The sequence below is a fragment of the Carcharodon carcharias genome, chromosome 32, assembly GCF_017639515.1.
Source record: "Carcharodon carcharias isolate sCarCar2 chromosome 32, sCarCar2.pri, whole genome shotgun sequence".
In the NCBI taxonomy this organism is placed as follows: domain Eukaryota; kingdom Metazoa; phylum Chordata; class Chondrichthyes; order Lamniformes; family Lamnidae; genus Carcharodon; species Carcharodon carcharias.
This window is the reverse complement of record NC_054498.1, coordinates 25161899-25306077: the sequence shown is the minus strand read 5'-3', so window position 1 is coordinate 25306077 and position 144179 is coordinate 25161899. Positions and strand designations below refer to the sequence as shown.

At 44.3% G+C, this 144179-nt stretch overlaps 1 protein-coding gene across 3 annotated transcripts; it reads right to left on the bottom strand.

Moving 5' to 3' along the window:
* Positions 1 to 43787: 43787 nt before the first annotated feature.
* LOC121271991 (semaphorin-4D-like) lies at positions 43788 to 142315 on the bottom strand. Of its 3 annotated transcripts, XM_041178275.1 has the most exons (15): positions 142192 to 142315; positions 140473 to 140638; positions 75468 to 75607; positions 63275 to 63328; positions 61896 to 61994; positions 59091 to 59193; positions 58883 to 58999; positions 56556 to 56677; positions 54880 to 55055; positions 53906 to 54014; positions 51900 to 52095; positions 48998 to 49113; positions 48701 to 48861; positions 47291 to 47346; positions 43788 to 44466 (listed from the first exon to the last, which is right to left on the bottom strand). In XM_041178275.1, exons 5-15 carry the CDS (start codon positions 61971 to 61973, stop codon positions 44108 to 44110), a joined length of 1593 nt encoding a protein of 530 aa, XP_041034209.1. In that variant the 5' UTR covers positions 61974 to 61994; positions 63275 to 63328; positions 75468 to 75607; positions 140473 to 140638; positions 142192 to 142315; the 3' UTR covers positions 43788 to 44107. The 3 variants fall into 3 exon arrangements, with proteins under 3 accessions (XP_041034209.1, XP_041034210.1, XP_041034208.1); XM_041178276.1 differs by lacking the exon at positions 75468 to 75607; XM_041178274.1 differs by lacking the exons at positions 140473 to 140638; positions 142192 to 142315 and adding an exon at positions 85196 to 85356.
* Between the last annotated feature and the right edge of the window lie 1864 nt (positions 142316 to 144179).

Below are 144179 nucleotides of genomic sequence, written 5' to 3'. Positions count from 1 at the left end.
AATTTAAACTGAGGTGATGAAATTTCTGAGGTCAAGTCTAAACATAGGCATGAACTTGTTGCAATTTTAACCTGTGGATTTCCTGTGTGGTGAAGTGAAGGAACAGCAATATAGAGACCAGAAACTGGCTGCAAGTCATTGCTGCTTTATTTTGCCAGCCGACCCCGCTCCTGCCCTTTGCCTCTGTCTTCACAGTAGAAGACACAAAATACATACCTGAAATAGAGGGTAACCTAGGGGATAATAAGAATGAGAAACTTAAGGTAATTAATATCAGCGGAGAAAAATTACTGGAGAAACTTAAAGGCCTAAATGCTGACAATCCCCAGGACCTGATGGCCTACATCCTAGGATTCTAGGAATCTGCAGAGATAGTGGATGCTGCTTATGAATTTCCAAAATTCCATGGGGCAGGACTTTGAGTTCGGCATGCCGGCACAGCCAGCGGGCTTGGGAGTGGCCAGGAAACGGACCGCCACACGCGATCGCCACCCCCCCCCCCCCCCCCCCCCCCCCACCACCACCACCACCACTGTGATTTCAAACTGGCTGGCCAATTAATGGGCAGCCAACGTGAAAGGCGTGCTGAAAAACTCAGCACTGCTGGGGTGGTGGCGGGAGGAGGGCGAGCGCTGAAGTCAGCACGGGAACAGGCGACCACTCACAGAAAACTCCCTGGAGGCAGGGAGCTGCCTCAGGGAGCTGAAGAACCCAACAGCCATGAATAAAGATTTTGAAAAGCCGAAAAAAATGTCCACATGTCAGAATGAGTCACCTGAACATATGGATGTTGAAAACTCTGTCCAAACATTTTTATCTTTTTTTAAACTAATCTCGAAAACCTCGTCCCGCCCTTGCATGAGGTTTCCTCAAAAAGTCAAAGGCCGCATGCACGACTCGCCCACCTGCCAACCGTAACCTTGGACAGACAACAAAAAGTTTCTGGTAATTGTAACATTAACAGTCTTTTAATTATCAGCGGGCACACTGCTGAGTCTCGCTCCCACCCACCAACCGAAACATCGCACGATGACACCGGGACGCTCACCCCCAACATCATCACACGCTATTGTTAGCAAATTTAGATACGTTATTATCAGGGTTGCATTTTACATGCCCCTGCCAGGTGTGTTTTCAACAAGGGCAGGCTTCAAAGACATAAGAAATAGGAGCAGGAGAAGACCATTTGGCCCCTCGAGTCTGCCCCGCCATTCAATATGATCGTTGCTGATCGTTTGCCTCAACTGCACTTTTCCGGCTGCTCCCCTTGATCCCGAGTGATCAAAAAACTGGAACATCCAGAATCCTCTGGGATAGGAAATTCCAAAGATTCACAAGCCTCTGAGTGAAGAGGTTTCTCCTCATCTCTACCCTAAATGGTTGACCCCTTATCCTGAGACTGTACCTCTGGGTTCTAGATTCCCCAACTAGATGAGGAGAAAACTCTTCACTCAGAGGCTTGTGAATCTTTGGAATTCCCTACCCCAGAGTATGCTGGATGCTCCATTGTTGAGTATATTTAAATAGGTCATCAAGTCAAATAACCCTGATGATATGCTGCCCACACCATAAACCAGTTGGCATGGGCAGTTGGTTGGGAACAGGCAGCCCAAGTTTTAAAACAATTTCTTCAAAGAGCAGGAAGGAATGCGGGTTTCTATCTTTGGGGAACCCCCTTTCTTCCTACTCAAATCCCTGCCCACAGGCCCCCTACCCCCAATGCCCGACCTGGCCAAACTCTCCCCATCCTAGATCCCAGACTTACCTTGTTCTGGGGGTCCATGGGCCTTCTTCCTCCTCCCCTTCTTGCTTTTCCGACAGTACCCACTAACAATCTCTTGGCGTGCCGGGACTGATGGAGCTGCCGGCCAAATGAGGGACGGATGTCCCATGTGGCCCTTGTTTAGCCTGCCCGCAGTGGCATTATGGCTGCAGGGTCAGCCGGCATGCAGTGAGTCAACAATGCTTCAAGGGGATAGGGGTGAGCTGTTGGCCACCACCCCCCCTCCCCCACCCCCATATTATTCAGCCCTTGGTCTCTTTGTCTAACTCATTAATATAGATCGTAAATAGCTGAGGCCCCAGCACTAATCATTGTGACGCTCCACTAGTCGCAAGTCTGCCAACTTGAAAATATTTGTCTGTTATCCAATCCTCCATCCATGCTAATGCATAATTCCCAAATCTATGAGCACATATATTGTGTATTAACCTTTCATGTGGCACCTTATCGAAAGCCTTTTGTAAATTTGGATATATTACATGTACTGATTCCATTTTGTCTACCCTACTAGTTGCGCTCTCAAAAAACTCTAATTAGTTTGTCAAACAGGCTTTCCCTTTCATAAAACATGTTGACTTGTTCTTATCATACTATGATTTTCTAAGGGCATTGTTAAAACTTCCTTAATAACAGATCCTCACACTTTCCTAATCACTGGTGTCAGGCTAATTGGCCTGTAATCAACTTTAGTAGAGGTGTAGTTGCTAACTTCCAGTCTGTTGGGACAAATCTAGAATCCAGGGGCAGAATTTTTCACTCGGCTTGAGTGAACCCAACAGCTGAACACCGCTATCGCCTGCCCTGATCACCCACCCTTCCTCACATACCCAAAGGCTGCCCAATGGAAATAAGGCCTCAGGCCTCCCCATAGAGGCACATGATTGTAACTCATCAGGTAAATGACTTAAAGCACCTAAGTAAAATTAAAAATCAAAGAGAGAGCTGGTGAGAATTAACCAACACTGTAAGCAGCCAAGCCTATGCCACTCTTTGCAGCCCTTCCCAAGCAAAAATGGGCACATCTGAAGCTATAAACCATTATCTTTACCTGTTGCAGTGAAATACTTGAACTGTAAGTTGATAAAACCGCACAAAGCATTCAAACGCAATGGGCCTGATAAAAGGGTCTTGGCAATGATGGGCACTTACTACTGTGTTCCTCTTAATATCTAAACAGCTACAAGCTGGGGAAAATGGTGTAGTAATGTCGCTGGGTTAGTAATTCAGAGGCCCAGTTATTGCCGTGGGGACATGGGTTCAAATCCCACCATGGCAACAAGTGGAATTTAAGTTAATAAAATCCAAAATTGAAAACTAATCTTAATAATGGCTACCATGAGACTGTCATTGATATTTGTAAATACTCCATCTGGTTCACTGATATCCTTTAGGGAAGGAAATCTGCCGTTCTTACCTAGTCTGGCCTACATGTGACTCCAAACCCACAGCAATGTGGTTGGCGGTTAATGTCCTCTGAAATGGCCAAGCAAATCACTCAGTCAAGGGCAGTTAGGGATGGGCAGTATTTCATGTATAAGGACAGCTGTAATTCTTCAGTGTGTACTCAGTGAGAGCTTTTATTGAACTGATCTTAAGATGTCTGCCCCCAGACGCAGAGTCACATAACAATGACAACCCAATTAATCAGCACCACATTGCATTTCCAAAACACAAACAGGCAGCAAATGCTGGCCATGCCAGTGATGGAATACAGCAAACAAAAAATTGCAACTGGTAAGGACAACTTTCTTCCACATCATCCTGTTATCTGTCGCCACAGAGCTGGATGGGAGATTAAGTTCCAGCAGAAGTTTTCTGTGAAACAGATAACAATAAGAAGAGAGCTCAAAAGCGAATTGAAGATGTTTTTAAAATTTTCATTAAATGTAATGAAGTGCAATTGAATATAAAGTGTCCAGACTCAAATCGTCTTTTGGATTCCCATCTCTCTCTACTTTCTGTCTGTCTCTTGGATGCACACAAGTCATATAGATGTATACATATCTATGCATATATGTATATAGATGTATACATTCTTTGACTCAAGTGTCCTACTTCACCAATCTGACATCTTTACTGAATTGAAAGAGCTTCCAGATCTGCAACATTCAGCTAGTTTGCAATCCTTATGCAGGTCTGTAGCAGCATCCCTGCTAGAAGTCATGATGCATTTATCCTATGCCAAGCCATCTGTGCCAGCTTTTTTCAAAGGAGAACGGGGGGAGTTGGAGATGAGAGGCTGTGAGAGCTTTAAGAGTTGAAGAAGTGCAGGCACTTGAGTTAGGGTTGCCAACCCTCCAGGATTGGCCAGAGGCTAGGAATCCTGTGGTGAATAACTCACCTCCTGACTCCTCAAAGCCTGTCCACCATCTATAAGGCACAAGTCAGGAGTGTGATGGAATACTCTCCACTTGCCTGGATGAGTGCAGCTCCCACAACACTCAGGAAGCTTGACACCATTCAGGACAAAGCTGCCCACTTGATTGGCACATCCACAAACATTCACTCCCTCCACCATTGACAGTGACAGCAGGGTGTACCATCTGCAGGTTGCACTGCAGGTGCTGCCTATGTTGCTCCTTAGGCAGCACCTTCCAAACCCACAACCATTACCATCTAGAAGGACAAGGGCAGCAGATAGATGGGAACATCACCACCTGGACGATCCCCTCCAAGCCACTCACCATCCTGACTTGGAAATATATTGCTGTTCCTTCACTGTCGCTGGGTCAAAATCCTGGAACTCCCTCCCTAAGAGCAGTGTGGGTGTACGCACAACATAGGGACTGCAGCAGCTCAAGAAGGGAGCTCACCACCACCTTCTCAAGGGCAGTTAAGGATGGGCAATAAATGCTGGCCTCGCCAATGATGCCCACATCCTTAAAAAAATATATTGAAAATGGAAGGAGAAAATGGCAGTTTGGCTGACATCAAGCATCATCCAATTAGATAATGAGCCTTTTTGTTTTCCTATTGGCATAGGAAGGCAGTTCGGCACAAGGATGGACAAGTTGGCTGACTAATGGCTGGACCATGAGGGTAAGTCACAAGAAGAACCTCCAGGAATACACTTAATCACAGTTGGCAACCCTTCCTTAAGTTGGGGAGTGGGGAGAATTGGAAAAGAAAGTCTTATGTAAAAAAATAAGTGCATTCTCTTTTCTCTCAAGTCTGACAATTACAACCTTGTCTTTGTTTAGAATTCAGGAGGTTTGGTGCCCCTTTTAGGATTAGTGTTTCAGCAAACCCCAACTCGATCCCCCCCCTCCTGGGAACCCCTCCGTCTGTTTCTGCCTTGTTCAGTCAGAAACACCTGATCAGGAACACAGGATAAGGTGATCGCAGGGGTAATGCTGGAGTCTGCCAGTCAGGCTCTTTCATCCTACCACTGATCTTCACATGAGAGTGGTTGTTTCGGAGACTGTTCACTGCTGCTCATTTACTGCTGAGCAAAAGGTGCAGGCTTCCAATCAATTTGCAGGAGCATCCCATTAAAAGGTATAATGTCACATCTGTGCTCATTTTGATTGAAGAAGCATTAATGTAAAAAGACATGATGTTCCGATTTAAGAAAAGCAATCAGGAGCCAGGAGGCTACTGTTTAGACACGGCCTTTTGTTATTCATCAATCCTTGCACAAAACGTCACTTACCCTGCTGTTTCACACTCTCCCAGACTCTTTCATCTTTCACTTTCAAGCAGTTCATGTGAATAGCTGGACCAAAAAAGACCAAGGTTCATCTGCTTCGTCTCCTACCATCTCAGTACGTAAGGAAACAAAAGCAGAAATAAGCCAAACGGTTGAGCCTGCTCCGCCATTCAATACGATCATGGCCGATCTTCAACTTCAACTCCACTTCCCCCAATCCCCACCATTCCTTATCCCTTGCTTCCCTGAGAGAAAAAAAACGTCTATCTCAGCCTTAAATATAGTCAATGCTGGAGCATCCACGGCCATCTGAGGGAGGGAATTTGCAAAATTCACAACCCTTTGAGTGAAGACATTTCACCTCATCTCGGTCTCAAGTGATCACCCCCTTGTCCTGAGACAGTACTCCTGTGTTCTAGATTTCCCATCCAGGGGGAAACAACCACTTTGGCCCAAATTTGCACTACTGAAGCTGGGAACTCGAGTCGGGAAATTTCCTGGCTTACCACACCTGCCCTGGTAGAGGGCCCCCGAATAACACTATCTTCACGCCAGGGGTGGGTGTGGGTGCAGTATAGAGGTTGGCCCGCAGCTCCCAGAAGTGGAGTTTATGTGGCCAGAGGTGCAGCCAAGTGTCAAGGCAGGCAGGTTATAAGGCCCGCCTCTTCTCTGTTCTCTGGGACTTCTTCCCAGTTGTATTGTAACATCTTAGATCCTCTAGCCCTTACCCCTCACACCCCCTGACCCCCCCCACCCACTCCCCATGCCACCTTCATGACAACTCATGCCTCCTCAAACCCAAGCTCCTTATAAGCTCCCTGCCAACTCATGTCCCACCCACTTCACATGGCTACATACTCTTGATGACAACTCATTCCAACCCATGCCACCCTACCCATCCCCTCATGGCCACTTATGCCCTCAATGCCAACTCACCCATTATCTGCCATGAGCAAATATCAGGAGCCATGTTGAGACTAAATAAAATAAAGTTCTTAAAATCTAAAACAGCCTACACAAATAAAAAAAAACAGTATTGATAGCCCATTCAAACCATTTCAATCTCATGTTCTTATTAAGATAAATATACTTCTGTTCATACCACATCAAAAGCAGCTAAACCCTGAATAGACTCTTTAAGCTGGCGAACAAACTGTGAACTCAAGACCTCTGCTGGGATGATTGTAGCTTTTGGAAGTCAGCCGAACATTCATAAACGGCCCTTAGGGTAATGTCAACAAACAATTATTGAAACTGCTCAGCTAGGTAATGTTTGTTTTAATTCTCACTGACAGCTGCAAAGTTTAAAGAGCAGGGGATTTTAAGAAAACTTCAGAATATGACAGTTAAACAGACCTTATCTACCCTTCAACAGCCTTTATGTCTAGATTTGTGACTCACACTATGGGTTAGGTCCCTTGCTGCAAAAATGGGTCCTGTTTGAACTTAGCACTGAGTTCAAATGGCCCTGCTGAGTTTGGTTTCCCTCATTTTTGATCACGCCCTGCACCCTTTTCACTCCTGGCAAAAATGGGATGTCGGAATTTAGGGCGGGACTTCCATATCTGGGTGCCATCCACCATTTTTGAAGGTCCGGGGAGTCTTACTGACTCTGAAAAATTCCAGGCCTCAGCATCTACCCTGTCAAGCCCCTTCAGAATCTCCTAAACTCCAGAGAATTTAGACCCAATTTACTCAACTGTCATCACAGGACAACCCAGGGACCAACCTAGTGAACCTTCACTGTACCACCACTAATGCAAGTATATCCTCCCTTAAATATAGAGGCCAAAACTGTGCATAGTATTCCAGGTGTGATTGCCACAGATTCAGCAATAATGGAGTTGTTGACTTATTTATAGCCCTCAATCTCTGAGAACGAAACTACAACTGTCCCAGACGTGAGGTGAGGAAAACCCCCAAGGTATCAATGTGTAATTTCATCAGATGATCAAACATATATTGAACTGTTTAAAAAGGACTTTTTAAAAGCAAGAAAAGGCAATGGCTTAAGATGGCTGCCACAAGTCACCTGATGTTGCAGGTTGGCCAGTTTTCTGGAAAATTCCAATGTTAATTACAAATGAGATATGCCACAACATCCTTCTCTGGAATTTCACACCTGATGATGTCAAAAACTACTTCAAAAGGATTTACTGAAAATGGCACTGGGCCTCACATTTGCATTTCTATAAGGCTACCTCTCAAGGGGTGTATCCCAGGGTGTGGGGGGGCACATATTGACTTGTGTAAGTAGCCTCAAGATCCTCCAGAGGGGATGAGACCAGATGGAGGGTGTTTGTGAGAGATTGAGCGATGATGTCCCTTGAACTGGCAGTGAGTGAGATGCCAGTGAATACGTGATGGCCTTGTGAGTGTGCGAGTTTAGACGATAAGCTGGTTGCCTTACCCTGGTGGCACGGATAAGATCATTCATCTGTTTTCTGCACTGGCTGGCCGACCTCTTGTGTGCAGCAATGGCACTGACCACCTTTGCCACCGCCTCCCAACCCTGAGTGGTGAGACTGACAGACCTCCTGCAGCCAGAGCTGGGGGAAAGGACATTGCGGTGGGCTTCCATGATGTCCAGAAGGCATCCCAGGGATGCATCAATGAATTGGGGGTCTGCACTGATCTTGGGTTTTGGGGCAATATCTTCGCTGATGCCCTCCTGGGCTGCAAGCATTGAGAAGTCTGGACACAGGTGCAATTTAAATACGGCACCTTGTGAGAGGAAGCAGCAAGTTAACAGCGTGGCGGGCAAATCAGATGCCACCCACCAGTGAGGTGGCATGTTTCCTGTGGCTGCATAATTAATAAGGTGTGTATGGGACTATACAGCATGAAAACCTACAATTGTGGCCAGTGGGTAAAACAACTTTTTTGCTGCTCTACTGCACTTTGTGAAAATCTTGGATGATTCCATCCATGGTCTGTCTAATTATCAGCTGAACAAATTACCTTCTTGAATCTTTATGGGGAGAAAGAGGTCTTGTGACAGGACTAACCATTTTCTGAATCTCTTCCAAAATAATATGTAAGCTGCTAAAATAGTAGTCTGGAGAAACCTGTCTGTGAGGCAGTAATATGCTCCCTATTCCCTTCTCTCTCAAGTCAAGGCCCTATTTCTATTAAAGTTAAAAATCCAGCACAGAGATAGAGAATTTTTCATCAAAAGGAAACTCAGGCGCAAAATTCATTTTTGGAAAGGACAAATTACATTTTAAAAAGAAATTGTCTCCAGCAATTTCAGTTTTACATGGCATTCTACTCCATTCCTGGAACTTCAAGATCACCGTGAAAAATTTCTGCCGTAGCCACAGATGGCAGCAAAGGACTTATGAACAGTGAACTTGCAGTTTTTTTTACCTTTCAGCATTGAACTATAATTTGGTTAAGAAAGTAGCTACTTACAGTATAAGTTGTAAATTTTGCATGTGTATGTGTAAGTGTGTGTGCGGGTGGGTTGTGAAGGGCGGATGCAGGTTTACCTTTTAAAATATTTAGATATTTATCGGTGTGTGTTTTTAACTCAATAAAAACTAACCCCTTTTTGTTTTCAACTCAAGAAAGCATGCCAGCCTCATTTTTTTGCAATCTGCACATAAATAGTTAAGCACCTTCATCCTTCCAAATTAATTTTAAAAAAACCGTGTTATGGACAAACTTGGAAGGAAACATTTGGTATGTACCCCCCCCCAAACACCTACCCCATTACCTTGAGATTTGTACATGATGCTCCTGTGGAAGCAGTCCATTTTTGATCTCCAAATAAAGTAGACGATGGTTCGGGACCACCACGGAGCAGGAGTGAGGTTTGGGCCAAGGCTGTGCCATGTTCAGCGCCTCACACCTGATGACCAGGTTCTTGCTCACCATGAAGAGGATAAATGTTCCTCCCAGTTCTTTGGCACATGCCTCAGCCCATTCAAACCATATCCACAGCAACTTCAGGTAGTCAGACCTGAAGATTAAGGGGACAAAGCACCAGTTGGCTCAGTTCCCAAAGGGAACTTTTGCCGAGATTTACTCTGGCTCCTGAGGCCAGTTCAAACTGGCCGCATATGCTCATCAGTCAGAGGACCAGAAGCGATCCAAGCAGAAAATGGTGACACATCGATGTATAGGAGCTCCTCCATTACCTGGAATTGTGACCCACGTCCCTCCTAATGAACTCAGCAAAAAGCTTGATACAGCACACAAACAAGATAGAGTATTGCTGAAAAAAGAGACGTTGAAACTTTTCATCTTGCACTCATCAGGTCACTTCGCAAGAGTACCAATATAAGGGGAAAACAATCATTTATATTGTATGAGAAGAGAGTGCTGATTTGTTGACAAGTGGACTCTAATTGGTAGAGGCGTTGCCATGAGAATATACCAGTGTTGGCAACTGTCAGTTAATTACCAGGCATTGTTTGAAATTTAAACCTGGCAACTTGACCATGATTGGTCAAGACATTGCCCTGAGGAATGAGTCAGCAAATGACTATTATTTATTTTGTTTAGCTAAAACAGGCATAATGTTCAACAGGCATAATGTTCTTTGGCAATTGCTGCAATACACCCAGTAGATATAACGCAATGCAGCCAGTATTGTTGGAGCTGCTTTGAACCAGGCAAGTGAAGAGTATTCTATCACACTGCAAAGAACAGGGCCCTGTGTATTAATATGTGTAGCTTCCAGTACATACAAATGTGCCACATTGCGAGCCGGACTGACAATCTTAAATTGGTTGTCAGCATAATTCTTAGCACACTGAGGATTATTTAGCAAATGTTGTCCAATCACGGAATCACATTGGATACTGTGTTTTGAGTTTTGCTGGTTGGATACGGTCTGTACCTTGCCTGTTGCAAACAACGGCTGTAACATGCTGTTTGATATGATCTGCCAGTCTGTGGGACGTATGGCCTACATACCTAGCATCACGGGCACTGAAATTCATAAATCACATTACTCATTTGGGTGATAGGCAGAATGTCATTTTGACTCATTGACATTTCAAAGGGCTGAATTTTTCGTCCCGCAAGCGTGTGTGTGCCCAACCCAAACAGGAGTAAAAAAGTGTGCGATAATGTCGGGCGAGTGTCACGAGATTTTGCTCAGCGGATGCACGCGATAGGCAGCAGCATGGCCACCGACAATTAAGCAGCCTATTAACACTCTTAATCAATTAATTAAGTTGAATTTTTCGCTGCGCATCCAACAGTCCAGTTGGCGAGCGGGCGAAAAGACCAAGCGATCTTTGGATTTTTAAGGAAACTTCATCCACAGGCAGGATGAGGTTTTTGATATTAATTAAAAATAAAATAAGAACTATTAAATCTCATGTTTAAATGCCCTTTCTCATATGACAGAGTCACATGAGGGGACATGTGTACTTTAATTTTAAAATCTTTATTTTTAATGTTAGAAATCTTTAGCTCCCTGAGGCAGCTCTGTGCATTTAAGTGCGCAATACACGCTGGCTGGCTGTTAATTGACCCGCTCGTCACACCCGCCTGATGAAGGGAAAATCCTCCTCAAAGTAATTCATGGCCAAGTATTTCTGAATTTCATTATATCTAGAAAGACCTCTTCTGAAAAGTCAAAAAACCAGCGGACAAGCCCCTGAGGGCATGGGACAACTGGTCTTGGGACAGCCCCAACCAAACAAAACTGAGGACTTGACTAGTGTGAGTGTAAAGGGAAAGTCCCAATCCCACTGGGTTTCTCATAACTGATGTAAAATGGTGCATGACTTATATGTTTAATAGCAGAAAAAAATTTAAGTTATGAGAACTATTCGTCAGATTTTAATCACAACTCTACTCTCCCACCGACCCCCATCAATTATTCAAACTAGGGGACTGAGGTGCTTTTGAAGGCAGCCCTCCCTCTGTGGGGTTAGTTTACCTGTGTCTGGCAAAGACCCAACTCCAGCAAGAGAGATCATCTTCCTTTGGCATTACCAGTACTGACTCCCCAACCTCAACATACCAGGGCACAGTTGTCATTGACCAGAATCTCAACCTGACCAGCCATATATATGTATATGTATCTATATATATTATGACTAGTTTGATATTCTGTGGTGAATGATCCCACCCTGACTCCTCTCCATGAAGCCTTTCCACCATCCACAAGGCACAGGTCAGGAGTGTGATGGAATACTCCCCACTTACCTGGTTGAGTGCAGCTCCCACAACACTGGCTATACTCTGTTCTATCTGCTGGATGTATTGCAGCAAGTTTGCCACAGGACTTTGTAAGTTACTGACCTCCGCCATCTAGAAAGTCAAGGATAGCAAATGTAAGAGAACACCATCACCTGAAGTTGCCCTCTGAGTCACACACCATCCTGACTTGGACATATATTGCTATTCCCGCATTGGCATTGCCCTGAAATTTTGAACAGCATTGCGGTAGTGTCAAATCAATTGTTACTCAATATCCTTCCTTTTATTAAAGCAACAGGCTTTGAGTAAGCACAATTTGATAGTGGAACATTTGGAATAACCTTCACATTCAGCATAGGAGGTGAAAGTTCTGCAAGGGAGTAGTTGGCTTTCATCTCTTTCAAGCTCTCTAATTCTGGAAAACCAACCTGTTTAATGCATCTCAGTTTGCCAACTTCACAGATAAAACCTCCTGATTTGTCTCCCGGGTCATTTTAGGAACATGTTATTTAGGAACACGGAATGGGTCTTAGTCATTTCTTTCGAAACAAGATCTTCCACAAACAAGATCTTATGATCTATCTGTTCTTTGAATCCTTTAAGAGAGCTTATTAGTAAAAAATCTGCTCAGTACCATGGTCCACCTAATTATGCTGATTGCACTAGCCACTAAAGTTATACATTTACCATCCATGGTCACTGTTGTCCAAGGCACTATTTCCTTCTTTGTAAATAATAATCAGACATTTGGAAAACAGCTGCTGTTTTCCTATTTATCTTAGTAAACCTGGTGCCCTATGATACTCTGTCCAACATATTCAACATAGAAACATAGAAAATAGAAGCAGGGGTAGGTCATTGGGCCCTTCAACCCTGCTCCACCATTCAATATGATCATGGCTGATCCTCTACCTCAATGCCATACTCCTGCTCTCTCCCCATACCCCTTGATGCCTCTAGAGTCCAGAAATTTATTTCCTTCTTAAGTATACTCAGTGACATGGCTCCACAGGCTTCTGTGGTAGAGAATTCCACAGGTTCACCACCCTTTGAGTAAAAAAGTTTCTCTACATCTCAGTCCTAAATGGCCTACCCTGTATCCTGAGACTGTGACCCCTTGTTTTAGACCCCCCAGCCAGAGGAAACTTCTTCCCTGCATCCAGTCTGTCCATCCCTGTCAGAATTGTATATGTTTCCATGAGATCCCCTCTCATTCTTCTAAACTCTAGTGAATACAAGCCTCATCTGCACAATCCCTCCTCATACAACAATCCTGCCAACCCAGGAATCAATCTGGTGAATCTTTGCTGCACTCGCTATATGGCAAGTATATCCTTTCTTAGGTAAGGAGACTAAAACTGCACACAATACTCCAGGTGTGGTCTCACCAAGGCCCTGTACAGCTGCAGTAAGACACACTTGCTCCTGTATTCATGCTCTTGCAATGAGGCCAATATACCATTTGCCTTCATAACTGCTTGCTGCACCTGCATGCTTGCTTTCAGTGATTGGTGTACAAGGACAACCAGGTCCCTTTGTACATCAACATTTCCCAATCTATCACCATTTAAATAATACATTTCCATTCTGTTTTTCCTACCTTTGCACATATCCACGTTATACTGCATCTGCCATGTATTTTCCCACCCACTCAACCTGTCTAAATCACCTTGAAGCCTCTTAATCCTCCAAACCGTTCACATTCCCACCAAGTTTCGTGTCATCAGCAAACTTGGAAATATTGCATTTAGTTCCCTCATGCAAATGATTGATATATATGGTGAATAGCTGGGGCCCAAGCAGATCCCTGCTGTACCCCACTAGTCACCTCCTGCAATTCCGAAAAAGACCTCTTTATTCCTACTGTTTCCTGTCTGCTAACCAATTCCTAATCCATGCCAATATATTACCCCAATCCCATGTGCTTTAATTTTACACACTAACCTGTTATGTGAGAATTATCAAAAGCTTTCTGAAAATCCAGATACACCACATCCACTGTTTCTCCCTTATCTATTCCGATGGTTACATCCTCAAAAGCTCCAAACATGATTTCCCTTTTATAAATCCATGTTGATTTTGTCTAATCCCATTGATATTTTCTAAGTGACCTGTTATCACATCCTTTATAATAGACTCTAACATTTTCCCTATTACTGATGTTGGACTAACTGGTCTGTAATTCATTGTTTTCTTCCCCCCTCCTTTTTTAAATAGTGGGGTTACATTTCCCATCCTCCAATCTGCTGGGACTGTTCCAGAATCTACAGAATTTTGGAAGATGACAATCAACATATTCACTATTTTCATGGCCACCTATTTTAGTACCCTGGGATGCAAATTACCAGGCCTGGGGATTTATCAGCTTTCAGTCCCATTAATATCTCCAACACTATCATTTTAGTAAAACTAATTTCCTTCAGTTCCTCCTTCTCACTAGACCCTTGGTTCGCCGTTATTTCTGGTAAGTTATTTCTGACTTCCTCTGTGAAAACAGAACTAAAGTAGTTGCTTAACTGCCCTGCCATATCCTTGTTCCCCAATTTAAATGCTCCTGTTTCGGTAAGGTGTCTACATTTGTCTTCACTAATCTTTTTCCTTTTACATACCTATAGAAGTTTTTGCAGTCCTCTTTTATGTTCCTTGCAAGTTTACTCTCATGCTCTATTTTTTTCCCCCTAACCAATCTCTTGGTCTTTGCTGAATTCTAAACTGCTCCCAATCCTCAGGCTTGCTACTTTTTCTAGCGACTTTATATGACTCCCCTTTGGATCTAATACTATCCTTAATTTATTTTGTTAGCCATGATTGGGCAGATTTTCCTGTTGTGTTTTTACGCCAGAAAGGAATAAATAATTGTTGTAATGCATACATTTGTTCCTTAAATGTTAGCCATTGCCTATCCACTGTCATGCCTTTTATTGAAATTCCTCAATTTATATTAGCCAACTCACGCCTCATACCTTCTTAGATTCCTTTGTGTAGATTTAGGATTCTAGTTTCAGATCAGACTACTTCACTTTCGATCCTAATGAAAAATTCTAACATATTATGGTCACTGTTCCCTAAAGGACCCCACACAACAAGATTATTAATTAGCCCTTCTCATTGCACAATACCGAATATAGAGAACAGGATAACCTGTTCTCTAATCCTCGACATACTGGTCTAAAAAAACCACCTCGTACATACTCCAGAAGGAGAATTTTCTCCCTGTTGGGCGGGTGGTTCAGGAGTGGGCCGACAGTGTCACATGAGCTGGGACATGTTTATGTATTTTAATAAAAAATTTTATTTAATTTATAAACCCTTCAGGAAACCTCATCCCACCCGTGGATGAGGTTTCATGAGAAATGTGAAGGCCGCCTGGGCTCTTCACCTGCCTGCCAATCTTAAGGTTGGACAGGCAGCCCAGACAATCGGTTTAATTGGGTTATTAATGGCCTTAACAGGCCTTTGACAGCTTGGCGGACACGCAGCCAACTCCGGTGCGTGCCCGCCGAACTGAAGATCAGAACGATGCACAGTGACATGCTCATCATTTTACGCATCAGCGTGTGGGGCCTGCCCCTGCTTGCCGAACAGAAGATTCTGGCCCAGGAATTCATCTGCCACTGTATTATTGCTAATTTGGTCTTCCCAGTCTATATGTAGATTAAAGCCACCCATGAATACTATAGCACCCTTCTTACATGCATCTCTAATTTCCCGATTAATGCCATCCCCTGCCTTATCACTACTGTTTGGAGGCCTATAGACAACCCCCACTAATGTTTTCCGCCCATTGTTGCTTCTTAGCTTCACCCAGACTGATTCTACATCTAGATTTTCTGAGCCAATATCCTCTCTCACTGTAGCACTGATTTCATCCTTAACTAACAATGCCACCCCACCTCCTTTTCCATTTTTCCTGTCCATCCTAAATATCGAGTACTCTTAGATATTCAGTTCCCAGTCTTGGTCACCCTGCAGCCTTGTCTAAACAATCACAATCATATCCTACCCATTTACATCTATTTGCACTGTATATTCATCTACCTTATTGCAAATGCTCCATGCATTCAGATACAGTGCCCTTAGGTTTGTCTTTTTAACATTTTTACATTTTTTTGTACTATGGCCCTATTTGCTGCTAGCCCTTGTTTCCTCTGCCTTCCACTTTTGCTTTCTACTTTTCTGTCTTTCATTCCTATCTTTGTTTCCCTCTCTTGTATCTCCTCACTCAGGTTCCTATCCCTTTGCCAGTCTAGTTTAAACCATCCCCCACAATACAAGCAAACCCCTGCGATATTGGGATATTGGCCCTGGTGCTGCTGGGATGCAGCCCATCCAGCTTGTACAGGTCCCATCTTCCCTAGAATCGGTCCCAATGCCTCAGGAATCTAAATCCCCCCTCCTACACCATCTCTCCAGCCACGCATTCATCTGGTCTATCCTATTTCTGATCTCGCTAGCACGTGGCACTTGGAGAACTCCTGAGATTGCTGCTTTTGAGATCCTGCTTTTAAATTTATTTCCTAGCCCCCTATATTCTGCTTTCAGGGCTCATCCCTCTTCTTACCTATGTTGTTGGTACCGATATGGACCACGACCTCTGGCTGTTCACCCTTCCCATTCAGAATGTCCTGCAGCCGTTCAGTGACATTCTTGACCCTGGCTCCAGGGAAGCAACATCCTGCACATCTGCAGCCACAGAAATGTTTATCTGTTCCCCTTGTGATAGAATCCCCTATCACTATTGCTCTCCCATTCTTTTTTCTCCTCCCCGTGTAGCTGAGCCACTCATGGTGCCACGGACTTGTCTCTTGCTGCATTCCCCTGAGAAACCATCTCCTCCAGCAATATTCAAAACAGAAAACCTGTTAGAGAGGGAGATGGACCCAGGGGTCTCCTGCACTACCAGCCTAGTGCTTTTACTCTGTCTGGCAGTCACCCATTCCCTTTCTGCCTGGGCACTACCTGCGGTGTGACCACCTCACTGTACATGCTATCCACAAAGATCTCATCCTTGCAGATGCTCCACAGTGACTCCAGCCGCAGCTCCGAATCCAAAATGCGGATTTCAAGTAGCTGCAGCTGGAGACACTTCCTCACACGTGGTCGCCCTGGACACTGGAAGGGTCCCTGAATTCCTACATTGCACAGGGAACATGTTCAACACAGGGGCTGCCACGGTTTGAGAAGCAGGCCCACCACCGTCTTCACAAAGGCAACTAGGCTTGGGCATAAATGCCTGCCTTGCTAATGACACCCACATCTAGAGAATTAAAAAATAAAGCTACTCACCACACCAGTTTACTGAAATATTAGAGATTTTTCCATGTCTAAGTTTATGTCAACTGGTAATTTTAAAAGCTCCCAACCAACAGGCTTGAAATATCTGAGGTTTAATCAGCGACTAGCAACAGCAAATAAAAAACAAACCTGATATCAATAAAAACAGAAAATGCTGTAAAGTACTCAGCAGGTCTGACAGCATCTGTGAAGAGTGAAACAGAGTTAATGTTTCAGGTTAATGACCTTCAGAACTGGACAAAGTTAGAAATGCAGTTGGTTTTAACATGTGAAAGGAGGGGGATGCTGGGAAAAAACACAAAAGGGAAGGTCTGTGATAGGGTAGAGAACAGGTGAGATTAAAAGATGAAAGGTTTCATGCTGCAAGGTCAAAGGGAATGGTGATAGGATAAGTAGGAACTCAAGATGCATCCAGAGGAGGCCCAAGTCTTCATTATCTCTGGACTTCACTATTCCAATGCACTTTTGCCTAGTCTCCCAAATTCCACCCTCCATAAACTTGAGATAATCCAAAATTTTGCTGCCTGTGTTTTAACTCATACCCAATACCATTCCCTTCTCACTCCTATGCTCATTGGCCTACATTGGCTTCCAGCCGAGCAACATCTTGATTTTAAATTTCTCGTTCTTGTTTTCAAATCCCTGTGGGGCCTTGCATCCCCCCCCCCCCCACCCCACCTCCTATCCCTGGAATCTCCTCCAACCCCACAATTCTCCAAGATATGTGCACTCCTCCAATTCCAACCACGTGAGAGTACCCAATTTTAATCGGTCCACCATTGGTGGCCTTGCCTTCAATTGCCTATGTCCCAAACTTTCTGGAATACGCTCCCCCTGCCTCTGTACCTCTCTACCTCACTTTCCACCTTTAAAACACTTAATATCTCTACAGACGTAAAACTCTCACTCTGTTTCTCTATCCATAGGTGCTGCCAGACCTGCTGAGCTTTTCCAGCATTTTCTGTTTTTGTTTCTAATATCTCATCAAGTGGTTTGCTGTCATGCTTTGTTTTATGACCATCCTGTGGAGACTCTGAGAGCTGTAGGCACTGCAGAAAATACAACCTGTGATTATAAGTCGTCGTCATCATGGGACTGGCACAACGATGAAAAGCTGCCATCCAAAAGCCAAAAAGAGAAGAGAGTAAAACCAAAACCGCCAAAGAAAAGAAGGCATATGGGGACAGAAATTGAAATTGATTGAGCTTTGTTGAGTCCAGAAGGCCTTAAAGTGCCTCATCGAAAGGCGAGGTGCTGTGCCTAGGGCTTGTGTTGAGCTTTACTGAAGCAGGCCGAGTACAGTGAGGTCAGTGTGGAAGCAAGATGGAGAATTAAAATGACAGGCAACTGGGAGCACAGGGCCATGCCTGTGGACTGAACAGATTTGTTCCATAAAGCAGTCAGCCAATCTGTGTTTGGTCTCCCCGGTGTAGTGCAGACGACATTGTGAACAGCGAATAAAATATACTAAATTGAAAGAAATACACATAAATCGCCATTTAACCTGGAAGGAATGTTTGGGGCCTTGGATGGTGAGGAGAGAGGAGGTAAAAGGGCAGGTGCTGCAACTCCTGCATTTGTGTGATAAGCTGCCAAAGGGAGGAGTGAGGGGGTCATGAGTGACTGAGGAATGAATCAGGGCGTTGCGGACATATAGGTCTCTTTGAAATGCAGAAAGAGGAGGAGAGGATAATGTGTGTTTGGCGGTGGCATCACGCTGGCAGTGACGGAAATGGCAGAGAATGATCTTTGAATATGGAGGCTGGTAGTATAGAAAGTGAGGACCTGGCAAACACTATTGTGGTTCCAAGAGGAGGAGGAAGTGGTGAGAGTCAGAGAGTGGGAAATGGAAAGAACACGATCGAGGACCACGTCAACCATGGTGGGGGGCGGGGAGTTCTCAGTTGAGGGAAAAGGAATGTGTAACATAAATGTTGGCGTGGACAGTTGCATCGTTGGAACAGATAAGATGACATAGAGAAACTTACTGGAAGTCGGGTGTATGGAAGTGTAGTCAAGGTGTTTGTAGGGGGTCAGTGGGTTTGTAGTGAATATTAGTTGATAGCCAATCACCAGAAAAGGAGATAGAGAAATCGAGGAATGGAAGGGGAAACATCAAATTAAGCTGAGAGATTGGTGGAAATTGAACACAAAGTTACTGAAATTTTCCAATTCAGGACTAGAGTAGGAAATGGCACCAATACAATCATCAATGTGGTGGAAAAAGAGTTGGGGGAGTACCCAAGTAGGACTGGTACAGGGAGTGTGCCACACAATCCATAGGAGCAATGCAGGTACCCATAGCAACATATTTTATTTAGCACAAATGAGTGGTGTTGAAGGAGAAATTGTTCAATGTGAGAAGAGGTTCAGTCAGGAAAATGGGCACTGGTTGGGCCTCGGTTCAAGCCAGTGGTGGAGAGGTTTCAGACCATCCTGGTGGAGGATGGAGGTGGAGAGAGATTGCACACCCATGGTGAATAGGAGGTGGTTAGGGCTAGGAAACTAAAAACTGGAAAATTAAAAGTGCTGGAGGGCATCAGAAGAGTCCCAGATGTATGTAGGAAGAGACTGGATGAGGGAAGAAAAAGAATGAGTCGAGATAGAAAGAAATCAGTTTCAAGGATCAGGAACAGGCTAACACAATGGGTCTATCTAGACAGTCCTGTTTGTGGATCTTGGGAAGCAGGTAGAAGTGGCCTGTTCAGGATTGGTAGACTATGAGGTTGGAAGCTGTGTAGGAAGATCTCCGGAGGAGATGAGGTCAGTGACTGTCTTGGAGAGAATGGTTCGATGTTCATTGGTGGGGCTGTGATCACAGTGGAGATAGAAAGAAGTTTTGGAGAGTTGGTGTTAGGCCTTCACAAAATAGAGGTTGGTTCACAGGACAACAGTCGCCTGATCTTCAGTACTCACTGTCACACACACTCACAGACACACACATGTACACCACTCGTCCATAGACACACACACACACCACTCGCTCACTCATACACACACACACGCATTACACACACCTACTCACTATTGACGCACACCTACACAACTCACTCATATACACACACACACAAACACCACACACACACACACACACCCCTACACACGTAGACCACTCACTCATATACATTCAAACACAAATGCACTACAGGGAAGCACTTGCTGATCACCAGGAAACAGATGGAAGAGAATGTTTGTGAATTAGAAGGGAAGTGGTTTGCGGAATGTTCCTGCAGACGTCTGGCTAGTTCAGACTTATTGCTCTGCCACATCTCTAATGAACATTATCGAACTCAAAGGAAACACTTGGTGAACACAAAAAGAAATGGAATGGATCAGCTCAATGGACCAATGCTATTGCCTCTCAGCACAGACTGTGACTTCATGTCACTATATGCAGTCTCATATGAACATTTCTATTCTGTTTTTATGGGTACCCTAGCCCTTAGAAACAAAGAAAATCTTGCATTTATGTGGCACCTTTCATGACCACCGGAACTCCCAAAGAGCTAATGAAGTTAGCTACAGTCATAAGTTGGGAAACTCAGGGGCCAATCTGCACACAGCAAACTCCCAGAAAATGTAATGTGATAATGACCAGACAATCTGCGTTCCATGATGTTGGTTGGGGGATAAATTTTGACAGGGAGGGGAAAACTCCCAGAATAGCACCACGGGACCTTTTATGCCAGCCTGAATTGCTGTGCTCAAGACCTGGGGCTGAATTTCCCCATAATGAAACTGAGTGCAGTGATGGGCGTTTTCAGAAGCGCCCAGCCCCCTGTCCATAATGACAGCAACTCACGCCCGATTCTGTGCTTGGAGGCTCATTAATTATGCAGAGGCGCGTATCGATCCGAATGACCTGGCGGGTTGGGAGCTAATTCATCCGCCCGCCATTAGCTGGCGGGTTCAAAGGTCCGGGTGCCATATTTAAACGCCAGCCCAACACACAATCAGACACACTCCAGCCCACCGGAGATGTCTGGCAGCCAGGAGAAGGCGGCCGAGAGCCTGAAGACGAAGGCAGCACCCCGCTTCATGCACCAGGCCTTGATCAGAGGAGTGCAAGCACAGGGATGGCTGCAGAATGCGCAGCAGTCTCACGGCTCCAGCCTGAGAGACCATTGCAGAGCAGGCCATGACAGCTGGCACCCATGCCCGAAGTGCCACCCAATGCAGGAAGAGGGTGAATGACCTCATCCCCTCCGCCAGGGTAAGTCATCCTTCAACACCCTGCAATATCAAACTCTCATCATGGCATCAAGCACTCAAATGGCTACTCTCTTCAGGGGTCTCACGCAAGTGAGACATATATCAGTACTCGTTCTGTCACCGAGACTTTCACATCAACACCATCGCATCTGTCATGTTGCTCACACTCCATCCTCTGGCTCTTCTGGGGAGGGCTCACCATGCACCGGAGACATGCATCTCACCCAACCTCTGCTCCATCCTTTCTCATCACATGCCTTTCTTTCTTCCTGATACAGGCCAAACTGACGCACAACAGGCACAAGAGAGATTGCAGATCGGGGAGGGACAGCTGACAATATCACCCTCACTGAGATTGAGGAGGCTGCAGTCAAGCTGGCTGGGGAGGACAGGGATAGCTCCTGTGGGGAAGGGGAGATTGACCTCACCCACCAACCTAGTACAGGTCACACCTCCATGACTTCATCAAATCCTGACCTTCACAGTAAATTATGTGCAGTCTTATCTAGCTCATGCTCATTAGCTGAAACTCTATTTTCTAGGTACCAGCAAATTGAATCCCCCAATCCAATCCAGCACCACTAATGCGTGCCCCCCGGACCTCATCCAAGGAGAAAGCTCCGGAAGAGCTGTCACGGCACTCACACACACCCTCCACCAGCTCAGGCTCAGAGGTAGATTAGGCTCAGGCTCACTTCCTGGGAAACACCTCACTGACACGTCACTGTAGCAGCTGGAGGCAGGGACAGACCAGGTCTCCGGCACTCAGAGATTGAACCACCCGTTCAGTCCGAGTCAGATGATAATCCCCTGGAAGCGGCCACCAAATTTATACTGGAGGTGCAACGACAGGCAGAAGAACATCAGGCAGAGATTCTACAGTCACTCAGCAGATTACAGCAAAAGATGGAGGAGTCTGTCCGCGTTCTGTTTGATGTCATGGCTCTGACCTCAAGGTACGAGCCTTGAGGTCACCATGGGAAGGCTGGGGACCACCATGGAGACCGTGGTCCAGCAGGTTTTTGCCGGATTTGTGCTCGGCCCCTACACTCCACAACCACACACCCTAGTGGGCACCATCAGGATGTAAGTGACATGGGGACGAGGTACCTTGATCCCCCTCCAGGTGCACCATTTCCTGCAGGAGTCAGGGCGGGGTCCTTGGGCACCCACAGGGTGAATGCCCGTCAGCCAGACACCCCGGGGACTTCGTCTCAGGACCCTCCAAGGGTGTGCAACCACTCACAGCCCCCTCTGCCTGTGACCCCATCCACTCCAGCTTCTCAGGCTGCTGAGGACGCTTCTGCCTGTGAGCAGGTGACACTTATCAGACCAGGGCCCTCCAGGCCATAGGCCACCAGAGGACTTGTACCAGACCTTGGGACAAGCACAGACAGGCCCGACATTACCTCTCACTCATTTGTAAATAGGAGACTCTTGTACGATAAACTCTCGGTCTGGCAAGTCACCTCTTTTGTCTGGGTCTCTCCTCTTGATCTTCCTGTTCATGCTGTGACTTTGCTTGACCATGTCATGAAGTTGCGTGTGGAGTCTCCTTTCCCTCCTTTGCCTCCTCCATTGCATTAGGACCCTGACAGAGGCAGCATTGAGCTCTGGATCCATGTATGCTTTTGCCTTTTCTCTGAAAGAAAACATTGAAGACATTAATGATTCAAGGGGCAAGAAAGTGAAGCTCAGAAGATGACATGTTTGGATACTGTAAAGGCCCATAGTGTTTCCTGCCCGACTTGCATGGTGGCTGATGCCGCCTTGTCCCCGAGACATTAGCACACACGTCGGGGTGACCAAGATGGCGTCGCAGATATGTAACATCTTGAGCCCTGCGTGGCTTGCTAAAGTTTAAGTGAGGTGAGTGACCCAAACTAACTCTGAGCTCCAATCTCTTATGTGGCATATTAATGACTAATCAGCTGCTCATGGTCAATGAGTGGATGCCCTTTGGCCCGTTAGGAGCGTCAATTATGGTAAACATGTGACAGGCCTTCATCGATGGAATGCCGTATATGATACAGCTGTACCTCCTTCACTATTGTTTGCATTCCCAAATTCAACATTCCTATGTGTTACTCTTGAGATGCAGCGACTGTGATGTGAAGCCACTGAGATCTGAGTAGCCCTTTAACATTGCTAATGAAGCCATTGGCTTTCAGTGACTTTCATCGCAAGGAGGTCTTCCTCCTTTCTTTCTAAGCAGACTCCTGCTCACTCCGGCAGCAACAAGAGTTTAGAGGGTGACATCAGATAGGCCCCCATCGTGTTCGTCCTTCCCCCTCACTGCCATCCCACCGCTATCCTCCCCATTGCTTGTTGTTCATCATTGCTCATCAACCCGGCCCTTGCCTCACAGCCCTCTCCCGATTGAAATGCTAGTCCTGAAAGTGGAGGTCTGCATGAGTACCATAGCACAGTGGTGTTCCTCAGGACAATGAAGGCAAAGAGGAGGAGCAGTCCAACCCTAAGCCCCAACAGAGTGACGTTCATCGCAACAAGACCAGTGCAGTGCTATGGCAGGAAGGCTATGTATGTTCCACTCACCTCAAAGTTACCAGCGAACTGAGGTCTGACTTGTGCACACCACCCTTTTTCAAACAAATTTAAGGCCAACGTAATTTCCCACTGGCGTGAGACAAGATTGGAAGGCGTGGCAAGATCCTGGTGAGCAGTTGTTTTAATGAGCATTCATGACATGCTAATGATTGCAAATGGCATTCATGCCACTAGTCGGCAGGATAACCGACCTGCCATGAACATGGGAGAATTGCAACCTGTTTTTACGACGGTGGATTTGTGACTTTTCGCCTGTTGCTGGATTCTCCACTTCCACCCGCCACGAAACCTACCAGGGGCTCCTGGAATCGGACTTGAATCCAGAACCTTTGGCAGTTAATATAATAAGAGCTGACCCAGTCAGAATACAATTGGGTAGATTTTCGCTCTGCCAACAGCATATAAGAAGTGGTATCGAGTGAGCAGGTGGTTTTAGATCTCCCCCCAGTGTCGTCATTGGAACTAAAATTGGGGCAGACGTAAATTGAGTCGCTAATCGACTATCCCCTGTTTTATTGTGCCATGATCCCCATGGAGACTACCAAATTTACTGAACGACTCCAACAAGAAAACCAAGGGACAAGATTTCATTTTTTGCAACTTTTATTTAAGCAATCAAGCCAAGATCAATGTAAGTTAAACACAAACAAACAGGCAAACTGTAGTCAATATAAAGTTGAGAAGACAGTAGTGAGTCGCCTTCGTGAACTGCTGCTGTCCACCTGGTTTGGTGCTTTCTGTACAACTGAGGGGCTTGATCCACATTGTATGGGTCTGGGCTCACGTGTAGGCCAGACCTGGTAAGGATAGCAGATTTCCTATTCTGAATGACTGCTGGATTTTTACAACTTTGTTAAAAGTTATGAAAGGAGTAATTTGTAGCCATGTGTATATGATCAATTTGTTGTAAGTTAATAGAGGTCTCATTTAGTTTGATTTAAAAACCTCTTGAGAACTGGTGGTCATATTTCTGAATTTAGAGCTGCAACTCAAAACATACCAATTGAAAATATAAGTTATGACAGTTGTTTAACGTTTCCCTCTGGGATTTTAAATAACTCAGCCTTTAGAAACTGCTGTGTCATAATACCCACAATTCCGTCCGTCTGGGCTGATGTTAGCTGCAAGAGTATTAGCTGCTGTTTCTCAGAATGGCCAGAGCATTGCAAGCACTCTTTTGGTGGGTTCTTTAAGTCTTAGTCCCTTGGACTCTTGGCCTTCTGGTGTGGCCTAGCTCATTGAGAACTTGCTAGCTAACATCATCAAGAAGAGGCCTGAAAGTGGCCTCGCAAGCCTGAAAAGCACAGAAACATCAAATAGATTCTGATAAATTCAGCCTTGTCAGTGTTGCCTACACTTGGAAGCACATTTAAACGAACAAACAGCACTAACACAGATGGATGACTCTCTTATTCTCTCTTCAACGGAGGAAGGAATATTTCCCAGGAGAATCCCCTCCTCCTCTTCAAGAGCCACCACGGGATTTTCAATATGCAATTAAACAGAGAGATAAATCCCATCCAAACCTCATTGAAGCTTGCCTGTTTAAGTCATAGAGTGGGATTATGAATTTACGACCTTCATGAGTCAAAGCCAAAAGTGCTAGCAACTGGTCCAATTCCCATCATCACGCAAACTGAGGTTAGCTAACACAGCATTGGCCAGAGATCGAGCCGAAGTCCAACCTAACCAAATTGTGTGCATTTATGGACTTGACCAGTAATGCCGGAACTCTGAAATGTAATGACCATCTACAGATCTCAGCTATTGTCCAGTTTCTCTCCAGAGATACTTAAAACAATGTGCTATAATTTTGATAAGCCAGACACCACAACAAGGTGATGTGGGTCAACTGAACCTATGAAGTTCCATAGTTTACATCTGATATCTATTGGCTAATATTAACATTTCACCACTACCCTCTCAGATTACATCTCAAAGATGTGGGAAGTGATACAAACAACAATCCCTTTATGTTGAACTCTGTAATAAGTTTGACCTCAACCAGAACCTTCCTTAATCATCTCAACAAATCTCTGACTTTGATGAAAAGTAGAGTAATGTTTTAATTCTGTGTGAGTTAGGTGCTATGGTTACAGTGAGCGTAACTGCTGCAGGGATCAACTTTTAACAAATGAACGTGTGAAGTGAGGGGCTAGGAAGGACCATTGGCATCATGAATGCTTGCTGTATCCATTGTATGGTATCAGCCCTCTTACTAACTCCTGGAAGAGGCCAAAAAACACTAGGGAGTGGCAGAAAACACTTGCTACCCTTTAACCTTCCCCTTTCAGGAGAAGAATGCTGCAGGCTTCTAAATAACTTCTGACATTTTTTAGCCTCTCAGTGTTCTTGTGAACAGCTTCTGCACTTTCTCCTGTGCCCCTTCAATTACAGAATTACAAGCAGGGCAATGTTTGACTGAAGCTACCTCGGTCTTCAGCTGATGCGATGGCCAGAACCTAAGAACAAAGACTCTGTGAAGCAGCAGTGGACAGCTTGAAGGTATTCATTTATAATCTTGGCAAGCATATGAGATCACAGGGTTTACTGGAATTACTGCTTTGGTTCTTCCCATGAGATCAACTCTTTATGAAGTATTATGATGTATTATGCATCTTCCGTGGGGTTAACACATGTCTTACAGTCTCATGCATGAAGATATCTTTTTCTTTGATAATGTGTTATTTATAAAATTGGCTGAATGTTACATTTTGTCACATTTTGCAGTTGAACCCATTATCTTGACCCATTTTAGTCTAAATGGAAAACAGAAGGACATACAAATTAACTATTGTCTTCCGGCTTGAGATTTAAAGAGTTTCTTTTCATCAATGCAGCTGTTGTGGTTTTTTTGAATGAGTACGATCACATGGTCTGCTGTCTGATAGCAAACCAGCAATTTTTTTCTCATCACTCTGACTTCACAGGAGAGGTCAGTTGGGATGGATGGAAACACGCTGACAATTCACTTGGGGCCTGATCTTTACATTGTTGCCTACATCAAAGTTTTGTAGCTCGGGCAGAATTTTCATCTTAACCGCACCCCCGCCTCCCCAAGCCCCACCACTACCTGCTTGCTCAATTCAAGCCGTTGAAAACATCATCTGCAATGTGTGAAACAGGTGGTCAGTCCATAATGTCCCGATTACCAGGTCAGTGGTAAAAGTGAAAATTCACCCCGCCCCCATATTTAGAGAGAAAATGAATGGCATCTTTATTATTTTATACATTGAGAATTGCAGGGGTCCGTTATGGTTCACCAAAATCCACTGTTTCATTGAAGACAGTGTAGTAAGTGCATAATGGGTCATAGAACCATAGAAGGGTTACAATGCAAAAAGGGGCCATTCAGCCCATCATGTCTGTGCTGACCAAAAAAAGAGAAAAAAGAAACTAGTCACTCATTTTAATCCCACTTTCCAGCACCTGGTCCGTAGCCTTGCAGGTTACAGCCCTTCAGGTACAAATAAATGAGTTGAGCATTTCAGCCTCAACCACCAACTTAAGCAGTGAATTCCAGATGCTCACACCCTCATCATTTTGTGTACCTCAATTAGGTCACCCTTCAGCCTCATCTGTTCTAAGGAAACCAATCCTAGCCTTTCCAATCTTTCCTCATTGCTACAATTTTCAAGCCCTGGCAACATTCTTATAAATCTTCTCTGCACTCTCTCCAGAGTAATTATGTCCTTCCTGTCATGTGGTGACCGGAACTGTACACGAAATTCCAGCTGTGGCCTAATCAGTGTTTTACGCGATCATTACATCCCTGCTTTTGTATTCAGTACCTCGGCCAATAAAGGAAAACATTGCATATGCATTTTTTACCACCTTGTCCACCCGTCCTGTCACCTTCGAGGACCTGTGGACATGCACTCCAAGGCCTTTCACTTCCTCAACCCCTCTCAATATCCTTACGTTTATTGAATATTCCCTTGCTTTGTTTGCCCTCCCTAAATGCATTACCTCACACTTTTCTGGATTGAATTCCATTTGCCACTTATCCGCCCACTCAACCAAACTATAGATATCATTCTGGAGTCAACAGCTATCTGCCTCTTTATCAACTACACGGCCCATTTTTGTGTTATCTGCAAATTTCCCAATCATGCCTGCCACATTTAAGTCTAAATCATTAATATATACAACAAACAGCAAGGACCCTACACTGAGCCCTGTGGAACATCACTGGAAACCGCTTTTCACTTGAAAAAACATCCATCGCCCATTACCCTTTGTTTCCTGTCACTGAGCCAATTTTGGATCCAACTCACCACCTACCCCTTCATTATGCAAAGTTAACAATGTAGAGCTGTGTGGGAACTCTTGATGACCATGAATGCCAAATTTTTTTTTATATTTGTTCTTGGGGAGCATCGCTGGCAAGGCCAATATTTGTTGCCCTTGAAAAGGTGATGGTGAGCCTTCTTGTAACATTGAAGTCCACATGGTGTAGATACACCCACAGTGCTGTTAAGAAGAGAATTCCAGAATTTTAACCCAGTGACAGTGAAGGAGTTCCAATTTAGGATGGTGAATGACTTGGAGAGGAACTTGCAGCTCGTGTTGTTCCCATATGCCTAGTGCCCCTGTCCTTCTAGGTGGTAGAAGTCATGGGTTTGGAAGATGCTGTTGAAGGAACATTGGCGAGTTACCACAGTGCATCTTATAGATGATGCACACTGTGTGGCAAGGGTGGAAAGAGTGAATGTTTAAGATGTACATGGCGTGCCAGTCATGCAGACTGTTTTGTCCTGGATGGTATCAAGTATCTTGAGTGTTGTTGGAGCTGCACTCATCCAGGCAAGTGGAGAACATTACATCACACTTCTGACTTGTGCCTTGTAGGTGGTGGGCAGGCTATGGGGAGTCAGGAGGTGAATTACTCGCTGCAGGATTCCTAGCCTCTGACCTGCTCTTGTTGCCACAGTATTTATATGGCTAGTCCAGTTCAGTTTCTGGTCAATGGTAAGCGCAGGATGTTGATGGTGGGGGATTCAGTGACAGTAATGCCACTGAAGGGGAGAATCTTTTTTTGTAGGCGATGGTCATTGCCTGACACCTGTGTGGCATGAATATAAGGTTATGGTGGAGGGTCTTGCCTTTAGGGATTTGCTGAGCTCGTTAGCAGTTCTTGCAGTACCGCCACCTGGATCACAGCATGGTTTGAATTCACAAACACTATTACTTCACATCAGACACCTTTACCTATTCTAATGGCCAGCTCCAAATAACCATCCAGATCTCCTGGAGCACCTGCTGCAACAAAACATTCTGCAGCCTGTCAGAAATAACTGATTTCTGCACTGCCCTCACGAGTATTGGTTGGCTTGATCTTATTTTCTGTCCCTTTGTCATACCTGTAGGAGTCTGATGGTGATCTGCCAAGGGCAGGTCCCCTGCTCATTTCCCTGCACCACATAGTCCTCCACTTTCCTCCTCATTTGATCGTAGGAGTCTCCCATATTCAACCTCAATGAGAAATATGAAGAGGGAAGGAATATGCAAAGTGGTTTCAATTTCCTTCCTTGTGTGTGCTTAAATGGTAGGACCCTGGGAAGTACCAAGGATCAGAGGGACCTTGGTGTGCATGTCCACCAGTCCCTTCAGGTAGCAGGACAGATAGATAAGGTGGTTAAGAAAGCATATGGGATACTTGCCTTTATTAGCCGAGACATAGAATATACGAGCAGGGAGGTTATACTGGAACTGTATAAAACGCTGGTTAGGCCACGGCTAGAGTATTGCGTGCAGTTCTGGAATCTGCATTATAGGAAGGATATGATTGCACTAGAGAGAGTGCAGAGAAGATTTACCAGTATGTGGCCTGGGCTGGAGAGTTTTAGTTATGAGGAGAGATTGGAGAGACTGAGGTTATTTTCCCTGGAGCAGAGGAGATTGAGGAGGGACATGATTGAGGTGTATAAAATTATGAGGGGAATAGATTGGGTAGACAGGAAGAAACTTTTCTCCTTGGTGGAGGGATCAATAACCAAGGGGCATAGATTTAAGGTAAGGGGCAGAAGGTTTAGAGGGGATGTGAGGAAGAATTTTTTCACCCAGAGGGTGGTGGGAATCTGGAACTCACTTCCTGAAAGGGTGATAGTGGCAGAAACCCTCATAACATTTAAGAAGTATTTGGATGTGCACTTGTGATGCCATGACATACAAGGCTATTGGCCTAGTGCTGGAAAATGGGAGTAGAATAAATAGGTACTTGTTTGACTGATGCAGACTCGATGGGCCGAAGGGCTTTATTCTGTGCTGTAGACCTCTATGACTCTATATGAAGTTAAAAATAGGAAAAGCCTAAAGTGCAAAACAACTTGTCATGTGAAAAAAATGAACTAATGTTAAGGTAATAATCTGACCGGCTAGACATTTACAGCATTGCCTATTTTCATACTCCTTTCATCACATGTTCCCTGAGCTACATCGGCTCTCAATCCAGCAACTCTATAATCTTAAAACTCATGTTCTTGTTTTCAAAGCCCTCCATGGGCTCACTCCCTCCCTCTCTCTGTAACCTCCTCCAGCCCTACAGCCCCCGAGACCTCTGCGCTCCTCAAATTCTGGTTTCTTGAGCATGCATGATTTTCATTGCTTCACCATTGCTGGCCGTTTCATCAGCTTGGGCGTGGGCCTAAGCTCTGGAATTCCCTCCCTAAACTCCTCCACCTCTCTCTCCTCCTTTAAGATACTCCATAAAACCTACCTCTATGACTGGGCTTTCAGTCAGCTGAACTAATAACTCTTTATATGGCTCGACTTCAAAACTGTTTGGGTATCCTCCTTAGAAATATCTTGGATGTTTTGCTACTTAAAAGGTGCTGTAAAAAGTCAAATTGTTGTTGTATTGCTGCAATTCTTGCACATGTGCTACAACATCAAAATTGACAACAAAAAAAGCCTGCAGTTCTTTTTCACAAGAAAACACAATCCATGGATTTACCCAGATCTTCGCATTGCATTTATTAAAAGTACAATAAAATATATGTGGAGCATGCTTCAGTCAAAGCTGTGAGCAAATAACTACAGTTTACACCTAAATGAAGAAAGAATAACAAGTAAGTAGTAGAACAACCCAAGATATATCAGACCATAAGAAATAGGAGCAGTAGTAGACCATTCGGCCCATCGAGTCTACTCTGCCATTCAGTGAGATCATGGCTGATCTGATAATCCTCAACTCCACTTTTCTGCATTTTCCCCATAACCCTTACTGATTAAAAATCTGTCTATCTCAGCCTTGAATATACAACCCAGCCTCTACAGCCCTCTGCAGTAAGGACTTCCACAGATTCACACCCCTGTGAGAGGAATTTACCTCCTCATCTCTGTCTTAAATGATGACTTCTTACTCTGAGATTATGCCCTCTGGTCCTAGTGTCCTTTATGGAAGGAAATCTGCCACCCTTACCTGGTCTGGCCAACATGTGACTCCTGACCCACAACAATGTGGTTGACTCTTAATTAGGGATGGACAGTTAATGCTGCCTAGGCAGCGATGCCCAGATCCCATGAATGAATACAAAAAGATCCCAGACTCTCCCACAAGGGGAAACAACCTCTCAACATCTACCCTGTCAAGCCCCCTAAGAATCTGATATGTTTCAAGAAGGTCACCTCTCTTTCTTCTAAACTCCGATGACTACAGGCCCAACCTACTCAACCTCTCCTCGTAAGAAAATCCCTCCATACCTGGGATCAACCTAGTGAGCCTTCTCTGGACTGCCTCCAATGCCAGTATATCTTTCCTGAGATAAGGGGACCAAAACTGTTCACAGTATTCTAGGTGTTGCCTAACTAGTGCCTTGTATAGTTTTAGCAAGACTTCCCTATTTTTATACACCATTCCCCTTGAAATAAAGGCCAACATTCCATTTGCCTTCGCTATTGCCTGCTGAAATTGTGTGATCTTTAAATTTGGCAATAGGATATTCACTTACCTCATCTAAGTCATTAATATATATTGTAAATAATTGTTGCCCCAGCACTGATCTCTGTGGCATTCCACTAGTTACAGGTTGCCTTGCTGAAAATGCTCCCCTTATCCCAACTCTCTGTCTTCTATTAGTTAGGCAATCCTCTATCCATGCTCATATACTATCCAAACACCATGTGCTCTTATCTTATTAAGTAGCCTTATGTGCAATACCTTATCGAACCCCTTTTGAAAATCCAAATAAGCTACATCTGCTGGTTCACCTTTACCTATCTTGCTTGCTGCCTCCTCAGAAGAATCCTAATAAAGTTGTCAGCCATGATTTCCCCTTCATGAAGCCATGCTGACTCTGCTTGATTAGATTATGTAATTCTAAATGCTCTGCAATTACATTCTTTATAATAGACTCAACCATTTTCCCAGTGATGGATGTTGAGCTAACTGGCCTATAGTCACCTGTTTTTTGTCTCCCCTTTTTGAATAAGGGTGTTACATTGGCAGTTTTCCAATCTTCTGGGACTTTTCCAGAATCTTAGGATTCTTGGAAGATTACTACCAGTGCATCCGCTATTTGTGTACCTACTTCTTTTAATATCCTAGGATGCAACCCATCAGGTCCAGGGGACTTATCGGCCTTTAGCCCCCATCAGTTTCCCTAGCACTTTTTCTCTAGTGATAGTTATTGTATTTATTTCCTCTCCCCACTTTTGCCCCTTGATTATTTAGTATTTTTAGAATGCTATTAGTGTCTTCTACCGTGAAGACTGACGCAAAGTATTTATTCAACTCCTCTGCCATTTCCTGGTTCACCATTATTATTTCCCCAACCTCATTCTCTAAGGGACCTATGTTCATTTTGTCCTCTTTCTTCATTTTTATATATTTAAAGAAGCTCTTACTCTCCGTTTTTATATCACTTGCTATTTTACCCTCAAAGTTTATTTTCTCCCTCATTATTTTTCGGTCATCTTTTGTTGGTTTTAAAACTTTCCCAATCTTCTGGCTTACCACTAATCTTTGCCAGATTGTTTTTTGTTTCAATTTGATGCTGTCCTTAACTTCCTTGCTAACCATGGTTGGTTTATCCCCTTCCTAGAAACCTTCTTTTTTACTGGGATATATCTTTGTTGTAAGTTTTTGAACTATTTTCTTAAACATCTGCCATTGTCCTGCTAATCTCCTTTCCCAGTCCACTCCAGCCAACTCTGGCCTCATTCCTTTGTAATTACCCTTATTTAAGTTTAGCACAGTTGTTTCTGACCCAAGTTTCTCACTCTCGAACTGAAAGCTAAATTCTACCATGTTATGGTTGTTTCTAAGGGAATCTTTTACTCTGATATAATTTATTAAACCTGCCTCATTACACATTACCAGGTCCAAAATAGCCTGGTCCCTGGTTGGATCCACAACATATTGTTCTAGGAAACTGTCCCAAATACACTCTATGAATTCTTGCTTGTGGCTACCTCTGCCAATTTGATTTTCCCTATTTACACGAAGATTAAAGTCACCCATGATTAATGTACTACCTTTTTTACATACCCTCATTATCTCCTGATTTAATCTCTGTCCTACCGTATAGCTACTGATAGGGGGCCTAAAGACTACTCCCACCAGTGTCTTCTTCCCCTTGTTATTTCTTACCTCCACCCATATGGCTTCTACATCTTCCGAACTAAGATAATTTCTTGCTATCATACTTACTCCATCTCATACTAACAAAGCTACCCCACCACCCTTTCCTTCCTGCCTGTCTTTTAGAAAAGTCACATACCCCTGAATATTTCGTCCCAGTTTTGATCTCCTTGTAACCGTGTCTCAATAATGTCTATAAGATCATACCAATTAACCTCAATTTGTGCCTTAATTCATTTATTTTGTTCCGAATACTATGTGCATTCAAGTAAAGAGTCATTAATTTTGCATTTTTACCATTTTTTCCACCTTTGATCCTATTTACTGCTGTTTTTTTCTGTTTGTACACCCTGTCCCTTCCTGTCATACTCTGGGTATCATTACCTAAATAGCTGCCCTGCAATGCTGCCATATACTTTTGCTTTGTAAACCTATGTATCCCCTCTCCAGAACCCTCCCCCCTCTTTTTAGTTTAAAGCCCTCTGTACAGCCCTAGTTATTCAATTCAAAATGACCACACAGAGTGAGGTTTGAGTATCTTATGAACATCAACCCAATCCCAAGGACAAGCCATCCAATAGTCTGAACATACACACCCTAAATTGTTTGTTTTTAACATGCTAAATTGAAATTTGTTGACCGGGGAGGTCCCTACATAACCGCATCTGGACAATGGTAGGAGGGATGAGGGTCCTCAGGTATATGGGGAGATTGGAGAAGTTGAAATGCTTCTCCTTAGGCCAGGGAAGGGGTTAAGGGAGATTTGAAAAGTTATGAAGAGTTGAGTAAGAAGGGGCATTTGTACTGGCAGAAGAATCAATAATCAGAGGTTTAAGGAGCGGCACTGATGACAGTGGACTGTGCCTGTGGTGACGATGAGGTCAGCGGCGAATACCCTCATGAGGATCCTACACATCATCCCTCTCTCAACGCAATTATGAGTACTCTCTCTCCTGCTTTTGACTCTGCTGCCATGCACTAATTATCTCTACTTTGGTTCACAGGGAGCTCTTCCCCTCAGCTCTATCCATGTCCTCACCTCCAGCCAAGCGGACACCTCCTGCATTTAAGAGCTGAAGATAAGCAGCCTGGAAGACCCATCACAGCACTTACCACATCCTCCACCAGCGCAGACACATACCTCAGTGGGACCTAGATCTAGAGCAGACTTGGGTTCACAATCTGGTGGTCATCGCAAGGCACCTGCCCACAGCAGGAGAAGGCAGGTTCGTGTGAGTTACCCAGCACTTGGGGGACTGCTGGGGAGGAGGTATCTGTGAGGTCCGAGTCAGATGACGGGCCTCGGGATTCGCCTTCCATCTCATCCTGGAGAGTCAGCAAAATGCACATGAGCATCACGCAGAGCTGTTGGAAGCCCTCAGCAGAATGACATGCGAGTCAGAGGAGTGAGTTCCTGCAGTGGCAACGTGAGAGAGAAAAGGGGCACCTCGAAGTCCCTCCAGATGCTCCTTCCTTCATGGAGTCAGGCCGAGGCCCTCAAGTCCCTGAAGGGAGGAGGAGCAGCAGATAGACACCCCTGGATCCTCCACTCAGGCACCTCAGAGACTGTCCCCTCCCTCCTGTGACCCCCCCCCTCAACCTCATTGTGTGTCACTGCAGAGGGAGCAGCTGGCTCTCAGGAAGACAGCGAAAGCAAGCCAGGGCCCTCAAGGCCTTGGCTCTCCATAGGACCCACGCTGAAGTCATCAGAAGCAACAGGGCCAACCATTGCACAGGTTGTCTCCATCCTCTTGCGGATATCAGGGCAGCACATAGAAGTTAAGAATTTTTGATCACAAGTGCTTGTATGAATGAACATATTTTGTCACTTTCTAATCTGGAAATAAATTCACTTTCACTGAATAATGTGCAATGGTGATTTTCAGTTTCATTTCCTGGCTTTGCAAGTCCTCCCACTGCATCCCTCCAGCACTCGCAGTTCAGCTTCATACAGCCAGACCACGAGTGATTCTGGAGGGAGAAGTGTGTGTGTGTGTGTGTGTGTGTGTGTGTGTGTGTGTGGGGCAGTCCCTTTTGGAGCCTCATGCATGCACTCTCCCACATACGCGGAACCTCCCTCCCTCACACTCATCTCATTTTCAAAGCTGCCTGCTGGGGTTCTCTTTCAGTTGTCCATCTGTGCTGACCTGCATCTCCGCCCACCCACTGCTCAAGCTCCCATGCAGCACCTGTGCCCATCCAGCATGAGGCTCCTCTCACTTTTGAGTTGAAAAACATGGTTGCACTAAAGTTTCTCAAAGTCCCCCATTCTTTCCCCCCACCCAGTCACCCGTGCCGTTTCCCCCAACACTGTTAACGCCCCCTGACATCACCTTCTACCTCTCCACCATCACCTACCAACCAGAGCCCTTGTCTTTCCAGGATGCCCAGGTGAACGTGCACATTCCCCACCTTCCTGAGAATCCCACCCCCATCCACATTGACCCCCCCCCCCAACCTCCACCTTCCCATCCACCTTCCCTTCTTCCACCACGGTCGCACCCTCACCCTCCCACTCCCACTTGTCTGGTCATCTCCCCCTCTCATACTCACCATTCCCTACTACCACACCCACCCTCAGTTCGCTCCCCAGGAGGCAGTCATTGACTCCATAGACCCCTCCCTTGAATGTTCACCTGGACATCCCCCCCTTACTCCTCTAAATTCCATCCTCACCCCAGACTCCTTCCTCCCCCGAATTCCTTCCCTCTTTTGAACTCCTTCCTGCACCTGCCCCGAAGTTCTTCCCCAGCTCCGAACTTCTTACCCCACAAACTCAGTCCCTTACACCCCATCCATCCCAAACTCCCTCCTCCCCCTCCCAACTCATCCCCCGATGCCTTCATTTTCCCCACCCCCCCGTCCCAACCTTATCCCCAACAGTACACCTTCCTGACCCACTCACAACTGGACTTCCTCTCCACCCCCACCTCATCCATTGTAGCCCATGGCCAAGACCATGATGTTCCAAAGCAAACCCAAGACATCAACGGAGACCTCTCACCTTCTGTGAGCTGCTTTTCAGCTGGGTCATGTCCATGAGGACCCACCCAGCATGCGATGCATGTGTCCCCCCAGGGTCCAGTAGCTGTAGGGTTCTAACCTCTTCTGCCCCTCAGATGTCCGTGATCTGAGTGAGGCCCTAATGTTAAGTCCTGGCTTCTGCACGTCACATTTGTCCAGATGTGTTCTGGGCCAGCGCGTTTTCCCACTGGCTTAAATCCAATGTGGGAGGAACGATTCTGGTCAAGCCTTACTTTGTATCCCGTTAGCGGCATGCAAAGCAAGTTCATGGCAGCCTCCAGCAGGATAGGCGTTCCACCATGGCGGGCACCATTAAATGATCGCGTTGTGCTTTCCTCACTGGCATCAAGCCGATTTTTGGCCTTCTTGCCATATTGCACCCCATCCCCCACCATGGTGCCCAATGCCAACAGGGCTGGAAAATTCTACCCATGGATACAAGAACACTTTCCTACAGAATACATTAGACTGTGACGTTTTCCCTTCCCATAAGTCCAGGCCACACTAGAGGATCAGAGTCACAGGCTTCTCTTCACTACACTTTAGAAGGATATTGAGCCATTGTATGAGAGTGACCCATCAATGTCCATTTTCAGTATGAACTTGACTAGATTGTAGATACTATTGGCAGTCTGGTGACATAGTGATTATGTTACTAGACTGGCAATCCAGTGACCTGGACCAACGAAGAGGAGTCCTGAGTTTGACATATGAAGCAGATCAGGAATTTAAATTAAGTTAATTAATAAATCAGAAATAAAAAGCTAGTATCAGTAATTGTGACCACAAAACTATTGGATTTTTTTTGTAAAAACCCATCCAGGAAAGGAAATCGGCCGTCCTTACCCGGTCTGGCCTACATGTGACTCCAGAATCAGAACCATGTGGTTGACTCTTAATTGCCCTCTGAAGTGGCCAGTTCAAGGGCAGTTAGGGATGGGCAACAAATGCTGGCTCTGTCAGCAGCATACATTTCCCATTAATGAAGAAAAAAAAATTCCCAAATGTTTTCCTCCCTTCGTATCATTTGTCCTTAGACAGAACTAGGTATAGCAATGCTTCTTTCCTTGCCTGGCAGGCAATTGAAAAAAAAGAATCTCAGATCTCCTTCTCACTTTAACTGGCTGGAACGAAAGAGTTCCTCACAAGCAGTTAACTTTAAAATGAAATGTTATAAATTTACTTTCAGCTTTGTTGGGATAGAGAATGAAAAGTGATAGATAACACCAAGGCTTATGCGTGTTAGCACTTTAAATAGCACATCTGCAGAAATCAGGGAGGTTGAAATTTAAATGCTTGTCGGAGTTTCATTTTGTCACATATTAACAAGTTGAGGCGTATGTAGTTGCATTACAAATGCTAGCTTTATTGGCAAGTTGTTTAAAGTGCAAATAACACACCTCACCTACAAATTCCATGAACAAACATTGAGCTTGTATTCTATGCAAGCTTTACCAAAAAAGGTAGTCAATTAGTCCCTTGAGCTTCTTCTGCCATTCAGTGCGATCATGGCTGATCCATGACTTAACTTCAGATATCTGACTTTTCCTCCAGTTCCTTAACACCACTGATTGACAGAAATCTATCCTCTATCCTCTGCAGGCAAAGGAAAAGTGTCGAGACTTTTTTGGTTTGAGCGAAAGTGTGAAGGAACAATGGTTCCCTGGTACGTTCTCCATGGAAAACAATCATTCAACATGCCAAACAATCAGCATCCTTTTCATGCAGTAAAATTCTTGCTCCCTCAGACATCTGCAATCTCAAACTGAAACACAGATCCTTGTAGAAAGTGATCCTGTTAATTAGATACTTGTCCATAATCCCTAACCTCTGCCTCCTGTCACTTTTAAACAGATCAGTAATTTGCCCACAATTCCAAGAGCTTCAACTTTAACAATCCCTTATGCCGGATTTTATCAAATGCCTCTGGAAGTCCATATAAATAACATCCATTGGCATTCCCCTGACCATTACCTTAGTCACCTCTTCAAAAAGATTTGCCAGTCATGAGGCACCCTTTACAAATCCATGCCACCTCTCTTTGACCAGCTGAAAAAGGTTTCAAAATGTTCACCACTCCATCATTAATTACAGACTGTGGTAATTTTCCAACACCAGAAGTTAGGCTAACTGCGGTCTATAATACCCTGCTTCCGCTCTCTCTGCTTTTCTTAAATAGTGGAATGATGAGCAATTTTTTTTCAGCAGTTCTTTAGGGACCACAATTTCTATTCATCAGCTTCCAGCTCTCATTCTAATGCTCAGTTACGCTGGGACATGTAGCTAAAGAGAAACCAGACCCTTCCCCCACAGTCTGGACAGCAGAGATCAGAGTGAAGTCAGTCAATCTTCTCCCACTAGCAACAACTTCCCCACCCCACCCCACCAATCCCCCACTGCCACCTCCCCTCCTCGTACACAAGGACCTGCAAGTTATTAGCATTGCAGTCATGCAACAAGTTTTACAGTTTCCCATGTTTCAGACAATTCAGTGGCAGCAAAAAGTTGACAGAGACCATCAGCTCTTCACAAGTATCAAAAAATGTCACCAATATTTGGACACCAAGGAACAGAGTTCTGAACAGGTTTAAGAATGTACACCAATCTATCAACGAACAGGAAATTTAATTCAGAGTTAAAAAAATACTAAAATCTTCCAGTTAATCACAAAATAAATACAGAAATATCACAAATATGCATTTATGTGCACATAAATAAGCATTTCAAGCAAAACTTTCTATGTTTTATTTTATTATAGCTCATCAGGAGTGTGATGGAATACTGTCCACTTGCTTGGATGAGTGCAGCTCTTACGACACTCAGGAAGCTTGACACCATCCAGGCCAAAGCATCCCGTTTGATTGACTCCCCATCTACAAACATTCACTCCCTCCACCACTGATGCACAGTAGCAGCAGTGTGTACCATTTACAAGATGCACTACAGGAATTCACCAAGGTTCTTTTGCCAGCACCTTCCAAACCCACGACCACTACCATCTAGAAGGACAAAGGGCACCATACGACAGAATCACACAGTGCAGAAGAGGCCTTTTGGCCCATCAAGCCTGCACTGACACGTGAGAAACACCTGACCTACCTACCAAATCCTATTTACCAGCACTTGGCCCATAGCCTTGATTGTTATGATGTGCCAAGTGCTCATCCAGGTACTTTTTAAAAGATGTGAGGCAACCCGCCTCCACCACCCTCCCAGGCAGCGCATTCCAGACCCTCACCACCCTCTGGGTAAAAAAATTTTTCCTCACATCCCCCCTAAACCTCCTGCCCCTCACCTTGAAATTATGCCCCCTTGTGACTGACCCTTCAACTAATGGGAACAGCTGCTCCCTATTCACCCTGTCCATACCCCTCAATCAGGTCATCCCTCAGTCTTTTCTGCTTCACCAAAACCAGCCCAAGTCCAACCTCTCTTCATAACTTAAATGTTTCATCCCAGGCAACATCCTGGTGAATCTCCTCTGCACCCCCTCAAGTGCAATCACATCCTTCCAAGAACGTGGCGACCAGAACTGCACACAGTACTCCAGTTGTGGCCTCACCAAGGTTCTATACAACTCCAACATGACCTCCCTACTTTTGTAATCTGTGCCTCGATTGATAAAGGCAAGTGTCCCATATGCTTTTTTCACCACCCCACTAATGTGCCCCTCCGCCTTCAGAGATCTATGGACACACACGCCAAGGTCCCTTTGTTCCTCAGAACTTCCTAGTATTCAATGAACGGCATGACACTTTCTTGTCAAATTACTCCTTCCTAAGTGTATTACCTCACATTTTTCAGGGTTAAATTCCATTTGCCACTTATCTGCCCATTTGACCAGCCCGTCTATATCTTCCTGTAGCCCAAGATACTCAACCTCACTGTTAACCACCCGGCCAATCTTTGTGTCATCCACAAACTTACTAATCCTACCCCCACATAGTCATCCATGTCGTTTATATAAATGACAAATAATAGGGGACCCAGCACAGATCCCTGTGGTAGGCCGCTGGATACTGGCTTCCAGTCACTAAAGCATCCTTCTGTCATCACCCTCTGTGTCCTACAACTAAGCCAATTTTGAATCCACATTATCAAATTACCCTGTATCCCATGTGCATTTGCCTTCTTTATAAGTCTCCTATGTGGAATCTTGTCAAAGGCTTTGCTGAAATCCATATAAACTACATCAACTGCACTACCCTCATCTACACACCTGGTCACCTCCTCAAAAAATTTGTTAAGCATGAGCTATCTCTGACAAAGCTATGCTGACTATCCCTGATCAATCCTTGCCTCTCCAAGTGGAGATAGATTCTCTCCTTCAGAATTTTCTCCAATAGTTTCTCTACCATTGACATGAGATTCACTGACCTGTAGTTCCCTGGCTATAGATGGGAACATCACCAACTGGAAGTTCCCCTCCAAACCATTCATCATCCTGACTTGGAAATATATCGCTGTTCCTTCACTGTTGCTGGGTCAAAATCCTGGAACTCCCTTCCTAATAACACTGTGGGTGTACTGACACCACATGGACTGCAGCGGTTCAAGAAGGCAGCTCACCACCACCTTCTCAAGGGCAACCATGGATGGGCAATAAATGCTGGCCTAGCTAGTGAAGCCCACAACCTGTGAATGAATTTTTTTTAAAAATCAGTGTACAGTAATCTTATGTATTTTTTAAGGAAAATTAACTCCGATGAAATTTTTGGTGAAACTATTTAGAAAGGCATGGGGCCAATTTGGGAATGACGACCTGGATGAACTTGGTCTGTAGATTTGGTGTCAAATTTTGTTAACGCACTCATGAAGGGCCTTTACTATCTTGAAGACGCTGTGTAAATGTATGTTGCTGTTGTAGAATGAAACTAGTAGAGTTATTCTGAAACTAGCTTCAAGAACAAAAATTAGTTCTCACTAATGCAACAAATGGCTGTGGGCTTCAGCAGGATGGCTGCTTCCATGAAGTTGGGTCGATATAGTTGACTAGTTCAGCTATGAGAAAGGATCTTGTTCACCTAAACACTGCAGTTAAAACGATTATGCTTGCATGCTAGCAAAAACACAATTGTTATTTGTACTCGCAGCCTGGATAAGAATGGTCATTTTCCAAAGAACACACAATGGTTATAATATTAAGCAATATCTGCAGTGGCTCGTCAAATAAATTCCAAGCTAAATATGACAAAGCTACAAGCTTGTAGGTGAAGTAGTCATTTAAGAGCATGATGCTAAATGTGTTCAATTGCTGCAGTTTAGCAGCAATAGCTGTCTGTCATCATTGGAAATGAGTGGCCAACTCTTGCAGCTCAGATCTCGAAAGCTCCTGTGCAACCTAAAGGCCACAAGCCATCTTTGAAAGCTCATGAGGACTCCCCACCATGATTAATGCTGAAAGTTGCAATGTCAGACTGCCCTATATGTTCATGCTCTGTTTAAAGTTCACAAGAGCAGCCACAAAGCTAGGAGCAGCTCACACTGCACAAATCTGATCAGGTATCAAACTCATGTTTTCACCTCAGTCATGCAGCTCCCCACCACCCTTAGCAATCATACCATAATACTATTTTTCACACAGACAGCCGTAATGTGGAAATGTCCTCTCACAAGTGAGAAGTTTTGTTCTCACAAGATGCTGACAGATAAGGAAGGCCATTCAGCCCATTTTAAAACAGCACCCAGAATAACTCTGCTCCTCCCATCCAACTAATTGTTTCTTAAAAGAGATCCTTTCCAGAGCTGAAGTTCTGACATACACTGGGTCAAATTCTGGCTTTAAATTGGGCTGCTACAGGGCCCCATGAGAATGTGCACTTCACAAACAATTCTGTTATGATCTAGCACTGGATTACTAAGGTGGGTGGAATAGTATAGAGGATCCCACTCACATTGTTAGCTTTGTTACACAGTTACAGTTACAATGCACTTAGTTTTCCCAATTTTCTTCAGATGAAAAAGCAACATGTTTCAGGGATTTCCCGACTCCCTTTCTCGTCAGCTCCTTTGAAATTAGGTTTGCAAAATTGGAACTGTGGAGTAAAATTTAACTGGGGCTTGAGGCGGGGAGGAGGGCTTGGGGGGAGGAAATTCTCAGGGAGAACCTGAGGGCCAGTCTATATAAAAGAGGAAAGTAAAGATATTCTTCCCAATACCTCTGTTGGTAATTTACCCATTTTGCTCTTTTCCCAGTGCACAAGTTATAATTTTCTTATTCAAATTTTTTGCTCACACATCAATCAGAGTCACTCAGGTGAGGTTGAAGATGGTAGCCAGTGCTCATGAACAGTCCTTCAACAAAGAGACAAAATCTTCAGAAGAGGGGAGAAAACTGCTGAGTAGGATGTCACCAGGCAATACTGACAATGCTTCAGCAAGTGAAAAAAGTCTGTTTACTTTAAATGATTACATTCAGCTCAAGATTCTTGAATGTACACCAGAATCTATCTTGAACTCCAATTTTTTTGAATTACATGGGTTCTATGAATTGTACAGAGGTTGTGGCTCAGTGGATAGTGTCCCTGCTTCTGAGCCAGAAGCTCTGGGTTCAAGTCCCAACCCACCTTATTCCCCATACAAACACCATTCCACATCAAGAAGTCCAAGGGCAGAATTTTTAGCTTGGCAGGTGGGCACGCGCCTGACCCGACCAAGTGTAAAATGATGCGTGATAATGTCAGCCAAGCATGCTGACGTCAACGTGCAGTTGCACAATAGTTCAATCAGCGGGCGTGCACCGGAGCTGTCGGTGGGCGCACTGCCAATTAAAAGGCCTATGAAGGCTGCTAAATAATCAAATGTGCTAAATTTTTCACGACCCCTTCAACCCAATGATTGGCAGGCAGGCAAAAAGGTCAAGTGGGCCTTTGCATTATTTTGGAAGCCTCATCCAAGGGTGGGATGAGGTTTCCAAAATCAAATACAATTGAAATAAAAACTTATTTTTAATTTGTACGGTGACCTTGGGGAGGTCTGCTGGTATCTGTAGAACATGAATTGTCAACTTTATTACATGAGGGGAGAAAGTTGGAGGACAAATGCGGTCCCTGCTTGAGAATTTTGATTTATCTCTTGATCCACTTACCAAAACATGAATAAAATAATATATTGTTTTTATTTTGGCTCCGTCTGAAGAAATCAGGCTGGTGATTGACTTGATTTCTTTCATGTGACAGTGCCATCCCTGTTGATCCCACAAGGCAAGAGCAAAATTCTGCCCCAAGGGTTTAACAAGTTAGCTCTTCTATGGTATTCACTGCCCACTTCTTGGCAATCAAGCAGTCAGGAAGCGTGCATCAATGAGTGGCATAGAGCTGGGACATGCAGGATAAGTGGAGGTGGGTTCCAGAGCCAACTTCTTTCACTAATTGAAAGAAATCAAGTCAATCACCAGCCTGATTTCTTCAGACGGAGCCAAAATAAAAACAATATATTATTTTATTCATGTTTTGGTAAGTGGATCAAGAGATAAATCAAAATTCTCAAGCAGGGACCGCATTTGTCCTCCAACTTTCTCCCCTCATGTAATAAAGTTGACAATTCATGTTCTACAGATACCAGCAGACCTCCCCAAGGTCACCATTCGCAATTTGGAACCCAAGTCACAAGAGTATTGTCCGATCACCTGGCCATGGAGGTTGGAGTATTCAGGGTAGAGCCTCATCCTGCCTTTATCTACAACACTTTACAGCAGTCAAAAAAAAAACAGAAATGGGAGTTTTGGGATTACTTCCTGGGTGGGAAAGGGAAGCTCTCAATGTGATGGATGGAAAGCTCTCCACGATGGACAATTTGTTTTCTATCTTTCCTGTTGAATCGTAGCTCAAATTCAGTGCAAAAAGAGAGCTGCGACTGTCATCAAAATAGAATATACAGCAACACTATATCTGGATAAATATATTGATGACCCACTGCCCTGAATGTAATAAGAGATATGAAGCTGTTCGTGTCCTCTTTCATTTGAATTACACATGTAGCGGCCACCATTGACTTCAGAGATGTCCCTTATGAAGAGCAGACATTCATCTCCATTCGAAGAACAGGCCTCCATCTTGTCCTGTACCTTCCATGAGTAATCGGCATGATGGGATTGCTTTGGGCAGGACAGGTACACAGGGCCAGCTCCCTCCAGAGGAAGGACGAGGTTTGTATCTTCACTGACTCCCTCTGAGGAACGGTGATATTCAACTAGGAGGGAAAAACAGAAATCATTAATTTGTTGCCTTTTTAAAGCTCTCTTCAAAGATCAGAGACTTCTGAACTGTTGAGATTCTATTATTTCGGTACTTAAATTGCTTTTTGCAAAGATTTCAGTTTGGACATATAACTCAGAGGCATAAACATTTACAAAACAGGAGGCTATTTGCCGCATCCTATTGGTGCGGGCTTCTAACTCTTTGCTAGGGCAATCCCAACTAACCCCACTGCTCTGCAACCTCCCCAGGGCTATGAACTTCCCTCAGCTTCAAACTACTCTGCAATTATCTTTACCTCAGACACTGCCTTTTTGTAAAGCATTCCATAGACCAAGAGCTCTCTGCACTATTTGTGCTTTGCATACGAACATACGAACAAGGACCAAGAGTTGGACATTCAGCTCCTTGTGCCTGCTCCACCATTTAATAAGATCATGGCTGATCTGACCTGAAATCTGCAACCCACCTACCCCCGAGAACCTATCACCCTCTTGCTTACCAAGAATCTATCCACCTCTGCCTTAAAAATATTCAAAGACTCTGCTTCCACTGACTTTTCAGGAAGAGAGTTCCAAAGACTCACAACCCTGAGATAAAAAATTTCACCTCACCCCTGTTTTAAATGGCCAGCCCCTTATTTTCAAACAGTGACCCCTAGTTCTAGATTTTTCCACAAGAGGAAACACCCTCTCCACATCCACCCTGCCCAGACCCCTCAGGGTCTTATATGCTTCAATCAAGTCACCTCTTACTCTCCTAAACTCCAGCAGATACAAGCCCAGCCTGTCCAACCTTTCCTCATAACACAACCTGCCCACTCCAGGTATTAGTCTAGTAAACCTTCTCTGAACTGTTTCCAACACATTTACATCCTTCCTTAAATAAGGTGACCAATACTGTACACGGTACTGTAGATGTGGTCTAGATAACAGAAGCAGTTACTTTTGATTTCAATTCCCCTTTCTATAAATGAAAACATTCTATTACTTTCCTTATTATTTACTGTACTTGCATACTAGCCTTTTGCGATTCACATACTAAGACACCCAGATCCCTCTCCATCTCAGAGCTCTGCAATCTCTCACCAGTTAGATAATATGCTTCTCTTTTATTCTTCCTGCCAAAATGGACAAGTTCACATTTTCCCACATTATACTCCATTTGCCAGATCTTTGCTCACTCACTTAACCTATCTATATCTTCTTTGTAGTCTTCTTATGTCCTCCTCACAGCTTATTTTCCACCTATCTTTGTGTCATCAACAAATTTGGAAACTATCCCATCCATCCCTTCACACAAATCATTGATATAAATTGTAAACTGTTGAGGGCCCAGCACTGATCCCTGGGGCACACCACTCGTTACATCTTGCCAACCTGAAAAAGACCCGTTTATGCCTACTCTCTGCTTCCTGTTGGTCAGCCAATCTTCCATCCATGCCAATATATTACCCCCTATACCATGAGCTTTTATTTTCTGCATTGATATATTTTTGTTCCTGGGCTTAAGGATGAGGGGGAAATAATTTAACCAAACCTTGTGATTGGCTGGAATGCTGGTTTTACACTCACTTAATGCCTAAAATGGCAAGTCAGATTCAGGAGAGATGTCAAACTGAGCTTCCACGCAATTTCCCGCCAAAGAAATACGTAAAAGTCACCCCCACTTTGGAGAAATTTTAACTGGGGTGGGTTTCTGGTTAAGGGTTCAAACAACTGTCAAACCTGCATGAGTTATTGATGAGCACCCCATCGGCCAGCTGGTGGAAAGAGCTCTGTAAAAATTGCAGGAGCTGGCGGCCATAAATTGGAACCAACATGTGAGGAGATCAAGGTTGTTTCCTAGGTGGGAAAGGGAAGGTCTCGGTTTGACGAATGGAATACTCCCCACTTGCCTGGGTGAGTGCAGCTCCAACACCACCATCCAGAACAAAGTAGCCCACTTGACTCCTTGATCAGCATCCCATCTCCCACCAGTGCGTTGTGGCCAGCAGTGTGCACTGTCTACAAGATGCACTGGAGCAACTTGCCAAGCCTGCTTTGACAGCACCTTCCAAACTCATGATTTCTACCACCTAGAAGGATAAGGGAGCAGATGGATGGGAACACCACCACCAGGAAGTTCCCCTCTAGGCCAATCATCATCCTGACTTGGAAATATATCGCTGTTCCTCCACTGTTGCTGGATCAAAATCCTGGAACTTCCTCCCTAACAGCACTGTGGGTGTACCTGCACCACATGGACTGCAGTGGTTCAAGAAGGCAGCTCACCACCACCTTCTCAAGGACAATTAGGGATGGGCAATGAACATTGACCTAACCGGCAATGCCCACATCCATGAACAAATAATAAAAATAGATTTCACCAAGTAGAGAAGGATTTGAAAACTGGACAGAATGTGGTGGAGGTGGCTGATATACTCTCACCCATTTAGCCATAAACCCCTCCCCCCAGGGCGAATTTCACCCCGAGGAATAGTTTATAACTGGGGTGAGGCCTCCATGTGTTTAAAGGCGAAGGAAAGCCAAGCATCATTTCATAACTTGGAAACAAAAATGGAAATGTTTAGAATTTTAAAAGTAGAAGTGATTAGCTTCCAACATTGCAAAAGTGTATGTGGTTCAGTCAGAAATGTTTCTGATCATTTTGCACCACTATCTTTGAGCTGCTCACCTAGAAACATCCACTCACAGTGTCAAAGGACTTTTATAATCACTGTGCCTGTGAGATATATCTAGAAAATGAATTGAGAGCTGAATCTGTGACCAGGGCAATGACAATGAGAATCTTGGGACTGTTTGTCAAAGCAATCTCACCTCTCTCTTGAGGACATTTCTTATAATTGCCATTTTCAAGATCTTGGATCAAATATCTGCAAAAAATATATAAAGATGATGTAAAGGTTAGTCTGCGTGCCGGGGTTGGTGAGTTTTGCTGTCTTCAATTCTACCCTTGTGAGGTTAGTTGTCGTGCAATACTGCCTTCATAGCCTTAACACTAAATAACTTCATTACACTAGACACAAGGGAGATTATTGACAGTGATAGACATTCATTTAAATTATAACTTTCCTTTTAGCAGTGCTGTCCCGATTCTCTGTGTTGTGTTCCTTCTATCGGTTCGCTTTGCTCAGCGAACACGGTTGCGCACCTATCTACTGCTGAGTGAGTTGTTAGACGAAGAGATCATTGTAAAATGAAGCACACGCTGATTCACACAAGCAATGGAGAACCAACACATGTGTGCTTCCCAAACCCATTCTAAAACGACTGATTAACAATGTAGCCTGCGCTACACAGCAATTGGGTAATATAATCACATAGTCAAACTGCTCACATTCTCTTTAAGTTGTATTGCACCTCAGATTACCACACTCTGTTTTCACACCTCTGGCATTTACAAGATTTATTTTGCAAAATGTTTTGCTTCCTGTGTTCCAACTTGCACTAACTTCACTTCATCCATCATTCCAGTATTCACTGGCCTACAATGGCTTCCAGTGCAGTAACATCAAGTTCATTCCCTCATCAGTACTGAGTAATGGGCACTGTACCAGATAATGGGGACTCTACCAGGGAATGGGCACTGTAAAAGGTAATTGTAGTGGGCAGTGCACTGGACACTGTAAAGGGTAACGGTAATGGGTATTGTACTAGACACTGTAACGGACACTGTAAAGGGTAATTGCAATGGGCATTGAAATGGACACTGAAGAGTAATTGTAGTGGACATTGCAGGGGGGTCACTATAATGGGCACTGTAAAGGGTGATTGTAGTGGACACTGTAATTGAACTCTTTAGTGAGACACAGGTGAGCTTGTGTGGGACTCAACACGCTGATGACTTTGAAAGAAGGACTCGTATTTCTAGGCCATCCCAGGATATCCCAAAGCACTTTACAACCAATGAAGTGTTTTTTAAATGTAGTCACTTTTGTAATGTAACAAACGTGGCAGTCAATCTGCACACAGCAAGCTCCCACAAACAGCGATGTGGTAATGACCTGATAATTTTGTGTTTAGTAATGTTGGTTGAAGGATTGGCCAGTGGAGAACTCCCCTGCTTTTCATAACACTAGTGCCATGGGATCTTTTACATCCACCTCAACAAAAAGAAGGTACCTCTGACAGAGCAGCACTCCTTCAGTGCTGCACTGAAGGAAGGAGAGGGTTTGAAAAAATTAACAGAAGGCATTTAAAATATAGAAAACTGTTCTCAAGACGTACTTAAGTTTGGTTGTGCTGGGGACACATTTCTTCTCTCTGGGATTCCATGCACAGTAGGGGTCTCTGGCCATAACGCAACTGGCACAGTCATCAGCATATTTTTCACACTGTGCCAGTGGGAACCGGACCAGCTCTTTGGCAGTGGTAACATACAGAAGTTTCTAAAAAAGAAATAATTAAACATGTTAATTTCACGTTTTTTTTTAAAAGCAGAAAACCAAAATTTCTCATCAATGTTACTGCTGGTTATCATTTCCAGGTCAGGATGATGACTCCCCCATTGACCTTTGCACTTACGCTTTCAGAGTCAAGAGACATTGACAAGATTGGTCCTGGCTTCTTTAAAACCTCAAGTTCTGAAATGGTGAACACTGACTGACTGATCTCAAGGACCTTCCGGATTTTACCATTTCCTGTGGGGAAAAAGAGAGGCCCAAAGTTTCAAAAATGTAAAAACAATACGAATTCACATTCCTCTGACAACCTATAGCTGAAATCTCTAGAAGAGACAAAAATCCCAATATGACAAGCTAGGTCTTGAATATCCTTAAATATTCATTTAGAATTATGAATTGAATCATTTTAGCTGATTGTATGTAATGGCAAAGGAGCAGGCTCGAAGGGCCGAGTGGCCTACTCCCACTCTTAAGTTCCTATTCTAAATTAATGACTATGAACATACAAACGAGGAGCAGGAGTAGGCCATTCAGCCCCTTGAGCCTGTTCCACCACTCATCTGGAATGGCTGATCTACTATCTCAGTAGTTTAGGTGAAGGATAAGTATTGGCTAAAACATCTTCCTCAAAATAGTGTCATGGGATCTTTAACTGCCACCTGAGATGGCGGATAGGGCCTTGGTTTAACACCTGAACCAAATATCACCCTGTAATTGTACATGAGATCAAGTTTACACTCGGTTTACAAGTTTAATCAATTTTCCATTTACTGACAAAAATAGGAACATGGGGTAGAATCTTATCTATATCAGTCAAGCTGGGTGGGGGTGGAGCCGATTGCCGCCCGCGATGGGCTATGTGCTGCCAGGTTACGCGGGCGTGCCAATTAATGCCCATTCATCTCGCTGAGGCACGGAGCCAACTCAGGGAGATTAAAAGTATAATAAAAACGTTTAAATAATAAAGTAAAAAAATTATTTAAACACGTTCCCTCATGTGCCAGTGTCGCAGGAGCTGGGACATCTTTATGAAGTCAATAAAATTTATTTATTTACTCCATACAAGCTTCAGGAAACCTCATCCTGCCCGTGGATGAGGTTTCCTGAAAAACGCGAAGGCCACTTGGGCTCTTCACCTACCCGCCAGCCTTAAGGTTGTACGGGCAGCATCGTTAACAACTTTAATTGCTTTTTTAATGGCCTTAATAGGTCATTGACTTTTCGGCCGCCGCCCGCCAAACGAAATATCCAAATGACATCGGGATGCACGCCCGACGTCATCGTGCATCATTTTACCCGTCAGCGTTTCGGGCCCATCCCCATACGCCAACAGCAATATTCTGCCCGTAGAACAGGGGGAGGCCATTTAGTCCCTCAAGCTTGGGTTCTGCCTTTTAATTACAGCATGGCCGATTGGTATCATAAAAGAATTTCTTCACATTCGCGCAAGAGTAGAAGTCAATTGCTGCCAAATTCTGATACATTCCTGGCATAAGCTTCAAATCGATAATCTTTTACAGGGGTAGCAAACTGTGTTTAATTGTAACCTGCCTCAGCATTTACCCATCACTGTGACACAATTTTGCATAAAAATGCGCCATTGTGTCACAAATCATCACCCTGATATTTCCAGGAGACCAATAATGTTCCTCTGAGGGACAGCTACCACACTCTTGTTTAATTCATTCATGGGATGTGGGCATTTATTGCCCATCCCTAATTGCCCTCGGAGGTGGTAGGTGAGCTGCCTTCTTGAACTGCTGCAGTCCACGTGGTCTAGGTACACCCATAGTGCTGTTAGGGAGGGAGTTCCAGGATTTTGATTCAGCGACAATGAAGGAATCCCAAATTTTACAGCATGAAGTTTATCCGTATAAATCATGTGGAGTCAAGGAGAGTAGAGGGAAAAACAAGACGGACAAACATGAGGGCAGTGGCAGCACAAACAAACACTATTTTCATCCAAACCCACCTCCAGGAAAAGAACTAAAATGATGAGTCCCTGTCTCCATACAGCTTTACTCACAGAAAGATCTGAAGTATTATCCCACTATCTAAAACATCCATCTGAAGGGGGACAGTGGAAGCAGATTCAGTTGGCACAATTTTGTGTCCCATGGGCAGGCGCGTGCCCGACCTGAATGGGGATAAAATTGTTCGAGATGACGTCAGGCGAATGGACCCGTGCGATACTTCTCTCGATAGGTGCACGCAAACGTTGGAAGAGCGTCTGCTGACAATTAAGTGGGCAATTAATCTCATTAACAGGCCAATTGAAAGCGATTTTTAGTGGTCCGTCCAACCTTACAATTGGCTGACGGGCCAGTTGGCCAGGAGGGCTTTACATTTCTGATGAAACCTCATCCAAGGGCGGGATGAAATCTCCGTTAGGGTTTAAAATAAAAATATCTGGAGGCTGTTTTTTTTTAAATGAGGTCTGCTTTCAGGTGCTTGATTGTGCTGCCATGACACTTTTTGCAGAATTTTTGTGCTTTCTTTTATTATTTGGGGGTCGGCAGCTGTTTGCCTTCAGGGAGCTCAGTGGAAGTGCTCACCAGCACCCGCCCTCTTCCTGCCCACACCAGCAGTGCTGAGCCTTTCTCCGGGCACATTTCAGGCTGGCTGGCCGTTAACTGGCTAACCAACGTGAAATCAGGGTCGGAGGTCGATCGTGGTCAGGGGGGCCAGTTTCCTGTCCGCTCCAAGGCCCACCGATCGCGCATGCCAGACGAGCACGCAATTCAGGCCAATGATTCGAAAGAGAATTGGATAAATACGTGAATGAAAAAATTGCAGGGTTATTGTGAAGGAGTAAGAGAGTGAGATAAATTGGATTGCAAAGAAACAACACGGACATGATGGACTGAATGGCCTTAGCTACATTATTCTATAATTCTATGATGTGCCACAAATCCATTATACTTGACCTTGCCATTGTTGACAATCAATCTGTTAGGCATCTAGTAATCTACAAATGCAAAATCAGGAATCTTCTGCACAAATCTTTAGATGGCAAGACCTACCCATGGCCAGGAAAATGACCCAGGACACATTCCCACTGAAGTCAACAACGGAATCCACTACTATTTTCTTGAAGCGATCCTCTTTCTCCATCACAAGGGGAATTTTTCCGATTGGCTGGATGTTGGTTTCCATTTCAGGATGATTCTGTATAATGTTCAGTACTATATCTGGCAGTTTTTGAGTGTCTTTGCCACACTGCAATAAGGTGGGAAGAATGAGAGCCTGTAAGTTATTTACCAATTAGGCACCTTTTGGGGTCCCACTGCACCATTTCCCTGCCCAAGGTGAGAGGCCAGAGAGCCTCTCCCTCTCATAGACAATGCTTCCCAAACTTTCTTGCCCTGTGACCCCATTTTAATGCTTAAAAATTGGTATGACCCCAGAGTGATGCAAAGGGGTAGGTGAGGGTGGGAAGAGGCACAAAGTCACAATTTACAACTTTCAAATGAGCAAAAGCTTCTAGAAAAATAATCTTGGGCACTTAATGTTTTGTAGGCTTTGTTGGAAGCAGCGATCAAGCCTCGGAGCTCATTTCATTGGGCCACACCCACCAGGCTTAGGCAAGAAAGAAAATTGTGTGCATGCATGAGAGGGCTGATGCTAGGGCTGCCCCATCTGAGTCTCTGCTCCACACCACCATTGCTGCCTAGAAGCTCGCAAACTCAACTGCTCGCGCTGCGACCCCAGGGGTCACGACCCACAGTTTAGGAACCTTTGCTCTTTTTGTTAGTAACCGATTGTCTAAGTTTGTTCTGGTAGAATCGGATACGTAGAAATGGTAGGGAAAAGGAATTGAAATTCAGGAGAAATATTTTCTGTAATATGATTGGTGAATGATGAAAGAGGAAATAACCAATTCAACCAATTAGGAAAGAGATAAGGAAGAAGAAAATTGACAGATGGGCACAGACTCAAACAAAAATTAGAAAAAATGTTAGATGAAAGATTATATTTGATTAGATTTGATCAGTTCAGTCATGTGCAGATTGGATGTTGTAGTGATTCACAATGTTCTTCATCCTCTGGATTCCGTGATGGAACCCAGATGGACTGATTAAACATCTGAGCCATAGTATTTAAATATACAATCTAGGCCAGCATTTGCAGAGCACTACAAATCAGTGATTTTTGGGTTAATAAATTCCATTGAATGCTACTGAACAGTGAGAGATATTTGTGCTGTAAGTGTATCAGACTAATCTTTGATGCAGATTGTATTTCTACAATGCCAGAAATGCATTGTAGTTGATTTTCTTTGGGGAGAAGTTCTGACTTAACTACACATTAAATGGATTTTCAAGACACTGTCCAGTCAACTGGGCAAGTGGATGTCACTAAACCGTGTATCCTCGTCACATTTTTGTCACACTTTTGTGTCAATTTTTCTGTTATAAATTCCTTTGTGAACATTTATAATGGGAACTATCTATGTAAACATGTCACAGTGTGATTACACCCTCCCACCAGGTGTGCCACTGTGGTGTCTCAGTTTGGCACCTCCAAGCCCCTCAGCTTGTAATAAATACTCCTTTGCTCCAACCAACTCTACTATGCTGTTCAAATCATTGCAAGTTTTGCTACTTAACCATGAATATCATAATTAAATCCAAGCATTATGTAAAAATAAGGACAGAGGGGGAAATTTTACGGCCCCTCCCGCCAACCGGATTTTCCGAACTCATCAAAGTCAATGGACTTTTGAATGGCTTGCTGCATTTCCCAGCTCTGACCCCTGGTGATGGGGCCATAAAATTCAGCCCAGAATGTATGACATTAAAGTGGACACATACCCTGGTCCAATTATCCCTCATCCTCCGAGCTTGATCTGAAAGACTACGTTTGTCTTCACTCCCAATGACAGAATAACTAGTGTCACAAAGAGAGCATGGCACTTCAATCCTCACTTAGTGATTAATTCATTGATTTCCCTGAAGTATTTCAACTACATGTCCTTATTCAGATAAACTCAACATGCCCAATCGACTAACAGTCAGTAATTTCTTACCGTGCCAGGTCTGGGATCAGGAATATCTTCGGAGAAACCTTTGAATTTGGAAGTTCTAAACACATCATTAATGTCCTTCACGGAGTAGGTACAAATTGCTGTGCCATTCCTGAAAAAGACAAGATATTTAATGAAATGTTCAGGTTAAGAAAGAGAAATCAGACAAACTGCTTTGATTTTCCTGCAAGGTAATAACATCGAAGACCTAAACCTTGGTTTTTTTGACTAGTTTTAATAAAATGTTCCCCATCTCATTTGAACATTTTAAAAGCTATTCCTAAACTTTTGAATTCTTATCCCAAGGTTGGAATTTGATATTAGAATGCAGGATGGGAATCTGATTCAGCTTCATGGGCAGGGGAGCTCTCTCTGACATCGCACTCAGGCAGCCTCGCGCAGTGTACGAGTCCACACACTAGACATCGCAACCAACTGCAGTCTTGTCCCCTCTCTCTCTAAGGCCACACTACAGCATTAATCCAGAGCTGGCTACATATTAAACGGTGAGACTTTATCACCCTCTTTCCCCATTCCTAAATCTTTGTTTCACATTTTTCTCAGGGAGAAAGTGCCCTTTTAACCATGTGACAAAGCCCACAATGTACTTCCTGCAATGAATGAGTTGTTCGTGGGAGAAGTCACTCTCGTTTCAATCTGTTTAAACCCACATTGCTTACACACTTTTCATGTTGAATGCCGCATGCTTGTTTGGATTCTAAAGACATTTTGTCCAACAGAGTGTTATAATACATTTTTATTTGTCAACGCATCATTAGCCTCAATGGTTGGGAAAAGTGAAGCATTTTTTAATGGGCAAGTGGACTGAGGATGTGACTGTGTGGAGGTGAGAGGTGTGGGGAATGGGATCAATAACTTGAGCAGATTGTACTATGTTGGGATGAGTCTGACTTTAATGAATCAGCTTTTTTATTTTTCATTATGTCCAATCCATTTTGCAATTCTTGTGGACTCACCAGTTACTTTTGAAAATTCCATAAATTCTGTCTTCACTGTTATTTGATTTAGCAACATAGACATCTTGAATCCGGTTGAAATGCACGTGATCAGTAGGAACATTACACAGCAGTCGTGCTTTCAGAAAGGTTGCCCACTTATGTTGCAAGCGCTGTCTAGAACCACCTTTGTCATCCTTGAGAGAAGAGAGATCAGAGTCTGTAACATTCCATCACATGTACAGTGAACCTATTAAGAGCAGTGGAATGGAAACCTGTCTATCACTGGAGTGATCAGGACGTATGTTCCTAATGAGTGAGCACTTAGAGCCACCTTCAACCTTTGTGCTATGACATCTGTGAGCACCTCATGCATTGAATTGTGGGAGTACAGGGTCAGAGTTTTACAATGTGATCTGAGGTTACACGACAATGTGTGAATACAGAAACCCCCTTGCTGCAGTGTACCTTCCCGTGGGGTGATTTGTCATTTTGGTAGATGGTGACCACTTTATTCAACCTCACGTACTGAATTGACCCACAAATCAAAAACAGCAGCTTGCATTTATATTGCACCTTTAATCAAGTGAAACATCCTTCACAGGAATCACTACCAAACAAGAATGTGATTCGGGCAGAGTCAAAAGGGAACATTAGAGCAGATGAAGAGAAGGTTGTTTGAAGTGGTAAGTTTTAAAGAGTGTCTTTAGACACAGGAGGAGATGTGAGGAAGTCAAGGGAGTTAATTCCAGAGTTTAGGACCAAGCCAGCTGAAGATACAGCTCTTAATGGAAATGTGGGACGGACCTGCAAGAGGGTAGAATTGGAGAAACATAGAGGTCTTGGAGGGTTTTGGGTTTGGAGGAGGTCGCAGAGATATGGAGGAGAGGTGACGAGAGATTTGAAAACAAAAATGAGAATTTTGAAGGATGATCTTGGAGGTTTATAGGGCTGTAGGAGGCTACAGCAATAGGAAGCCACTCGACGTTGCATGTGGAGATGGATATCTGACCTGTTGGTGGCTCAACAATGAATAACTCATACCGAACCAGAGCCTCAGAAAATCTCAGGTTCCAGCTGTGATCGGTGCTGAGGTATTTGAGAACAGCTGGGCATGATGGGGGTGCTTCGAATATCTTATCACCTGTGGGTTAAAGAGGAGACAATTGACTGCGACTTCTGCTCTGGATCAGACAATGGCTCGGACTGGAAGGGAAGGAGCTTGGCCGAGGACAGGTTTTACCTCAATGTTATTATTTTGTGGCTGTAGGCTCTGCCTTTCGAAGCCGAATACTGCTTCTTGAATTCAGTTGAGACAATTTCACTGCCCAAACAGGAAGGAGTTCGGGACAGATCACCAACAGAGCAAAGATGGATCTTGAAACGCTTGACACCTTTATAAATTAGGTGGACGGTCCAAGTCACTAGCAAAGGAAATTAATCTCCAGCTGTTTCTACAACAAGCCCCCAATCCGCAACATCAGTTGTCCCCCTGATCAGTAAGATGAACACCAGTGTTGGGATAGAATATTCAAGAGGGTGGCCTATAGAATATTGAGAAGAGACAGCAACTAGTGCTGTACTCCCATACCTCAGGAAAATGTGACAACACGTTATAGTGAAGCTTCATCCTGATGTATTAAACATCCATCCGAAAATGACAGCAAACCACATCACTATATGTTAGACTTGCCCACCTTACACACTCGGGCAACTTGTGACATCCAGGGGTCAATGTCTAGATTTTTCTGCATGTTTTTTTCCCTGAAGAACATGAAAATCTGGTCATTCATCGGCGACATTCCTACAAAATTAGGATCTAAACAGAAGCAAACAGGAATATTGATTAATAACATGGACACTTGGCAAGGATGGTCTGAAGCAGATCAGGCAGCACATCTTAAATTGGAAACTAGGAACACAGAAAATAAAAGACAGCTGAAAGTCTGTAACTAGAGGTTCAGATAGATAGAGTTGCATTTATATAGCACCATTCATTGCCTCAGGACATCCCAAAGCTAATTTTGGAAGTGTAGTTACTATTGCAATGCAGGAAACATGGGTCAATTTGTTCACAGTAAGCTCTCACAACCAGCAATGGGATAAATGATTAGATCACGTTTTAGTGATATTGGTGAAGGGATAAATATTGGCTAAGACACTAGGAAGAAGTAACACCATTGGATCTTTTACCTATCTTTTATCCATCAGAGAAGGTAGTTGAAAGATGGAACTTCTGATAGTGCAGCACTCCCTCAGTACTGCACTGGAGTGTAGCCCAGATGATGCGTTCAGGTCTCTGGGGTGGTCTTGCACTTAGGGGGTCCAGCTGACACTCTATATAATTTAAAGCTCCCAAGTTTTTTCTATGTTGTGATTTTGCGCAACCCCCCCCAACATGCCCGGGAAAGTTTTCAATCTTTCTCTCCTATGAGTCTGTGCTCATTCACTCCATCAATGATAATGCAAAGCTTTCTGTGTTGCTTTTGGTCACATCAAAATGAAGGGGTTGTACCAAGATTACAGAACCTGTGTTCTCCCCATGTGAAGCTCCCATTGCGGAATTTTATGACCTCATTATGGTGGGGTCGGAGCTGTAAGGTGAGCCGTTCAAAATTCCACTGACTTTCGGCAGGACTGGAAAATCTCATCAGCGGGAGGGGCCGTAAAATTCCACCCAATGTGTTTTCATTTGTTGCTTCTGCTAATCTGTGACTTGGGTTTATCCTTGCTCTGCGGAACCCTGGCTGCGCCTGGCACTGCACAGAGTGGAAACACGACGCACAAAATAGCAGCTAGACATTTAAAATACAAAACAACAGCATTGGTTATTAATAATTGGTAAATGAAAGGAATCGAATATGCTGCAGTGACCTCACCCTTCTAAAGGAGAGGATCTGTTCCTGTTGAGCTGCTCCAAGGTCCTCTCAATGTCACAAGTTGAGCAATCTAATCTGCCCCCAGAACAGTCTAACAAATTTAGCTGTTAACTCAGTGAGTTATACGGACCGAGGAAACGTCAGGTTGGCTGATTTGGTCTGTGCTCAGTTCACTGGTTAAAGTTCGGGGTTTTGAGAATGCTACAGCCGGCTGAGCGAGGTGCGATCATGATGATTATTGAGTCAGGGAAGCTACCCTGCACCTGTTGGCTCCACAGGACTTACTTCCGGCTGGAAAGCTGAGAGGCACCTGAAAGATCCTGATGCTGCCCAGCCCAATCCAGCGAGGGGGCCAAAAACGAGCCTTTGGGCTCTCACTTGCATGTATAAGGACCCCACTGCCTGCTTTAGATGGCCATTAGGGATGCCAGGAAAAACAATCCAACCCAATTTCAGTTCAGGCATTTGACAGGCATCCTTATGGTGCAGGACATTAGGCCTCCAAAATCGGCCCTCATAGCTTCAATACTATGCCTGTAAAATGGGTGTAATGGGGTCCACTTCTGTCTCAAGAGTGTAGAATGTTGCCTTTAGTTATTAGCAATGAGAAAAAGTAAACAAATACCAAGGGAATAGAAGTCATTCCTTTGTTTTAAATATAAGCAGAAGTTCAAAATACAGAAGACCATGACTGTATCACCATCATATGTTTCTCTATAACTCAGTGATTAAATAAAGTAGGAAGTGTGACACTGAGCCACAAAAGATTTAATCTCAAGTCCATGTTGAGGGATGTGATCTGAACCAACATGGTGATGGGTTGGTTGTGGGGGAGGGCGGGGGAGGCGTGGGATACGAGTGGTTGGGGGGGGTGGGGGGAGTGGATGTGGTGCTGTTGGGTATTCTATTGGCCTCAGTATCCCTGGGAAGGGAACTCCCAACCAATTCCCAGGCTTATTACTCCTGATATATCCTGAACCTCAGGTGACAGTCATGGAACTGATCCCACAGCTTTCGTGATAGAAAATTGGAGATGGGGAAGAAAAAAAAATCGCTACCCTGCCAGAGTGATGGTGGGAAAGAGAGATATAAGCAGATTGAAACATTTAAAGAGAGTGGCAAAAAGCAATTGTGTTCACACTTACCCGTCAGCCACTCATCAACAGAAAGTAGCCATGACCCACCAGCTTCCTGCATAAACCCCCGAAGGAGCAGACCATGTCCATTCTCATATACAGGTGCTGCTGAATAGAATCTTCCTTCTGTAATTAGAAGTCAAAACACACACACACACTGAGTAAGCTGCCCCTTGGTCTCTAATGGATTCTGAATTTGAATTGCAAGAGGTCTTACCTTCAACCAATGAAGTGAAGCCATGTTTTGGGGTGAAGGGACATACACCTAGCCCTAAGTGACGTCCTCCTCCATTGATAATTGGGGTCAATTCATTGTTTAACTATTAAAAAAAAAATCACAGTTGATTGGTATTTTTATTCTCTAAAATTAATGGATGATCTCATGTAACAGAAACAATAGTGCAAGAAGGATTCTTACTTAAATAGAAAGAAAAACGTGTGCAGAGTTTCTGTCTTGAACATACTCAGTGATTGAACTTCCACAATCCTCTGGGGTAGAGAATTCCAACGATTCACCACCCTCTGAACAAAGAAATTCCTCCTCATCTCAGTCTTAAATGGCCGGCCCCTTATTATGAGACTTTGTTCCCTTGTTCTAGACTCACCAGCCAGGGGAAACATCTTATCCACATCTACCCCATCATACCCTGTAAGAATTTTGTAAGCTACAATGAGATCACCTCTCATTCTTTGGAACTCTGGCAAATACAGGCTCAGTTTCCTCAATCTCTCTTCATAAGACAATCCCACCATCCCAAGGATAAGTCTGGTGAACCTCTATTGCACTCCCTCTATGGCAAGTACATCCTTCTTTAGATAAGGAAACACAATACTCCAGGTGCAGTCTCACCAAGACTCTGTACAACTGCAGCAAGTAACTGCAGACAATGGTTACTAATATAGGTGAGCTATATGATATGTGATGTGGGGAATAAAGAGTTAATACAATTAATACTTCCGAAGTGAGTGATATTAATGAAAGTTGTCTCTCTTGCTGTATTTTTCCACCACAACCCTACACATCTGTTGTTGTTTCTCTGTATTTGTACAGAGATGAAGTTACTGTAGCTGGTAAGCCTGAGCTGTTTTTTGCTTTTCTTGCCTGCTTGTCAGTGAGAGTAGAACAGTATGTGTTTACGAGGGATACATGAAGGCCATGAGCAGACAAAACATGCTTAAGCAAACGGCTAGCTAAAACTGTACTGTATGTAAATGTATGTTATTTTAAATGCAATTTTGAGAGATTCTGCAGCTTGAATCTTTCCCCTGCATGCTTGTAATAAAAATTACCTTTCTCTGATCAACTCCAGTCTCAGAGTGGCATTTGTCCCCCAATGATATGTTTACTATAATAGTCAAATTATATTCCTTTGATATAATGTCAGGCATTTTAGATGCGTAGCCATACAAATGGGTGTTTGGCAAATTAGTTTTTTTTTTAAGGTGGAACACTATTATCATTATTAGAATGTCACACTCCAGTGGCACATTTCAAAGGCGCTTATCCTATCAAAATGCAGGTTTGCAAATGAATAAGATGGAAGTAAGAAATTATTTTAAATATTTTCTTCATTATGAGTCTCTAGGTCTCCCTGAAAACATACAAGGAAGATGGTTGTGGATGTTGGAAGTCAATCATCTCAGTCCCAGGGCATCACTGCAGGATTTCCTCAGGGTAGTGTCCTAGGCCCAACCGTCTTCAGCTGCTTCATCTATGACCTTCCCTCCAACAGAAGAGGGGATGTTCAATGATGATTGCACAATGTTCAGCACCATTTGCGACTCCTCAGATACTGAAGCAATCTGTGCCCACATGCAGCAAGACATGGACAACGTTCAGGTTTGGGCTGATAAGTGACAAGTCACGTTGGTGCCACATCAATGCCACGCAACAACCATCTCCAACAAGAGAGAATCTAATTATCTCCCTTTGACATTCAGTGGCATTACAATCGTTGATCCACCATTATCAACATCCTGGGGGTTACCATTGACCAGAAACTGAACTGGACAAGCCATATAAATACTGTGGCTACAAGAGCAAGTCAGAGGCTAGAAATCCTGCAGCAAGTAACTCACTTCCTGACTCCCCAAAGTCTGTCCACCATCTACAAGGCATAAGTCAGGAGCATGATGGGATACTGGATGAGTAAACTCCCAACAACACTCAAGAACAAAGCAGCTTATTTGATGGACACCCCATCTACCAATTTAATCATTCACTCCCCCCATCACTGACACACAGTAGCAGCAGCATGTACCATCTACAAGATGCACAGCAGCAACTCACCAAGCTTCCCTTAACAGCACCTTACAATTCTGCAACCTCGACCACCTAGAAGGACAGGGGCAGCAGATGCATGGGAACATCACCACCTTCAAGTTCCCCTCAAAGCCACTCACCTTCCTGACTTGGAAATATATCGCTGTTCCTTCACTGTCGCTGGGTCAAAATCCTGGAACTCCCTCCCTAACAGCATTGTGGGTGTGCCTACACCACAGGGACTGCAGCGGTTCAAGGTGGCTCACTAATAAGTGCTGGCCTTGTTTGTGATGTTCACATCCCAGAACAAAGAAAATCAGCAGAGTCCAGCCTGCTCCCGGTTCTCTATCCCTACTGCCCTGTGGCCCGATGATAGGAGATATGCAACAGGACAGTATCCAGGCCATTTTCCAGCACTTATTGGTCTCGAACCACAAGGCCTCTAGTAGCATGTCTGAGAAATGCCAAATTGGCCAGTCAATGGCTCAAACCTGAAGCCCACCACCCTGTAACACATGAGGGGGTAACTCTGATGCTGGAGAGACTAGCTGCCCTATATGTAGTCCAACCAATCAAAGAGGCAAAACATAGGCAGGTGGCCCAACCTCACCAGTTAATTCTATTGTTCAAATTGATAATTGCCCCCAGTATGTTTAAGCTCCATCCATGTCGTTACTGTACACGCCATTGACTGAAACTTTAAGATGAAAGGCACAGTTAGGAGAATTACACTTTGAAATTTATTTCAAACATACTTACAATCAGCCAACATCGTGGTTCATGGGCATGGGTTCCACAGAGAAGAAGTTGAGTTCTGTTGAACTTTTGCAGGACCATTATCGCATTCCCACAGTAACCCTGGAGTTAAATAAAGGTTATGAATGCTTAAATATTGTTAGGGAACCGCGACAGCGTACCAAGATATACATTGAAAGTGATTTCGTTCAGAATGTATCTCGAAGGTTTCTATATAATATACAAAATGCCTCAGGACCCACATACCACAAAGCTTCTAAATGAACCACCCCCACAATTCCAACAGGAATGTCCCTGCAAATAGTCCCAAAAATAAATGGGCCTTTGTTTGGTGTGGGGACAGTACCTCACTCCAAATGAGGTCACTGACAAAACCCAGAAAATCCTCAGAGTCTGACCCGTGGGAAGAAAGAGATGTTGGAACTGGGGCTCCAGATCAGGTCCATGCAATTTTTACAAATATTTTAAAGGCAGTTTCTGGGGATCTGTTCTAGCTTTTCAATGGGGGGGGGACGGGACGTGGGGAAGGGTCACAACATCCCTCCCAAGCTGAGCACCAAATGCTGCGTTTTGCAATATCCTTAAATAAATGGTGTCCAGGATGAATCCCTAGTAACACAGGTTCTTACTAGCTCCAGTCAAATGAGGTGTCCTCCACCAACCCCACATCATCCAAAGGTGGCAATGGTGAAGGTCTCTGGCAGGTAAGGACCTGTCACAAGTGCAAGGATTGCAGCATGACCACAATTTTGGTGTCCTTATGTCTGGCCCTCACAAATCATTCATTCCCACATCCACTTTTGCAATAAAAACTGCCCACTACTAACTGCTCCATGAAGTGGTCTGGCATTGCTGGATCACTGAGGAGGAGGATTGCCAGGAACCAAGTCATATTTCAAGAATGGTGCAAAAATGGCAGTTCTGATTGGAAAGCTAGTTTATCACACAGGAGAACATTTCTTCTTAGTAGTAACAATTAAACACTAATAGTCATGTGAAAGTACAGAACTTGAGTATTGCTGTAAAAAGAAACATGTTGAAGCTTTTCATCTTGCATTCATCAGGACATTTGCAAGAATACCAAATGTAAAGGCAACAGCAATTTATACTCCATATGAAGAGAGTGCTTATTCATGAAGTATAAATTGTTGTTCTCTTTACATTTGGTATTCTTGCAAAGTATCCTGATGAGTGCAAGACAAGAAGCTTCAACATGTCTCTTTTTCAGCAAGACTCAAATTAAATGCTAGAGAAAAACAGCAGCAGTTGCATAGATACTTGATTATAAAACCATTAGAGAGACTTCTTCTGGGAAAGACCTTTTAATTATTGAGTTTCAACAAAATGAAATGAATTGAAGGATTTTTCGGGTCAGAACTCACCGAGTTCCTCTGTCGGCATTTTCTTTTGGATTCCGAATCAGCAGGCACTGAGATCTAGAAGGTAAAAAGATAAGAGTAATGACTGACATTGGGCAAAACCCTTTAACATTGATAAGTAACACAGCTGATTGTACTCCTTTGTTTCACTATTGACAACCCTGTCTCAAAAACAATTCAGCATTTCAATAACAAAGCAGCATCTTACAGTGGGCTGTAATGAAGAGGGACTTGCATTTATATAGTGCCTTCTAAAGTGCCTTTCACAACTTCAGGAAATGCCAAATTGTAACCAATTAAGTGCTCGTGAAACGTAGTTACTGCTGTAATGTAAGAAACACAGCAGCCAGTCTACACGCAGCAAACTCCCGCAAACAGATTGTGTGTTTTAAGGTTTTGGTTAAGGGATCAACATTAACGAGCACACCAAACCATGTCATTCATTTTTATTTACATTCACCTGAGGAGACAGATGGGCCACTTGTGCACAACAGAGACACTGGAGCCTGCTGAACCCCCAATGTACCAAATCACTGGCTTTACCAAAGACCATCAGCATGGTCTCACTGTGCCAGAGTGAAGATGGATGCTGGAGAAACAGACATAATGGGTGCATTTAATGGAGGTGCCAGGGACCACGCCTGCCAGCTGGAGAGCCAACAAGAGCCCCACCTTGCTTTTTGTGAAGGCCTGCCCAATTAAGTGCCAATCAGGCAAGCTCCCACAAGCTGGTCAAGGACCCTCAGGATGGAAATCTGGTCCCCCTGAGAGTTGCTAGCCAATCAGAGGCTGGCAGCTACTCATTGCCCAGCAGTGGCAGGAGGAAAGACTGCTGCCGTGAGCAATGCACCCACCCATGGGATTGGGGTGGCAGGATGGAGGTCAGAGTGGAGGCAAAGGAGGGTCAGCACCAAGTTCAAAGATTTGGATCAGAGCAGACCCACCCCTTTCCAATGGGTCCCTTGAACAGGCACTACCTTTGAACAAGAGACAACCCCCCACTCCCCGGAGCCCACAAGCAATCCCGACAAGGTTTGCTTTTCAAACTTCAAGCTTCCTGCATGGCTGATCCCCCACCCGCCATTTGGTGAATCCCAGCAGCAATAGCTGAGGCCCTTAAGTGGGAATTAATTGCCCATATAAGGGCCTCAATTAGCTGTGGGGTAGGAAGATCGCCCATGAGCCTTCCCTGCCCTGGAATTAGACTGGGCAGAGGTGGGAAAGTGGCAGGGTCCCCACCCTTCGCCCTCCCACCTGATTAAATGCCCCGTCCCCCCACCCCAGCCACCAAATCTGCCCCTGGTGAGGGCATTAAATTCAACTCCATGAAACTCATTGGCTTTTCCTAATGAATCCATCAGAATTGTAGAGAAGTATCTGGTCTTTATTATTGCAGTCTTTTCAAAAAATCTATTTATTTCTGTTTTATCATTATCAAACATTAGTTGGGTGAAGCCATTATGTGGCATATCCAACAAGTATGGTCTCAAAGCAGTCGCCAGTAACCAGTACTCCCAACTTCTGCATTGTTTGAAAATTTTTAAAAGTTATTATTGAACAACTTGCTATGCAAAAGAAACTCTCATCTCCCCATGCTTTAGGTTGTAATATGCCTTTAAGTGATAGCAGCATGACATCACTAGAAGGGAAGTGTGTCATGCGATCCAGTCTTAGTCTCACTTTTATCTTTGGGAAGAGCACGCGCACACAAAGCTCTGGTGCTGATGCCTTTCTACCTGTAATGTTCCCATGTGCCTAGTCTAAATAAATGAACCCACAACGTGTTTCCCCAGTCCCTTAAGATTGATTACTGCCTTTGTATCATTATAACAACATTACAGTTCATTTTGTCAATTCTCCCAAATCTGCCAGTGGAAACAATTTCTCCCTCCATACTTTATCAAGACCCATCATGATTCTGAACACTTCCATTAACCAGAGTAGGAAAGCAAAGCGCCGCAGATACTGGAAATCTGAAATCAAAATGCTGGGATACTTAACAGGTCAGGCAGTATCTGTTCAGATTTAAAAAAAAGGGATAACGGTTCAAGTCAATGACCTTTCAAAAGGCTTTTATTCGCGTTAATCTTCCTTGTTCCAAGGAAAATAAGCCTTTTTTTTAAACAATGTTCTGAGCAGCAATTAAAGTGGGAAATTTAGTCTGAATTTACAGGAGAGAGCTGATGTGTTAACAAGTCATACCTTTACAGCTGACCAGCAGCCAGCAAACACAAACATTATGGGCAGAATTGTCCCAGGTTTGCACAAAGTGCAGTAGCAGGTGAGAAAAAGTCTTTTACCCACCAGCAGCAATGGTGTCTTTTCACGCCCTACTATCCAAATCCTGCCTCATTAATCATGCATTCTTGGGACTCTCACTGTTTCGATGGCAGGCAGGCTCCGATTTGCCTGCCACGCCATCACTCACCACTCCCTTACGCCGAGTGCCATATTTAAAATGCAGCCGCATGCACACCTCTCAGTGCTTCCAGCCCAGGGCTCCTGCAAGACGACATGGCCCCAAAAGGCAACAAGACAGCAGTCCCCCTGATTCAGTGATGCGTCCCTGGAACACATTTTGGATGCCGTGGAGACCCACCATGATGTCCTCTACCCCCCTTCTGGCAGCAAGAGGTCCAACAATCTCACCACTCTGGCTTGGTAAGCGATGGCAGTGGTGATCAGTGCCAATGCTGCACAGAAGAGGTTGGCCACCTAATGCAGAAAGAGGACGACTGATTCATCCATGATGCCAGGGTAAGGCTACCATCTCATTGCTCTAAACTCACACTCAGGCCCAACACACATTCACTGACATCTCACTCACTGCCGCCTCGAAGGACATCACCACCCATTCTCACACATATGCCCATCTGGCCTCATCTCCTCTGGAGACTGCCTCCTCAGCACTCACCATCTTCAGGTCACTTGCACAGATCAACATGTGTCCCCACACACACCCTGGGATACCCACCTTCCCCAGTACAGCCCTCGCCCGGCAGCCTCTTCTCTTGCCTGAGGCCACTTCTCCCCCTTCCCCAAGCAAGCCCTAACCCTGCAGCCACTGCAAAGCCACCCCTGCCTTACGGCTGGTCTGGTAGGTTGAGACCTGCTTGTGATCCTTCCTAAAAGTGATGTGGTGTTGCCTGTGAAGCCTGGCGCTGATGATCACGAGGGCTGCCTGAAGCAAGGTGGGCAAACAAACCTCAAAGAGTGAAGTGAAGCGAAGTGCAGCTCGCCAGGTGCACGTCGCTTATGTACAGTTATGAAACATGTCGGTGTGCTTGGATGACCTGGAGTTTGGGGGGATGATTCCGGCGAGCTGGGTTTATAATATCCAGATGTTTTACAATCAGAGTAAATGATTGCAAACTGGTTTCACGATGTTGTGAAACTGATTTTTGGCCTTCTTGTCATATTGTCTGCTCACATTACCAAACACACCCAACGCCAGCGAGCACAGAAAATTCCACCCATGTCATTTGGTATATTTTCTTAATCTCAAATTGTATGCACGAAATTGGCATCAAGCAATTAGTGGAAAGCATAATAAACCATAATTCAAAACACTCGCTGGAAAAATGCTGCAGTGTGCCTTTTGTCTTAATTACATTTGGTAACGTTTTCCCCATAGTTTCCGACCAGGGAATTTTTACAGGAGGAATACAGTAAGTTGATGGCCACATTAATTAAGAACGTTCAACAGGTTTTCATCAATCATTCACAAATCAACATGAATTCATGAATCAACATAATGATAAGGGGACAATAGAGAAAGCTTCCAATGCTATAAATAAAGAGTCATACAGACTCGAAACGTTAACTGTATTCCTCTCCACAGATGCTGTCACACCTGCTGACTTTTTCCAGGTATTTTTGTTTTTGTTGCTATAAAGATACAAGCTGAGAAGTGAAAACTGAATGGGCATTGTGTGACCTTCCATTGCAAATGGCCAAGCAATTACTCAGTCTTTGTGTTTTACACAATGAATGCTGATTGATGTAACTTGCTATTGTATGCTTTGAACAGCAGTTCCCGAAGGGAAGGAGGTTGTTCTGGTCTTATCTGTATGTAGAGAACAATGTCAATCCATTGACTAGATTCACCCTATGGACTTAGTTATCCTTGAAACTATCCCAGGATAAATGGTCAAACTGCCAACTAGCCTGGGAATGTCTGATTCCCAACGATAACAGCACTTGGTTATCTCAGTACCTGACATATCCTTGAGGTAACGGCCAATTATGGAAACCACCTCTCATGGTACATATCAACACATGGTTCCATGTATACCCAGAGCTTCATTTTGTAGAATTCTATCAGAATCTTAATGGATAAACCAGGAAATAACAGGATGTGTTAATGGAAAGACACCAATTGTTTAATTAGTACAAGGAAATGGCTAGACCATGACTGAAGCACTCTGTAATTTTGGGTGCTCAGTTATGGAAAGAGCATTAAAGGGTTAGAGTGTAAACAGATTAAATGAAAAGTAAACCAGTAGGCTAGAGAGGTGGACAGTTCCAATTAAGCTAATGATCCTGTCAGTATCAGAAAGTCTGTACTTGCTATAAATGGAATTTTCAAAGGTATAGCTCATGCTTTGACCAAACGCTTTATGTTTCCAACTGAACTGCAACTCAACAATTAATCTGAGTATCTTTATTCTCTTCTGGTTATAGGATGCTACACTTGTCCTATTCTGGTCTTCAGTCCTTTTCCTTCAAATTAAAATATTTGAACGCTAAATGTTCATCGAAGTCTTCAGCCTGGATAAATGGGCAAAGGAAGAGCATCTGGCTGCAAAACCACGCACCAATTCCAAAGGCTGATGGTTGCTATGAAGGAGAGATCAAGCAGCATCGTGGCAATCCCCATGTAACATGGGAAGAGAGAAGAATGGTTTTGAATTCACACACCTGCTCCCACACAGTGATACATTCCTTAAGGCCATGAGACATAGGAGCAGAAGTAGGCCATTCAGCCCATCGAGACTGCTCTGCCATTCAATGAGATCATAGCTGACCTGATAATCCTCAACTCCACTTTTCTGCCTTTTCCCCATAACCCTCGATTCCCTTTCTGATTAAAAATCCGTCTCTCTCAGCCTTAAATATATTTAGTGACCCAGCCTCTACAGCCCTCTGCGGTTAGGAATTCCACAGATTGACTATCTTCAGAGAAGAAATTCCTCCTCATCTCTGTCTTAAACGGGCGACCCCTTACTCTGAGATTGTGCCCTCTGGTCCTAGACTCTCCCACAAGGGGAAACAACCTCTCAGCATCTGCCCTGTCAAGTCCCCTAAGAATCTAATGTTTCAATAAGCTCACCTCTCATTCTTCTAAATTCCAATGAGTACAGACCCAACCTACTCAACCTCTCCTCATAAGAAAATCCCTCCATCCTGGGATCAACCTAGTGAACCTTCTCTGGACTGCCTCCAATGCCAGTATATCTTTCCTTAGATAAGGGGACCAAAGAATGCACGGTATTCTAGGTATGGTCTAACGAGTGCCTTGTATAGTTTTAACAAGACTTCCCTGTTTTTATTCTCCATTCCCTTTGAAATAAAGGCCAACATTCCATTTGCCTCACCTATTACCTGAACTTGGACGCTAGCTTTTTGGGATTCATGCACGAGGGCCCCCAAATCCCTCAGTGCTGCAGATTTCTTCAGTCTTTCTCCATTTAAATAATACTCAGTTCCTCTATTCTTCTTGCCAAAATGCAGAACCTCACATTTTCCCACATTATATTCCATCTGCCACTTTTTTTGCCCACTCACTTGATCTGTCTATATCCCTCTGTAGACTCCTTGTGTCATCCTCACCACTTGCCTTCCCACCTATTTTTGTGTCATACATAAACTTGGGGATAGTACATTCACTTCCCCTCATCCAAGTCATTGATATATATTGTAAATAATGGAGCCCCCAGCACTGGTCCCTGTGGCACTCCACTAGTTACTGAAATTCCCCCAGTATCCCAACTCTCTGTCTTCTATCTGTTCATTCCATTCATCCCACACTTCTACCAATTTAAATTCCATTTAATGTTCCTCCTTTAAAGCAACCCCACTCTTGCAATGGATTGCCTCTGGCAGTAACCAATCTGACTCATAGCCAACCACCCATCCACCCCCTCAATGATGGCAGCTTCTCCTGCTCTGTTTCTCTGTTGCGCTAAAGCACCCTGAGCTGATCCTCCCTAAAGCTACTTATTCTTTCATAGGATGTGGAAAGGCCAACATTTGTTGCCCATCCCTAATTGTCCTTGCTAGGTCATTTCAGAGGGCAGTAAAGTGTCAAGCATTTGCTGTGGTCTGGTGTCACATGTAGGCCAGATCAGGTAGGACAGCAAATTTCCTTCCCGAAAGGACATCAATAAACCAGATGGGTTTGTACAACAAACGATGATAGTTATCATGGTTACCATTGCTGAGACGAACCCTGGTTTGTTGGGACTGGAAGGATCCAGGTTGCACATTTGTTTTGGGGTAACAGAGTTGGTACCAAGACAGAGAAGATCAGTGGACCGTTCTTAGAAGAAACACATTCTGTTTATTTACAAAAGGAACTCAGCAGCTACACTTGTGTGCTTCCAACTCAAAGTTCTGCCTTTACTCTTCAGTCTCTAACTCAAGACTACTGACTACAAAGGTAGCCCATGCGACTCTGCTATTGGATACCAAGATCATGTGATCTTCCATTGCAACTTTTGTCTTAAAGGTATATTATACATCAGGTTACTACACTAGCTCTATATTCCAGATTTATTAACTAAATTCAACTTCCACCAGCTGCCATGGTGGGTGAACCCATGTCCCCAGAGCACTAGTCTGGGTGTTTAGATTACAAATCCAGTGACATCACGATGACACCATCTCCCCACGCTGAACCTTGTTCTCTTTTCTCCAGTTTCTAATTCTGCAAACAAGCTTGTATAACCACCTAATGATGTTGAAAAGTTGGTTTCCACCCGGAACAATGGTGCTTGTTCGAAGTCAATCCATGTTTATACATCGTGCTGTGGGGAGGTTGAAAATGCCACTCACTTCAGGATTTCAGCTTTGAACACATTTGTGCAAAATAATTACCTTGGCTGTGAAACACATTAGCAAGCCCTGAGGATGTGATAGGTGATATATAAATGCAGGTTCTTTCTTTTATTTCTTTTTAATTTGTTTAGTCGCTGTTTGAAGGCATTTTATCTCCTAATTTTCTTGACAAGTTTGCTTCCTCAGATAACACTTTCAACAGCAAATATGATCACGGGACAAGCAATCTGCTGCTTTTATTACCACTAAAGAGGCTGGAGATGTTTCTGGCTCTCTCTTTCGCTCCCTCTCCCTCTTTCTCCAATGTTCCCACCTATCCCCATTAAGGTGGGAGGATGAAGGACAGATGAGCTCTGCTCAGCATCTTTCAGAGCAGTACAATGAAATCCGTAACTTAGTAAACCAGGAGGCAATTGGTTCTCCCTCTCGTTGTGTCCCGGATACCTTATGCTGATGGGGGCTGATCTTTCTCTCTTTAAATGCTGGCTCATGTTTTATGTAAGCCTTCCACCTGGGCTGCTCAGTGTTGAGAAGCAACATCTGTTTGCTCCGTGCTTGTCATCGGGGTTAGCGAGTAGGTGAAGCATGCGAGGAGCAATTAGCAAATAGAGCTCCAGAAGGGTGGATGAGCTGCAATACATCTAGTGCATAACAACAACAACAATTTGCATTTGCATAGCACCTTTGACATAGTGGAAGATCCCAAGGAACTTCACAGGGATAATTATCGAATAAAATTTGGCACTCAGCCACAATAGAAAATAATCGGACAGGTGACCAAAAGCTTGGTCAAAGAGTTAATTTTTAAGGAGTGTCTTAAAGAAGGAGAGAGTGGTGGGGATGCTGAGAGATTTAGGCAGGGAATTCCAGAACTGAAGATCTCAGCACCTAAAGACATGCCCACCAACAGCAGAGCAATACAAATTGGGGATCATTGTGTGGAGTGACAGTCATAAATTTTGGTTTCAACTACAATCTATATGATGTGGATTAATGATTTATGCAAATAGATGGGGTGAATTTTTCCTGCTGCCCATGTTTTTTAGGCCAGTGTGCCCCATCCATTGGCATAGTCTCAGAAACTCTCTATACTGTTCTTTTTGAAAAACTACCTGTCAAATCAAGGCCAGATACAACTACAACGTGCATTTATACATCACCTTTAACATAGTAAAATATCCCAGTTTCACAGAGCATTATCAGGTAAAGCTTGACAAGATCATTAAGCTGCTTCATTTCACAGCAAATGAGCATACAGTACCACTGATCAGATTCACTCAACTCATGAATTTGTCTTCATATAATAACAATAAATTATGAACATGCTACATTTCCCCACATCAGTGGGGCTCTTGACCTAACTTTACTTCATGCTAAACTTATGACCATGGTCAAAATATGTTCTTGTGACATTCCATTTTAAAAACGTAGCTGACTACCTGTGACATTACTTCTTTTTGTTTCCCCATAGTTTCGGCCACAAGCCAGAATTTTCCAAAGGCAATCTTTGGTAAGGATCAGAGACTTCCCAATGCAATGTGCGTTGTTAGCTAAGTGATTGTTTATTATTTAAAAGTTTTGGGGAAACTTTAAATAGTAATCACCCTTTGTCTGAGCACCTTTCTTTGTCCTTAAAATACAACCAAAGGGAACTTTTAAAAAAATTCTGACGAAAAATGGTCAGAAAATCCCTAAAGGTTGCTTCTTTCATCACTTCAAAAACAAAATAGATTGGCTAATGAAACATACAACCTAATTGACTTGTTCCAAATTTATTTCCAGATAGAAGGTAATAAACAAGAAGCATTTATATAGCACCTTTGGTGGCAAAAGCACTTTACAATCAATAAAATATTTTGAAGTGTAGTTACTGTTCTACTGTAGGCATAACAGCACACAGCAAGCTCCCACAAACAGCAATGTGATAATGACCAGCTATCTGGTTCTTGTGATGTTAATTGAGAGATAAATATTGGCCAGGACTCCAGGACTGACTTCCCTGCTCTTCATCAAAATTGTGCCATGGGATCTTTTACATCCACCTGAGAGGCCAGATTGGGCCTCCGTTTAGCATCCCCAAGTGTGCAGCACTCCCTCAGTACTGCACTTGAGTGTCAGCCTTGGTTTTTGCATTCATGTCCTGGAGTGGGGCTTGCTGACATTGCTGAGAGGTTTGCCCATGAATGTTTCACACTGCACTCTTCACAGAAGCCAAAATAGGCAAATAAAACCCCTTGGGGGATCTTTAGATTACAAAGGTAGCTTTTCCTTTGAGGGTCAAACAACCTCCCTATAACAGTTAGGCCATGAAAATCTCACTCCCATTTTCATTTTGATAATAGTTTTAAATTATCAGCTTAGTTTGTATCACTCCCACTGCTGGCTTTCACCCTGAACACTACTTAAATTATTAGAAATTAATAAACGAGTTATAACATAAACTTAGAACAAACAAGTTGTATCAACAATCCAAAAAAATTTTGTCAACTCAAGTCAACAATACTGTTTAGAAAATGCAACTGCTTGAACACAGAGTATTGGAGTAGAAACCTGCTTCGGGCAGCAGCATTAAGCAAATGGTATTGCATTAGTCATCTGTTATGTGACCCACCCAATATTCAGCTCAATTGACATGTCTGATCCTTTTCTTATCGTCTCACTGAAGGATGTTTGCTCCATTGAATTTGAGCTGAATGTATTTCAAAATGTTGCTGACAAGCAGACAAAAGAGTGATAAACAGTGAAGCATGTTACAGCTGCATCCTGAGGCAGTTCCTTGGTGTCCTGGATACGGAACATTAATATATGTGCATGTGGTCAGCACACAAGCACCCAGCCCAGGAACGATTTGCATGTGATTCCTGTTCTATGGTGAGTTTGGGGGATGGAGCGCAGAGACAGAGGGGCATCTGAGAGTCTTCCTTAATAATCAAGCGTGTGCTCATATCTGCTGATGAGTGACTCAAAACAACAAGCTCAGTTTTACTGGTTCTTCCCATCGATAACATGAACTTTTCCCCTGATTTTTACCAAGTTCTTTTATTAAATAAAGCAATGTAAAAATAATCAAACCGAAAGGGAAGAATATTAGTTGACAACACATGGGGCCTCTTCTGAAAGTCTATCAGCTATCACCAGACCTACTATTGTGACACTGCATTTCCCAAATGTCAGTATTTCTTCAGCCAAAGGAAAAGGGGAAGTTTAACTGAACGCAAATGCAAAATATTGAAGATGGTTTAAGCTTGAAACAGAAGTGCTCGGTTCTGAGTTTTGAGGACCGGTCATTGACCAGAAACTCTCCACAGACGCTGAGTATTTCCAGCATTTTCTGACATTAACTTGGAGTTCAGTTTCCTCCAATGGTAGGTATACCTTGGTACAGGTCCGTGGCTAACACAGCGCCCAGCAGGGATCACTGAATGGTGAACAGAACTATGAAACTTGGCTGATTATTTACCCCCTGGCAATAACAGAGATACTGAGAATTCAAAGTAAAAGGTAAGGATGAACATAAGAAATAGGAGCAGGAGTCGGGCGGCCTCTCGAGCCTACTCTGCCAGTCAATAAGATCATGGCTGATCTGACTGTGGCCTCACCTCCACTTTGCTGTCCGTCACCATAACCCTCAACTCACTTGTCAGTCAAAAATCTATCTAACTCAACCTTGAATATATCCAATGACCCAGTCTCCACTGCTCACTGGGGGACGAGAATTCCAAAGATTAACAACCCTCAGAGAAGAAATTCCTCCTCATCTCCAGCCTAAATAGGAGGTTCATTATTTAAACAGTGCCCCTAGTTCTAGATTCCTTCATGAGAGGAAACATCCTCTCAGCATCCACCCTGTCAAGCTCCCTCAAAATCTTATATGTTTCAATAGGGTTGTCTCTCATTCTTCTAAACTGCAATGAGTATAGCCCCAACCTGCTCAATCTTTCCTCATAAGACAACCCCTTCAACCCACGGAATCATCCCAGTGAACCTTCAATGAATTCAATGAACTACTTCCAACGCAAGTGTGTGCCTCCTTAAGTAAGATAAGAAAGGCCATTCAATCCATCTAGCTCATCCTTCCAGCAGACATCCCCATCGGAGCATTTAACCACCTCTGTTTTGCCCTACCCAAAATATTATTTATATTCACTTTGTGATGCAATCCAACACTTGCCTTTGGCCCATTTATACCTGTACCCACAGTCCTGCAGACAGGCATTAACTTGAAATAGGGCTCAGGACTAACCACCCTTCTCCCACTTTGTATTTAATGCCCTCGAGGAGGTCCTCTCTCAGTTGCCTCTTGTATAGGCTTGAGAGTCCAGGGTTTTTTAACACTAGGAATCAGCCTTACAGCTGTTCTCTATATACCATGTCCTTTTGAAAGATCCTGAATTCTTCCCTCACTACCTTCCCACGTACTTGGAGTTGATTTTTTTTAAAACACATTTCACTTCATTCTTTCTATGTTAATTACAATGGAGCACGGTTCTTTAATCTGTGCCTGTTGGTTCCAGCCATGTGCTTTTATGGTTCCCCCTCTCAACAGAGACCCTCAAAGATATTCCATTTGCCTTCAACTGATATTTTTCAAGTTCTATTTCCCTACTGGTTTGCTTAAATTTTCTTCAATGTTTAACTCTTCTTAAATGGTCTAACTGTTCCGCAATATTGTTTAAAACTGACTGATGCAATTCAGCATCAGCCCTTGTAGTGCAACTTCCCACTGAATTACTGGAAGGGCAGATCATTTTTATTGGAATTATGGAATGAGTACAGCACAGAAGGAGGCTAATTAGCCCATCGAGTTCGTGATGGCTCGCTACAAGCATAGTTAATCTGACATTTGTGATTTTCCAAAATGAAGCTGGCCAAATTAACATCCATCTTTTGAAAACTCTTCCCCCAGTGCTAACCAAGTTTCCTGTGAATGCTTAATATGATTATGTGCAAGCAAGAACAAGGGATCACAAAACAGAAGTCCCTGGGTAGTTACCACACTCGATATGACAATACAGAGTTGGAAAACGTGTGTTCCTCCACAGGTTGCCACCAATCATCTGCAATTTTACAGATAATGGATACAGGTCATAATGTTACATCCTAGTAACATACCAGGGTCCAGCTGCTTCTACTGTACCTTTTGTACTAGATTAGGAGATTTGTCAAAGTTTATCTGATAAACAATTTCATTTCCGCCAACATAAACAGTGTTTCCTTCGCGAAGTGTGGTTGCGTATTCCTCAGATGATTCGAATTTGAATCTTTTTTTAATTTCATCTGCAAAGATATAAAAGGTGTGGTTTTACTGGTTACTGATAAACACAAAAGACAGGGTAAAAAACAAAATGTCATTTCAAAGCAATGGTAATCCTAGTGATTGGAACTCAAGGATCAGGATCAACTGAAATGGCCCAGTTTCTCATGACTATGATGCTATGTAAACAAAATATGCAAGCACAAAAGAATAAGATTATTCTCCATATGAACACAGCCATTATAATTTCTCCACTGGGATAGCAAGTGATGGACAGGCAATTACCTATACCTAGAGCCGGCTCATAAATGCAGCCCAGCTGACCATCTCATGAGGAGCCATGATTGCGAAGGCAAGGAGATACGCGACCTTAGTTTGTTGGGCGGATACAATATTTACTGGACTGTCCTCAAACTTCATGTTTATGCAACCCAAAAATAAAACAAGTTATTCATATTCGCTGACACTTCAGCATAGACTGTTACTGTGACTAGCTCAGGAAGTCAGGCCAATGCAAGGTCAGGAGATTAAACCCAGGCATGTGCTGACTTTGACGATCTGAGTGAACATTGAAGGTTATTGTGCAAAAGGAATCAACATTATTAAGTGTTTATTATTTCTGGGAATCTGGACCTTAGAAGTGAAACTTAGATGAGACTGCTTTTCATTCATATTCACTGTATCCAAACGTGCTGTGAGTGGGAATTTTCTATCCATAATATGGTCTGAAGGAAAGCGAACGGCAGTTACAACCCTGCAACTTTTTGTTCCCTTTTCAAGTATGTATCAAATTCTCATTTGAAGGTTCCTATTGAACCTGCTTCCACACATCCAGGTCATGCATTCCACACCTGTAAAGTCATTTCTCTTCATCACTCCTTTGGTTCTTTTATCAATTATCTCAAATTTGACCCACTGGTTTCTGTTCCTCTGAAGTTTCCCTTCAGTTGCTCAATCAAAATCCATCACAATTTTGAGCACTTGCTTTGAATCTCCCCTAAGCTTCTCTGCTCTAAGCTGAACAATCTCATCTTCTCCAGTCTCTCCCCATCACTGATGTCACTCTGGTAAACTTCATCTGCAACATCGCCAAGGACTTGACATCCTTTTGCTGAATGTCAGCATTAAATCAATGAAAATATAATCTTAGACAATAACTGACGAGTCCAAGATGAGTAATCACCTTTTTCCAAGTTCTGTAGGTTAAGAAATTTGTAACCATACTTCAGAAACCAAGCATTTAAGGGCATTTGAATAAAAATAAAGAACAGCAAAACTGGTTAGATGCAATTTTTCTAGACTTTTTTATTCTTTCATAGGATGTGAGCATCGCTGGCAAGGCCAGCATTTATTGCCCCTGAGAAGGTGGTGGTGAGCTGCCTTCTTGAACTGCTGCAGTCCATGTGATGTAGGTACACCCACGGTGCTGTTAGGAAGGGAGTTCCAGGATTTTGACTCAGCGATAGTGAAGGAACAGCGATATGTTTCCAAGTCAGGATGGTGAATGGCTTGGAGGGGAACTTACACTTGTTCCCATGTGTCTGCTGCCCTTGTCCTTCGAGATGGTAGAGGTCATGGAAAAAGTCTGCCAAATCTGCAAGGAGAATTTGCAGGTGGCAATTTAGGATTTTTGAACAATTTGTATCTGCAATTGGTTCCAAAATAGGCCAGGATTGTGTTGCATTCTGCATTGCCATTAAACAATGGTACAACTATGGTTTATATAATCGTGGACAGCATTCAGGCTGCAGCTAATAAGTGGCAACCAACATTCACACACAAATGCCAGGCAAAGGCCAACTCCAGCAGGAGTGAATTTAAACATCTCCCCTTGACATTCAATGACATTGACAGTGCTGAATCCCCCAATATCAATGGGATGGGGGTGGGGGGGGAGAGGGCTGGTGGGGCTGGGTTTACCATTGACCAGAAACTGAATCATACCAGCCATATAAATACTGTGGCTACAAAAGCAGGTCAGAGGCTGGGAATTCTGACTTCAGTACCTCACCTCCTGACCCCTGCAAAGCCTGTCCACCATCTACAAGGCACAAGTCAGGAGTGTGATGGAATACTCCCCACTTGCCTGGATGAATGCAGCTCCAACAATACTCAAGAAGCTCGACACCATCCAGGACAAAGCAGCCCGCTTGATTGGGACCCCATCCACAAGCATTCACTCCCTCCAACACCAATGCACAGTAGCAGCAGTGTGTAGCATCTACAACATGCAGCAACTTGCCGAGCTCCCTTTACAGCACCTTCCAAACCATTACCTCTACCACCTAGAAGGACAAGCGTAGTAGATGCATGGGAACACCATCCCTGAAAAGCTCTACTACACGCCACACACTATCCTGACTTGGAAATATATCAACCATTCCTTCACCATTGCTGGGTCAAAATCCTGGAACTCCCTCCTTAACAGCACTGTGGGTGTACCTACACCACAGGGACTGCAGCAGTTCAAGAAGGCAGTTCACCTTTGTTCAGTTCAAGGGCAATTAGGGAGGGGCAATAAATGCTGGCATTTGCAGTGATGCTCACATCCTAAGGACAAATAAAAAAAAAGAAAAATGTAAAGTGTCAGGCATGGCTCAGTGCGGAGCATGAATTTTCCAATAACTAAAGAAAAATTTTTGCGACTTTTCCTGCTTGAGCAGGGGTCAGTGCATCTCACTCGCTGATATTCACCCTTTAATACCATAGAAGAGAAATTCCTGGAGTGTATACGGGATGGTTTTCTGGGCCAATACATTGAGGAACCAACTAGAGAACAGGCCAAAACAAAAACAGAATTACCTGGAAAAACTCAGCAGGTCTGGCAGCATCGGTGGAGAAGAAAAGAGTTGACGTTTCGAGTCCTCATGACCCTTCGACAGAACTCCAGTTCTGTCGAAGGGTCATGAGGACTCGAAACGTCAACTCTTTTCTTCTCCACCGATGCTGCCAGACCTGCTGAGTTTTTCCAGGTAATTCTGTTTTTGTTTTGGATTTCCAGCATCCGCAGTTTTTTTGTTTTTATCTCTAGAGAACAGGCCATCCTAGACTGGGTAATGTGTAATGAGAAAGGAATAATTGGCAATCTAGTTGTGTGAGGCCCCTTGGAGATGAATGACCATAATATGATAGAATTCTTCATCAAGATGGAGAGTGACGTAGTTGATTCTGAGACTAGGGTTCTGAATCTTAATAAAGGAAACTACGATGATATGAGACGTGAGTTGGCTATGACGGATTGGGAAATGTTACTTAAAGGGATGATGATGGATAGGCAATGGCAAACGTTCAAAGAGTGCATGGGTGAACTGCAACAATTGTTTATTCCTGTCTGGCACAAAAGTAAAACAGGAAAGATGGCCAAACCATGGCTTACAAGGGAAATTAGAGATAGTGTTAGATCCAAGAAAGAGGCATACAAATAGGCCAGAAAAAACAACAGACCTGAGGATTGGAAGCAGTTTAGAATTTAGCAAAGGAGGAGCAAGGGATTGATTAAGAAGGGGAAAATAGAGTATGAGAGTAAGCTTGTGGGGAACATAAAAACTGTCTGTAAAAGTTTTTATAGGTATGTGAAGAAAAAAAGATTGGTGAAGACAAATGTAGCTCCCTTACAGTCTGAAACAGGGAAATTTATAATGGGGGACAAAGAAATGGCTGACCAACTGAATACATACTTTGGTTCTGTCTTCACAAAGGAGGACACAAATAACATACTAGAAATGAAAGGTTTAGTGAGAGGGAGGAACTAAAAGAAATCAGTATCAGTAGGGAAATGGTGTTGGAGAAATGGTTGGGATTGAAGGCCGATAAATCCCCAGAGCCTGATAATCTACATCCCAGAGTACTTAAGGAAGTGGCCCTAGAAATAGTGGATGCATTGGTGGTCATCTTCTGAGATTCTATAGACTCTGGAACAGTTCCTACAGATTGGAGGAAAACTAATGTAACCCCACAATTTAAAAAGGGAAGTAGAGAGAAAACAGGGAATTATAGACCAGTCAGCCTGACGTCGGTAGTGGGGAAAATTCTAGAGCCCATTATAAAAGATTTAATAACTGAGCACCTGGAAAACAGTGGCAGAATCAGACAGAGTCAGCATGGATTTACGAAAGGGAAAATCATGCTTGTCAAATCTACTGGAATTTTTCAAGAATGTAACTAGTAGAGTTGATGAGGAGGAGCCAGTGGATGTGATTTATTTGGACTTTCAGAAGGCTTTTGACAAAATCCCACATAAGGAATTAGCATGTAAAATTAAAGCACGAGATTGGGGATAGTGTATTGAGATGGATAGAAAACTGGTTGGCAGACAGGAAACAAAGAGTAGGAATAAACGGGCCTTTTTCTGAATGTCAGACAGTGACTAGTGGGGTACCGCAGGAATCGGTGCTGGGACCCCAGCTATTCACAATATATATTAATATTTAGATGAGGGAGCTAAATGTAATATCTCCAAATTTGCAGATGACACAAAGCTGGATGGGAGGGTGAGCTGTGAGGAGGATAGAGAGGTGCCTCAGGGTGATTCGGACAAGCTGAGTGAGTGGGAAAATGCATGGCAGATGCAGTATAATGTGGATTTGAGGTTATCCACTTTGGTAGCAAAAACAGAAAGGCAGATTATTATCTGAATAGCTATAAATTGAGCGAGGGGAATGTGCAACCAGACCTGGGTGTCCTTGTACACCAGTCGCTGAAGGTAAGCATGCAGGTGCAGCAGGCGGTAAAGAAGGCAAATGGTATGTTGGCCTTCATAGAGAGAGGATTCGAGTACAGGAGCAGGGATGTCTTGCTGAAATTATACAGGGTCTTGGTGAGACCATACCCGGAATACTGTGTGCAGTTTTAGTCTCCTTATCTGAGGAAGGATGTTCTTGCTTTACAGGGAGTGCAGCGAAGGTTTACCAGACTGATTCCTAGGATGGCGGGACTGACATATGAGGACATATAATCAGTTAGGATTATATTTGCTGGAGTTCAGAAGAATGAGGGGGGATCTCATAGAAACCTATAAAATTCTAACAGGACGAGACAGGGTAGATGCAGGAAGGATGTTCCCAATGATGGGGGAGTCCAGAACCAGGGGTCACAGTCTGAGGATATGGGGTAGACCATTTAGGACTGAGATGAGGAGAAATTTCCTCACCCAGAGAGTGGTGAGCCTGTGGAATTCGTTACCACAGAAAATAGTTGAGACCAAAACAGTGTATGTTTTCAAGAAGGAGTTAGATATAGCTCTTGGGGCGAAAGGAATCAAAGGGCATGGGGAGAAAGTGGGATCAGGCTATTGAGTTGGATGATCAGCCATGATCATAATGAATGGCGGAGTAGGCTCGAAGGACCAAATGGCCTACTCCTGCCCCAATTTCTATGTCTATGTTTCTAATTTTAATGCACTGGATATCACAGACTGGGAGTGAATGACTGGGAGAGTGAGAAACTGCTAATGTCCCCATCACAGAGAGGGAGTTAGTTGGTTGAATGTTGTAAACTGCTTAATCAAATTAACAGAAATTGACAGAAACACTCAAGACAGAATCTGTGGGAGATTGAAACAAATGGTAAATGTTTTAGATCAATGACCTTTCATCAGAGCTCCATGAAATGGTCATCAACCATTTGATAGTTCTGTTTCTCTCTTCAATTATTGCCTGACCCATTTTCTCCAGCATTTTCAGTTATCATTTCAGATTTCCAGACTTCACAGAGCTCTGATTTTTGTTTTAAAACTGTTTTCTGTTTCACAGCTCATTCAATCCACAAATCTCAATCCTCAATTACACAATCCACAATTTTTCTTCAATTCCTTCCTTTCCTTCTATTTTTTTTTTGCTTTTAACTGTTAGTTCTGTTGTGTATCTGAAATGTTCCATTCTCAGAGCTGGCCTGCTGTACAATTCCAGCATTTAGTGAGGTTCTTTCCCTGCCTAATGCCACAATATACAGAGTGCAAAGGACAGCACTTGACAGAAGCAGGTATACAACCAGTCCAACAGTCTCTTCTGTTGGTCTTTCCACTGTGTACAATTGACCATCCAGCCTTGTCATTGTTCCTTGTGACATAGAATTTACACCAGAGGAACAGGCCATCTAGTCCATATTGGTGTTTAAGCTCCAGATTAGCCTCCTCCATCTACCCTACTTCATCTCATTCCATCTGCATCTCCTTCCATTACTTTCCCTCTGTTTATCCAGCTTCCCCTGAAGGCACTAATGCTATTCACCTCCCTCTGGTAGCAGGTTCTAATTCTAATCTCTCTCTGGGTAAAGAAGTTGCTCCTGAATTCCCAATGAATTTATTTGTGACTGTCTTATATTTATGGTCCCTAGATATGGTCTCCACACAAGTGGGAATATTTTTTTTCTGCGTCTATCCTATCAAACCCCATCATAATTTTAAAGAGCTCTGTCACCCCTCAGCCCTCTCTTACCCAGAGAAAAGAGCCCAGCCTCTCAGTCTTTCCTTATAGCTATAGCCTCACAACATTGACCTTTTAATATCACTGCCATTGTTCTCATACAGGCAAATAGAAACCCACTGCCACCCCCACCCAACCCAACCATGGCCCCCTTGTCAACTGAGGCAATTTTATTTCCTCTTTATGACTAGATGCTTGCATTAGATTGATGTGAGTAGGGAGTCACACACCTGATACCTTCCATTCCCCACCATGGATCATGAATCATTCTAAGGTCATCAGTTACCCAACAGGTACTAAGACAGTTAATTTAATAATACATTAGATCACTGACCTAACCCTTGCCATGTCATTTCCACGTATCACTTACCTTCATTGCACAAACACCATTATTGTAATGTAATTTGGTAATTCTACTATCTCTCATCTCCCTGGCAAGTAAAAACAGTCTCACTGTGTCAACCCAATCAAACCTCTATAGTTTCAAAGAGTTCCACCAGGTTACTTCTCAGTCTCTATTTCAGAGCCTCAGTCCCCCTCACTGACAGCTCAGTGTTACACACTTACATCTTAAAGCTAGGGGTCAGGACCTCCCACCCCCATGACCTCATTTCCCCTCTTTCCTGATAGTTATAACCCGATAGTAAGACCGTGTAGCACTAAAATGGCTACAATTACATTGCTAAAAATTACTAAGACCACAGTAAATAAAATCTGGGAACTGTTGTGAAAGCTCAGTATAGAGTTTTACAATAAATGCCCATTAACACTATGAAAATGTCTGTTGTTTTCACACACAAAGAAATGTCAGATATTACAATAAATAATCTCCATGTACATGGGATGTACTCATCAATGGGAAATGCGCTTTACCCAACACATTTCCCAACACATACCCAACCAACATGGGAGACTTATAAAGAAGGCAAATGCATATGGAATACAGGGTAATTTGATAAGGTGGATTCAAAATTGGCTTAGTTGTAGGAGACAGAGGGTGATGATAGAAGGCTGCTTTAGTGACTGGAAGCCCGTGTCTGGTGGCGTACCACAGGGATCTGTGCTGGGCCCCCTATTATTAGTCATTTACATAGATGACTATGTGGGGGGTAGAATTAATAAGTTTGCGGATGACACAAAGATTGGGCGGTGGTTAACAGTGAGGTTGAGTGTCTTGGGCTACAAGAAGATATAGACGAGATGGTCAAATGGGCAGATAAATGGCAGATGGAATTTAACCTGAAAAGTGTGAGGTGACTTTGGAAAGAGTAATTTGTCAAGGAAGTATTCAATGAACAGCATGATACTAGGAATTTCTGAGGAACAAAGGGACCTTGGCGTGTGTGTCCATAGATCTCTGAAGGCAGAGGGGCATGTTAGTGGGGTGGTGAAAAAGGCATATTGGACACTTGCCTTTATCAGTCGAGGCATAGATTACAAAAGTAGGGAGGTCATGTTGGAGTTGTATAGAACCTTGGTGAGGCCACAGCTGGAGTATTGTGTCCAGTTCTGGTCGCCACATTCTTGGAAGAATGTGATTGCACTGGAGGGGGTGCAGAGGAGATTCACCAGGACATTACCTGGGATGAAACATTTAAGTTATGAAGAGAGTTTGGATAGACTTGGGTTGTTTTCGTTGGAGCAGAGAAGACTGAGGGGCAACCTGATCAAGGTGTACAAGATTATGAGGGGCATGGACAGGGTGGATAGGGAGCAGCTGTTCCCCTTAGTCGAAGGGTCAGTCACTAGGGGACACAAGTTCAAGGTGAGGGGCAAGAGGTTTAGGGGGGGATTTGAGGAAAAACATTTTTACCCAGAGGGTGGTGATGGTCTGGAATGCACTGCCTGGGAGGGTGGTGGAGGCGGGTTGCCTCACATCCTTTAAAAAGTACCTAGATGAGCACTTGGCACGTCATAAAATTCAAGGCTGTGGGCCAAGTGCTGGTAAATGGGATTAGGTAGGCAGGTCAGGTGTTTCTCACGTGTCAGTGCAGACTCAATGGGCTGAAGGGCCTCTTCTGGCACTGTGTGATTCTGTGACATTAGTTTTGCATACAATACTTTAAATAAGAGGTGTTGTTTGTGTAATAGATCCTATTCCAAGCGCAACAGGACCTACATCACTTGATGCCAAAATATTCACAATTATACTAGGAGAGATTGGCCAATAGAAAGAGTGAGACATTGACAGACAAGACATTTATAGTGAGATGGGAATCGATACAAATAAATATAGATAATAAAAATAGTGATCATAGAATCATAGAAAGTTTACAGCACGGATTGAGGCCACTCTGCCCATCGTGTCTGCACCGGCCAAATAAAGAGTAACCCAACCTTATCCCACTTTCCAGCATTTGGTCCATAGCCCTGCAGGTGATGGCAGTTGAGGTGCTTATCCAGACACCTTTTAAACGAGTTGAGGGTTTCTGCCTCTACTACCCTTTCACGCAGTGAGTTCCAGACCCCTACCACCCTCTGGGTGAAAATATTTTTCCTCATTTCCCCTCTAATCCTTCAACCCATCACTTTAAATGTATGGCCCCTGCTCACTGACCTCTCTGCTAAGGGACAAAGGTCCTTCGCATCCACTCTATCCAGGCCCCTCACAACGTTGTACCCCTCAAATAAATCTCCCCTCAGCCTCTGTTGGGTCGCTAGAGATACAGGACGAGAGAGATAGAGCTAGAAAGGTAGAGAAAGGGAGATAGAGATATATAGCGAAATGGAGGCAAAGGTAGAGAAATAAAGATGCGCTGTGGTAAAAATAATGGAACGTTTGAATCGGTGCCGATCACAACCACGAGAGAGAGAGACACACACACAAATATGAATAAATGGACATTAATAAATCTGCGATAAAAACAAAAAGACCGCGGATGCTGGAAATCCAAAACAAAACCAGAATTACCTGGAAAAACTCAGCAGGTCTGGCAGCATCGGCGGAGAAGAAAAGAGTTGACGTCTCGAGTCCTCATGACCCTTCAACAGAACTCAATTAATAAATAATATTAATAAATCTGCAGCTGTCTCAGGGCTCCGCACAGTGAAGAATATGGTGCAATGCGGTGTCTGTAATTTAAATACCAAACTCATCCCCTCCTCACTGAAAGCTCAGAGTTCAACACTTACATCCTAAAGCCGGGGCTCAGGACCCCCCCAGACCGGGGCTCAGGACCCTCCGCTTACCTCTCAGATCCAGTTTGAGTCGGGGTGAGGTTAGAGCTGAAACGCAGATGAGGAGCAGGAGGAAAGAGAAGCCGCTCAAGAGACATCGAGACATTGTAAACAAAACCCTTCAACAAGTGAAAAATCAGCCGCTCCGGGCGCATCAACCGTCTCAATTCACTCTGAGGATGGGCAGGAAACTCTCGTTATCCAAAGTCCAATAGCAACTGCGGTGGGAGGCGTTTAAGTCATAGAGTCGAAGTCCCAGAGGATGATCGCGCCTTTCGGCCAGTCAAACAAGTAGGTCACTATTCTAATCCCATTTTCCAGCACTAGCCCCATAGCCTTGTATTCCATGGGGTCGCAAGTGCACATCCAAATATTTCTTAAATGTTATGAGGGTTTCTGCCTCTATCCACCCTTTCAGGCAGTGAGTTCCAGATTCCCACCACCCTCTGGGTGAAAAAATTCTTCCATACATCCCCTCTAAACCTCCTGCCCCTTACCTTAAATCCATGCCCCCCTCAATCATGTCTCCCCTCAATCTCCTCTGCTCCAGGGAAAATAACCCATCTCTCCAATCTCTCCTCATAACTAAAACTCTCCAGCTCAGGCAACATCCTGGTAAATCTCCTCTACACTCTCTCTAGTGTAATCACATCCTTCCTTTAATGTGGATCCCAAAACTGCCAGAAATACTCCAGCTGTGGCCTGACCAGCATTTTATACAGTTCCAGCATAGCCTCCCTGCTCTTATATTCTGTGCTGCAGCTAATAAAGACAAGTATCCCATATACCTTCTTAACCACCTTAGCTAGCTGTCCCGCTAACTTAAGAGACCGGTGGACATGCACACCAAGGTCCCTCTGATGCTCGGTACTTCCCAGGGTCCTACCATTCATCGTGTATTCCCATGCCTTGTTTGTCCTACCCAAGCGCATCACCTCACACTTATCCAGATTAAATTAAAATCCACTGATCAGTCCATCCAACCAGCCCATCTATATCCTCCTGTAATCTAAGGCTATCCTCCCCACTACTTACCATTCCGCTAATTTTTGTGTTATCTGCGAACTTACTGATCAACCCTCTTACATTCAAGTCTAAATCATTTATATATACCACAAACAGCAAGGGACCCAACACCGATCCTGTGGAACCCCACTAGACATAGGCATCCAGTCACAAAAACACCCCTGGATCATCACCCTCTGCTTCCTGCTACTCAGCCAATTCTGGATCCAATTTGCCAAATTGCCTTGGATCCCATGGTCTCTTACCTTCGTTATCAGTCTCCTATGCGGGACCTTTTCAAAAGCCTTGCTGGAGTTCAAGTAGCCTATGTCAAATCTATTGACCTCATCTACGCACCTGGTACCTCTTTGAAAAATTCAATCAAATTGGTCAGACATGACCTCCCCTTAACAAAACCATGCTGACTGTCTTTGATTAATCCCTGCCTCTCCAAGTGTAGATTAATTCTGTCCCTCGGAATTGCTTCCAATAGTTTCCCCACCACTAAGGTTAGACTGGCCTGTAATTCCCTGGTTTATCCCTTCCTCCCTTCTTGAATAATGGTCCCACATTGGCTGTCCTCCAGTCCTCTGGCACCTCTCCTGTGGCCAGAGAGGTATTGAAAATTATTGCCAATGCCCCTGCTATCTCCTCCCTTGCCTCACTCAATAGCCTGGGATACATTTCATCCGGGCCTGGAGATTTACCTACTTTTAAGCCTGCCAGACCACTTAGAACCTATTCACTTGCTATGCTAATTTATTTAATTATATCACATTCCTTCTGCCTGATTTCCAAACCCACGTCATCCCTCCCACTTGTGAACACCAACACAAAGTATTCATTTAGAACCCTACCTACGCCTTCTGGCTCCACACACAAATTACCACAATGGTCCTTAACGGGCCCTACTCTTTCCCTAGTTATCCTCTTATTCTTAATGTACTAGTAAAATAACTTTGGATTTTCCTTTATCTTACCTGCCAATGTTCCTTCATGCCCTCTTTTTGCTCTCCTAATTTCTTTTTTAAGTTTCTCCCTACACATTCTATACTCCTCCAGGGGGTTTTGAGCCCTCAGTATCTGCCATAAGCCTCCCTTTTTCTCTTTATCCAATCCTGTATATCCCTCAACATCCAAGGTTCCCTGGATTTGTTGGTCCCACCCTTTATCTTTACTGGAATATGTTGGCCCTGTATTCTTCCTATTTCCTTCTTGAATGAGTCCCACTGCTCTGATGCATATTTATCTAAAAGTAGCTGCTCCCAGTCCACTCTGGCCAAATCATATCTGATCTTATTAAAATCAATCTTCCCCCAATTTAGAACTCTGATTCCTGGACCATCCTTGCCCTTTTCCATAACAACCTTGAATCTAACGGAGTTATGATCATTATCTGCAAAATGTTCCCCCACTGATACCTCTACCACTTGCCTGGCTTGATTCCCTAAAATTAAGTCCAGGGCCACCCCCTCTCTTATAGAACCTTCTACGTTCTGGCTTAAAAAGTTCTCCTGGATGCATTTTAAGAATTCCACTCCCTCTAAACCTATCACACTATGACTAACCCAGTTAAAGTTGGGGAAGTTGAAATCCCCCTCTATTACTACCCTATTATTTTTACACTTCTCTGAAATTTGCCTACATATCTGCTCTTCTATTTCTCTCTGTCTGTTTGGGGGCTTGTAGTACATTCCCAGCAATGTGATTGCTCCTTTTTTGGTTTTCAGTTCTACCCATATGGCTTCATTTGAGGAGCCTTCTAAGATGTCATCCCTCCTTACTGTTGTAATTGATTCCTTGATCAATATTACGATACCCCCTCCTCTTTACCTTCTTCCCTGTCTCACCTGAAGACCCCATATCCTGGAATATTGAGCTGCCCATCCTGCACCTCTCTCAACCATGTCTCTGTGACAGCAATGACATCATACTTCCATGTGTTAATTTGTACCCTCAATTCATCTGCCTTATTCATTAGACTCCTTGCATTAAAATAAATACCATCCAACCCTGCCAAACTCCCTTGTGCCTTAACTAGCCTATAATTTCTATGCCTTCCAGGCTTACTTGCTCTCTCTTCTAATTTTGGCTGTGCATCTCCCCCTGCTGAACCTCCTCTCAGGATCCCATCCCCCTGCCAAGTTAGTTTAAACCCTCCCCAACAACACTAGCAAACCTCCCCGCAAGGATGTTGGTCCCATTCCGGTTCAGGTGCAACCCGTCCGCCTTGTACAGGTCCCACCACACCCAGAAACGGTCCCAATGTCCCAGAAATCTAAAGCCCTCCCTTTTGAACCCATCTCTCCAGCCACGCATTCATCTGGACTAACCTCCTATTTCTATAGCTCACTAGCGCATGGCACTGTAAGTAATCCATAGATTACTACCTTTGAGGTCTTGTTTTTTAATCTGTTTCCTAGATCCTAACATTCTGCTTGCAGGACCTCATCCCTCTTTCTACCTATGTCATTGGTACCAACATGTACCACGATCTCTGTCTGTTTGCCCTCCCCCTTTAGAATACTCTGCAGCTGTTCAGTGACATCCTTGACCCTGGCACCAGGGAGGCAACATACCATCCTGGAGTCACGTCTACAGCCGCAGAAATGCCTGTCTGTTCCCCTTACTAACGAGTCTCCCACCACTATTGCTCTCCCCTTCCACCAACCCCCCCCCCCCCCCCCCCCCACCCCCCCCCACTCTCCCTGCCTGGTGCAGCTGAGCCACTCACAGTGCCATGAGCATGGCTGCACTCCCCAGAGGAACCATCACTCTCACCATTTTCCAACACAGAAAAATGGTTCTCGAGCGAGATGCACCCTAGGGATTTTCTGATTACCTGCCTGACACCTTTCTTCTGACTGATTGTCACCCATTCACTCTCTGTCTGCACTTCCATAAGCTGTGGGGTGACCACTTCTAAAAACTCTCAGCCTCGTGAATGCACCTCAGCGCCTCCAGCTGCTGCTCAGGCTCCAAAACTCGGAGCTCAAGTACCTGTAGCTGGTGGCACTTCCTGCGATGAGTGGCTAGGGCTTCCCACATGTTGCAGGCGGTGCATAACATGGGACTGAGCTGCCCTGCCACGCCTCTAGTTGAAAAAAAACCCTTACTTTAAGTTAAATACAGTAAAACAAACATTAAATTGTTTATGTACTTTAAATAAAACTAGAACCCTTACCTTTCCTTAGCTTAATCTATTTTAAACTGGAGAAAAAAACTGGAGAAAAGCACTTACCACTACTCACCAATCATCTGTCACTTGTGTGCTGATGTTACTTTTTGAAGCTTCCCTATACTTGCGCTGGTTCTGAAATCTCCACTGCTCTCTCATCCTGTCTAGTGATGTCACTCTTGCTATTTTCAACAAGATCTGACTGCAGGACACTCTTCCCAGACTGCTTCACCGCAATGCTGACTTCAGGATACTCTTCCCAGACTGCTTCACCGCAATGCTGACTTCAGGATACTCTTCCCAGACTGCTTCACTGCAATGCTGATTGTAAGACACTGTCCCAGTCTTGGAGTGTCCTGAGCCCCTGTCCAGAGAGGTCCTGAGCTCCTGTCTGAAGGGGAGGGGTCCCTGAGCCCCTGCCTGGGGAGGGGTCCCTGAGCCCCTGTCTGGGGCCGGGGTAGCGATGCCTATATGTCTGTATCAATTTGTATCTCTTTCGATATATCTAAGGATTAATATCCCTACCTCTATCATCTATATCTATCTCTGCATCAATCCATAAGTCACTACATACCCTAGAAATAGACATTGTTAAGATATTACTCTATTTCCGTATCTGAATGCAATCGCAAATATTTTGATAACAGATGAAGTGGACACTGTAGTATCCCACAGGCCGGTAGGTGATTTTGTTGCAGATAATATTTCTATCACGCTGATCTTGTCCTTTCCAAGGGTCGTTGCTGCAGTGAAGTCTGCAGGTAGGCCAACTGCACTAACATGGGATGATTGAAGCCAGGGGCTCAGGACCCCCACAGAGAGGGCTCAGGACCCACACCCACCCACCCCCCCCCCCCCCCCCCCCCCCCCCCCCCCCCCCCCCCCCCCACCCCCCAACCAGGCCAGCACACATTGAAGAGAAAGGAAAGCGATACCTGAAAGTCTGAGATCAGAGTAATGAGAAACTGCATCAAATAGAAATTATAAAGGGCCTTAAAAGATAGGATAACTAAGGAAAGGGTAGGGATAACTAAGGAAAAGGTAGGAACAACTAAGAAAAGGGTAGGAACAATTAAGGAAAGAGCAGGAACAATTAAGGAAAGAGCAGGAACAATTAAGGAAAGGGTAGGGATAACTAAAGAAAGAGTAGGGATAACTAAAGAAAATGTAGGAACAACTAAGGAAAGGGTAGGAACAAATAAGGAAGGGGTAGGAACAATCAGGGACATACAAGGTCATTCCTGCATTGATGCAGAAGATGTGGGCAGGATTCTTAATGAATACTTTATCTCTGTCTTCACAAAGGAGAGGATGATGCAGACATTCTAGTTAATAAGGAGTATGAAATTTTAGATACAATAAGCATAATGGGAGAGGAAATACTGGAGGGACTGACATCCTTGAAAGTGGATAAATAACCAGGGCCAGATGGATTGTATCCCAGGCTGTTAAAGGAAGACAGGGAGGAAATAACGGATGCTCTGAGGATCATTTTTCAATTCGCACTAGGTACAGGCAAGATACCAGAGGATTGAAGGTCAGCGAACCTTGTGCCATTCTTTAAAAAGGGTGCGTGGGATAAGCCAGAAAATTTTAGACCAGTCAGTCTGACTTTGGTGGTGGGCAAATTATTAGAATCAATTCTGAGAGACAGATTAAACTGTTACTTAGAAAGGAACAGATTAATCAGAGATAGTCAGCATGGTTTTGTTAAGGGAAAGTCATGTCTTACTAACATAATTGAATGTTTTGAGGAAGTAACAAGGAGGATTGATGAAGGTAGTGTAATGGATGTAGTCTACATGAATTTTAGTAAGGCATTTGACAAGGGCCCTCATGGCAGACTGGTCAGAAAAGTAAAAACCCATGGGCTACAGGGAAATGTGATGCATTGCATCCAAAATTGGCTCAGTGACAGGAAACAAGGGGTAATGGATGAGGGATGTTTTCATGAATGGAAAGCGGTTTCCGGTGGCATTCCACAGGGCTCAGTGTTGGGACCCTTGCTTTTTTGTGATATATATTAATGGTTTGGACTTAAATGTGGGAGGCATGATTGGGAAATTTGCACATGACACAAAAATTGTCCATGTAGCTGATAGTGAAGAGGTTAGCTGTCGACTCCAGAATGATATCCAAGGTTTGGCTGAGTGGGCAGAAAAGTGGCAAATGGAATTCAATCCGGAGAAGTGTGAGGTAATGCAGTTTGGGAGGACAAACAAAGCAGAAGCATGTTGCGTGGGATCGAAAAAGTGAAAGATCTTGGAGTGCATGTCCACAAGTCCCTGAAGGTGGCAGGACAGGTGGATAAGGTGGTAAAGAAGGCATATGGAATGCTTTAATTTATTGCATGAAGTATAGAATGCAAAAGCAGGGATGTAATGTTGGAACTGTGTAAAACGCTAGTTAGGCCACAACTGGAATTTCGTGTACAGTTCTGGTCACCACATTACAGGAAGGACATAATTGCTTCAGAGAGAGTACAGAAGAGATTTACAAGAACATTACCTGGGCTGGAAAATTGCAGCTATAAGGAAAGATTAGAATAGAGGAGGCTGAGGGGAGTCTTGATTGAGGTGTACAAAATTATGAGGGGTCTAGAAAGGGCACCCAGACCTGTTTCCCCTAGCAGAGAGGTCAATTACCAGGGGGCACAAATTTAAGGATTAGAGGGGACATGAGGAAAAACATCTTCACCCAGAGGGTGGTACAGGTCTGGAATTTGCTGCCCAGATTGGTGATTGAGAAACACTCAACTCATTTAACAGGTACCTGGATCTGCATCTGAAGTGCTGTAACCTGCAAAGCTACAGACCAGGTGCTGGAAAGTGGGATTAAAAATGAGCAGCAAGTTTATTTTCTCTCTTTTGGTCAGCACAGACACAACAGGCTGAATGGCCTCTTTCTATGCAGTAACTTTTCAATGGTTCTGTGGCTTTATGTTGGTTAAATATCTATCAGCATTAAATAAAAAGATCCAATGTAGATTGATCTACATCAAGAGGAACATAATGAGGATTTTGCCAGTCATCCAATCGGTTTTTTCATTCTTTCATGGGAGGTGGATGTTGCTGGCAAAGCCAGCATTTGTTGCCCATCCCTAATTGCCCTTGAACTTCGTGGCTTGTTAGGCCATTTTAGAGGGCAGTTAAGAGTCAACCACATTGCTGTGGGTTTGGAGTCACATGTAGGCCAGTCCGGGTAAGGACAGCAGATTTCCTTCCCTAAAGGGCATTAGTGAACCAGATGGGTTTTTATAAAAATCAATGATGGTTGTCAAATTTAATTAATTGAATTTTAAATTCTACCAATTGCTGTGTTGGGATTTCCATGTCCCCAGTGGGGCCTCTAAATTAGTCCAGTGATATTGTCACCGCACCACCATCTCATCTTAAAAGGAAGAGACATTTAAATGAGAAGTAAAGGAGAGTGTAGATCAAAAGCAAGTAACATTCCAGTAAAGAGTAAATTCTGGTTCTGATTTACTGTAAAGAAGTAAAAACAGAAAAAAACAACTGAAGTAAAACCCAATAGAAAATAAAACAGAACAAACAGTTACTGAATGAATACAAAATGACTGGTTCTGCTCTTCCTAGGTTGACACTCACATACAGGAAGGTGACAGGAACATGACATAGCTGCTAGACTGGGTCTGCGGCAGATGGTGAGGGAACTAACAAGAGGGAAAAACATATTTGACCTCATCCTCACCAACCTGCCTGCTGCAGATGCATCTGTCCATGACAGTATCGGTAGGAGTGACCACCGCACAGTTATTGTGGAGACAAAGTCCAGCCTTCACATTGAGGATACCCTCCATCATGTTGTGTGGCATGACCACTGTTCAAACTGGGATAGATTTAGAACAGATCAAGCAACTCAAGACTGGGCATCCATGAGGTGCTGTGGGCCATCAGCAGCAGCAGAATTGTACTCAAACACAATCTGTAACCACATGGCCTGGCATATCCCCCACTCTACCATTACCATCAAGCCAGGGGATAAACCCTGGTTCAATGAAGAGTGCAGAAGGTCATACCAGGAGCAGCACTAGACATACCTAAAAATGAGGTGTCATCCTGGGGATGCTATAACACAGGTCTACTTGCATGCCAAACAGCATAAGCAGCAAGTGATACAGGGCTAAGCAACCCCACAACCAACGGATCAGATCTAAGCTCTGCAGTCCTGCCACATCCAGTCGTGAATGGTGGTGGACAATTAAACAGCTCACTGGAAGAGGAGGCTCTACAAATATTCCCATCCTCATTGATGGAGGAGCCCAGCATAGCAGTGCAAAAGATAAAGCTGAAGCATTCGCAATGATCTTCAGCCAGAAGTGCTGAGTAGAAGCTCCATCTCAGCCTCCTCCGGAGATCCCCAGCATTACAGATGTCAGTCTTCAGCCAATTCGATTCACTCCATGTGATATCAAGAAACAGCTGAAGGCACTGGATACTGCAAAGGCTATGGGCCCTGACAATATTCCGGCAATATTACTGAAGACTTGTGCTCCAGAACTTGCTGCGCCCTTAGCCAAGCTGTTCCAGTACATCTACAACACTGGCATCTATCCGGCTATGTGGAAAATTGTCTGGGTACAAAAAAGGGACAAATCCAACCCGGCCAATTACTGCCCCATCAGTCTACTCTCAATCATCAGTAAAGTAATGGAAGGGGTCATCAACAGGGCATTTGCTTAGCAATAACCTGCTCACCGATGCTCAGTTTAGGTTCTGCCAGGGCCACTCAGCTCCTGACCTCATTGCAGCCTTGGTTCAAACATGGACAAAAGAGCTGAACTCCCGAGGTGAGGTGAGTGACTGCCCTTAACATCAAGGCAGCATTTGACCGAATGTGGTATTAAGGAGCCCTAGCAAAACTGGAATCAATGGGAATCGGGTGAAAACTCTCCACTGGTTGGAGTCATACCTAGCAGAAAGGAAGATAGTTGTAGTTGTTGGAGGTCAGTCATCTCAGCTTCAGGACATGACTGCAGGAGTTCCTCAGGGTAGTGTCCTAGGCCCAACCATCTTCAGAGGTTTCATAAATGAGCTTTGTTCCATCATAAGGTCAGAAGTGGGGATGTCCGCTGATGATTGCACAATGTTCAGCATCATTTGCCACTCCTCAGATACTGAAGCAGTCTATCTCCAAATGGAGCAAGACCTAGACAATATCCAGGCTTGGGCTGACAAGTGACAAGTAACATTCACACCACAAAAGTGTCAGGCAATGACCATTTCCAACAAGAGAGAATCCAACCATCACCCCTTGATGTTCAATGGCATTACCATCACTGAATCCCCCACTATTAACATTCTGGGGGTTATCATTGACCAGAAGGTGAACTGGACTGTCCACATAAATATTGTGGCTACAAGAGCAGGTCAAAGGCTAGGAATTGTGTGATGATTAACTCACCTCCTGACTCCCCAAAGCCTGTCCACCATCTACAAGCCACAAATCTGGAGTGTGATGGAATACTCCTCATTTGCCTGGATGAGTGCAGCTCCAACAACACTCATGAAGCTTGACACCATCCAGGACAAAGCAGCCCGCTTGATTGGCACTCCATCCACAAGCATTCACTCCCTCCACCGCTGACGCACAGTAGCAGCAGTGTGTACCATCTACAAGATGCACTGCAGGAACTCACCAAGGCTCCTTAGACAGCACCTTCCAAATCCATAACCACTACCATCTAGAAGGACAAGGGCAGCGGATAGATGGGAATGCCACCACCTGGAAGTTCCCCTCCAAGTCACTCACCATCCTGACTTGGAAATACATTGCCGTTCCTTCACTATCGCTGGGTCAAAATCCTGGAACTCCCTCCTTAACAGCACTCTGGGTGCACCTACACCACATGGACTGCAGCGGTTCAAGAAGGCAGCTCACCACCACCTTCTCAAGGGCAACTAGGGATGGGCAATAAATGCTGGACTAGCCAGCGAAGCCCACAACCCATGAATTAATTAAAAAAGAAAGCTCAATGAGTAATATCCTACGTGACCTCCTTCTCACTAACTTACCTGCTGTGGACATGTCTACCCATGATAACACTGGTAGAAGTGGACACTGCACAGTCTTTGTAAGAAAAAAGCCTGGTCTCCACCACAAAGACATTGTTCATCAAGCTGTGCAGCACTGCCACCACACAGGCAAAGGACAGATTCCGCAGCCCAACATGGGTCATTTGTGTTAGTCATCAGCAGCAGCAGAATCTGCAATCACATAGTGTGACACTTCCTCATTCCATAACCACTGTCAGACTAGAAGAGCAATCCTGGCTAAATACGGAGTGTGGAATGAAATAGACAAACTGCAGAATAACGTGTTAACGGAGTGACATGACTACACAGGGTTACCTCAATGCTGAGCACCAACAGCAGGTTAGAGACAGAGCTGATTAGTCCCAGAACAAAGCTCTGTAACCCTATTACATCCAATCAAGAATGGTGATGGACCTCCAAGCAATTAAGATTAGGAGAAGGTTCCATGAATAGTCCCACCCTGAATCTTGGTGGAGCCAAGCATCTGAGTCCAAGAAACATGGCTTAATTGTTCTCATCTGTCCTTAACCAAAAGTGCTGAATAGATGATTCTAATCAAACTACTAACATGACCGCTCAATTCACTAACATGAAGAAGTGACTAAGTGCACTGGGAACAGTGAGTGCTATGGACCCTTACAACATCCCAGCTGTGGTGCCTCAGACCTGTGCACCAAAGCTAGCTGCAGACCCACCCAAGCTTAAACATTCACTCCCTCCACCACCGACACATAGTGGCAGCAGTGTGTACCACCTACAAGGTGCACTGCAGCCGCTCATCACGCCTATTTTGACAGCACCTTCCAAGCCTGCGACCTCTACCACCTAGAAGGACAAGGACAGCAGATAGATGGGAACACCACCACCTGGAAGTTCCCCTCCAAGCCACTCACCATCCTGGCTTGGAAATATATCGCCGTTCCTTCACGTCACTGGATCAAAATCCTGGAACTCCCTCCCTAACAGCACTGTGGGTGTACCTACACCACATGGGCTGCAGCGGTACAAGAAGGCAGCTCACCACCACCTTCTCAAGGGCAACTAGGGATGGGCAATACATGCTGATCTAGCCAGCAACGCCCACATCTCATGAAAAGGATTTTTAAAAAGCTGTTCGAGTAGAGCTATATAATGCTGGAATCTCCCCAACAATGTAAAAGATTGCTCAGGCATACCCTTGCCACAGAAAAGTAAGATAAATCTAACAGACCGAGGAGTCGTCTCATAATCATCAGTAAAGTGATGGAAGGAGTTATCATTATTGCCACAAATAAGCTGCTCATCAATATTCATTTCCAGTTCCTCCTCAACTCCAGCCTTTGCTTCAGCCTTGATCCAAACTTGGAAACTGCATATAAATGCTGGAGGAGTGGGTGGAATAGCTAATCTCAACATCAAGGCAGCATGTGACTGAATATTGTACCCCGTAGACCTTACAAAAATGTAGGGAGTGGGAGTCAGAGCAAACCTTCCAGTGAAATAATATCTGATGCAAAGAAAAGCAATCCTGACTGTTAAAGGCATCACCGCCCTGGGCCAACACTGCAGGTGTGGCTGAATCATCCTAGATTTGCACCAAGTGCGGTAGGGGGGGCAAGTAAAATGACGTTTTACCCTCCAGCCACAATGGCATCGTCCCAAACCCACCACATTACTTATGTGTTCCCGGGAAACACGCCATTTCCATATAAGGCAGGTTTTCATTCGCCCGCCCACCATCGCTTCACTGCTTCATCATGCCAGGTGCCATATTTAAAGCCCAGCTGCGCATACCCATCCCAGAGCTTCCAGACCACAACTGCTGCGGGGAAGACATGGTCCGGAAAGGCAAAAAGACTGCAGCCCCAGGTTCAGCGACGAGTCATTGGAATGCCCCTTTGGATGCTGTGGAGACCCGCTGGGATGTCCTCTACCCGCGCTCTGGCCACAGGAAGGGTAGCAACATGACTAATCTGGTTTGGGAGGCAGTGGTGGCAGTGGTCAGTGCCAATGCCCTTCAAAAGAGGCACCCAGTGCCACAAGAGGATGAATGATCTCCTCATTTCCACCAGGGTAAGTCACTCTTCTCATCGCTGTCAACTCACACTCACAGACCCATCACACGTCCACAGGGATCTCACTCACTGACAGTTCAAGGGACATCACCATTCACTCTCTCACACTCACCATCATTGTCCTCATCATGTCCACTTGCCACCCACTTAGGCCAGACATACTTATCATCTGGCCTGTCAGGCATACTGCTTACACTTTCGCCATCTCTATTTATGCAGGACAAGCTGGCACACGACAAGAGGGAGAGGTCACAGACTGATGGAGGAATGCCTGAAATCAAGGTCCTCACGGACTTTGAAAACAGAGCCATCCAGCTGGTTGGCAAAGACCTGGACCGTTCCTGTGCTGACTGTGAGGTTGGCGCTGCCCTACCAAGTCAGGATCCAGCAGTGCAACATCTATCAGACAACCATGCACTGATTATCTCCCCTTGCTTTCACAGGCACATCTGCCAAACAGCCGACAGAGTCCATGACCCAGGGCCTCCAATCAAGCCCTGAGGAAACCACTGAAGAGGAATCTGAAGGCTCCCTCTCTGGAGCCCTGTCACAGCCTCACCCACACCCTCTGCCAGCGCAGAGGCACACACTTCAGTGGGACCTAGCTTTAGAGTAGCCTCGGGACCACAATCTGGTGAGCACATCACACTGTCTGATCCACAGCAGGGACTAGGAGTCCAGCACTCGGAGGACTGCTGGAGGCCAGAACGTTGCTGAGTCCAAATCAGATGACGAGCCTCTCGATTTGGTCACAGTTGTTGGAGCTGCAAAGGCAAGCTAGGGAACATCAGGAAGGGATGTCCACTGCACTCCTCAGATTGTAAGACACAATGGGGGAAGTTCATCCACCTTCACTCTTAAGGTGATAGCACCAGCATTGCCAAAGCAACGAGGTCAACAGTGGTAGGATGGCAGCCGCCATGGAGACCTTAGTCCAGGACATCCAAATCCTCTCTTCCTGTGACCCCAGCAGCTCCAGCCCCACAGGCCGAGGAGGGTGCCACTGCCACACGGCAGGACCCCGAAAGCAGGTCGGGACTCTCCAAGTCTCAGCCTGCAGAGGATGCCAGTCAAGGTCATCACTGACAGGGCATCGCAGTCAGAAAGCTGCCTCCACCTGCACTGTCGATGTCCAGGGAGCACCAAGACGTAGCGGCAGGGTTAGGAAAGTTAAGAGGAATTAGTTGCACAGCTTGGGCATGTGTGTTAATCATTGTACATACTGTTCACTATTGTCAACAAACTCCCAAGAATGTCTCTCCGCCTATGGCTCCTTGTTCTGATGAGCAGTAGTTGTGTCACTCAGACGTGAAACCTTTCTGCACAAGATAAAAGCAGGTATCTCAGCCCAGGGCCTCTTCCCTGTGCTTTATGCAGCCTTCAGACCAAAGCATCAGAAAGGAGATTGTACAACGTGCCCAGTCATCCAACTGTTCTGCAGTCCACTAAAATGCTCATGAATTTGCAGTCTGTGCCCAAGGGGGAAGGTGGGGCGATGAAAAGCTTTGGAGCACTTGGTGACATTTTGATGCCTCTGCGTTGCTTGAATGGGCAAAGAAGCTAGAGGCCCGACTCCAATCATATCAATGTGGCTGTGCCTGAACTGTCTCAGCTGCAGAGGAATAGTCACTTTATACAGGTTTCCCTAATGAGTGGCCACTTCCATCGCCCACCCTACACCCCCACCCCGAATACTTGTGCACTATATTCAACAGCAGGGCAGCCCTTGCACACCCCACCCCCCCACACCTCCTCCCCCCGCAACCCCATCACAAGTTGCCTCATTGGCAGGGCTGCCCTTAACCCCACCTCCACATATCGCCTGAACCGCAAGGCAGCCCTTGACCACCTCCCCACCACCCCCCCCAACCCAGCCACCGCCACCCAACTCACCTCGACGGCTTGGCTGGCCTTAACCCCAAAGCCCCCCAGCTTGAAGTCCAACAGCCGACCCTGGCGAGCGCTGCGCATTGTTACTGTGTATTCACCTTTTGAGTTCCCCTCAAAGTGCAGCTCGCCAAGTGCACACTTTTTATGTGCTGTTGTGAAACATGTCAGAGTGCTTCCCTTCGACATGGACGGACGATCCAGCAGTGGGGGGGACGGGGGGGGGAATCGATTCCGGTGGGCTGGCCTAATAATGACATGCTGATGTATTACAATAAGGCTCCTGACGTCCAATGGCGGGAAACATGGCCCACTATCGGCGGGCTGAGCGGACAATCACAAACTGGTTTCACGCTGTCATAAAACCGATTGTGCCATATTGTCCACTGAAACCACCGGACATGCCCGACACCTGTGGGTATGGAAAACTCCACCCAATATCTTTAGCTGCTTCCGTCATTAGGTTAGAAGTGAGGTTGTTTACTCAGAACTCCACACTGATGTGTTCAGCTCCGTTCATAGGTCCAATAATGAAGGAGTCCGTGAGAGTGCACAGTACGATCCCAATAACATTTGCTCCATAAAATTACCAGGCGATGACCATCAACAACAAGAGAAAATGCAGACAAAGCCTTTTGAGCTTCAAAAGCCATCACTGAATCCCTGACCATCAATATCTTAGGGGTCACTGGTTGAACTGGGCTAGACTTACCCACTATGGCTATAAATGGCTGCTTATCCTGTTACCTGCGACTGCCAGAATTCTCTCCGTCAACTCCAGGGATCAAGTCAGGAGATTGGGGGAATATTCACCACATGCCTGGAATTGTGAAGCATTTAGTGAATCATTTTTTGAAGGAAGCTCAGGATTGATAATCATAGATTTTGTCTGCAGGATTTCCACATCATAATTTGGGAAGAAGGTTCAGGATATGAGTGAGTGTCCGTCAACCACACAGTTCAGTGAATGCTTTTGTTTTATTTCTTGTGCATTGATGTGATTTTTCGTGTATTGACAAGTTGAAATAAACACATTCCCCTCACATTTGTAGATATCAGACAGGAGGCACCAGACTTGGACAGATAGAGACACAATTGAACACATACAATTTTTCCTTATGTAAAGTGAGTAACAGTCTAATTTCCATTTCCTCTAATTGTCGTTCCGACTGACTTCAATGAAAATAAAAACGGATCAAGTTTTGAAATGGGCTATTGCCCCTTTCACGCTACCTCAGTATTGAAGGAGTGTCACAGAATCTTTACAGTGCAGAAGGAGGCCATTTGGCCCATCGAGTCTGCACTGGTTCTCTGAAAGAGCATTACACCTAGTCCCACTTCCCTGCCTTATCCACCTTGCACATTCTCTCTTTTCAGTTAGCAATCCAATTCCCTTCAGAATCCCTTGATCAAACCTGCCTCCACCACCCTCCCAGGAAGCTCGTTCCAGACTCCAACCATCCTCTGGGTGAAAACATTTTTCCTCGCATCACTTTTACTTCTTTGCCAATTATTTTGAATCTGTGCCCTCTAGTTCTTGATGTTCTTTTGAGTGGAAACAGTTTCTCACAATTTACCCTGCCCATACCTCTCAGGTCCTTGAATACCTCTCTCAAGTCTCCTCTCAGCCTTCTTTTCTCCAAGGAAAACACTCCCAACCTCTCCAATCTATCCTCATAGCTACAGTTCCTTATCCCGGAATCATTCTTGTGAATCTCCTCTGTACTCTTTCCAATGCCTTCACATCCTTACTCAAGTATAGTGCCCAGAACTGAACGCAGTACTCCAGATGAGGCCCAACTAGTGTCTTAAACAAGTTCAGCATGATTTCCTTATTCTTGTATTCAAATTCCCTTTTAATAAAGCCTAAGATACTACATGTTTTATTAACTGGTCTCTTAACATGCCCTGCATCTTCAATGACCTATGCACATATACATCAAGGTCCCTTTGTTCCTGCATCTCCTTTAGGATTCTCCCTTTATTTTATACTGTCTTTCCATATCCCTCCTGCAAAATTAATCACCTCACACTTCTCTGCATTGAACTTCATCTGCCATTTGTCTGCCCAATCCACCAACATGTCCATGTCCTTTAGAAGATCTGTACTGTCAGAGGTGGAGTCTTTCAGATGAGGCATCAAACCAAAGCACTGAGAGGCAAATCCCTCTTCCTCATTTGAAGAAAAGGCAGGGTATTCTCCCTGGTGTCCTAGCCAACATGCATCCCTCAATTAATAAGGTGAAAGCAGATTATCTGGTCAATCAGATACCTTAGTTCGTGGGATCTTGCTTTGCACAAATTGGCTGTCATATTTGGCTACTTTAGCGCAGTGCCTAGACTTTGAAATTACTTCATTGGCTGTGAAGCGCTTTGGGATGAGCCTGACATAATGAAAAGTTCTATAAAAATGTCAGTCTTTTTCTTTCTTTAAGCAACCTTAGTGGGAAACCTTGCCGGTCAGTCTTGTAGGAAAGTCGCAATCTTACTGCAGTGCATTGACGTTGGTGGGTGGGGGGACAAGGCAGTGTGCCCACCCAACCATGCACTATGCAGCATATGCTCAGAAAGTAGGCCCAGGTACGAAAGTGGAACCTAGTTGTCTAATTAAACATATTTCAATGCCTCATTCAGTCCACCACAGGGACGCTATTAAATCCATCCATGAAAGGATTACCGAAAACAAATCCACAACAGGATCAACAGGGCCAATTTTCAGGTAGCCTCTGTCCCGTGTTAGGAGATATGAAAGCTTGTGGCCTCACTGAGATATCGAGTATGCGGCCTTTCAGTACAAGAGACATTGGGAGCCTGCAGCTAATCAATGTGCAAAAGGCTTATTAGGACACAGAAAAATATTAAAATTTACATCCCTCTAAGGGATCCGGAATATACAGTACCCTTTGAAATAGGCCCTGAAAAGGAGGACTCAATTAAAAATAACACCCAGCACCCCTGCCTGGTGCCAACTAAGCCCCTCTGTCCTGTGAACTCTGCTACATACGTTTCCCCCTCAATGCTGGACTGTCCTCTCAGCACTCGATGAACAGACAACAATAAAAATGCATTGATATAGCGTCGTTCACAACCTCAGGATGCCCCAAGTTCTTTACAACCAATGAAGTTCTTTTGGAATGCTGCCACTGTTGTAGGAAACACAGCAGCCAATTTGCGCACAGCAAACTCCCATAAACAGCGACGGCCAGATAGTTGGCTTTTAGCGATGTTGGTTGAGGGATAAATATTGGCCAGGGCAGCAGAGTAACTCCCCTCTTTATCTTAGTGCCATCAGGTTTTTCACATCCACCTGAGCCCTCAGCTTAACACCTCATCTGAAAGTTAGCACATCCAACACTTCCTCGGTGTTGCACTGGAGTGTCAGCCCATATTTTAGTGCTCAATAAGACAGGGACACGACAGAGAGAGAGATTTGTAACAATCACAGCTGCATCAGGACACAGCAAAACCCTGTTTAACCAAAAGAGTGTTGCAACCTGGCCACTAACTCAAATCCGCTTGTGTTTAAAAGCAGCTTAGCTGAAACGGATTAGAAAACTCCACACGTTGTCCGGAGCTCTCATACATTCAACTGTGGCCCACAACACAAGGGACACTGATATTTTATTTATTCAGAGGCCACAGCACAGAAACAGGCCATTCGGCCCATCTGGTCCATGAGCCTTTACCCACCTTATTTCATCTCGCCCTATCAGCAGAGATTGCGTCCTGTTAGTAATAACCGGACTGGCTCTGGTTTATCACATCAAATATTGTATTTTTATATCAATGAATTGTGTTTTCTTTCCTTCCTTTTTTAATCGCAGTTCTCCCTCTCCTCTCCTCCCCTGAATGTACTGATTGGAAGGGGGATAATTTTTGATTCCATTGACCAGCTGGTAAACTGGCAGAGCGGGTATCCGACCCACTGTAGATCCTGCCTGAACTCCATTCCATTGTAATCAATAGGTGGGTGCTCCACTCCACCAGGTTACAGGCCTCCTCGTGAAGCTTGAGCCTTTGCTGCACTCCAGTTCCATTGCGATCAGGTGTCCTGGCATATCACCCATCTCCACCCTTCACAGGTGAGCCTTTAAATGTGGTGGTGGTAGAATCTTTGACCGTAGAGCCATCACAGGTAAACTCCATTTTACCCAAATGTCACACACAGACTTTCCAACGGAATGCTAAACAGCTGAAATAAAGACGTGACAATGAAATCTGTTTGCGATGACCCTGCATCCTTCCCCTTTATACAGTATCAGGTCAGCTGTGGCTCTGATGGTAGCAAATTTACCACTGAATTATGAAGGTTGTAGGTTCAAATCCCACTCCAGAAACTCAAGCACAAAAATCAAGGCAAATATTCCAGTGTAGTACTGAGGGAGTGCCTCACTGTTGGTGGTTCTGTCTTCTGGCATGTGATGTTAACCTAAGGCTCCGTCTGCTCTCTCAGGTGGACATGAAAGATCCCATGCACTATTTCGAAGAAGAGCAGAGGGATTATTGCTGCTGTCCTAGAGTTGGAGATCACCATCGCCTGGCATTTATGTGACGTGAATGTTGTTGGCCTAGGCCTGGTCTCCTGCTGTAAGTTTGCACAGGCAGCCCTATTACTGGGAGAGTTGAGAATGGAGGTGAACACTTTAGAATTTCTGGTGAACAGCCTCTCTCCTGGCCTTATGATAAAGGGAAAGTCATCGTTGAAGGAACAGAAGATGTTTGGGCCGTGGACACTTCTTGTCTTGGGGCTTGCATATGGCCTCTGAGGATCACAGCCATCTTCCTTTGTGTCAGTTATGACTCCAACCAAATTGCTCTTTGACCTCATTGACCTGAGCTGAACAAGGAATCCTTGGAAGTGCAGTAGGTCAAATGGTGCCTTGTTCTTGAACATCATTGCCATCTCCTACAGTCATTCAACTCTTGCATCCAAAGCTGTGGCGAGGTCAGGAGTTACAAGTCAATTGGTTCTGGCAGGACTATTAGTAGCAATGGTGGAGTGAGCTTCAGAAAGGGATGAACAGGGTTCTGTCCACAAATAACATTCAGGGACATTAGATTTGGAAAGACAAGCCTAGCACAGCTGATATTCATAAAGTTGACTTCAAATACCGAAACAATTTTTCTCTGAAAAGGAATGGGTGGAAGAGGAAATCCATGTCAAGATCCTCTCACCTTATTTAAGAAATTATCTTTTTTTATATTCATTTGTTCATGGGATGTGGGTGTCGCTGGCTGGGCCAGCATTTATTGCCCAATCCTAGTTGCCCTTGAGAAGGTGGTGGTGAGATGCCTTCTTGAACCGCTGCAGTCCACGTGGTGTCGGTACACCCATAGTGCTGTTAGAAAGGGAGTTCCAGGATTTTGACCCAGCGACAGTGAAGGAACGGCGATATATTTCTAAGTCAGGATGGTGAGTGACTTGGAAGGGAACTTGCAGGTGGTGGTGTTCCCATGAGTCTGCTGCCCTTGTCCTTCTAGGTGACAGAGGTTGTGCGTTTGGAAGGTGCTATCAAAGGAGCCTTGGTGAGTTTCTGCAGTGCATTTTGTAGATGGCACACACTGCTGCCATTGTGCTACAGTGGTGGAGGGAATGAATAAGTAAGGTGGTGGCTGGGGTGCAAATCAAGTGGGCTGTTTTGTCCGTTATGGTGTTGAGCTTCTTGAGTGTTGTGGGAGCTGCACTCATCCAGGCAAGTGGAGAATATCCCATTACACTCCTGACTAGTGGTGGACAAGCTTTGGGAAATCAGGAGGTGAGTTACTCGCCATTACTCATCTGAATCGGGACTAACTTTTTTCCAAATTCCTATATTACAACAGTGACTGCACTTCAAATGGACATCCTGAGAACATGTAGCACACTTTATCAATCTTCCCTCATCTTTCCTTCCTTCCCTCCTTTCCTTCCTACCATTGAACGTGTGAATGCAGCAGTATATCCTAGCAGGACCATCACATCCCAGAAATAGTCTGCATTTCTTGTGACACACTCTCCACTGCACAGTACATATTAATTACACCCTCTCCAGCTACAAGAAAACTATGGATTTTCTCCTAAAGAACTGAATTGGCTTCAAAGCTTAATATGATGTCCTGAGGATGTTAAAGGCTCTATAGGAATGCAAATAATTTCTTTATCAGCATTAAACATGGTAATGTGCTGAATGGAAAACCAAATGTTTTTATTCATATAACTGGGGAAGTGGTTACAGTTTGATGTCAAGGTTAACAAACCATTCAACACTTTCAGCTGACATAGTGTGAATGGTTGTGATTCCCCCAGGAATGGATCTCTCGGGGCAAGATTTCAGTACGTGGGCAATGGTCTGACTTGAATGGCCACAGTCACAATTTGAGCTGATCCTCACGTTCCACTTGTGGAGGAAGTGGCCACATCTCCCCTGACCCATCCTCAAGTGGTTGAAGGTCGTTCAGACTTCCCGTGGAAGGCTGAAACCTGGGACTTCACCGCTCGCGCCAGTTACCAAGTTGCAGTCGGTGATGCTTGCAGTCAACTAGGGGGTGCATCTTTGAGAGGCGGGTCTGTCATCAGTTTGTCAGGTGTGGAGTGCGTTCCAGGAGGGTCTACAGGATTTCAGACGATTGAGTTGCGTTTTTTTTCAATGTCCTGTGTTAATGAGAGTGCTTTGTTAGCTGTCAGTTGGAGGTGTTCTTGGAGGAGGATGCTTTCCCTGCTGACATCGGGAGGTTCAATGTGTTCTGGCACAGGAAGCCGCTCAAGCTGCGTTGGTCTCAATGTCCTAAAAATAATCCTCACAGCTTCTCAGGGTTGAATACCTGCCACATTTGTACAGCAACTCCTGAGCCAGGTTGAGCAGCAATAAGAACAGGGCGAGTGAAAGAGTGCGTAGTGCATTGGTTCTGCCAGTTTCCGTATGAGATTCACTCTTGTCTTGACCTTGACTCCAGTGTTCTGGAGGTTTTGCCAGTAAGTTAAGGTCTGGTCAAGAGTGATGCCAAGGAACTTTGGTAAGGACAAAATACTGCAGATGCTGGAAATCTGAAACAAAAACAAAAAATGCTGGAAAAACTCAGCAGGTCTGACAGCATCTGTGGAGAGAAAGACTGAGTTAATGTTTCGAGTCCATATGACTCTTCTTCAGATTTCTGAAGAAGATTATACGGACTCAAACCGTTATCCAAGGTACTTTGCTGTCGCATTGTGGGTGAGTGGTCAGCCACAGAACTGGACATGAAGTCCTTCGCTGGCCTCTGAGCTGTTCAAGTGGAAAGCTGAAACGACAGGTCATGGCAGGTGTCTCGATGAAGTCTTCACTTCTCTGAAGTAAACTTCCAGAGTAAATAAAAAATAAAATATAAAGAAAGGAATAAAATTAAATAAAATAATAAACAATAAAGAAGATTTTCAAAATGGTCACTCTCTATCAGTTTATAATCTATTAATTAGTTTGGTAGTACAGAACTTGAATGTTGCTGGAAAGAGAGAGACATGTTACCGAAGTTTTGCATATTTCACTCATCAGGACAAATGCAAGAGTGCCAAATTTCAAGCAATCACAGCAATTTATTCTGCAGGAGAAAAGGGTGCTGATTGGTTGGTAAATTGACTGATCGGCCTGGGCGTTGCCATGGAGAAAGCAAGGGGGAGTTATAGGCTCCCCAAGCTCCAGGGTAATTTGAAAGAGGTGCAAGGCTTGAATATACTCTTTTTAATTGGAGAGAATGGCCCCTCCATATGAATGTACGTCACTTCTAGAAAATGTAAAAAAGCCATAGTATGAGCTCAACTGATTTTCTTAAGTGCATGATGAAAAGCTTTGTCAACCACGTCTCTCTTTTCAATAATAATCTGTTATCCATAGCCGTGTGAAGCCAGGTGTTCCAGTAAATGGACTAAGGTAATAATTCACTGCATGGCCACCTACGTCTTAACAGCACTTTACCCTTGAGGTCAGACAGCTTAATGTAATCTGTAATTTGCTTCAAGCTCCAGAAATAACAGCTTCATTCGGCTGACTAGAAACCTACAAATTCACGGCAATGTCTCGATTCCCCACTAAGCCACACACACACCATCCTGATCTGAGACGGGTCATTACTCCTCCATTATCACTAGTCAATATCTTGGTCTATATTAATGAGCTAGACTTGGGTGGACAGGGCACAATTTCAAAATTTGCAAATGACACAAAACTCAAAATACTGTGAGGTGGAGGGTGTAGGACTTCAAGAGGACATAGATGGGCTACTGGAATGGGCAGACAAATGGCAACTGAAGTTGAATGCATGGAAGTATGAAGTGATTCATTTTGATCAGTAAACAAAGAGACAAAATAAAATAAAGGGTACAGTTCTAAAGTGCGTGCAGGAGCTGAGCGATCTGGGGGTTTACGTATATAAATCATTGAAGGTGGGAGGGCAGATTGAGAGAGTGATTAGTAAGACATTTGGGATTCTGGGCTGTAGAGTTGTAGAGAGTACAAAAGAAAGAACGTTCTAGAGAATCCATATAAAATGCTGGTTCAGCATTCAGCACTGGAGTGTCACGTCCTGTTCTGGGTATCAGACTTAAGGAGAAGAGGCAAAAAGTATTCACGAAAATGGTTCCAGTAATGAGGAACTTCAGCTACATGGGTAGTTTAGAGAAGCTGGGCTGTTTGCCTTCTAAGAGAAGATTAAGGGGAGGTTTGATAGAAGTATTCAAAATCCTGAGGGGTCTGGGCAGGGTAGATAGAGAAAGTGTTCCCATTGGTGGAAAGATCAAGAACCCGAGGACACTAGGTGATCGGCAAAGGAAGCAATGGTGAAGCGAGAGGAAAAAAATCACAGGGAGAGGTCAGGATTGGAATGCACTGCCTGTGAGTATGGTGGAGGCAGATCCAATTGAGGCTTTCAAAGGGAATTGGGTAATTAGCTGAAGAGAAAAAAATTGCAGACTACAGGGAAAAGGCGGAACAGTGGATCCAGGTGAGTTGCCCTTGTAGGGAGCTGTCATGCACTCGATGGGATGAATGGCCTCCATCTGTGCAGTAACCATTCTATGATTCAATGATTCTACCTAATACCATCAGGTGGGTGCCCAGCAAAGGCTGCGATGATTAAAACAGGATGCCACCAACAATTCTCAGGACAACCAGGGAATGGGCCATAAATGCATCTTTAGAGTGACGCCTACACCCCCAGAATAATTCCTTTTGAAAGTCCCTGCCTCAAGCATTATCTCATTCTTCCAGGCTGGTGTAGTGAATGGCAATGGAGAGTAATCTGATGAACACTGTGAAGATCATACTCCTTAACTGGTCACCTAGTTCCTCAAAAGACCCATGACTTGTTCCCACTGAAAGCACAACCCCTGACTCTCACCCTATCATTCCTGTCCTCTCAGTTCAATCCCTAATACCTGAAAATAACCTACAATTGGTGACATTCAATTCCTTCTGCTGTGAAGATGGATGTTTTCTCTTTAATATTTTTGGGAATATGATGGCATTCTGTAAAGGAGACTGAGAGTGTGTTTGCAGCCAGGATGTTTCACTCATTGGGTGGGCGCGCGCCCACCCCAAACGAGTGTAAAATGACACACGATGATGTAGGGCGAGTGTCCCGATGTCGTTGCGCACTCTGTGCCTCAGGCAGCTTGTCCTGCCCGCACCCACGGGCATACGCAAACTCGCAAGCTCACCCTCCTTCCCTGTCCCTCCCCCCTCGAACAGGCAGCGCTGAGCCGCTGCAGCACGCGTTTCACACTGGGTGGGCCTTAATTGGCCCACCAGCGTGAAATGGCGCTCGAGGCCCAATCGTGGGCTTTCCAACTGCTCCTGCCCACCCCCGCCGAGGGCAAAGTTCTGCCCTGTGTGTGTGTGTGTGTAATTAAACCACGGGCAGGTTGGTAAAGACAGCTTGTCTGTGGGAGCAGGGAGATGAGAGATAAAGGTGACTGATGCGTGCATTTGTAATGAGAGGCTTCACTCTTTTTCAAGCAAGGGCCACTTTAGCAAAATGCCCACAATGTGGGAACCACATTGACGACTATAATAGAAGCCATTGCCTGACTCGCTCCTGCTTGTGATAACACAAAGGAAGAAAGGACATTAATCAAAAATCAGAATACATTGTTCCTTCTGGGGGAGCGCAGGTTTGAAGTTGTGTATCTGTTTCTCCAAGTGATTTTGTGTTGTTAGTTGTGGCCTGTCCTTTCATGATCAAACATTCTGGCTGATTGGAGCATCCGCTCTCAGAGTCTCTGGTCCCAGCTCAATCTGACAGGTCCTCCCTTTTATCACTGATTCCTTCTCCCCTCTCTCTGCCTGTGGGATGACCATCTTCTGGAGAATATCTTCAAGCTATCTCTCCTTTGTGAGTAAACGGAGTGGGGTTATCGGCCTTTGAGCTCAGCATTTCTCTTCCTGACTGAGTCAGCTTGCCAATACTTCACAGGCACACACCTCTCAGATACTCCATGGATGTCTGTGGCCAACCACCACTAGCACTCTGTCGGATCTATCACACCTCAAAACGCTCTATCTGGTATCATTCTCCATGTTTCAAAAGAAAAATAAGAAATGATAGCAGCTCATTTAATAAAAACTTTCCTTCATATTCACTTCTAATAAATGTACGCAACTTCAGACTTCTGAAAACTCTCTTGACCTCAGTTCCTGAGTTGCTGTTGCTCTTTCTGGTATAACCCACATCCCATGACCATTGGACAATTTTCTTCTACCACTACGTGTTCCCTGACTCATTCCCTAGCCCAACTGGAAGAAGAGGAATCTGGGTCACAAACCTCTTTCTCCACTGGGAGAAACCCTAACCTTTTACTGTTGTTTGAAAGGGCTTTTATCAGCACCTTCCACACAGCAGTCCCTGGAGGTGACAATAACTAGAGCAGTGAAGAGGAAAATGTGCCATTCCTGTTCCTGGCTCCCATCCCCCTCTCCTCCTCTTCCTTTTCCCCCTCCCCAGCCTTCCCACAACCACCCCCTTCCCTTTACCATTTTCAAGATGGTTATGACCAGCAATGGTCACGATTGCCTAAAGGAAAAGAAACCCGAGGAAGGGTAGTTAGGCAACTTGTCGTGATGCTCAGCAGTGTGATTGAACACATATTGTGCAACTTGGAAATTCCTCCCTTCCAACGCCATGGAGGTCGAAGGATTCCCAGGGTGATTCCCACCTCTCATGGTGGACAAGGGAATGCCTGCTTTTCTAAACTGAATGATTTGTTGGAACTAATTAAGTAAAGTAAGAAATGACACAGAAATCTTTCTTAAAATCTTGTTAAATTCTCAAATTACAAGATTGTGCTCACTCAATAAACTTTTAATTTTCCCTCAGCTCCTGCTTTCATATAAAGAAAATGTTCATTTTCTAAATTCAGTAATTTTCACTAATCCTATTGCCATTACTGTCCACTTTCAGTATTATTGATTTTGGTATCATTATTGTTCAGTTCTCTAAATATCAAAGAGAATATGTCACGTAACAGCTAGAGAATAGCAATCAGAGAAGGATGGCCATGTACACTGCTGAGTTGACATAATAAACTCCACTGGTTGACCAATGTCCTTCAGGTAAGGAACCCCTACCTGCCTTACTCTCCATGTGGCTGCAGCCTCAAACTAAATGGTTAAACCTTTGATGCCCATAGTAGGGACGAGCAATGAATACCACCCCTGCCAGTATCATGCAGATCCCAAAATCAAATAAGAAAGTTGCAAATCTGTTCCTCCAACTGATTTTGTCTCATCAGTTATGGCCTGTCCTTTCATGCTCAGAAGTTCTGGCTGATTTGCTATCCACTCTCTGTGTACAAGCTTCCTCTGCAGCTGTGCTACATGTTTCCATATCCCTTTCATTATTGCCTTCTGTGTCTGATCTCTTTAATCAGGACATCTTTCATTGACACAGATACTTTCTGCATATAAATAATTTCTCTGGCATCAGTAATCTGTTGCCCTGTGTTTATTTCCTCCTGCGGTTTCTAGAATTACCCCCAAAGCTTGATGCTAGTCCTGGGCAGTATTTGTATTCGGTTTCTAATTTCCCAGTCTAGGTGTTACCCTTTGATCTCGTTCTTTATTCCAATGTATCTGTCTTTTGGAAAGGAATATTTATATAGTGCTTTCATGGCCTCAGCCCACCCCAGAGCATTTTACAGGCAGGTAAGCCCTTTTGAAGTGTAGTAACTGTATATTTTTTGGGAAGCTATGGTTTAAATCGATTCTGTAGATGTAAACGACAGTGCTGGCAACCTAGAACAAAAACAAAAATACCTGGAAAAACTCAGCAGCAGCATCTGTGGAGAGGGATACAGTTGATGTTTCAAGTCCGTATGACTCTTCAACAGAACTAAGACATTTGGAAATGAGATGAAATATAAGCTGGTAGAAGGGAGTGGGACAGGAGGAGCTTGATAGGGGGCCAGTGATAGGTGGAGGCCAAGAAGAGACTGCCAAAGATGTCATAGACAAAAGGACAAAGGGGTGTTGACGGTGGTGATATTATCTAAAGAATGTGCTAATGGGGACATTAAGGGTAGAAAGCAGGACGAGCAAGTGGGAGATGGCCCTAGTGGGGGTGGGGTGGGGGCTAGGGATCGAAATAGGCTAAAAGGTGGAGATGAAACAATAGATCAAAATAAATTTAAAAATAGGAAGGAAAAGAAAAATATACTTGTTAAAAAGTTATAAATTATTGGAAAAAGGGGGATCGGAAAGGGGATGGGGCTTATATTTCATCTCATTTCTATATGTCTTAGTTCTAATGAAGGGTCATACGGACTCGAATCGTCAACTGTATCCCTCCCCCGCAGATGATGTCATACCTGCTGAGTTTTTCCAGGTATTTTTGTTTTTGTTCTAGATTTCCAGCATCCGCAGTATTTTACTTTTATCTTAGAGCTGGCAACCTAATTTGGAATCATCATTCAATGCTTCAATAACTGGATTGTGGATGTGTCTGTACCTTTTCATCCAATTCCAATGGATGAAAAACTCAGTTCATTCATTGAATTCTTCAAACTGCTCCTCTTTCCAAGGAATGAGTCTATCAATTGGTTGCAATGAGTTATGACTAATTTTGACTTCTCACAATAATTCCTAAAGCCAAATAGGCAAGGGAGCTGATTTGATAGCCTTCATGAAATAAACATTTCAGCAAGTCTTTTTTGTTTGTTTGCAAAATAATCATGAGATTGCATTACACAACACAGCATCACCTGAACACACAGCCCATGTGACTATCTGCCTCATCCCAGAAAAAAAACCAAACATTTCTTCATAAAAACCAATAACCTCACACTAGGTTCACAGTCACGTGAGTACGGCAAAATTACAGTATACCCGTCATGTCTGTACATCAACTTTCTCACACTCGCCCCTTGCCTGAATGAATGCAGCTCCCACAACACTAAAGAAGCTTGATGCCATCCAGGACAAAGCAGCCCCACTTGATTGGCACCAAACCCACAAACATTCACTCCCTCTACCACCAATGCACAGTAGCAGCAGTGTGTACCATCTACAGGACGCACTGCAGAAACACACCAAGGCTCCTTAGACAGCACCTTCTAAATCCACGATCGCTACCATTTAGAAGGACAAGGGCAGCGGATACATGGGAACACCACCACCTCGAAGTTCCCCTGACAAGTCCCTCACCATCCTGACTTGGAAATATATCACCGTTCCTTCACTGTCACTGGGTCAAAATCCCCTGGAACTCCCTCCCTAACAACACTGTGGGTGTACCTACACCACATGGACTGCAGCAGTTCAAGAAGGCAGCTCACCCCCACCTTCTCAAGGGCAACTAGGGATGGGCAATAAACGCTGGCCCAGCCAGTGACACCCATATCCTATGATTGAATTTTTTAAAAACTGGGTAATTCCTTCAACTTGTTGGTTTTTCAGTGAAGAGAGTTGCTGACGACTGAGTGTTGCAGACTGGCACATTCCAAGGCCCATGAATATGTGTTGAGAGACACACTAAAGCTTGGGGCACCTGCCACATAGGCTCAATGGGGGCAAGGCCACTGTTTATGGCCCTTCTGCCATAGAGCACCGAGGGGCTGGAAACTGAAACTCCTGAGGCTGTATGTACCAGAGAATGTTTGACATGAATTGTAAATGGTAAATTATAAACATAATCTTTAGTGAACTTTATTGACAGAAACTTATCTTGCATCTTAGTAATGTCAAATTGAAACGGTATTTAATGTTTCTTTACAAATTTAATGAATAAAATTTATCATTGAGGAAAACAAAATTCTTTCAAGAAAATTCTTTCTTTCTTTCACTCGAGTGATGGATTTTTGGAACTCTCTGCCCCCGAGCACTATGGAGGCTCAGTCATTGAGTATGTCAAAGGTTATTGCAGAAAATAAAAGCTCATGGTATAGGGGGTAACATATTAGCATGGATAGAAGATTGGCTGGTTAACAGGAAACAGAAGGTAGGCATAAAATGGTCTTTTTCTGGTTGGCAGGATGAAACAAATGATGTGCCACAGGGATCAGTGCTGGGGCCTCAACTCTTGATAATTTATATAAATGACTTGGATGAAGGGACTGATTTGCTGATGACACAAAGATAGGTAGGAAAGTAAGGTGTGGAGAGGGCATAGGGAGGCTATAAGGGACATAGAAAGTTTAAGCAAGTTGGCAAAGATCTAGCAAATGGAGTATAATGCGGGAAAATGTGAAATTGTCCACTTTGGCAGGAAGAATAAAAAGGAAGCATATTATCTGAGAAATTGCAGAACTCTGAGATGCAGAGGGATCTGGGTGTCCTAGTGAATGAATCACAAAAGGCTAGTTTGCAGGTACAACAAGTAATTAGGAAAGCAAATGGAATGTTATCATTTATTGAGGGGAATTTAATATAAAAATAGAGAGGTTATGCTTCAGTTGTACAAGGTTTTAGTGAGACCACATCTGGAGTACTGTGTACAGTATTCATCTCCTTGTTTAAGGAAAGATGTCAATGGATTAGAAGCAGTTCAGAGAAGGTTTACTAAACTAATTCCAGGAATGGGTGGGTTGTCTTATGAGGAAAGGTTGGACAGATTAGGCTTGTATCCACTGGAGTTTAGAAGAGTAAGAGGTGACTTGAATGAAACATATAAAATCCTGAGGGGTTTTGACAGGGTGGATGTGGAGAGGATGTTTCCTCTTGTGGGAGAATCTAGAACTAGGGGTCACTGTTTAAAAATAAGGGGTCACCCATTTAAGACAGAATTGAGGAGACATATTTTTCTCTCAGAGGGCAGCTAGTTTTTGGAACTCTCTTCCGCAAAAGGTGGCAGAGGCAGAGTCTTTTAATATTTCCAAGGCAGAAATAGATAGAGTCTTGATAAACAATGGGGTGAAAGGTTATTGGGGTAGGCGGGATCGGACGGCAGAGCAAGCTCGAAGGCCCAAGTGCCTATTCCTGCTGCTAGGTCATACGTATATTCTAGACTGAGATCGATAGATTTCTACATATTAAAAACGGATACGGTATCGAGAAGATAAAACAATTTTCATAATGTTATTGGAATTTATTGTAAAGTAGGGTAATAGTGGGGCCAGTCTTTGTGTATGTGTGTCTGCCCCTTAATTGTATTAAAGGCAGCTGGTCTGAAGACTTTGATGTAACAGAAGGTAAGCTAGGTTTGAAATGTTAAGTAGGTAAACATAGGTGTAAAGGGAACATTTCCATTTTTAAATAAATCAGATTAGCTTGAATTCAAAAGAGGAGATGAAATGTTTCACCTAGCCAGGAGAAGTGAAGAAACAGTGTGTTTATTTTTCCCAAAGATTACTGGTAAAATTGATACTATGATAGATTTTTATTATTAGACAGGTAAAGTCCAAAGACATAGAGAAACAATGGGCAGGTTTTTCCAGTCGGCGAGCTGGGGCGGGGTCCACTCGCCGATGCGTCAGATGACGCGGAGATACATCGAGCGTGTGTCCCGACGTCACCCTGCATCATTTAGATTGTCAGTTCGGCGGGCGTGCAGCCAAACAGTCAACAGTCTATTAAGGCCATTAAAAAACCAATTAACGTGATTGATGGACCTGTCTGTTCAACTTTAAGGTTGGCGGGCAGGCCAGGAGCCCAGGCGGGTCTCGGAAAAGGCATCAAACCTCACCCACGGGCGGGATGAGGTTTCATGAGGGTCAATAAATTTTTACGAAAGGTTTCAATAAAGTTATGGACATGTCCCAACTCATGTGACAGTGTCACCTTAGGGGACATGGCAAGGAAATTTTTCAAACCTCTTTATTTCAGGTTTGACATGGGAGGTGATCTCCCTGAGACAGCACTTTGCCTCAGGGAGATCTGTGCGTTGTTTTGTATGCATGCGCAAAAGAGTGCACTCCAGGCTGAGGGGATCCCCTCCCCCACCGCCCGCCTGCACAGGAAGCCCATAGCGCTTCCTGGTGCACGTCACACTGGGCCGACCTTAATTGGCCGTCCACTTAAAATGGCTGCGCATCCCCAACTAGGGGCGCCGATCAGAAGCCCACGAGCCAGCACCCACTCCCACTCTTCCCTCCCGATCCCCCCCAACGGGTGGGGGGGTTGGGGGAAATGTTGGCCAATGTCAATTTGTATTCAAAAGGGGAAAATACGTATAAAGGAGAGAAGGCTGTGTGCAAGAGAAGGCATTCTAAGATCTAACAAGTGTGAAAAGCCTCTAGTTTCTAAGCCTCAAACTGCTGTCTGCAAGAACTGAAGTTAAGAAAACTCACTTTGAATTCCACTCTTCAGGGTGTCTTGTTTCTTTGCCTGGGTCTTTTAAAGTCTATGTGTCTTCTTGTTGCCTTAACAGAGGTGTAACTGGGATACTGATATCTCCTAACTCCCCTAGTTAATCTTAGTGGTAATTTGTAAACTTATGTATGTGCTTAAAATCATTTTTTATTAATAAAGGTTTAATTTAGTTTTGTAAGAAACCTATCGATGGTTTTATTACTACTGAATTCAAAGTACGCATCTCAAATTATATTCAAATTACGAAACAGTTGTGGCAGCTGTTTCAAGTTTCCCTTTGGGATTTGAGCTGCTCAGCATTTACCATCAGCTGTGACATCACAAAATTGGGGCCCTTTGTGGGGAAGTGGTGGCATAATGGTATTGCCACTGACTAGTATTCCAGAGACCCAGGGTAATGTTCTGGGGACCTGGTTTCAAGACCCACCATGGCAAACAATGAGATTTTAATTCAGTAAAAATCTAGAGTTAAAAGTCTGATGATGACTATGAAACCATTGCTGATTGTCATAAAAACCCATCTGGTTCACTAATGTCCATTAGGGAAGGAAATCTGCCATCCTTACCTGGTCTAGCCTACAAGTGACTCCAGACCCACAGCAATATGGTTGACTCTTAAAGGCCCTCTGAACAAGGGCAATTAGGGATGGGTAATAAATGCTGGCCCAGCCAGCGACACCCACATCCCATGAATTAAAAAAATATTGATATCCCTTGATTGGGTTGGAGTTGGTGAGTCTGGTTGGTGTGAAGTATTTTTTTGTGAAGTGGTGAGACTGTAATGTGGCTTTGGCAGCTGCTAAGACTTGTCTGGAAATTGTAGTTATAAAGTTGGCTGGTTCACAAAAGGTAAACAAAGTTACATTAATGGAATTGGCAGATAACTTATAATTGGGATCACCTGCATGGGCAAAAATAGCGTAGCACAGCATTTAAAGTTGTAAGTGATATCTGACACTAGTGAGTCACAGCTGGAGGCAGTGAGATGTCAGTCACAAATGAAGATGCTTGAACTTGAACAAGCAAAGGAACTGAGTTAACTGGAATTAGAGGCAGCAGAAAAATTTTAAAAAGCATTTCAAAGAGAACGGGCAGAAAGGCAGGAACCAGAAAGAAAACAGGAAATGGAATTAGAAATGGCAAGGTTAGAAAAGGAGGAAAGAGAAAAAGAGAGAGAGAGAAAACTCCAGCTTAAAATGTTGGCGGTTGAAAAAGAGATGCCAGTAGGTGGGGAAGGTCTTATTTCCAGACCAGAACCCAGTGGAGAGATGTTTAAATTTAATAAAGCTCTTCCAAATTTTGAAGAAAGGGATGTTGAAGCATTCTTTTTTCATTCGAGAAGATAACTAAACTGCTGTCTGCAAGAACTGAAGTTAAGAAACCTCATTTTGAATTCAACTGTTCATGTTACTTTGCCTGAGTCTTTTAAAATCTATGTCTTACTGTTGCCTTAACAAAGATGTAACTGGGAGATATATTAACTAGGGGAGTTAGGAGTTATCATAGTGGTAATTTGTAAACTTATGTATGTGCTTAAAATCATTTTTTTTATTAATAAAGGTTTAATTTAATTTTACAAGTAAACTACAAGACTTGGTGGTCTTATTACTCCTGAATTTGAAGCCCGCATCTCAAAATAAATACAAATTGCAAAACAGTTGTTTCAAGTTTCCCTTTGGGATTTGAGCAGCTCGGCATTTACCAACCACCTACCTTAGCATGTGGGTATAGCACAGCAAAATGGTGAGGAAGTCGAAGGTCAGCCATGATCTCATTGAATGGGGGAATGGGCTCAAAGGGCTGAATGGCCTAATCCTGCTCCTATTTGTTATGTCCTTATGTTCTTATTAAATAAGGTGATGGCTTCTGTCATTGAAAGAAATAGTTGGGAAAAAATCCAATGGCAGGGGAGAATGCTTTAAAAAGCTATTGTTCTTTCTAACTGATCATTTTTGGGATGTTGGTTCCTTAAGTAGAACAGCAACTATGGTAGTTTTCAAAATAAGTTAAATGTAGAACAAGACAATACAAAAATAAAACTGAGAAGGAAATGACTTCCCCTTTGTATTTCTCAATAGTCAAAACAACACTCATTAGTAACAGCTGAACAGACAGTGGGGGGGGGGAGGGGGTCTCTTCTCTGGGAGACAAAAGACTGAGGAATGACCTGAGAAAGGAATTTAAAATGATGACTTGCTTTGTGAGGATAGATGTAGGAAGGATGTTTCCTGCTGTGAGGAAGGATGAGTGCTATGGGATTAATTAATTCAATACAGAATTCAGAAGAAACTTTTTTTACCCAGAACTTGCAAACCATATGAAATAGTTCAGGTAAATAGCACAGATGTCTTTAAGGGGAAGCTGGATAAACTAAAAACAGCTAGAGTGAAGATTGAAGTGGATGGTGTCACACTGGTACAAGTAAATAAGCTTTATCAACTCAGGACAAATGCTAACAGAAGATGTTAACAGAAGAAGCACTGTGGGTGTAACTACACCACAGGGGCTGCAGTGGTTCTAGAAGGCAACACACCACCACCTTCTCAAGGGCAATTAGGGACGGGCAACAAATGCTGACCTAGCCAATGGCACCCATATCCCATGAAAGAATTAAAAAAAAATGGTAGATGCAGTGCCAAAGACAGGAGGAGGATGGAGGTAGCCAGACAGCAGGAGGATGGAGGTAACCAGACAGGAAGAGGATGGAGGTAGCCAGACAGAAGGAGGATGGAGGTAGCCAGACAGAAGGAGGATGGAGGTAGCCAGACAGAAGGAGGATGGAGGTAACCAGACAGGAAGAGGATGGAGGTAGCCAGAAAGCAGGAGGATGGAGGTAGCCAGACAGAAGGAGATGGAGGTAGCCAGACAGAACGAGGATGGAGGTAGCCAGACAGAAGGAGGATGGAGGTAGCCAGACAGAAGGAGATGGAGGTAGCCGGACAGCAGGAGGATGGAGGTAACCAGACAGCAGGAGGATGGAGGTAGCCAGACAGAAAGAGGATGGAGGTAGCCAGACAGAAAGAGGATGGAGGTAGCCAGACAGAAAGAGGATGGAGGTAACCAGACAGGAGGATGGAGGTAGCCAGACAGCAGGAGGATGGAGGTAGCCAGACAGAAAGAGGATGGAGGTAGCCAGACAGAGAGGATGGAGGTAGCCAGACAGAGAGGATGGAGGTAGCCAGACAGAAGGAGGATGGAGGTAGCCAGACAGAAAGAGGATGGAGGTAGCCAGACAGAAGGAGGATGGAGGTAGCCAGACAGAAAGAGGATGGAGGTAGCCAGACAGAAGGAGGATGGAGGTAGCCAGACAGAAAGAGGATGGAAAACAAAAACAGAATTACCTGGAAAAACTCAGCAGGTCTGGCAGCATCGGCGGAGAAGAAAAGAGTTGACGTTTTGAGTCCTCATGACCCTTCGACAGAACTTGAGTTCGAGTCCAGGAAAGAGCTGAAATATAAGCTGGTTTAAGGTGTGTGTGTGGGGGGCGGAGAGATAGAGAGACAGAGAGGTGGAGGGGGGGCTATGGTTGTAGGGACAAATAAGCAGTGATAGAATGGATGGAGGGGGCAGCCAGACAGCAGGAGGATGGAGGTAGCCAGACAGAAAGAAGATGGAGGTAGCCAGACAGCAGGAGGATGGAGGTACCCAGAAGTAATTTAATGAAGATGAAGGATGTGTTAGTGGCAAGAAAATTCAAACTGGCAAGGGAAAAACTCCTAAGATGCTAAATTCTATCCACTTTCCTGTCAGCCTCAGAGGTGGAATTTCCCCCTCCTATTTGTATGTTTGGTGAGCGGAAAATATCTGGAGATGGCCCTGGTCGCATTTCCCGGCGGTGTAAATCCAGGATGGGATTGTCCCCTCCCCCTATCAGTGGCGGGCCGTGTTTCCCACCATCCAATGTTGGGAACTTAATTTTAATCCATTTACATCTTATTATTGTGCTGCTCACCGGAATCATCATCCCCCCGCCACGTCAAATTTAATCCCCACGTCACTGTGAATTCGGAACCGTGTGATTTACTGCTGCCTTTAACATGCGTGTCCCTGGTGAGCTGAAATGCGAGGGGAGCTCAGAGGTGAGTGCACAGCGCTCGTGAGGGTCGCCCGTAGGGAGGGAGAGGTGCCGCACGTTCAGTGGGGGGCACAGGCAAGGCATTTCTTCCCGGCTGGCTTTCAGTGTTCTGCCAGGGCGTGGGCTCCAGTGCGGGTGTGGGGCTGGGGGGAGGGATGGTGGGGGGGTGGTTGGGGCAAGGCAGCACAGACTGATGGAAGTACACAGTGGGACGGGGGGGGGTGGGGGTGGCGAGGTGGGGTAGGGAACGGTAAGGAAGTGGCCACGCACTTGGAAAAGCTTGTCAAAAGTGAGCATTCCTCTGCAGCTGAGACCAGTCAGCAGCAGTTCCATTGACAGGCTTGGAGTCCGGCCTCTGAAGCTTTTCTGCCCACTCAAGAAAAGCAAAAGCATGAAAGTGGCACCAAGTGCTCCAGAACTATTCACCCTTCGTGCACAGACTGCAAATTATGAGGTTTTGGGGAATGCAGAACATCCTTGCGAAAGGTGGGCAAGGAACAGTTACTGGTGGAGGCGCTCACAGACCCTTGCAAAAACCTTTATTCAGGTTGGACCAGTCATTTTCATGGTTCAAGCTAACAGTACAGTCTTGCAGTGCGGGTTTGGAGAATGCCTGCGCTTGAGCTGAGAGCACAAATGCAGTCCAATGGCCAAAGCTACCGCCAATTGGACAAGCGGAGTGGGGTGGAGGTGGTTGGGGTTTCGGACAGCCATGAAGCACACTAAACTCTGGTCATCCAAGTAGTGGCCAGCACTCTCCAGCATGCATGAAGGGGCCTTGAGACGCAGCCAGAGCCAGAGACTTAACCGAGATAGGTCCTCAGGAGACATACGCTAACCCTTGCGCCTCTCTGCAGGAGAAGAACATCAGGATCATTAAGCCTGGTGATCTAGCTGATGTTCCCTGTGGCTTACAGGGAACAGAGAAGAAGGAGAAGATTGCATTGGAGGTGGCTGGCTCGGCAAAGGGAGCAGCAGCACTCTCAAGGCCAAGATGCAGCAGAGCCTCCTCTGAACATAGTTGAGGATCCACAGCGAGCCGTCACTCATAGGCGCCTTGCTAGACCCAGGCTCTATTGACAGCGCTTTTTATTTCTGCAGATGAGCAAGAACCAGTGTCGTTGAAGACTGTGCATGTCTAGGGAACTGGTCACTCTCATATTCCACCTTCTGCAAGTTGGAAGACATCCATTGCCAGTGGCAGTGAAAGTGACCGAGTCGCTCAATTTGTACGCCAGTGGCTCCTTCCAGGGCTCCATGGGTGACCTGTGTGGAGATTGCAAGCTTTCACCCAGGAGGCCACAGGCACCATCTTTGCAAAGGCACAGAACCATATGCATTTCGACTGGGATTAGGCAAGCCAGGAAGCAAGGGGGTTGGGGTTTGCAGGGTGCCATCAACTGCACTCACATGGTGCTTAGATCTCTGTGGCAACAAGTAGTCCGGTACATCAACCGCAGGGCCTTCCACTTGCTGAATGTTCAGCTGGTCTGCGACCACAACAAACGTATGCATCATACAGGTCTGCACGCAATACCCCAGAAGCGTCCACAACTCCTACATTCCCGGTAGGTCTCAGATCCCTGACGTTTTCCAGGGTCTCCAGAGGCTGCAGGGATGTCTCCTCGGGCACAAGGGCTGCCCACAGAGGCCGGGGCTGACTCGCCCATGTGGCAGCAGAGCGATGCTACAACGAGGCTCATGCAGCAACCCGGACTTTGGTGGAGCAAACGATTGGCAACTTGAAAATGATTGTGATTCACTTGGTGGGATTTTAAAACCAATGAATTAATACACTTCAAGCAGTTGCCATTTGATATCACTCAGGAACAGTAAATTTCTATTTATTCTTTCACAGGATGTGGGCATCGCTGACAAGGCCAGTATTTATTGCCCATCCCTAATTGCCCCTTGAACTGAGTGGCTTGCTAGGGCATTTCAGAGGGCAGCTGAGAGTCAATGACATCACTGTGGGTCTGGAGTCACATGTAGGCCAGACCAGGTAAGGACAGCAGATTCCCTTCCCTAAAGGACATTAGCGAATCAAATGGGTTTTTACCACAATCAATGATAGTTGTCACCATTACTGAGACCAGCTTTACATTCCTGATTTATGAGCTGAATTCAAATTCCACCAGCTGCTGTTGTGGGATTTGAACCAGTGTCCCCAAAGCATTAAGGTAAGAGCAAAAAACTGCGGATGTTCGAAATCCAAAACAAAAACAAAAATACCTGGAAAAACTCAGCAGGTCTGGCAGCATCTGCGGAGAGGAAGACAGTTAACGTTTAGAGCCCAAATGACTGGGACATCCAGACTCGAAACGTTAACTGTGTTCCTCTCCGCAGATGCTGCCAGACCTGCTGAGTTTTTCCAGGTATTTTTGTTTCTGTTCCCCAAAGCACTAGCCTGGGTCTCTGGATCACTAATTCCAGTGATATTACCACCCCACCACCACGTCCCCTTTGTCGCTACCTTTCCAGCCGGGTCTAGGCTCTGCACTGACTAGAGGAGCTGGGATTGTTCTCTTTGGACAAGAGAAGTTTAAGGAGAGATTTAATAGAGGTGTTCAAAATCATGAGGCTTTTTGATAGGCTAAATGCTGAGAAACTGTTTGATGTAGCACGGCCGAGTCAACTATTTGTAAGAGGTGATCTGTAGACAACCTTCTAAGTGGAAACATTAGGTTAATTTACAATGCAGCCAGCAGCAACTACACGTGTGCTTTCAACTCCATCTCTATCTCTACACTGACTGCAGAGGTAACCCATGCTGCCAACACATTGGTTTACACAGATCATGTGACCTTACATCACAGGACTATTCTTAAAGGTACAGTCCAACATTTAACAAAACCATGATTACTACACTGTTCCTAGAGGGAAGAGGGTCAGTATCTGAAGGAACACATTTTAGGATAATTTGGGGAAAAAAATCCAGCAATGAAATTAAGGGAATTTATTTTATGCAGCGAGTTACAATCTGGAATATACTGCCTGAATGGGCGGTGGAAGCAAATTCAAGAGTAACTTTCAAAAAGCAATTGGATAAATGTTTGAAAGAATAAAAGCAAATAGCAGGACTGTTAAGGAAAGAGAAGCAGAGTGCAGATAACTGGATAACTCTTTCAAAAAGTCAGCACAGGCGTGATGGGGCAAATATGGCCTCCTTCTGTACCATAAGCTTTAGCGATCATACTGCTGAGTTACAACATCAAATGCTTTTATCCACTGCATGTTGAATATGCAAGAAAAAGATCAGATACTTTCTCAGTCTGAAGTATGTGAGATAATTGCAAGCTGAGCAGAGTTTTGTTAAAGGGTACACTGTCGCTCCCCAAATGACTTATCTGGTTAACACAGTGGCTATGTATGACACAGATCAGGCAAGTTTCTGGTTCAACTCTTGCACTTGGCTAAAGTGATCTCTGCTACTATGGCAACTGGGCTCAGAAAGGAGAAATCTGCTGGCAATCACTACCCAGACCCAGCGCACAGATGGATCTTGGAGGACAATGGGATTGGACTTGGCAGTGAAGCACCCTGCAGTTGAATTGCCAGGTGACACTTGTGATTGGCGCTCACCCATGAAGACGGCCCATGTGGATGAGGTACTGGGATGACTGTCACCTGTGGAAAGTTCAACTGTTATCGTATGTAAGAATGACAAAATCACAGCTGCATCCTTTCCAAAACTCAGCCAGGAAATCTAATTCTGTCCATCTTTTAAAGCTGTAAAGCAGACCCCATGTGACTAAAGATCTAGTCAGGTTTAGTAGGTATAAAGTCATGGAGTCTGTGGCATAGAAGGAGGCTATTTGACCCATCGAGTTCATGCCAGATCTCTGTACAGTAAATCCATTTTCCCCACTCCAACCCCATAGCCCTACAAGCATGACTTAAATAAGACACTGGTTAGATCTCAGCTGGAGCACTGTGTCCAATTCTGGGTGCCACACTATAGGAAGGATGTGAATGCATTGGAGAGATTGCAGAAGAGGTTAACGAGAATGGTTCCAGGGATGAGACACTTCAGTTATGAGGGAAGATTGGAGGAGTTGGGGCTGTTTTCCTTGGAGAGGAGAAGGCTAAGAGGAGATTTAGTAGAAGTTTTCAAAATCATGAGGGGTCTGGGCAGAGTAGATAGAAACTGTTCCCACTCGTGAGCAGATCGAGAACCAGAGGGCACAGTTTTATAGTGTTTTGCAAAAGAAACAATTGCGAGGTGAGAAAAAACTTTTTCACGCAGAGGGTAGTTAGGTTTTGGAAAGCACTGCCTGGAAGTGGTAGAGGCAGGTTCAATTGAGGCATTCAAGAGGGCATTAGCTGATGATTTAAATAGAAACCATTTGCAGGGTTGTGGGGAAAAGGCAGGAGATAGGCACTAAGCCCGTAACAATTCTATGATTCTATTTCATTGGGAAGTGCAAACCTGGGGCGAAAAATACACGATATCTGTACTTGTTTCAGATGGCAGCCATCTCAACAACAAAAAGCTGCATTTCTATTACATCATTAATGGAAAACACCCCAAGGCAATTCACAGAAGTGCTTTCAAACAAAAATTCAACAGGGATCCACATAAGGAAACATTAGATTAGGTGGGCAAAAGCTTGGTCAGAGAGGTGGGCTTTAAGTAGCGTCTTATCGGAGGAGACAGATAAGGAGAGAGCTTGAAGGAAGGGATTTCAGAGCTTCACCCCCTCCACAGGTTCGAGATTGTGGGTTCAAGCCCCACTCCCGGGTTCAACATTTTAATCAAGGCAAGTAGAGCCTTCCCTCAGGTGAGGTTCCAATCCACTACACATTTTTAAAAGCTTTGAACTCTTCCAGAACAGTTTCTAAACACTTACGATCTTTTTAAACACTGGGCTGGACTTCCCGACCAACCTTATAAAGATGCCACCCCGCAGTGATATCCACCTGAGTACGATTTCCAGATCGGCCAGCACCTCTTACAGTCTCAGCAGAGCCAGGGCTCAGTAGTGCAAGCAGGCCCAGGAAGGACGGCCATGCATCCCAGACTCAGGTTAAGTCTGGAATTTTTGGGTGGGGCACCCTGGGTTAGGGGGGAATTGGGAGGCTGGGTTTTGGAGGCCGCAGGGGAGGCACCACAAGTACCTAAGTAATAAAAACATTCCTACGCATGAGTACCATCTTAGGAGATAGCTGGTAATTCCAATAATTGCATGTTGAGGAACAATATGTCTGGCCTGTACCTTAAAACAGGCATTTCCAAGACAGCAAAGTGAAGTCACAGACTCTCCCAGTTCACCCCAGACACCCAGAGTGAACTGGTTTATATTCTTTTGATAGAAACAATTCATAATTAACACAAATCAAAGGAAAATAAGTGAGCACAAATCAAACAAATTAACAAATCAAATGAAGGGATGGGGGGCTCCTTAAAGGGGCACTGTAACTAAAACCAAATTACAAAGGAAGCTTAACAAACTTTAAGTCAAAACGTCGTTACCGGGGACAATGATGCAGCCCCAACCCCCGCGGTGCCCACCAGTCACAGAAGGCCTCGAGCCTTCACGGAGGACTCCATGCGCCCCCTTCTCCAGGAATGCCCGGCTGTGAACATGGCCATGGAAGAGGGGCAACAGTCAGGCCAGACGACACTCTCAACCACCAGCCGCCCGGATCTATTAACGTCCAGCTTGGCTAGACCCAGGAGCAGGCCCATGAGGAGGTTCTCCTCCCTCCCTGCCCCCCCCCCCCCCACTCCAGTGCCCAAAAATCAGGAGCGTGGGGTTAAAGTGCAGCCACAAACAAGTGCAGCCACAAACTAAGTTTTCAAGAAAACCAAAAAAGAGGGAGTGCAACGTAAAACAACTAAGGTAGGGCCTGAGGGGGGCAGAGGAGTGAGTGTCGGGTCATGTAATGGGAGCGGTCATGTGATGGGAATGAAATAAGAGGCAGCTGAAGACAGCTCACATGATTTCTGTGGTTTATCACTGTGGAGATTGCTGATGTTGGGTTGAAAGGTTCAGCTTTTTGACTGTCAGTGTTTTGGGGTTTGCTCTGATGCTCCACATACATTCAAAATATCTAAACCCAGAGTCCAACGCAGTCAGGATGAAACCGGGCCTGGTGCTTTATCAACTGCAGTGTCCAATATTACAGCTGGTAACAAAATGGCGGCTTCCCACGCTGAATTCAATCCTGTCAGCACACTTGCTGACTTACAGAGCACTATTCTTGCTGAATTTGCTGGACTCCATTAGGAGCTGCATTCCTCTGTTGTTGCTCTGTAAGCCTCTGTTGCCTCCTTCAATCAAAGGCTGCAGGATGTTGAACAATCAGCTACTGACTCGAGCGACAGATTAGTGGCTCTGCAGACCTGCTGCAAGCCTAAAATACTAAATTGCTGACGAAGGTGGATGATCTGGAGAATTGCAGGCGTGGACAAAACTTAAGGATTCTCTCAGTGCCTGAGGGTGTGGAACAGGGGAACTCTACAACTTTTACTGAGGCGCTGCTTTTGGGGGGTTTTGGCAAGGAGAGTTTAGATTCACTGCCGGTAGGATCGAGCCCATCGCTCTTTAGCGTCGCAGCCACAGCATGGCCAGTCCCCAGGGCCATTAATACTAAGACTGCATCACTATAGAGGGAAGGAGCAAATTATGCGTCTGCCTAGAGAAAAGGGTTAACTATACTTTCGTGGAAACAAGATATTCATCTACCCTGACTTCAGTCTGGACCTAGCCCAGGGTCGTGGAGAATATAAATCTGTTAAAGCCCAACTTTGTGAAGCCGGACTTAAATATGACTTTCTCCACCTGGCTGGCCCATGTGTAACTTTCAACGGAGTGAATAAGATTTTCAACAAGCTGCAAAAATCTTCACCTGTTTCAAGGACACCTCTTAATAAGTCACATTGTGACTTCACCCAGGACAAAATGGTACTCAATGCTTAACTAGGTAGCTATGCGTGATGGTTCTGTTACATGATAAGTTTTGTTGGTTATACCAATCTCTTTGTATCTTATGTCCAAACTGCACTAGTCACAGGAAGGTTTACACCAACCCTATGGGTGTTTACTTTTTACCTTTTACCGCACGGGTAATTGAATTTTTTGAGAGTTGAATCTCTCTTTATATTCGCCCTCCCTTGTTGAGCACTGTATTACAAAACTAGTGTTTTGGACAGGTTCTGCACCTTGTTTAACATACGCTGAGCTTTACAATACTTTTGTTTGAGATATTTGATTGTATATTGTTTTAATGTGTGCTGTCTTTTTAGGACACACTGGTCAGATAGGTATGAATAGTACACTCACTGTGAAGGGGAGCATTCACCTCTTCTGGGGAGGTGATGTAAGCTTTTCTTTCCTTCTTCCCCCTCTATTATTTCTCCCTTTTCTTCTCTCTTCTTTTTCCTTGTTCCTTTCCAAATACACGTACATACTTTCCTTTTCGGCAGTTTTTAAGCATTCTTTACGTGGACAAGCTCTGGTTCGAAAATATTTAATCCTTCATTTGCAATGGTTAACTTATGGGGACCAAATGCTTTGATCCGCTTTTATTAGCATAATGTCCACTAATATTACGTCCTCACAGGGTGCTTGTCCAATCCATTTTATCACCTGGAATGTGGAAGGTCTAAATCATCCAGTTAAAAGAAACAAAGTTCTCTCTCATTTCCATCATTTGAAGGTGGGCTTTACCTTCCTGCCGGAAACTCAGTCACGTACATCTGACCCCTATCGAATGCAGAAGGGTCCGGTTCGGCAGATGTTTCATTCTAATTTTCATAGTAAAGCAAGAGGAGTGGCAATTTTAATCCATAAAGACATTGCCTTTGTTCACTCAGGATATAGCCGACCCTAATGGCCACTATAGCACAAGGCAGACTTTTTAACTGTCCCTCGATCCTAGCTAATGTATATACACCCAACTGGGATGATCACCATTTAATTTCAAATTTCTTATTTTCCATACCTGATTTAGACTCACATCACTTAGCCTTGGAGGAGACTTTAACTGTGTTCTTAACCCAAACTTAGATTGCTCATCCACAAAATCTGTTCCAGTATCAAAATCAGCTTCAGCCATCACTTCTTTTCTGGATACACACGGATTGGTAGACTCATGGCATTTTCTATACTCGTCAGGAAGACAACACTCCTTTATCTCTCCTGTTCACCACACCTATTCACGTAGTGACTATTTATTCCTTGACAAGTGGCTGCTCCTTAATTCAATCTTGTGCAGCCAATAGTTTTGTGATCTTTGATCATGCCCCATTAGTTTTAGCAATACGATTCCTCAACTGACTTGTTTCTCGTCCACTATGGCATCTTGATCCGCTTCTTCTGGTGGACCTGGATTTTACTAAATCCATTTCCTCGCAAATAAATACTTTTAACTAACTTAATACTACTCCAGATATTTCCTTTGCTACTGTCTGGGAGATATGAAGGCTTAATCTAAAGGAACAAATAATTTCATATACTGCTCAACTTAAACTCAATGCCTCAAAATTGTCCCAGTTAATTGGCCAAATTCTCTGAGTGGACCAGCAGGATGCTATTGCGCCTACCCCAGTATTATACAAATGGTGTCTGGCTCTACAGACTGAATTTGATCTTCTTTCCACTAAACAAACAGAGAAGCTTATGCTTTGATCAGCTGGTACATTCTATGATCACGATGAACGAACTGGTTGTCTCCTGGCTCACCAGATTCGCCAGACTGCTTCCTCTCAACTTATTACTGAAATCACCACGCCAACAGGGCCAACCACCACCGATCATCAGGAAATCAATTATCAATTCAAACTTTTCTATTCCACTTTTTATCACTCAGTCTCCTTTTCAGATCCTGGGTTTATTTCACAATTTTTTTGATAAAACGGACATCCCATCTCTAACATCCAACTCTATGCAAGTTTTAGCAGCTCCCCTTTGCCAAGATGAAAAATGCTAAAGGCAAATAAATCCATGTAAAATAATAAGGCACCAGGGCCTGATGGATTTCCAATAGAATTTTATTTAAAAATTCTTATCGCCATTTTCTCCATTATTATTGTCTCTGTTTTCAGAATGCTTTCTCTTTACAATGTTCTCTCCTATGCTGCGTGAGGCATCTTTGTCTGTTCTTTTAAAGAGGGATAAGGATCCTCTGCTTTGCAGCTCATACCAGCCTATTTCCCTTTTAAATGCAGATGTCAAGGTACTAACTAAAGCCTTAGCCCACTGTCTTGAACCTCTCCTTCCATCTATTATCTCTCTTGACCAGACAGCTTTTATTCAGAGCAGGTAATCCTTCACTAATTTAAGGCATCTTTTCAATATTATTTGTACACATTCAACTACTCCTCTCTCTGAGGTTCTTATAACTATGGATGCAGAAAAGGGGTTGGATAGATTGGAATGGGACGGCCTTTGCTTCACTCTTCAAAACTTTGGATTTGGATCCATTTTTACTTCACTGCGTAAAAATAATATCCACTCTAAACTTTTTGACCTCCATCGAGGTACTAGACAGGATTGACCTCTTAGCCCCTTACTTTTCTCCATTGCTATTGAGCCCCTGGCAATTTCACTGCGGAGCTGTGGAGATACACAGGGTGTTACACAGGGTCAAGTCGAGCAGGAACTCTCCCAATTTGCTGACGACCTGCTTCTTTACATCTCTGATCTGGCCTCATCGCTCCCACATGTTTTCTCCATTCTTGAGCGATTTGGTCATATTTCAAGTTTCAAAATTAATTTGCGAAAGGGTGACATTTTTCCTATTAACTCTATGGCAAGGAGTTACCGCTTTTCTTCCCTCCCTTTTAAGGTCTCAGTAAACAGTTTTAAATATTTAGGCATTTCAGTTACTCACTCCCTCGGAGACCTTCTCGAGCTCAATTTTGACCCTTTCTTGGAATGTACGAAGCAGGACTTAGCACGTTGGTCTAGCTTACCCCTTTCTATAGTTGGTCATATAAATTCTGTAAAGATAAATATTTTGCCAAGATTTCCACACTTATTTCAGCGCATTCTATTGTTTATTCCCAAGTGTTTTTTTTTGTTGCAATGGACCAATTAATTTCTTCCTTATTGGGAACAAGAAAACACCCAGAATTCGTAAAGTTTTTCTACAAAGTCCCAAGCATTTAGGTAGCTTGGCACTGCCAAACTTTCAGTTTAATTCTTGGTCTGCAAATATCCGTTTTGCCTTCATGTTGACTCGGCTAATATAGCGTGGATGCAACTGGAGGTAGTCTTTCTCAACTACTTTCGTTCAAACCCTATTGTTAGTCAGCCGTTTAAGATTTGGACTCAGTTCAGAATAAAGTTTGCGCTGCAATCTCTCTTGCAGCCCTACTAACGCAAACTATTTATTTCCTCCTTTCAACTCCAGCACGCAAGAGGCGTCAAAACCCTTGCTAACTTATACATTGATAACATTTTTGCTTCTTTTCACATTCTTGCTAGGAAATACGATCTGCTCCCCACACACACACTTCTTTCGCTGTTTACAAACCAGAGATTTTGCGCGGTTTCCTTTATTGCCCCCTAACTCACTGATAGATATTATGTTAGAATTAAATCCTTTTGTTAGGTGGGGTGGGGTTACAGTTCCAAATTGTACTCTCTAATATTTTCTTCGCTACACTGCCCTTTGCTTTCTACCACAAAAACTCAAGATTTTGACTCGGATTTATCCGATGATAACTAGAAGTCTGTTCTCTCCCGTGTATATTCCTCATCTGTATGTGCAAGACATGGTCTGTTACAATCTAAAATCTAACATCGTATCCATCCAGCCAAGGCAAAATTATCTGAGATTTACCCAAATTTTGATCCCGCCTGTGATAAGTGTCATACTGCCCCAGCCGCTCTAATTCAAATGTGCTGGCCATGTCCAAAATTGGCTTTGTTTTGGACAAAAGATTTTTAGATCGCTCTCACATATTTTCAGTTGCAACATTGAATCATGCCCTATTACAGCATTCTTTGGAGTGGAACCAAATAGCATCATTATTTCTTACAAACATCCAGACTCATGCACTTGCCTTTTCAACATTATTGTCTAGACGTATTACTCTATCAGATTGGAAACAGTCGGCCCCACCCTCCTTTTACTAATTGGATACGAGATCTTGCGCAGAATCTTAAACTTGAGAAAATAAAGTAGACTATAAGAGGCTCCACTGATGGATCTTCTGTAGCTTGGCAGCCTTTCCTAGATTACTTTGAGAAACTACAGCTCTCTACTTTCATATAACTGACCCTGGTTAGGTTGTATGGGTTCCATCAGGTGAAACTATACCTGACCTATGGCTGTTGTTGATTTTCTTATTTATTTTTTGGGGTTTGGGGAGGGATTTTCTTCTCGTTCCCTTTTCCTCTTCTTCCTCCTATTTCTCTTTCATTTTCTTTCTCTTTCTCTTCCAAATGTAAGTGTATTGAATTATTGCTGCACTGTAAGTGTTTTTATTTTGTGCGGTTACTCATTATGACTGTTGTTAGAATTTTTAATTTAAAAAAGATTTTTTAAAACTGACGTAAACATGGTCCACGGACTCCACAAGGCCGCAAAAAACGCAAGGCATCTTGGGAACCTGTGAACCAACACAACCGATGGTTGCACAGGACTGCTGCATGCAACACCCTCTACCCCAGATGGAAAGGAGGAGGACCCTTGCGTAGAGAGCCCCCCCCCCCAACACTGAGGACCTCTGCCGCCAGATGGTAAGAGAGCATGTGCCAGCGCATGTCAGACAGCGGGCAAAGGTCAGGGGGTGAAGGTTGTGCAGCAGCAGCCCTCCGTGATGAATGAGAGGGCACAGACGGAATTTCCACATGACAGTTCAAGGCTCCCGAGGGAGGTTTTGGGGCTTGGGGCCAAGGTGGAATTCTGACCCAAGCAGGGGTACGCTCAGAGGCGGGGTCCACCACACACTTGAGCTGCCTCTAAGCCACGCATGTCATCTGGGCCGAGCACCATTGTTTTAAGGCGTTGGATGACATCAGACTTGAGCTGGACACCCACCAAATGCACAAGACACCAGTACAAATGGGGTCATCAGCCCAGTTCTCCGCCAACCAGCACGTCCCCAACTCTACTCACCCCGTCAGCCACAGGCCTCTCCTCCCCCAACCACCTGAAGTGGTATAGGTGGAGGTGCAGGCTCCTGACCAGCAGCTCCCTGACAACAGCCGCTACTCCTGACGGGGAAAAGCTGCGGCGTGAGGCAGCCATGTGAACTCGTTTATATACTCTTGAAATTATTCCCTATTCCTCCCCCAGTTGGGGACAGCAGAGCTTAATTACCAACTTAAAGCATGCATTCGATTGCAGCACAATTTCAACATTAACAGTACCTCCCCCACACCCTAAAAAAGCGGCGCATCCACTTTCACTTGCCTTCCCCAGCCAACTGAATTATGGCGTGGGCAGAGGAATATTTGGGTCAATTGCCTTGTTAACAAATTCAATTGCTCATTACGGAGTTTTTTTCTAAATGGTAGGTGAGCTGCCAATTTCGATTACCGCATTATGGGAAACCAACCTGCTGACATAGGCTTCACAACCCAATGTTATCACTCTGGATTTTATAGATGCATAGGCATAATATGGTTTCTTTAGATGTCTCAATAATGAGATCTTGAGATGTGGAAATTCAAACATGAACACTATATTGGTAGTCTTTAACTATTTACAGGTCCCAGGTTACTGTCTTACATGGTGCGGCTGTCACGCAGGTCGGCTGCTTCTATAGTGTTCTCTCTAGACTGTTCTCATGTGACTCAATACATAATATCTTGGGCAGTGCTGTTATCTAGTCTCACATTAAACCTTGCTCTGCTGAGCACCTTTACATTACAATGGCATGCTAACATATAAAGCATCATACAACATCCCCCTTTCTACCGGAATCACCCAACCTAACGGCCTCAACATTTCACCATCTATGCCTCATGGGCAAGCCAAGGACTGATTTGTATGTCTTTTTAAACTTTTATTTGGACTCTCAACCTCTCATTTCTGATCAGTGTGTATGTGTGTTGTGTTTTTATTGTATTTCTTGGATTTTTAGTAACTAAGAAACTTACTCTTTCTTTGACTCAAGAAAGCCTGGTTAAACTGGCTCTTTCTAAAAAAATACATTTGGATTGGGAAAAGGTATCCACTGGGAGAAGGGATCCCTTTTAAATTAATCTTGTTGCGACCAACCAAGGGGTTTGAATAAAGAAGGGAAGCCAGCTCATTCCTCCTCACCCAGGAGCATAATAAAATTGGGGCCCCGTTCAGGAAATTAACAACTTGGAGAACCTCGCCTGGAGACCAGTCAGAACAGTAGCATTCTGTGTCCATGGTACTTGGCTATCAGCATTTGATTTGCTTTATGTACTCCTTTGAGTTCTGTTTCTCTTTATTAACAACCCATCTGCTTTTTTTGGACCCTGTGGGATTGTCCCATTCCTTTTGAGGGGAGTGTGCACTCTGTTCATTCCTAGAGTGGATACAATTTTTCTTTTGCTGTGATGTCCACCATGTTCTTGCTGGATGTAGCTTTCAGCTTCCTCCTGGAATATTGAACATTGCTGAGTCTTCTCTGCCAACTGGTTCTTCAGTTTGTTCAGAATGATGCCAAATCATTTTGCTTCTCTTCAGACTATTCCAGAAGAATAAACTTTGACCTGAGGGATCCTTGTAGCGTGTGAGGGCCTGTCAACAGATTTTCCATCTCTTTGCGAAGCTCTCTTGTTTCATCATGAGCTCTCCTGTAATTCAACAAAGTCTTCTCGAGTTTCTTCTGCTGTGCTTCCATTCTACTGTTTAAGACGGTCTTATTTCTTCATGTTGCTGAATGGTTACGCATTCCCTTTGCATTTGATCTTGAAGGACAATCAACTGTTCTTTCAACTGTTTATTTTCTTGTTGACCTCTTGCCAACTCACTCTGGGTGTCAGTGCATTGTCTTATCAACTCATCTTGAATCTTGCACTTCAGCTCTGATGCAAACATTTTCCTGTATGACAGTTTAATTTACTTTTTGCACATTTTGCCTCCTTTGAGTTACCTTAGATAGCTTTCCTTCATTCACAGCCATCTGTGTACCCTGCACTGCCATCTGCTGTTACAGTTTGGGTATTGTGTCAGCATTTTCAAGAAACTCTATTTTTGAGCCCTTCAGCTGCTCCTGAGCTGTTTCCTTCTTCTGTGCTAAACTCTACAGCTCATGCATTTCATTGCACTGACATAGTCGGCAATCAGCTTGTGGTTTGCTTGAATATTGTCTCCCTCACTCTGGGGTCTTTTGGCTTCCTTGCTCTTGGGTCTCTTGTTGCCCTCTCTCTGGGGTGTCTTGTTGCCTTCAGAGCTTTATTGGGAACATGCTAGACTTTCTTCTCAGGTCTGTGTTCTCCACAACTTAAAATATCTGTCAAAGCCTTTTAATATCTCACCAAATGTTGTCTAGTATTGATGTATACATTGGCTGTGGAGTACTTCACTCACAAATAAACCAAAGATAAATAAAAACTTATCAACTTGCACTTATTCTGATACCTTACCTAATCCTGTAATTCTCCTGTAAACTAAAAATTGTCTTCTCTAAGACTCCCACTCTTGGGTCTGGTTTCACCCTTTCCATAGCAGAAATGCATCAGGCCTTCTAATTTACAGCCCATGGCCATTTTGTTCTTGTACTTACTACTTTAAATTTCATTACTCCTTTAAGACTGTCAGTGCAGGATCCTTTTTTTTCACTTCAGCCACGTGTTTTGTCACTGTGATTTTCCTGCACTCTCTGATTTTGGTGGGCTCCCCAGCGATAGTGGGCCTTCTGTTGCTTAAACTTCTTGAGCATTTGAAAATGGGAACCCAACAGAAAAGGGAATCCCGGTCCAAACTCTGCAGGTTTTTTTTTTGTTTTGAACTAGGGACCATCTGCAGACTGCCATTTCTCTACCAGTAATTTTCCCATGCTTTTTCAAGCTGGAGAGGATCCTAGTGATTGTGGGACTTTTTTATTTAAAACTTTCAAGGTAGGATCATTTGTTCACTAGGCAATTCTTTCCTTGTTTTTTTTTAACTCTGCAGGAACGTTTCTCTTTGTGCCCAATCCCGCACTCTGGGAGTCTCAGCCTTCCAATCAGGGCCCATTTTTTTTAACTTAAAGCTGAAGCACTGCTTTCTGTATGCTCTGCTTGCTTTGAAGGGGATTTTGAAATCTTTTTGTTCTACTCTTCAGGTCTTCCTTTACTCTGCAGTTTTTTTACTGTGCAGTTTTTCCTCTGCTCTGTCTGTTATTTTTTTAACAGAATTTTTTTTAACCAGCATCTGTCTTTCAGTTTCCCTCTGGATATGCTGAGCCCTGGGACTGCCACCTATTCCACAATGTAAATAAAGCTCCTTTTTATAATTTGGACTCACTGTCTCATGAACTGTCCAGTACTCTTCACACTGCATCTCTCAGGGTCTTGCATTTTTTGTATTTTTGCTCACCCAGCTTGGTGAGCTGACCAGGTTTTTTTTTCTTTTTTTTAAACTCTGCATCACTCGGGGTTTATTAATGGACCTCCACTCACTCTGGTGGATCCCTCGACTTCTAACTCTGCAGCAAAGCTTCTTCAATTGTTTCTTCAAGTTTTCTTCTTAGGTGCACGTCTCTCTAGTTTGGCTTCAGCTGCTTCTAGTTTTTCATATCTTGGGATACTGTTCTGGGTTCATTGTTTAAAATGCCACCTTCCATATCACCGCTGATGTGATGTCTTTTAGAAGTCCTTATTGCTGCCAACCATGTTGTAATATGGGTTATTTAGATGTCTCAATGATGAGGTCTTGAGATGTGCATGTTTAAATATGAACACTTTATTGGTAGTGTTTAACTATTTACAAATCCCAGGTTACTGTCTCACGTGGTGCTGCTGTCATGCAGGTAGGTGGATTTTAGAGCTTCCTGTCTAGACTGTTCTCATGTGACTCTATACATCATAACCTGAGTGATGCTATTATCCAGTCTCACATTAACCCTTGTTCTGCCGAACACCTTTACATTACAATGGCACGCAGGCACTCACAACGTCCTACAACACACAGGATGGCAGCAGTCCCAATTTCCACACATAAACTCCCAGCCACTGAGAGAGAGAGCAACTGAGAAAGGGAGATAAATACAGAGAAAATGGAAATGGAGACACAGAGACTGAGAGAAGAGACACAGAGATAGATACCAGACCCAGAGAGATAGAGACAATAAGGGAATGGATTGAGACACAGACAGAGACAGGCACACACAAAGGGAGGGAGAAAGACTTAAACACCAGACAGCAAGAGAGAGAGAGAGATGACAGACAGAGGGTGAGAAAGAGAGAGAGAGAGAAAAAAATCCTACACAGAAATTGTGGAGATAGAGAGGGAGAGAGAGTAGGATTTCCAACTGGACAGTATGATTAAACGTATTCTTAGAGGTTTCATCATATTACTCATTCCAGCAATTAATCAGCCAACACATCCTTCCTTGTGATGCACTGCCTTCCTACCCCACCTGGAATGCAAAAAGATGAATTATCCAATTAATTGATGCTTGACTGTCAGCCAAACAGCCCTTTCCCCCATTTTCAATATCCTTAGATCTTGTCAAGAGAAATGGTAAAAAAAATCTACTAAAAAACCCAATCATTTTTAATGTACCAATGATTTTTCTCCATCATTGCACACGGCAGTGTCCTGGAGACTGGTCTTCAATTCCTGGAGACTCCAGGCCAATCCTAGAGAGTTGGTAACTGAGAGAGAAAAAGTGAGTGAGAAAAAGAGACAGAGAGAGAGAACACAGTGAAACTCCTACACCACCCAATGGTTTTTTTGAAAATGGATTGAGTTATTTCATTTTCCCCGTCCGTAGATAGTTGGGATTTGCTTGGGTTAACAAATCTCCAAATAAGACGTTCAACTGTCCCTCCCCACCCTCTCTCCCATTGGAAATCACACTCTGAGGCCCTGCCATTATCAGCCTGAGCTCGAGGAGGAATTTGTGCAAACTTTGGGTAAATAGCCAAAAATTTGCCCATCAAAGGATCCTGCCATTTTAAGGATTGGAACAGCGCAATGAGGCACACCACAAATTATAGGTTTCAACACAGACACGATCGCCAGAAGTTGTGTCGCCATTAGAGCAATCGATGTACTATTATTGGCACTGTGTAAGTTATCGATTAGCCACAATTTGGAGAAGGCTAAGAGGAGATTTGACAGAGATGTTCAAAATCATGAGGGGGCTGGACATAGTAAATAGGGAGAAACTGTTCCCGCTCATAAAAAGATCAAGAATGAGAGGGCACAGACTTAAAGTGATTTATAAAAGAAGCAAATGCGATGTGAGAAAATACTTTGAGTGAATGGTTCGGGTCTGGAAGTGTGGTGGAGGCAGGTTCAATCGAGGCATTCAAGAGGGAAAATGTTTGGGGTTAGAGAAAAAAGACAGGAGATTGGCATTGAGTCATATTGCTCATTTGGAGAGCTGGTGCAGACACAATGGACCAAATGGCCTCCTCCTGAACTGTAACGATTCCGTGATTTGGAGTACCATGTGACATCATCATGCTCATCGATTAATCACAGGAAATGAAGAAAGGGCTTGCATTTACAACCTTTCACAACCTCAGGATCTTCTAAAGAGCTTTCCAGCCAATGAAGTTCTGTTGAAGTGTAGTCACTGTTGTAATGTTGGAAACATGGCAGCCAATTTGTGCACAGCAAGCTCCCACAAACAACAACATACAAGTGGCCACATCACCTGTTTCAGTGATGTTAGCTGTGGGATAGATATTGGCCAGGGCACTGGGGAGAACTCCCATTTGAAAGAGTCCAGCTGATCGGGAATTTAAGATTTCGGATTGCTTCAGCCCTGCTTCCTTCGAAAAAGATCCGTTTTAACCAGCAAAAATGGTTCGGTCGACTGGAACTGAGGAAGTCAGGAGTAAGAACAAAAGTCTGTCTGAACTTAGTAAGCATCTATTTCTGGAACGTGGGCTGTGCCTCGAGTTGTTGGGCTGGGTGAGGCAGCTTGAGGTAATGAAACATTGAACTGAAGTTCGCTACCATCACAAATGGAAGTAGTGTCGGCAGCACACACGGAGTAAAGATAGCCCAGGTATTCAGGAATATGATAGGTCATTGGTTGGATAGCAAACCAAAGACTTCCTGGCCCCAGTGAACCGAAGGAACCAGCCCTTGTGCTCAAATAGCTTGTGTGACTTAAATTACATGTTTCCTAATTCCCCATTTCGTCTTTGATTTATTTTTGCAATCACGGTAATTTGAATGAAGCAACATGTTGCCTCCCTGTAATTACTGAGATACAAAATCTGATTAGTTTTATTCACTCAGTCACAGGCTCCAGACTCAGGAATAATATTTTGCTATTTTAAGACGTGCCGGTTTTGAGACATACAGAGAAACGATTTGTTTGATCCTGTAGAGAAAGAGAAAAGCTTGCATTTCTATAGTGCCTTTCAGCACCTCCAAAGCACTTTACAGCCAACGAAGTGTTTTTTTTTGAAGTGTCCTTCCTGTTGTAATGTAGAAACCGCAGCAGCCATTTTGAGTGCAGCAAGCTCCCACAAGCAGCAATGTGATAATGAGCAGTTAATCTGGTTGAGGGATAAACATTGGCCAGGACATTGGGGGATAACTCCCCTGCTCTTCTTCAAAACTGTACCATGGGAGCTTTTAGCCCCACCTAAGAGGGCAGACAGGACCTCGGTTTAATACCTCATCTTGCAAACACTCCATCGTTGAGTAAAACAAAGGGCTGGGTCCCCCAAGACTGGCAGTCGCCGTCAGATCAGCAGTCCGCTCTTAATTTCCTACCTTAGTCTGGAGCCGTACATTTCTCACCTGGGCCTCCAATCCAGACCTCCTGGGAAAGGTGGAGCGTAGCTACCCCTAGAGGCTGCCAGTGCAGGGCAAAATCGTCAGGGGAAACAAAGCCACACCCCTTTTCATAGCACTAGCTGCCATAAACCAGTAAGTGCCAGCCAGAGAAGCTAGGAGAGCAGGTAAGTGTGTAAGGTAAGCAATGACAGGGTGGGGTAGGGTGGGTCGAGAGGGGAGTGGGGTGATAGGATGGGGAGGGTTTCGATGGTTGTGGGGCAGGTAGTCTGGTGGATATTCAGTGGGGTGTAATTGGAAGGTTGGGGGCCAGTTGGGTGGTCGGTGGGGCAGTACTCAGGGAATCCAGGTGGTAGTCAGTGGTTCAATGGTATAGTTAGAACTGGTTTCAATCCTTTTAACTTTTCCTGGGTAACTATTCTCGGGTTCTCAGTTCCTCAGGGTAGTGTCCTAGTCCAACCATCTTCAGCTGCTTCATCAATGACCTTTCCTCCATCATATGGTCAGGAGTGGGGATGTTCGCTGATGATTGCACAATGTTCAGCACCATTCGCGACTCCTCAGATACTGAAGCAGTCCATGTCCATGTCCAAATGCAGCAAGACCTGGACAATACCCAGGCTTGGGCTGACAAGTGGCAAGTAACATTACCAGACAATGACCATCTCCAACAAGAGAGAATCCAACCATCCCCCCTTGATGTTCAATGGCATTACCATCATTGAATCCCCCACTATCAACATCCTGGGCGTTACCACTGACCAGAAACTGAACTGGACTAGCTATGTAAATACTGTCACTATAAAAACAGGTCGGAGGCTGGAATCCTGTAGTGAGTAACTCACCTCCTGACACCTCAGATCCTGTCCATCATCTACAATACACAAGTCAGGAGTGTGATGGAATATTCCCACTTGCAGCTCCCACAACACTCAAGAATCTTGACACCATCCAGGACAAAGCAGTCCGTTGATTGGAACCACATCCACAAACATTCCCTCCCTCCACCACTGACGCACAGTAGCAGCAGTGCATACCATCTACAAGATGCACAGCAGGAACTCACCAAGGCTCCTTAGACAGCACCTTCCAAACCCACCACCACTACCATCTAGAAGGACAAGGGCAGCAGATAGAAGGGAGCACCACCACATGGAAACTCCTCTCCAAGTCATTCACCATCCTGACTTGGAAATATATTGGCCGTTCCTTCACTGTCACTGGATCAAAATTCTGGAACTCCCTCCCTAACAGCACGGTGGATATACCTACACCACATGGACTGCAGCGGTTCAAGAAGGCGGTTCACCACCACCTTCTCAAGGGCAACTAGAGATGGGCAATAAAAATGCTGGCCCAGCCAGTGGCACCCCCGTCGTGTAAAAGAATAAATAAAGAAAAAAATTTTGTGAAATGAGTCAGAACCAATCTGAAGTCTCCAACCTTAAATTGAAGTGTGAAGGGTTCCAGGCATAAGGTAATTGCTCAATAGAAATGGAAATTCCTGGACAATTCCCATTCAGCGCGTGCATGGCGATGTCCGAGGAGCCCCCAGTGCATTTTCTAGAGTACCTCCAGGGTACAACGGAGAACCGGAGATCTGGAACACCTGTTGGAATGGGATCACAAATTATTTTCCTTCCTTAGTCAACAAAATATGTAAACATCAGAAATTCAAAGTGGTCACACATCTTGTTTAAGGAGTTTTTCAGTTACTAGCACATGGTGCTAACGTTTTCTCCATTTTAAGCCAATCGTCTACAGAGTTGGCAGATATGCATAGAAAAGGTAAATGTAATATTCCCCTTGGGGCATCTCTGGTTACCCCATAGCGGGGTAGCTGACAGTGCTGATGGTGGGTCTTCCTTCACTGAGCCGAGTGGCTGGTTGGGCCCATTGAAAAAGAAATACGTGCATTTATATAGTGCCGTTCATGACCACAGGACCACCCCAAAGCGCTTTACAATGGACAGTGCATTTTTCGGAAGAGAATCTGCTGTGGCAGCCCAAGAAACTCAGCAACCAAAATGTGTTCAGCAAGATCCCACAAACGGCTACATGACAATGGCCAGGCAGTTTTGTTCTATTTATTCTAGTGCGCAGCAGCCTGGATTGAGGGTGAAGGGGTGAGGGGTTTGAAGGAGTTGAGGGGGGGAGGGTTCCCCTCCTCCACTAACCCCCCCCTCCACTCCCCTCCCCCCACCCTCACCCCAACAGAGAGTGAGACAGGGCAGTGAAGCCCTCCATTGTCAAATAGTGCTGCCTGAGAACATGGGTGGAAAAAATGGGTGAAATATTGGAGGGTGTCATATCCAAACCAGGTGAGGGGAGAGATGTTGAAAATTCCGTCCTGCCCCCTTTGGCTTTGCGCTAACTTTTGACAGAGGGAATTAAATCTTGTTATAGCGGAAAGGGACAGAGCAAATCAAAAGCATTCGGAAGGCGAGAGAGCTCTTCATGCTCACGGTGTGATTAGTGAATGTGTAGCTGTCCACACACCCACACCTGGGCACTGGATCACAGGACTGAAATGAGAACAGGGAAATGGACCAGGATGTGCCCACTCCCTAATAGCGAAGTCCCATTGATTCAGACCACACTGACCCAACCGAGCTGCTTTGCAGCCTCTGCATCTGCATAGCGCCTGTCGCATGCACAGCAGTAAATCAAGGAGGTTCACTGCCTGGCGTAGACCAGGCGGGGGCTGGGACTTGGTGAACTGTGACTTAGCAGCTCACCAAGGGAGAGAGTGGGAAGAGGAAGGGAGAGTCATTGTTGCCTGTTAAAGGGCAATCTGCCCACCTTGAACAGGAAGTGGGCTATTGCGTGGCTATTACCTCAGGACCATGGGAAGCACAACGGAAACCCAGCCGTGGGTTCTCTCATGAGTCAGAAAGGTTAAGGAACCAGGCCTTGACAGAGGGGCTGCCCCCCCCCCACCAAACATAGGAAACACATCTTATCGTAAGGCGGCTCTGAACAGCCCGGAATGTTCCGCCGGGCACTTGGAAAGTCCAACACATAAAATATATTTCACCAACGTGGCAGCATTATTTCTCCAAACTGAAAGATCCTGCTTCCGGCAACCATGAAATAGTTTTGCAGCTGGAATATGTTAACAGCAAGTCTTTATTAACAGCTCAGCACGATTTACATATTTACCCAAGTACAGAATTCACCTCACTCTCGGCCTCAACCCGACTGACTCCGGCTCGAGTCTGGCTCAGGGTCAGGTGTCTTCTTACATCACTGTGTGGGCGGGACTGCGCTCAGTCCCACATTAACCCTTTGTGGACCAGATTCTTCTACATCAGAAACTATCGGGTGAAATAGCCACCTCCTGAACCCATACCTGTCAGGGGTCAGGAATTGATAGCGAAAGGCAAATGACAACCCCACCCAATTCACACACATTCATGAGACACTCGTGTTCCTGATGGAGACTGTGGAGGTCTGCCAGAAAGTCGACATAGTCAGATAGAAAGCAGTTTAGACAGTGCCACATCATAATGTGTCATAATGATGATAGCATTTTTTAAAAATTCATTCATGGGATGTGGGCTTCTCTGGGCTAGGCCAGCATTTATTGCCCATCCCTAACTGCCCTTGTTTAGAGGGCATTTAAGAGTCAAACACATTGCTGTGGGCCTGGAGTCACATGGAGGCCAGACCAGGTAAGGACAGCAGATTTCCATAAGGACATTAGTAAACCAGATGGGTTTTTACAACAGTCAGCAATGGTTTCAGGATCATCATTGGACTCTTAATTCCAGATTTTTATTGAACTCAAATTCCACCATCTGCCGTGGCAGGATTCGAACCCAGGTCCCCAGAGCATTAAAGCAAAGGACTGCGGATGCTGGAAATCCAAAACAAAAACAGAAACAGAAATACCTGGAAAAACTCTGCAGGTCTCAAGGACTCGAAACGTCAACTGTGCTCTTCTCCGCCGATGCTGCCAGACCTGCTGAGTTTCTCCAGGTATTTCTGTCTCTGTTTTTGTCCCCAGAGAATTACTCTGGGTCTCTGGATTAATAATCCAGCAACAATACACTGTTGCCATCGCCTATCTATTGGGATGGCTTATTGAAGTTGAAAATAGGAGACTCTTACAAGCAACTGAAGAGGAAAACGCAAGACTGCAGGGTGTGGAGAAGTGGGCAGAGGGCATGCCCTTGAGCAAACCTTCACCAGCACTACTACTGTGCTAGAGATAGCAATAATACAATGATTCAAGCCTGGTGTCACCCACAACACTCCGGGGTTGTTACTATTGGTGATGTGCCTGGTGCCACTTTGAAACCCAGGTGTCCAGGGAATCTGCCCCTTTCAGAGATGCAGCCCAATTTTAACATAGAAATCAGGGTCCTGTGTTGCAAATAGGACCCTGTTCACCATTTTTAACCAGAACTAGATTGGAATGTGTGCCATGCAGTCCACACATGAGGGAATCAAAGAGGCCCAGCCAAAATTAAGTATCTGATTATTTGGGGGGGGGGGTGCGGCGGACAAACAGAAATGACTAACAAAAACAATCTGGGCTGTTGTTTGCTGCCTCCCCATAGTCAGACTCACAGAACACCTCCACCCCCACCCCATTCCCACCAACTAACTTGGTGGCGGCCTCACTAGCCCAACCCAAGTCTTCAATCAGGCAAACCTCATTGGGAGGCCTGTGTTGTGATAGGATCTGCATTTGCCTTAAACTGCTGTCAATCAATACTATCAGTGATACAGGATATGATGTAGCAGTCCCATGTCTTATAGTCAATCTTCAAGCAGCAGAGTGGAGATCAGATGCATCACATTAGCCTCCTAGAAAATCCGTCCGTATATCGTCTTATCTTCAAATAAAGAACCCACATTATTGTTCCATCAATCCTTGTGTAAGATCGGTATGTTTAAATCAACAACAGAAAAACGTAAGATGGTGGCAGCACAGTTTTTGAAGATTTGACTGAGAAGAATACAAGCCTCAAACACCTTCACATCCAGCAGAAGAAAAGAGCTAGTGTGAAAGTGAAACAACTATCAAACCATATAGTATGTAAGGATCCTGTAGCTTTGTAGGGATTCTACACATCGTATCTCCATTCTGTCATCACACCTTGCTCCATCCAACAGACATCAGGTCCTGGTAAGATCATTCA

Excerpts from the sequence above, each read along its gene's own strand:
- LOC121271991 (XM_041178274.1), bottom strand. The coding sequence starts at position 85,289 with ATGTCTCGATGTCTCTTGAGCGGCTTCTCTTTCCTCCTGCTCCTCATC. Across the intron at positions 55,056-56,555 it reads AAGTTGCCCGAGTGTGTAAG|GATGACAAAGGTGGTTCTAG; the intron begins GTGGGCAAGTCT and ends TCTTCTCTCAAG. Across the intron at positions 48,862-48,997 it reads TGTCTCTTGACTCTGAAAGC|AAACTTCTGTATGTTACCAC; the intron begins GTAAGTGCAAAG and ends TTTCTTTTTTAG.